Source organism: Lytechinus variegatus, chromosome 8 (genome assembly GCF_018143015.1).
Source record: "Lytechinus variegatus isolate NC3 chromosome 8, Lvar_3.0, whole genome shotgun sequence".
NCBI classification, from domain to species: domain Eukaryota; kingdom Metazoa; phylum Echinodermata; class Echinoidea; order Temnopleuroida; family Toxopneustidae; genus Lytechinus; species Lytechinus variegatus.
In genome coordinates this window covers 34,917,220-35,049,041 of record NC_054747.1, presented here as the reverse complement: position 1 = coordinate 35,049,041, position 131,822 = coordinate 34,917,220, and the positions used below count along the sequence as shown (strand labels likewise).

General features: G+C 36.3%; 3 protein-coding genes and 1 long non-coding RNA gene across 4 annotated transcripts; 3 read left to right on the top strand and 1 right to left on the bottom strand.

The window, feature by feature from the left end:
* Positions 1 to 42,341: 42,341 nt before the first annotated feature.
* Positions 42,342 to 43,502, top strand: LOC121419678 (extensin-like). Its single transcript, XM_041614137.1, has one exon. The coding sequence runs from the start codon at positions 42,342 to 42,344 to the stop codon at positions 43,500 to 43,502; it is 1,161 nt and encodes a 386-aa protein (XP_041470071.1).
* A 7,307-nt stretch (positions 43,503 to 50,809) lies between these two features.
* LOC121420429 (cell adhesion molecule-related/down-regulated by oncogenes-like) lies at positions 50,810 to 92,476 on the top strand. Its single transcript, XM_041615055.1, has 19 exons — positions 50,810 to 52,574; positions 53,510 to 53,575; positions 72,022 to 72,157; positions 75,579 to 75,863; positions 76,730 to 76,876; positions 77,387 to 77,536; positions 77,928 to 78,203; positions 78,610 to 78,768; positions 79,221 to 79,331; positions 79,792 to 79,962; positions 80,569 to 80,676; positions 81,232 to 81,363; positions 82,002 to 82,224; positions 82,696 to 82,870; positions 83,574 to 83,811; positions 84,320 to 84,565; positions 84,974 to 85,167; positions 85,575 to 85,929; positions 86,697 to 92,476. The coding sequence occupies exons 3-19, from the start codon at positions 72,076 to 72,078 to the stop codon at positions 86,954 to 86,956; spliced, it is 3,312 nt and encodes a 1,103-aa protein (XP_041470989.1). The 5' UTR covers positions 50,810 to 52,574; positions 53,510 to 53,575; positions 72,022 to 72,075; the 3' UTR covers positions 86,957 to 92,476.
* Positions 92,477 to 101,657: 9,181 nt separating this feature from the next.
* On the bottom strand, positions 101,658 to 111,558 carry LOC121420428 (galactosylceramide sulfotransferase-like). Its single transcript, XM_041615053.1, has 2 exons — positions 111,063 to 111,558; positions 101,658 to 103,495 (listed from the first exon to the last, which is right to left on the bottom strand). Exons 1-2 carry the CDS (start codon positions 111,084 to 111,086, stop codon positions 102,308 to 102,310), a joined length of 1,212 nt encoding a protein of 403 aa, XP_041470987.1. The 5' UTR covers positions 111,087 to 111,558; the 3' UTR covers positions 101,658 to 102,307.
* Positions 111,559 to 114,403: 2,845 nt separating this feature from the next.
* On the top strand, positions 114,404 to 117,814 carry LOC121420840. Its single transcript, XR_005970851.1, has 3 exons — positions 114,404 to 114,609; positions 115,766 to 115,897; positions 117,779 to 117,814. It is a non-coding gene; the product is annotated as an uncharacterized LOC121420840 (long non-coding RNA).
* Positions 117,815 to 131,822: the final 14,008 nt, after the last annotated feature.

Sequence of the window (131,822 nt, the reverse complement as noted above, 5' to 3'; positions counted from 1 at the left end):
TGTTTCCAAAGGCTTTTAGCACAGCTAACCTGATCTGGTTGGTGTTTCATAAAGCTGTTCGTAAGTTAAGAGCGACTTTAAGAATGACTGGTGATCCCTTCTTGTGATAAATGGTATACATTGGCGATGGTTTAGCGTGTAAGAAACGATCCCCAGTCATTCTTAAAGTAGCTCTTAACTTATGAACAGTTTTATGTAATGGTCCCTAGGTGCTAGAGCATTCAGTGAATTTCTTCCTACCGGGCACCCGGTTACTAATCTGGATTGAAACTTGCAAAATGTAGATGAACACCTTGCCAAAAGGTGTGAATGCTGCGGTGGAATTTGAAACCTGGACCTTGGAGTTCAAACTCTGGAGCCTTATCCACTGGGCCACAGAATATCTACACACCCTCTTTTAAACCAAAAGTTGTATTCTGACCGAAAAATTAAGGCTAATGAAAGCGGGGCTTTATCTTGTCGTCCATTGTGACATTGAACTCACCGTTGAATCCTTGGTGTTGCATAGCCCCAACAAGAGAGGTCCCTGTGGACCCCAAATTTTGATGGGTTGGGGTGGAAATTTGAGAGGTGCAATTTTGCGGGCTTGGCAACATGGATGTGCTGACGAAGAATGGATGTTGATGGAATGTTTACTCTCTCATGTTTTGGCAGAAAGTAGATAGCCGAGATTTGTCTGATGTGTCTTTGTTCTTGTGTAAGGGCCATGAGGGATTGCCCTATTATGAAGTCAGGAGGGATCATAATAAAAATTGTTGCAATTTGACAATTTCTGTTTATAATTCCTAATGACACAGTGAGTTATATCTCCATCAACATATCAAAGAGGAAAACTTCTATGCAGTCGCAAAGCAATGTCTGCATTTTCTTTGAATGATGCAGCGATCGTTCTTTTCAAAGACATACAAGAAACATGGCTGGGCTCTGAATGTATAGAGTGCGTGCCAACCTGGGGTAAAATACCAGACAATGGCTGCTAGAGTCGTGGTTCTCTCACACATTTCGTGCCTTGTGCAAATAGGGGGTCAGGCCCCGGAGGACCAAGTGCCAGGACCCGTTTTCAATTACTAGACAGGACCAATGTTCAGAATCAGAAAATGATTTGAGGTTGATGGTTTTTGAAGGGGAGGTATTTGGACCTCATTCGCACACTTTGATTCCTACAGGGTTTCTGGTATGAGAATTCCATTGTGCTGAGCATTTTCAGAAGACTCTTCTTGATCTCCATCAACATCATCATCGTCATCGTTATCACTTTTATCACCATCACCATTATCAACATCATCATCGTCATCATCATGATGATGATCATCGTCATCATCATGATGATCATCATCATTATCCTCATTTTCATTACCATCATCACAATCATTATCAACGCCATCATCATCATCTTCATCATCATCACCATCAATATCATAAACAAGGAGAACACACCAATTGTCGAGAAATCAAATTTATTTATAGATATACATTCATATCTACAACAAATTTTGAACAAACATGCATTTCATTTGTTGACTTTGCTGGCTTTCTATAGTTGCAATTGATTGGATCAATCGCAACTCTTTACAAGATGAGGCCCTGGTTTCTTAACCAATTTATCAAGCCACACATAACACATCATATACTTTGGCATGCTCATCTTATAAGCCTCCCAAATTTCACAATCAAGATATTGTGCTTGTATCATTTTTCGCGGTTATCATCGTTATCCGCAAACTATATCTCTATCCATACAAGTCTTTGTTTCTAAGAAAACAACCTCATCCAAATACAAACACATGTATGCCCTAAGGCTCTCTCCATCCTCCTCTCACCCTCACTAACCTTGCACTTGAAGACGTGTGGATATGGGTCTATTGCCAACGACTTATTCATCTCAGTTATTCCATCCCTTTCTACTCAAAATTCTCGTTTACTGTTGCAACATCTCTCTTTCCATTGTGTCTTTTCAGATGTCATACCTTCTCACTTAGGTATCTAATTTCCCCTTCTCTCTTTTTCCCCTCTAAAATCACATTCAGTATTCTCTTCCTTCAATGGCCATCTCTATCTCACTCTCATCATGATTGTTGGTCATTCCATCGTATTCTCTGACCATGAACTTGGAGACCAGGTACCTCTCCATCCATCTCTCCTTCCTTCAGTATTTCTCCCCTCTTTCATTCACTCATCACTTCTTTATCTCTCTCACTGTCATCTTTGCCTATCCTGCAATCAAAGTAATCTCTTTTGTATGTACTTAACAACTGCCTAATTTCTAGCATTCATTTCTCAATTTCTCTTCATGATCATTCAGTTACCTCTCCATCTCCCCATTCTCTTTTCTTGCCTTCTCAATCTCTCCATTGTGAACATTGAGACTTTTATCTCCATTTCTCCTTTCATATTCGTCCATCCCCCTTCTCCCTAGCATCTCTGCCTTTCCTCCCATCATCCTCCCCACTCTGATCTTTGGGACTGCATCATTCCCCTTCTCTTGACCTCACCTTTCATCCCCTCATGCATTTGTCCATCCCCTTCACATCATCCTCCCCTACTCTAAACTTTGGGACCGCTTCATCTCTGCCCTTCTTCATCTCTCCTTTCGTCCTCTCATTCCTTTCTCCATCCCTCCTTTTCGCATTGTCCTCCCATCATTCTCTCCAAGTCTGATCTTTGAGACCGCATCATCTCCACCGGTTCAACCCACAGGCACCATCGTAATCCCACCGCAAATCTCAGTCCCAGTTTCTGAGCTGTCACAGGTCTAGCTCCCATGCCTTAGCCGCTCTTCAAGGCATCCAACAACATCATCTCTCCCCTGTGTTGGAATTACATGAATGCAATGTGCGATTCCATCCATTCGATAGCCAATATCGCCCCTAAACTATTGAATGATCCACAAAGCAACAATCACAAAATAGGACTGAGATTCTCTTAACATGATTTGCAACCCCCAGCCCAAAAGTCCCATCAAAATCGAAAAATACTTGTACAAAACTGTTATTTTCTCTGTAGATCTTTTGTATTTCCTGTTCTGGGAACAAATTTTGTTTTTATAATAGAAACAAAGTTGCAATATAAATAGACTTTTTATTTTGAACAAGTTCAGTAAATAAGTGAGATCTTAAGTAGATGTGGAATGATTACATTTCTACCAGTTGGTATATATTCCTGATGAGCTTACATATTTATGGCATACTTATTTTGCTCACTATAATGGCCACTTGGTGTAATCATAACTTGGTACAACATCCACTTCGGTGAACCAGTTGAATTGTATAATTTTACAAGTGGCATTGTGTATAATCTCCCAAATTGGTAAATAATCGAATTGTCACTCTTGGTGCTTGTTTATCATCATTGGATAATGATTGTTGGGGGAAATTTTGGATTATATAACCTTGCTTAGTATTGTTAAATTAGAGAAATATTGGATAAAAATAAGCATGGAATAATCAGAAGTAAGACAAAATTGGAAGTGGGCGATGTTGCAATTAGACCAAATGATTATAAGATAAACTATACAGTTATGGAACAGGCCTAAAAAATGTTTTCAGGGACTACTTTGCACAACCCTCTAATTAAATCTACAGCATTGTATGAGCTTTCACATTGCAGTGATTGGGTATTTTTTTTATTTTTAATTTATTTATTTATTTATTTATTTATTTATTTATTTATTTTTTTTTTTGGGGGGGGTTATTTTCCAGGGCTCTTTTGATCATTTTGGGGGCAGAATCACCCTGAGCCCTCTGTTATTACTTCCCTGTTATGGAATGACACCATAGAAAATATTACACAAAGTGTAATCCCACGAAAAAGATTGCCATATTAAAAAAAACCCCTATCAATCGTGAAGAATGATTTCTCCCTGCTTTCTTTTCACCTCTCCAGTATTTTTCCTTTCTCCTCATTTGCAAATAAAAAGCTTGCAGTTTTCACATCAACAAATCACCCTCAGTCTTATATGAGACTAGCTTGATCATCTCTCTCAATCATGGCACAGTGCATTGTAATCCGTGTGTCGTGAACACCAAAAACTTTATAGGTCACCGTTTATTTCAAATTTTTCAACCCTCTTTTGCTCTGGCATGGGTGAGCCCCTATGCTCAATAGCTGCTGAGTGATATGTTTATTAACATGTTCAAATATTATTACATACGGAGGGGTGACTGGTATTACTTACATTAATCAATCATAATTCTAGTCATTTCTTATCTTTGTCAGGAATTTAACTTCAATTTCTTTGGTCTGGGTCAGTGTACATGCATGGTTATCGTCAGAAAGACAGCAGAGATGTGGTATACAAATATTATATCATGGGCTATTTTTTTCATTTGAACTTAATATTTGTTATATTCAACCAAATTAAAAAAACATTTGATTTTCTTGATATTTCCTTGATTTTTCTTATTTTTCCCTAATTTTTTTTCTCCAGGGTATATCCTCCCACATGTATTACAAATGAAAATTATTATAACATGTACAATGTGACAAATTTCAAATAGATTATTTAGTTTAACCATTAATGATCTCTTAGGTATGATAAATCGACTTTAGCATCAATGTTTACCAATAGGCATGGAGAAAGATGTGTGAACTTGGCCTATACATTGTTGCTTGCCAAATATTTTGTCCCTATTTGTATTGAAAATAACGCAAATTAGAATGGTACAATTAAAATATTTTCATAAAACATTTGAAGTAGAATAGCTTGTCTTCCAGGAAAATGATTTTCCCGACTTTCTTTTTCATCAGTGCTGAATTTTAGTGAACTTTAGTCTCCATGCTTTTTTTGATGATTTGATTGATTTTTTTTATGGCCCATTGACATTAGTTATTCTGACTCTGCTTGAAAAATATGCACTCATTGTTATCCTTTCAATAATAGCTCGTTTCATGTTTGTTACCCCCCCCCCCCCGGGCCCCCCTCCCCCTGTGAACATTACTATTCTAGTTTATTTCTAGATTACATTGATGTATTTTTCCTATGCTTTAGATGTGAAGGCAAGGAAATCTAAATGTATTTCATTGGATTAGATTAGCAATTTTGCATGAAAATTATTTTGATCTGGTACATGAGGATCATTTTTAAAGAAATAGAAAAGTTTACAGTGAGAGGGCGCTAGATATCTAGACCATTGAAATATTGCATTTTTACAGAAAAATATCTGTTGAAATAATAAGATTCTGTTGCTACTGCACCATTGTATAATGGAATATTTGATGATACTGATAGTATAATTTACATTATTAACCCACACAGGCTATAACTTTTAGACTCTGAAGCATGAAATCACTTTGTTCTTAAAGATAACAATATATATATATTTATTTGCTTTTTTATTTTTTTTTTTATTTTTTTTGTATTTAATTTTTTTTTTTTTTTGGGGGGGATGGAGAATGGTTATAATAAAATTTCCACCTGAAAGTCAGGCTATTATGAAAGCTTTCTGATCTTGACAATCACCAGCACTTAAACCAAACTTGTGCTGTAGAAGCACTTGACCTTATCTCAGGTCACAACCTTTTGACCAAGAGGAGAGAGCAAGAGAGAGAGAGAGCAAGCTAGGGGTTGGAATGGAGGAAATGGCTGATAGCTTTATCCTTGGCCATGGCCTTAAAATAGTCTTGATTCCTAGGCCGTGTTTATGCTTCCACTTTTCAGGCCAGAATCAGCGTTTCCAAACGTGATAAGCCCAAAAGACGGTTGTGTCCATGCTTACTTTCATTTAAACGCTGTTTCAAAACGCCGATCGTAAACTCACAAAAAGGTGCGTTTGTAAACGTCGTTTGACCAGAATCAGGCTTTCTGGGGAAGTATAAACAGAACCACGATCGTAAACGTGTTTAAATGACGTCATTTGGTACATGCTTCCGGTGAGATGAAAATCCGTGGGCAAATACAGTCGTATTGCTCCACGTTATCTCTACGTAAAAACAACAATCGGAAAAAAAACTTTAGAAAAAAGGCGCGCCCAAGTTGATCTCTCTTTACGATGCGAAACCAGCTGGAGATCATGATTTACTCTGAAAAGTTAAGCATAAACAGCACTCCCAGAACCACGTTTACGATCGGCGTTTTGAATCGACGTTTGAAATCGCTGATTCTGTCCTCGCAATGGAAGCATAAACACACCCCTAGACACTTTAAACATTTACAACCAGGCTAATAATACATGTGCATTGATCTCACCCTCTTGCACTATCAAATTGGTCCCTACCAATTTGACAGTAGATCATTTTCATTATGCTTCTCAGAGATATGCTACAAAAAAATAATGAAATGCAGAAAAAATATGAAGTTATCTCTTTGGTTCTTTATAGAAGGTATGAATTTGGCCAAAAAAGTTAACAATAACCAGTAAAATGCAATCATTTTTTTCCAATCACTGAACACTTGGAGTTTACTTATTAGTGACCCATTTACAGGTCAGTGCAATTTCTTGCTGGGAGTGAATGATAATGTCCCAGCTGTTGCACTGACCGATTGACCGGCTGAATGGACCAACTGATGGAGCTTCTTGGTCAGCTTGTATTATAGGACATTCACACTGCAGAATAAAGACTTTTGTTGAACTATGCATGTTATCTTGTGTTTATGTGTGATACTATCACCATCATTATCATGAATGTGATGATCCTCTTCGTTGCCGCTTCATCATCATTGCAAGAATTATTCACTAATTTTATTTGATAATAACATCAGTTGTTACAATCTTCACTATCATCGTAAACATCCCTAGCACCACAGTGACCATCAGCACCACCATCGTCATCAAAATTAATATTACCATCAACACTATCAGCATTATCATCATTATCATCACCATTATCATCATCATCACCATCATCATCATCACCATCATAATCATCATCATCATGATCATCATGATCATCATCATCATCATCATCACTACCACCACCACCACCACCACCACCATCATCATTACAACTATCACCAGGACCATCATCATCACCATCATTATCATCATCATTGTCCTCCCACTTTACCTTATCATCAAAAACTTTACATAAAAAAGTGCAAGCGATACATTTCGCATTTCACTTGACTGTCAAAACAAGACAATATGTTTAAGAAAATGAAGATGCCATTGCTTACAAAAATTATTTTTTTCAATAGTCTGAACGGGAGTTTGTAGGGGTATTTTGTGGAAGCTGGGGCCTAATGCCCTCGACTGGCAGGGGGCTTGCTTCGGAATGCAATCAGAGATGGTGAGGGGTGAAACGGGATTGAAATCGGTACGCAAACGAAACCCCTGCAATGGCATGCTGAGTCCGCTATTAGCAACGGCAATTCTGGGACGTACATGTACATGTAGCTGCGCAATGTTTATTTTCGTAGATGGATATTTCTGGATTACATGTCAATACTTCTCCTTGGTGTTTACATACAATTCAATAATGTAATTGTATCCACTTGTATTTCACATTGGTGCCCTTTTTTTCAATGCCTGAGGGTGTATAGGTCTAAGTTGTATTTGTGTTTTCTGTTATATCACATTGAGCAAACATTCATTGAACGGTATGTTTTATGAATTGAGATATACTTAAATGAACAACTTCAAGATTATTATGATTGCATGAAAAGAACTTCTGAAGTGATTGTCATAAGATTTGACACCTGGGGGCCATTCATAAAGATGTTCGTAAGTTAAGAGCGACTTTAAGAATGGCTTGTGAACCTTTCTTATGCGGTAAACTATCGCCAATGGTGTATACCATTTTCCACAAGAAAGGATCACCAGTCATTCTTGAAGTCGCTTTTAACTTACGAACAGCTTTATGAAACACCCACCAGGGTCCTATTTCATGATGTAAAAATTCTATAACAAATTTACTATCAACTGATCAGTATATAGGATTCCATTAGCTTTTAACTGCAAGCTATATTGTAATAATTAATAATAATAATCAAAACAAGTTTTATGAAATTGATGCCTGGCAAAGTGATGTCGTCAGTGTGAAAAATCATTTATGATAAATTTCATCAAGAGTAGCTGAAAACAGTTTCCTGCATTTTGTGTTATTTTGCTAAACCAACATCTTTGTCTCCTATCAACCCTCTTCCGCCCGCTTGAAAAAGAAACAGAATGAATATATTTAAATGCTGTATTTCTTATCATAAATTATTCAATGCATCATTTGGCCCAGTAATGGCAAACAATATTCAAATTCATTTTCATCCTACCAGTAGGCTACCCACAGACAGTACACATTCTGACACCCCTCCCCCTCTCTTTGGTAAAATACAAATAATACAGTGCAAAAATGATTGATCTTTGAAATTTCAGTCAAGCAAATAGTGCAATGATTATCAAACTCTATGCCATGCATTATAAGTAAGTTTGTATGAATGCCCCATCTTCAAAAGTACACAAACAAACCCTGCTAAGTGATATAGCATGTTGCTCAATCTTAAAACATACAAACAAACAAGTTTGATGATATACTAGCTATCTCACCCCTCTAAACACACAAACAAACAAACAGTTGACATTCCTTCACCACCAATCATATTGTAACAATCGGCTAGGTCAAGGGAATGGCGCAACCCTACCAAGCGAGGGCTCCCAACATTAGTCTAACCCTTGACCCTGGGATGAATTCCTCTTCTCCTCCAAGCTTGGAGCGAGCTCTCCTCAAGTTTGGGGCAGTTTCAGGTTCACTCAGCAAGCCATCGTCTCGTAAATTTTGGTTTCGTGTGACACGTAATTGTGCCTTTTTTCCCCACCCCTAGCATTCCGAGATCATTTTTCATGGTTTAGGAAAGAAATATATTCCTATCACATTTGGTTGTGTGCAAACTGAAGTACATGCTAGGATGCAAAAAGTTCAGGAATCTGGGTTGCATGGTGTAAATCATGTTTTAGAGAACGTAGGAAATTGCTGAATTTCTAAGACTAATTCTAGTTTGATGCTAAACTTGGGTAATAGCAGTTAAAATAGTTTTGAAGAGAAGGGTTTGATATCATAGTTAATTGTTATAGTTGCATGAAGAGAATGGCATAAGATGATGGAATGTACATGGAGACTGTACAGTAAAAAATCAGCAATACCTGGGGCCCCTGTTTCATAAAGAGTTACAACTGTTGTAACTTTGCCATTATGGCAACTACCATGGCAACAGGGCTCAGCAGCCAATCAAAATCAAGGTTAACATGGTAGTTGCCATAATAGAAAAGTTACAACAGTTGTAAGTCTTTATTATGAAACGGCCCCTGGTATATGTGTAAGAATGTATGACTTTGTTATGCTTCAGTGCACGGAACCTTAACAATTATGAATGTTTAGAGGATTTATTATTTTTCAAACTTCTAGTTAAGCATGTTAAAAGAGAAATGACCATTTTCTTTCATTTCTTACAGATTTTCCAGTCTTTTACAGAGGTGGAATGAAGATGTAAAGGTAGGTCACGCCATTCTTGTGGGTGAACGGAAATTAAGACACAATGCTCTGAATTTCCACATTAATAGAAAAAGATAACATGAACAAATGGTTGAGGATGTGAGGTCGAGAAGAAGAGGGAGGTGTGGATGTGATCATTGATCAAGATATGGATCAACCTGTGTGTTGGCTCAGTTAGTAGAGCGTCCGTCTCACAATCAGGAGGTTGGGGGTTCAAACCCCGGCCGCGTCAGACCAAAAGATGTTAAAAGATGGGAGTTGCTGCTACCCTGTTTGCCGTTCAACGATTACAGGGATAGAGTCTTGTCGATATGGCGCTGCACAGCGGCTGCCGGGCCCACGATCAATTGGGCAAAGCAAATTTTCAGAGTATTTCATTTCATGTCTATTTCGAACATAAAACATGGATTTTCATCATCGTTTTTCATATGGGTTGAGGGTATGGTGGAACTCTTCTGCCAAATCTAAATTCATAAAGATAGAGCTGTTATAGAATAATATTCATACGTTTATCATTTTATGTTTATCAACCCTTATGCCATTTAGCTCAGATAAAAGGCAAGGGGGGGGGGTAGGTGGAAGAGAAAGAGGAGGAAGGGAGGGAGACAATTTGGCACATATCAAGACGCACAGATGCATTAAGCTCTTTCTATATCTTCGGCAATTTTTAGCCTTTTTTTCTACTTGAGAGAGTCCCAAACTAGACTTTCTTTGATCTTATCCAATATAATCAATTCAATAATGTACTTCCGTCGTTGTTATTGTCTCTTTGTTTCTCATAACCTGTCTCTTATCTGTCAATAGTCTCGTAATTAGACCAATAGAGAGGGGGCGGGGGCCAAGGGATGAAGAAAAAAGTCAGAATATTAGATTGGGCAGGCGATGATGATTTTAGTGTCTTTTGTCACCCCATTGCTGAGAATTGAATTCCAAAGATTAAAATCTGGTGGAGGTCAGTTCATATTCAACGCTCTATGTCGTTTTCAATTTTCAACCACAAACTGCTGCTACTTTTTAGTTACGTTATCGGCTGTGAAACTTATTGATCAGATGTTCAGAAGTTATGTCTGCATTAATTTGGAGATTCTTTAATCAGAGGCGGCGGAACATTAGGCGGACAAAGAAAGTGGAGGGGCACCTTTTGTCTGCCAAACAATAGGTGCCCCTCCACTTTCATTGTATTAGCCCGACGTTCTGCCGCCTCTTTATCAGAGCATTAATGATACAATATCAAAACCATTACAGATAAAGTGGAAAATGCGTAAAATTTCTATGTCTTGTCTGTGGGCTCCTGAATCTGTATGGAGGTAGTACTCACTACGAAGGGATCCCCAAATTTTGCACATGGTTCTCCATGTATAGAGCACACACTCGCAAGTATGGCTGGTTGGGACGAAGCCTTAAATGTGAACCATTAAAATGGTTGCTCTGTGGTGTAACTACGTGAATTTACTACTTTTGATAAAAGTCTTTTCTTTAAAAGTATGGATACATTTGAATTCCTGGACTTCCCTTTTGTGAAATGTCAAAGGGCCATGTATGAGGTGAATGGCGGGAAGGAAGATGCGGGCCATTGGGATGCCATCCCCAATAGACCATTCCCCTTGCCTCGGTCTCGATCGGTCAGACGATAATCATCGGGCCTCAGAGCACTTTCTAAAATGCCATTAAGATCTGCAGATATGGAAGCTGCTTTTGTAAGGTTCATCTAAGTCATATGTATCATTATTGTGTGATTTTTATCACTGCCCTTCTCCTGCTTCCGATGATGTGATGTTGAAGAAAAAAAAATAAGTCACATGGGATCCCCAAAATCTACTTGAAATTTTTTACAATATTTCTAGTAAAATTCTAGATCTAATTATCAAAATGATGTCAATATAAAATAGTTAAACTGAGATAATTTGTGATTTTCGTCATTTAACTTCAGGAACAATATAAATTCAAACTGATCTCTCCATTGTTTCTAACAAGAATTGAAGTATTCATTGATTTCTTATTTATGAAACTTGTTTTCTATATTTAATACTGCAGGGTTGGCCTATCCAATTTTATGAAATGCTTTACAAAGATGCTGCGCAGGTTGACATACATTATTAATAATAGGCCTATACATTAAGCGTACGTCATTGTCTTTTTCCCCTTTTGCAAATTTTTGCCAGTCAGCATAAAAACATTACCATAAAACAGTAAAAGATTGAAAAGTGAATAAATGAAAAAGTGAGGGATCGACGGAGAGAGAGGGGGTGAGAGACTCTCATATCAGGGTAGATATAATTTTAATAAAAGTGATGATCGGGAGTTGTTTAGGTTCATTGCCCCGCCGCGAGAACAATCATTTTTGAGCCGTGAAGCGTAACCGCCGCCCTGTCGGTTCTCCTTCCCAACAGACTCCATGTGGGCATCGTCTATTCCCCTGTCTAACATAAGTTCCTTTATGAGATGTCCCTCGTTTACTGATCATTTCCTTTCCCCCTTTCACCCCCCCCCTTCACCACTAGACCTTCTTTATTTATGTAACTCCTTTTCGGTTTAATGCTTGATTTTTAACTGTATTTACTCGAAGTATTTTATTCATATCCTTTTATAATCATTGACCCCATTCTCATTCCAGCCCTAAATCGAGTGGTAGAAACTAAAATTTGAAATGGGAACGCTCGAAGCAGTCTTAGAAGCGATCGTCCAAATTTGGAAACGGGCTTTTGGATTTGGAAAACCATCTTGTAATGGGGTTTTCAAGACTGCCTTGCCTTGGTAAACTGGTTTAAGCATAGGTGAGGACACAATTGTTATTCAGGAAGTGATCTTGATGTCGGGTTAGCAACTCCACACACTCCGTGGAGAATGCCTATGCTGTGGGTTTTAAATTTCGCACGAAACATGCGACCCCACTGAGAGTGTTTTCATGGCAGCTAGATCGCAGAACCTGAATTGGTTCTGAAAACCAGATCAGGAATTGGTGATGAGAACATCAGTAAAGTGATCTTATCTGGTTTCCTGAACTGGTTTAAGGAAAGCCAGTTCAAGATAGTATCATGAGAACAGGGTTGTACATGCATAGGCCTACTATCAAATTGGATGGAAAATAAAGTGAATTGAGCAGTACCACTAAACTTGCTTTAGACCAAATGGCATTAGACTAAAATGCATTAGACCAAGTGGCATTAGACCAAGTGGTATTAGACCAAGCAATAGTTTGCCTTGAAGACATGGTATTCTGAAAGGGCCTATCATCAAGACTTCAGTCTTAATCCTTCCTCTATAAGCTTAGGATCTAGACCAACCTTGGACTCTAGAACACTGCGAAAAAGAAACAGAATGGACAAGTTGACATCTTTTGTAATGTTGCAGCCAAAAGCAACTCCTGGGCTCCGTAACACTAAGGTAAGCGATCAGTCGCTAAATGAACTGACCAATCAAGATCAACATTACACATGTATTTGGTTCAAAATACTGACCAGGAGCCAATCAGAAGTGTTCTCTCATATTTGCTATTCATTGCTAATCTTTGTGTTACGGAGCCCTGGATCTTGTTTCATTAAGATTTGTTATATCAAATTTACTATCAGCCAATCATATTGATTAATTACAGTAGGCTTATTAATGGTAATTGCATTTTTTTTGTATCACAAGTTTTATGAACCTTGGTCGGGTTGAAGTCTGTTTCATTGACGTGACTTAAGTATATGAAAGGTAATATTGGAGCAGCTTTCTTATGTTAAAGGCACTTTAAAATTTTTGCATTTTTGTGTAAATCTGCATGTAGGCCTTTCTGTTATACCATAGAATTAGTATCTCCATATTAAGTTTATTCTTCCTGAAATGTAGATAAAGACAAAGGCCTGGCAACGATCCAGTGGGTTTTTGAAAAACGCTAGGTGCATATTACTAATCCCTAGACTCCAAAAGTCCTCCAGATTCCAGGAACAGAAAAATTAAGAGAAAAAACCTGTGTCATTTTAATACAGTTTATCATTTTCCAGACAAATGAGTATTAGTAGAATTGTTGCGAGTAAAGTGACTACAGCACCAGCTTTCTTAAGACCTACATTTTCAATAAATTTTGTGGAATTTTTTTATTTTCCTGAATATCTTGGGGGGGGGGGCTCGTAAAGGAGAGAATCAGAAAGGGGAGAATGGGAGGAGAGTTGCCTTATACATTTGCAATAAATTTTCTTTTCCTTTTTTTCATCATTTTATTTGGTTTACTTCTGATTAACGCGGGGGGGGGGGGATTCAGTCATAGAACAGAGCAGAAGGGGAAGAAAAGAGGGAAAGACTTTGAGAGATTCGGAGAGCAAGGACTGAAAATGGGGCAAAGTCAGAAAACAAATCCATACACGCCGCTTCTGAGTGATGACAGGCCATTTCATTACTGAAGTAAATTGCTTTACAATGGCTTTTGGATAGGGAATAGCAGCCTGGCCGTGACTGTGAGGAGAGTGCTTGTTTTGCGGGATTGTGGCTCCAAATTATTCTCCCCTTTGCAAGTTTTCCTGACCCCTCTTTGTTGAGTTCATTTTCATTAAGTTGAATAGTCAGTTTTTAATAGTCTATGTTTGAATGAGCCTACAAATATCTGAATACCCTCTAAAAATGGAATGGTAGAATTAAGCCATAAAAGGGCAGAGGTGTGACATTTTATTATTATTTTTTTGATGGGTGGAAAACAATTTACTCCTCGATTAGTTCTTTTCCATTCTTTTTACTGTTTCTGCTCTTTGTGATTTATGAGTATCAACTTTGAAGGATTATGAATAATCAAATTGTGGTCTGTAATCTATCTGCCCCTTATGGAAGCATTTTTTTGGAGGGTGGGGGAATGAAAAATCTTATCAAGCTTTGAACAGCATTTTTGTCTCACCTGCGAAGCAAAGTGAGACTATAGGCGCCGCTTTTCCGGCGGCGACGGCGGCGGCGGCGGCGTCAACATCAAATCTTAACCTGAGGTTAAGTTTTTGAAATGACATCATAACTAGAAAGTATATGGACCTAGTTCATGAAACTTGGCCATAAGGTTAATCAAGTATTACTGAACATCCTATTAGAGTTTCATGTCACATGACCAAGGTCAAAGGTCATTTAGGGTCAATGAACTTAGACCATGTTGGAGGAATCACATCGAAATCTTAACCTGTGGTTAAGTTTTTGAAATGTCATCATAACTTAGAAAATATATGGACCTAGTTCATGAAACTTGGACATAAGGTTAATCAAGTATCACTGAACATCCTGCATGAGTTTCACGTCACATGACCAAGGTCAAAGGTCATTTAGGGTCAATGAACTTTGGCCGAATTGGGGATATCTGTTGAATTCCCATCATAACTTTGAAAGTTTATGGATCTGATTCATGAAACTTGGACATAATAGTAATCAAGCATCACTGAAAATTTTGTGCAAGTTTCAGGTCTCATGATTAAGGTCAAAGGTCATTAGGGTCAATGAACTTTGGCCGAATCGGGGGTATCTGTTGAATTACCATCATAACTTTGGAGTTTATTGGGCTAGTTCATTAAACTTGGACATTAGAGTAATCAAGTATCACTGAACATCCTGTGCACGTTTCAGGTAACATGACCAAGGTCAAAGGTCAATGAACTTTGGCCGAATTGGGTGTATCTGTTCAATTACCATCCTAACTTTGAAAGTTTATGGATCTGATTCATGAAACTTGTACATAAGAGTAATCAAGTATCACTGAATATCCTGTTTGAGTTTCAGGTCACATGATCATGGTCAAAGGTCATGTAAGGTCAATAAACTTTGGCCATGTTGGGGTTTTTTGGTGAATAACCATCATATCTCTGTAAGTTTATTGGTCTAGTTCATAAAAAGTGGACATAGAGTAACCATGTATCACTGAACATCTTGTGCGAGTTAGAGTAGTATTCAAAGTCAGCACTGCTGCTATATTGAACGCGTGATGCAGGTGAGACGGCCAGAGGCATTCCACTTGTTATCAGATATAGGCCTATGTATAACATGGTTACACTTTGTAATTCCGAAACACGTAAATTGCCTATACCTCGATGTTCGTTAATCCGAACATGTATTAAAGGGTTCATTAATCCGAACATTTGTGGCATTATTCCGAAGGTTCGATAATCCGAAAACGAAATAAGGTTTGATGTTCCGGAGGTTCGTTAATTTGAAAACGAAATAAGGTTCTTGTTTAAAGTTTATTTTTTATACGGAACATTAATAATAACCCCTTTTAACAGCTTTGTTAAATCATGTAATGAAATTAATTTGGACATGTAATAAGATATATTATTTTATCTTACCTCTTAACTGGGAGAGAGCTAATTACTCTCTCATGTCATGTAAAAAGCAGTATTCTTTTTTCCAAAGGTATATTAAGGAATAATCTCCCCCCCCCCCCCGGAAAAAGAAAGAAATGAAATCCCATTCCTCATGCATTGCTCCAATTACTGCCGTTTCTTTGAAAATCAAAGTCAAATATATTAAATTACCTATGTCAATACCAGTTAGCCAATTGTGTAAGGCAAGAACAGTTGTGACATATGTTAAATTTGCTAAGCTTGGAGCCGCACTGTGCCTGGAAAGTGTCAATTGAAATTAGCGGGATTTTACTTTTTCAGATGTGTAGCACTTGGGAAATGTTTGGGTCTTTCTCCGAACCTATTCTGCCATTGTGATCAGACAGTCTTGACCTATATTTCCTCGGGGATTTAAAGATGCATTTGTGAATATTAGATTTTCGTGTTATTTTCTTGTATATGTGTGTGTATATATATATATATATATATATATAGTTGTATTCTTTATGTTTTTATGGTGTAAGATAATTGAGTGGTCCTAACAACAATTTCATTATGCATCTTGGTTTCAATAGCTCTTGTTGGCGTAAATCAGAATCAATTCATTGCATTTAACATTAGCTGTACTCTTTGCCTTTAAAGCTTCTTCCAAATATTCCAAATGATCATATTCAATTTACTTGTGATGTGACTATCGCTGATGGTAAATGATTTAAGCTAGTGCCGTTGTGTAATACTGGTATACCGACAATCTTAAGCCAACAAATCTTGAAGATTTGGGGTCAGGGAATTATTTCAGATTGTAGATTTTCTCGTCAAGACGATGATATCTGACAATATTAATCTATTTTGATTCTTAGATCTAGCATCATCTTGTCAGAAGCTAAATTCTTAGGAGTGGCTGTCAGGAAAACGCAAACAACTTCTTTGAAGAGGACAAGATGGGCTATTCTTGTAATGATATAGTTACATCTCATTTAAAGTGAATGTTAAACATTTGGAGATTTTTAGAAATGCAATCTGGGGCCGTTTCATAAAGCTTTTTGTTAGTTAAGAGTGTCTTTAATAAGGACTAGTCCACCCCAACAAAACTTGATTTGAATATGAGAGAAAAATTCAACAAGCAAACACTGAAAATTTCATCAAAATCAGATGTAAATAAGAAAGTTATGGCATTTTAAAGTTTCGCTTATTTCAACAAAATAGTTATATGAACGAGCAGTTACTGTTATCCAAATGAGAGAATTGATGACATCACTCACTCACTATTTCTTTTGTATTTTATTATATGAAATATTGTTATTTTCTCGTCATTGTCATGTGATGAAGTTTCATTCCTCCCTGAACACGTGGATTCCATTATTTTAACATTTGTGCTTCAGGCAGGAGGTCCTAATCGTCAAATTCGAAAAATGAAATATTGTATAGTTCAAACAATAAAAAACAAAAGAAATAGTGAGTGACATCATCGACTCTCTCATTTGGATGTAACAGGCTTGTTCATATAACTATTTTGTTGAAAATAAGTGAAACTTTGAAATGTCATAACTTTCTTATTATACATCTGATTTTGATGAAATTTTAAGCATTGTGCTTGTCTGATTTTTCTCTATTGATTCAAATCAACATTTTTCTGAGGTTGACTTGACCTTAAGAACGACTGATGATTCTTTCTAGCACTTGGTAATGATATTCACATTAAATGATCATTGGTGATTATTTAGCACATAAGGAAGGTTCACCAGTCATTCTTAAAGTTGCTCTTAACGTACAAACAGCTCTATGAAACACCCACTTGACACCTAACAATTTTCATTAATACCAGTATTGTTAATTACAATATGTGTTGTAGATATAGCATCTGAAACTCTTATAATTTAATGTCCAGATGAATCTGTAAAAGAAAAAAAAAATGAAAATGGTTTACATGTCCCATGCTATTTGAACTTCTGGTTCCTGCTCTTTTGATGTGAAAAATAAATCATCCTGGTACTGAAACACTTTAAACATTGTGAAGAATGTATGTAAATATATAACAACAGTACATGACAACAATTCTTTAAAGGAATCTTGATGATATACTCTTAACACACACACACACACAAAACAATGGCTGGGGTTCCTAAGAATTAATTATTACAGTATGTTTATACTTTTTCATTTCTATTTTCTTTCCATTTTTTTAATATTAGCTTTTCCAACTATGATATCTATGCTGAGAAGTATTTTTTAATGGAGAAAAATCAGTCATTGAATCAAAATGAATCAAATCAAATCAAATAGTGAAAATATTAAGATACCTATGACAGATAGCTCCAAGTACTTTCAAATGACACTACTAAATCTTTGTCTTTTGACAAAATCTCTGTAAACTACGATTTATTAAACACATTTGGAATCTCAAAATATTTCATATGGGTTCAGGATTTGTTTTTAGTCAATATATATAATCATATCTTTCTTTGGATAGTTTATTTTTGAAATGCCAATTTTTTTATTCAGCATTATATTTTCTTGTTTTTCTGTTAATTTGTTTAATTCTTGAGAATGATTGGGATTACAAATATATAAAGATTGAGATGATTTTTTGAAAATTAATTAGTGGCCCAGACAGCTATGTATAGGCACATTAAGTGATTTATATAAATTTTCAAGACAATGTTTTTTTTTTAATTTTCCCCCTCCTTTAAAGCATAAAACAGAAACCACAAGACAACCACATTTTTAAATACTTTGAATTACCTTTTAGGGTTTTCCTTGAAAACGTGATAAAAATGGTTATTGTACAAAAAGAAAACACTGATATACAATGATGTTGCATTTTGAATTTTGGTTTCAGCCTCAACTCACACTGAATCCCACCTGGTAAAGGTAGATAAATGTAAAACAGATTTTTATATTATTGAAGATAATGTTATTTGTCGCCACGTTTGAGGAAGTCAAGTCTACGATTCTATCTTAGATGCTGCAGGCAGTTTGGGTTTCAATGACTGTTTCTTTTGCTTTTAAAAGAAATGTTTGGTTTAGATAAAAATCATATGATTTTGAATGATCCTTTCCTTCAAAATCCTCATAGAATTTTATGGGACAGCCGACAGAACAATATATTGTTATGTATGTGTGCCCCCTTTGACTGTATCACAATATGTATCAAAATAAAGAGGAGGAGGGGGGGGGGGGGGTAGTATTATGAAATAATATTGATTGTCATTAGTTCAAGACCATTATTTTTAGTGTCTACCTTTTGAGGATTTTATCTCAGAAAATAATTCCCTATTGATCTTGAAATCATCCTCTGATGAAATAATGTTAAGTGTCCTGTAATAATAATTTTCATTGTCTTCTTTTATGATGCCGTTTATTATCTTCCGTGGTCATGTCATGTCAACACCGGTGTGTTAGCACAGTTGGTAGAGCATCCGTCTCACAACTGGGAGGTCGGGGGTTCCCACCCCGGCCGCGTCAGACCAAAAGACATTAAAGGTCAAGTCCCCTTTAGAAAAATTTTGATTTGAATCAATAGAGAAAATCAGACAAGCACAATGCTGAAAATTTCATCAAAATCGGATGTAAAATAAGAAAGTTATGACATTTCAAAGTTTCGCTTATTTTCAACAAAATAGTTATATGAACGAGCCAGTTACATCCAAATGAGAGAGTCGATGATGTCACTCACTGACTATTTCTTTTGTTTTTTATTGTTTGAATTATACAATATTTCAATTTTTACGAATTTGACGATTAGGACCTCCTTGCCTCAAGCACAAAATGTTAAAATAATGGAATTCCACGTGTTCAGGGAGGAATGAAACTTCATTTCACATGACAATGACGAGAAAATGAAAATATTTTATATTTCATATAATAAAATACAAAAGAAATAGTGAGTGTGTGATGTCATCAACTCTCTCATTTGGATGTAACTGGCTCGTTCATATAACTATTTTGTTGAAAATAAGCGAAACTTTAAAATGCCATAACTTTCTTATTTTACATCCGATTTTGATGAAATTTTCAGTGTTATGCTTGTTGAATTTTTCTCTTTTTATTCAAATCAAGTTTTTGTTGGGGTGGACTTGTCCTTTGAAAGATGGAGTTGCTGCTACCCTGTTTGGCGTTCAATAAAGTGATAGAGCCTAGTCAATCTGGCACTGCACAGCGGCTGCCGGGCCCACGATCAATCGGGTAAAGCAAATTATTGGAGTATTCATATGTGTCTATTTCGAACAATAAAATATGGATTTTAAGATTTTAAAGATTTTTAAGATGATGTAATTCTGTGGCTTTCTTGCAATCATGACCCACCAGTCCTCTTGTCATGAATTCCTCCACTGTGATCTGTTCTGCCATCATTTCGTGAAATCAGTCATAATTTATCGTAATTTAATCAGTCATAATTGCAATCATGTCATAATTTATCCTCTAACGTGCGATCATCATTCCATGAAATCATTCCCTATCTAACCCAAAATAAGTTACCAAATTCATGAATCTACCCTGTGCTCAGCTTGTCAATATCTGCCTTGCAATCATGTAATGTAATCATTTCCTATCTATCCATCATTTATCTTTCCTGTTATTTTTTGTGAAATCATCCCCCTTCCCATCCTGCGATTATCCTCTCATCATATCATCCCCTATCTATCTTGTGATCATCATCTCATGTCATTGTCCTAGAGAATGAAACTAGCCCCGGGGCTATCCAGTGCGGTGGGGACCGGGAGAGACCGAAGGGATCCCGCAAGACCCTGCTTGATTCTCTCTACAAACAAAACACTGTGCCTTCTTGTCAATTTGTATTAAATCGCTCTCTTGCACCTCGAAATCCAGAGCTATGCAAGGTGACGTTTTGCTTCATTTTATGCCACAAACTTTGTGGCAAATGTTTGATACTAAGTGACTATTTGAACTCTTGTTGTTTTGACTCGTTTTAGCTCTTATGGTGAATCATTACTTGATTGGCAGAATTCTTTATGGTTTCACCTGAAGGTGACCTTCACAGTTGTGGTGATAATGGGAGCCAAGTTCACCAATGATTGTAATGACAGAACTTTACAACCAACAGATTTTGAATAGATTAATACTAATACCCCTTTCACAAACCCACCCTCCAATTATCCGCCTAAAAAGTTATGCGGATAATTCAATAAAAATTGCATTCACAAACTCCGAAAATAATCTGCACTATTTTTTTACGAGCGCGCGACCTGAAATGCACACTGCACGGCACACGCACCCTCCAATGGGGTTGTGTTGGAAAAGATTGACCTTTTGTGACCGCACCATAGCAATTATCCGCATTACTTTGGAAATGCGTTCACAAAGCCAAAATCTTATCCCGATGCTGCTATTATGCGGATAATTGCAGCATCGAAATTATGCGGATAACTCTTGTCCTGCTCCGATTTTACAACCAAATTATGCACGCATAATTGGGTTTGTGAAAGGGGTATAAGATGATATGCAGAAGTTGATTTTTTTACTGATTGTACAGAGATTTCAAACTCAGTTCCAAACTCAGATATTTGTCATTTGAATTTTTCCCGCTATACACAGTAAAAAAAAATATTGGTATTTTTTTACCACCACAAGGGTAATTATGTGTCCAAGTAATTTGGGGCAGTATTTTACCCAATGCGGAAGTATATTGTCCAGTAAGGTTAAAAAATAAGCAGCAATTACTTAGAAACTGGCAAAATTTTCATCACACTGGATGAATAAAAATGCCCAAAAGAAATGCCCAGTGTTGGTTGGACACATAATTACCCTCATGGAGCACTTTTACCCATTATGTTTTAGAGTGTACCTGAACTGAAATAAATGTCTATTGACGTCAAGCTAACCATATTCAGTTATATTTTAGCAGATTTGGCACAATTTACAAAATGTTATTTAACCCATTGCCCCCTTGAACAGAGTGGTCCCTGTAAAAATTGTATGGGAATTGCATAATTCAGTAGTCAAAGGGGTAAGCCCCCCACCCATTGTTCTTTCCCTGTAATACACTGATTAACACTGATTAATTTCACATTTTAATTGAACCTTGAAGCAGATTAAACAGAGCTAGTTTCAGACTACTTTCCTGTCTTAAGTCATTGATGACATAATTGACAGGAGAATCGTAATTAATTATTCATTTCCTTTTAAATCAGGAACTAATTAATGATTAATTGTCTGATTTATTCAGAGGAATAATGTACCTCATAGAAAAGTCATTCTTTTTCAGCTGTCTCCCATTAAATTTCAACTACTGAAAGGTACAGTCAAAAGTAAATGCAGTGAATGGTTATACGTTCAATTCTTATGTCCATATCAAAAAATGTATGGTGTTTTCTCTTTGAAAAATGTATTGGAGATTGTACAGCCTTAAACTGAAAGTTTTATGCAGATTTCTATTAAGAAATATATAAAGCAAAGGCTTTTATCCCCCAAAAGGTTCAGAGAATGTCATATGCTATGAGGAGATTTGAAAATCTCTTTTTCTACAACCAAGATAGGGGGCTGCAGTCTAGTTTATCTTGTCATATTTTTAGTGTAAGAAGGGCATTGACTGTGCGCATTGATATAGCCATAGTGTCTCCTTGCCTCTCATGCATGATATGAAAAATCCTCAAGGAATTTCTGGCCTGTCAGTTCTCTCTATTTCTTAAGCAAACATTTTGGTTGAAGTTTGCTTGTTTTAGCCAAATAAAGGCCGGAAGTGAAAAAAAGAAAACATGATTGTTGCTACCGACTTTGACTTTGTCTTGTAAGGAAATTGTCTCAATTGGTAGACGCGTCTACGATGGTCCCAAGAGATGCCCCCTCCTCAACTTTGACTGTGTTATACCCTAGAAACCTACATAATGTTGGAAGGAAGTTATCACAAGACAGAATATCAATAATAGCATGTCATCAGTAATATAGCTTTAATTTGCACAATTTATCTTGTATATTATATTGAAGGAGATGGAGAGCTGATGTGGCTTAGAGGTTTAGTTAGAGGACACTCAAAGAGTAAAGTCAATGGGTCAAAGCCCATCCGTACATGCAGATATATCCCCTTTTCTAATTTTATTACCCTTTCCTCTTGAGCCTCAAATTATGAGATGGTTATTTACCACAGTGAAATCATTAGTAATTTAATGTATCTTAAATATGTTTTCAACCCCTAAACCAGATGGAGCCTCATAAAGAATATGCCCAAAGAATTAGATGACGACATATTCTGGCAATAGGTTTAAAGTAAAGGTAAAAATGTTTTTGAAATCACTAAAAATATCTGCAAGTCTATGAATCACTCAATCGATAGTGGATAAAATATCAAATTCAAATGTATCCCCTCTTAAATTGCAGCGAGATAAAATAAAATCATGTCATTCATTACTTCCTTGAACTCATTAGAGAACACATTAACACAGATTAGATGGCTCTATGGAATTGATTGGATGATGACTAGTCTGTGGGTCAAAGGTCATTTCTGAGATTGGTCGTTTTGATGTGACATTCATGGGCAAAGTCAATGACTCTCTTGGCAGTGCCATTCCTATGAAAGTCGATGGAAATACTGTCTCTTGGAAATGTTCAAGCACTAAATTCTTTAAAGTCCTTTTCAAATTGAAAAAAAAGAATGACTAAAGAAATGAAATACATAATTACAGATCTAAGAAATACGTAGAACCATATATCCAGATTGACTGTAGGTAAAGTCCAATAAAAATTTTGATTTAATTGTATGGGAAGTAAACAAATGTGTTGATATGTTGGGAAGTAAAGGTGTTGAATAGTAAGAACGTAATGGATCACTTTCATCCCAGCCATGACATTATTTCCATCAGCAAGAAATTTATCCACTTTTGCTGCACTCTACCCAGGTGACATATATGTAAATGCAGCAGAGTGCTTAGCAACAGCTGCACTGCAGAAGTCAGGGTAATTATGCTGCATTGCTGTAGAGTGCTCTATAAGCAAGTATTAATTTTTTTTATTACTTTGATTTGTGTTAATATCAGTTTGGGTGGAGATTGAGTTTATTTCTGTTTGTGCTAGATCACATTGGCTTCATTCAGAGGACACATTACTTCCAAGCCGACAGGTTTTGATGAGACGCATTAAAGCCAAGAGAATGTGTCCCTTGCTTATAAGTGTCTTTAGCGTGTCTATGCCAAGGTCCTAAGTGACTCTTAAAATTGAGGTTGATGTCAGTGAGAGAAAAAAACATTTTGAAATTGAGCCTTTTTTGGGGTGTTCATTGAAGCTTTGTAAGTGAAAATTACAAGCATGAATCACAAATCATGGATGCAGCATTTATAATATAGTCAAATCTAGTTTATCTAGGTAAATTATTCTGAGACGCAAATATTAACACTTAGCACTATGCTTTAAACAAAAACATTGCAGGCTAAAGGAAATTTTTAGGAATAAACACTTAACAAGAGACACTTGACACCAAGCACTAAACACAAACTCTATTCTGGCAATGTAACTACAGTCTCGAGCATTTTATTCTTTCAGCATGTACTTTGAGATTTTATTGTAAATTGTATTTTTTTTACTTAAAGGGGAAGTTCACCCTGAAGAAAACTTTGTTGTAAAAATAGCAGAAAAATAGTAAAAAAATATTGGTGAAGTTTGAGGAAAATCCGTTAAAGAGTAAGAAAGTTATGAGAGTTCAAAGTTTTGGATTTGTGACGTCATAAACGAGCAGCCCCATGTGTTATGTATATAAAATGCATGAATTTCAAATTTTGAGTGGTTCTGATGACTTAATTTTGTTTTCTATTCATGATCGGGTGTGAAGTGATTTGTCTATTGATATACAAAAGGTACAGTGAAACCAATTTCAATTTTCTGGAAAATGACTTTTCATTGATTTTTTACCATTCGCTATGTAGGAATGCTGCTCGCATATGAGTCACAAATCAAATATTGAAATTCTAATAACTTTAATTATTTGATGAATTTTTTAAACCTTCGGCAATATTTTTTATTATTTTTTCTGCTATTTTACAATAAACTTTTTGTCAGGGTGAACTTCTCCTTTAAGTTGGAAAATAAACAATACCAAACGGAAACTGCAACTCTTACATTATAATCTGACATTTTCAGGAAAGTGGTTTGAACAAGGAAATGTAAGTTAATTTGGAACCAGTTTACGTGTAGCATTTTCTGTTACTTTATAACCTATTGATATTTTGGGAGTGATAGGTACTAGTATGGTACCATAGTTACAATGCTTCTTAGTCCATCAAAACCAAGGAAACTTATCAAATTTTCAACAAACGGTGTCCTTAATTCTTTTGCTGCTTCCAGTAGGTAATGGGTTAAGCAACTTGCCTGAACGTAGTCTTTTGAGGTTGATAGATTATTTCTATGACCAATAGAAAATCACTTCAATACTATTGTGATATGAACCTAACATTTTCGAAATTGTGTTTTGAGTTAAAGCAAAGTGTCAGTTAGACGCACTGAAATGTGTTTTGGGGTTAGAAATATCGATGAGTTTACACACCCTCTGAAAACTGACTTTCTAGGTTAAAATAAGGCCAGGTGAACATAATGTACCTGTACACCCCTAGAAAACTGTGTACATGGATTAAAAAGTTTGCCAGACAAACATACCCTCTGTGATTCTGGTTTAAAATAGAGTGAACACACCCTTTGAAAAATGAAGACCCTAGTCGGTTTCTCCAACAACCGTCACCTCCTCGCATTTTTCTCTGGCGATTATTTAATTATTCCTAGGTCAGCCATTATTTCCAGGACACTCTTGAACTTATGTGAAGCCTAGATCCCACTCCAGGGTGAGCTCTGTTTGTATTGGAGAGCATAAAATGTTATCTTTCGGGATATTAGCTGATGGAATATGAAAATACTTTCAGGGCATTTGGCAAATTGGCATCCCCAATGGTTTTTGAAGTGTGTTAAAAACATTTCAGGTAAGGGTTCTGGTAGGATTATCTGTACGAAGGAATGTTCTTCAAATAAGTAATGCCCCTTTATTATTTCTTGTTTGATTTGCATGTCAAAAGTTTCTGAAAACAACAAACTGCTTATCAACAAACTGCTTATCAACATCAATGTTCTGTTGTAATTTTAGAGTTTATTAGAGTATTTTCTTGTTTTCAATATTTTATGCTTCCTTTCAGCCCCACGCAAAAGACAACAATTTGGCAAGAGAGGTAGAGATTTATATATGTGTTTATCATTTATCATTTCTTTGTGTGTGTGATAGAGAAAGGGGGCACTATACCTATGGGGGGGGGGGGCAGGGGGAGACTGCCCCCCCCTGACAAGTCACAACCCATGCAATGGACATATCCTGCCCCCCCCTCCCCGACGAGTCACAATGGGAAGTTGAAGACCTTTTTGTAATTTTTATTTTTGGCTTGTCAATTTTTTTTTACTGGCATGAAATCCTTTATTTGTGGTTGAAGACCTTTTTTTTGCCCCCCCCCCCCTGTGGAAAATCCTAGGTACGCTACTGGAGGGGGGGAGTGAGAAATTCGAGGGGAAATTTCACATTGATGAACGTTGAGTCAGAATGAGTGAGATTGAGAGAGAAAGAAATCGAGAGAGAGAGGGGATTAGAACATGTCTTGAGGGCCATAATAAGTGTGACATTAGATCTATAATTCATCACTTTGCTAGACAGTAATGTGTCACATTCACAGCTATGTGATGAGTGTGTTCTCCGTCATGCTCTGGAAACTGGCACGCTTTTTCTCCAAACCAATCCTGACACACTCCTTTCATGTAGTTGCTAATTTTCAAAGGAACTGTATAAAAGAGCAATGTCCTTAGTTTTCTGCTATACAGAAAACAAACTAATTTCAAGGTATATGGGAAGAACACCAAATTTACCATGTTAATGTATGAATATATAAGCCCCAAATTATTTTGCGTCATGCATGATGTTGTATAATTTAATATGAGTATTAGTTTAAATTAAATAAATGATTAAGCTGATCAGTACTGTGCATTTTTTTAAATCCAATGCAAGATTCCATTATGGCACTGTCCCTTTAATGATGTTGATATTTTCACAAGTTTTGCAGATAAATGAGACAATTACATCATGTATGTTAAAAATGTAAATAAAATACATTTTTCATCAGGAATTTTTTTTAATCTGAAATAAGTCATACATGATATAAAATGGTGCAATAGCATTCAGAAGTGTTCAAGGAAACAAAGACACCGTTCTCACTACCTTCCTAAAACTGTTTTACTGGAAACTAGTTTAGTGGAAACTAGTGTAGTGAGAACGGTCGAAGGGATCTTCCAAACCGGTTCAGAAATCCACTTCGCGATGTAGTTTTCAAGATTGCTTTGCCTTGTTAAACTAGTTTTAGCGTAAGTGAGGACACAACCGTTCTTTGGGAAGCGATCTTCGCACATTTTGAGTGCGCTACTCCAACACAACAAGTGTAGAATGCCTACGCTGCAGATTCGAATTTCACGTGAAATGTGTCATTCCACTGAGAGTGTTTTCATAACAACAAGATCGCTTTACGTTAAATGATTTTGGAAACCACTTTGTGCGATCAAATGGAACGCCAGCAAAGCAATCTTCCAAAAAGTTTTCCTGTTTCGGTCTACCAGTAATATTATGAGAAAGATGATCTCTAGGATCGCGATGTAAGCGATTGTGATGATCACACCTAGGTCTTCCGTGCATCACGGGGTAAGGCAGTGACCTATATGTATCTCTGTGAGTCCTGTCCCACCTGCTTTAGGCTTGGCACCTCTAAAGATTTAAGATACTTCTGGGAACTCCTCACCGTTTGCTGAATTTTCAAGATTACTCCAGTGGATAGAATCCCAGCCAAGTTTGCCTCATCTTTAACTCTGACCGTGCCAGATGACTTGCAGCTCTATTGGATTTTTATGTAGTATTTGGTGTTATATGATGACTGCAGTATGTTAAGAGTTAACCTTTTCTTGTGATTTATATTCACAGAGGTGTTTTAGTCAAGTCAAATGTTATTAGGTGAGCATCGGTTTGGAAGGATTCTACTTCATCAAATAATGTAGGTCCTAACTAGTGAAATCATGTGGAAACAATGGCGATTCGCTATAAGGAAGAGTTCGAATATCCTTTATCTTTCCTCTACCTGTCTGTCTTCTCCTTTTCCATGTACCTCCTCCATTTTGCCATTTTCCTTCATTCCCCCTTATTTTTCTCCTATTTCTCTTATTTTATTTACTTTGTTTTCTCTGTGATTTATTTCATTTCTCATTTTGAACTTAAAGTGAACCCCTTTTGGGAGTTTAGTTGCACTCTCTAAAAGTTCAACATTTACCCTTTAAAAAAAATCTACACCTCAGAATCTCTTACCCCACATTGAACCTTGAGCCCCACCAAACCACTGTACATAATTGTTTCTTTAATTGTCCAGTTATTTACGAACTTTCAAGCTGTTGAAGTTATCCAGAAAGTGGTGAAGTGCCACTGGAATTTATCTTCAACCTGTGAAATCTTCATTCACTGCTATTGTTCATCTCACCAACAGTTGAGGTTGCACTTTTGAATTCATTTGATGTGGTTCACCTCGTGATGAAGACTCTAACATGTCTTGTTTGCAGGAGAGGGGGGGGGGGGTGAGGGAAGGAGAATGAGAACAAGGGAGAAGAGAGAGAGACAGAGAGAGAGAGAACACAGACTTGGAACAAGACGTGATACAGAAGGTCTGGAAAATGTGTTGATAGTTGGTAGAGCAAAGATTAGATCAGAAATATGTCATGGCTTGTTATGTTACCTTGTTGAGTTCATGCAATATACTCTTAAAAATAAAAGTAAGAGGATTCTGGATGAAATAGTGGGTACATAGTGTATATGAATGACAGAAAGGACTTAAAGCTGTCTAAAACAACTATCTTGGAACAAGTATTGCCTTAAGAATAATAAGTCCACATCTTTATTAGATCCTATGCACCCATGACTATCCACTACCATGAATATCTTGCCCTATCCTTCCACATAGTTTTCATGCTTTAAATACTCATGGTTTGTGTATCAGCAGAGCAAGTACATGTAGGAAACCATGCTAGGATTATACCAATATCTATGTAAATTTTAAAATTAATTGGTTGTTCATTGCTGTGATAATCATGCTTTAGTTAATGAAGTGTTACTTAAAGCCTGGTCCACTGGCCGGCAGACACAAATCGTATTCATAACAGATACAGGGACAAGCAAAATTTTGGGGTGGCTTCATCCGCTTTCATCCACTCTAGACAATGGACAAAATGGGTGAAAAATGAAATCACAGTAGACAGATGCTTGATGGATATAGAGCATAAGAGATATGTATGCAAAGCGTACACAACTGATAGATAACATTTTCCAATGGATGACAAGATTCTTTTACGTTTTACATCCTCTCTCTCTCCATCTGTAAGTGCAGTGGGACCAAGCCTTTTTTAATAATATTGTGTGGTTATCAGATTCAATGAGCAATGTGAACAAACCTATTGATTGAACAGTTACTCAATTAGATAATATTGTGTGTGCAACAGAATCAAATTACCCATGTGAATTGGTCCTGTGATCTGACCACCTGAACTATATGTAATTGATGGCTGCACAAGTGTGAAAGCTTGGAGTGGGGTGAAAAACACTGTCATTTGGCATGTGAAATAAGGTAAATTCAGCCCAAAATAAGTTACAGCTCAACAACTGTTCAGATAATTCACACCCTGGGTAATGAGAAGATTGTAAAGTGTCCTGTGGTTAGGGGTTTCAACTCAAGTCCCTTTCATATCAAAAAGTTAATCAACCTGCCTATACAAAAAGTATTTAAGGGATGGAGTAACTTTGTGGAGGTTTGCAAAGTTTGAGCTTTGGTGTCCTACATGCTGTAATAATAATAATAGTAGGGGAAGGCGGGGTAAGTTGAGCATAGGGGCAAGTTGAGCCACCAGCCGCAGGCCAATAATGAATGAGTCAGACATTGTGGTGGTGTCATGTATTGATGACCCATAGCATAACCCCTAACCCCACCACATTGTTTCCAACTTTGAAACAAAAAGTAGTTTTTTAGAGGGAAAAATGTGAATTTCAGCCAAAAAAGTATAAAAGAGTGTGAAATAGATAAGTGCTTTATAAACACACACGTCTTTAGATATAATAAAGACATGATACCAACATTATTAGTCCAGGTATGGATCTTCATTCTTGTCATAGTCTTTTATATGATGGATGCATAATAAATGTGTGGATACAAAATTATCGCACTAAGTTCGGACTGGGGTAAGTTGAGCCAAACAGCATGGGGCAAGTTGAGCCATGGTAATTCCTATGGTAATATATCTTAAAAAACAAACAAACCATAAAAATTGATTGAAATGCAGGCTGAAAGGAGCAAATTTACAAGACTGCTCTTTTCCTTTTACAGGATGTTAGTATTTATAGAGAATTAGCAAGTGAAAAGACTTTAAACAAAAAATTGACATGCTGGTTCTCCCCCATACATTTTGTACATAGTTTTTGTGGCTCAACTTACCCCAGAAGGTGGCTCAAACTTACCCCATATATGGGGCAAGTTGAGCCATTTGACATCGGTTTTTTCAAAGGTCACGATGACTTTCAGTGTTGGGGTAGAAATTTATATATAGGTGGAAAATATTTCAGAAGAATGAAATTTCAAAGCAAGGTACTTATTATGACAAGATTATTAATCATATCATTTCCAACACGCAAAAAGCAAAAACTGTCACAACTTACCCCGCCTTCCCCTAATAATAATAATATAATAACGTTTTAGCCACGTCAGTTAGGAAACTGCTCTACCAGCGGGCCCTGCATACATAATACCTTTCTCCAATCTAAATGCTGAGCGCCTTGCAAGAAGGCAAGGTCCCATTTTTATAAATCTTTATTATAACTTGGCCAAGGATCGAACCCACGACCTCCCGTTCATGAGGTGGATGCTCTACCACTGAGCCACCATGGATAAAAATTTCTATCCAACACTAAAATGCATTTAGCATTTATTTTAGCATGATTTTCACACAGTATATTTTCCATTCTGATCCTTCAGTTTCTGCAGAGACAAATAATGTGACATCATGAGAGCTGACAAAAAAATTCTGCTTGTAACAAAGCTGTGAACTCAAGAAAATATTTGTATTCTGTTTCTGTTTGTGGTAACTCCCGTAGGAACTCGGCAGGACAGCATTTTCCTGGTAAACGCCAAGCTTGTATATAACCAATTACCAATGAAACATTTTACGTCTAGGTTAATCAGTCATAGTGGCTGACGTTATAGACGACAGATATCACTCTCGGGCCTTTTTATCAAAGTGGAGACAATGGCAGAGTTGGGATTCGAACTCACTACCTTGCGATCATGAGTCCAATGCTCTAACCACAGGACCACACGACCCGTCAGTTCTTCAAACTGAAAAATACCCATTCCTGCTTTTAAACTTTTAAATCTAATGCTACAAAGGGCAAGTATCATTATCTTCACTTTCAACATTTCTGTCCAATTGGTTTCCAGAGCTACCTGGAGCATTCTCACTCCACTCCTACACCTGGGGCCTGTTTGCGCAAACAGTTACGATTAATTACATCTCCAAAGCCTGCATCTGATTGGTTGATAATCAAGTTGTGTTGGAATTTTGATGTTGCATTTGGTTGCAATTCTCCAGGGACCATGAAATGATAAAGTATCAGTTTCACTGCAAAAACTCTGGTGTTGATTTAACACCAGCCCGGAATCTATATATGTCCACGCCAGAGAAGTATTGAAACAACACCAGTTTGGAATCAACCCGATGCTGTTCGAATACTAATTGGTGTTGTATAAACACTTATCTGGTGTTAGACCAAAATGAAACTGGTGTTGTTTAACACTTCTCTGGTGTGGACATATATAGATTCCAGGCTGGTGTTAAATCAACACCAGAGTTTTTGCAGTGTATCTTGAGATGGATACAATTAACTTCAGCCCATCAAATTTGAAAGAAAGGAGTGTTTTCTACCACTTTCTGGACAATATTTTTGATTACTGAAAGAGTTAGGCCAAAAAGTCTGTGCTGAAGAAGCATATAATGCAAGACAGGTCAAGAACAATATCCAAGAGTCCTAAGCACATTTAAATGATGCCATTGTAAACATGTTTGTTTCCAATTAGATTGAGATCAAATACAAATTCAAATTTATTTCCACAATTAAAAATACACATATATACAAATAATTCACATTAACAGATATATTACACGTGGAGGGGTCAAAGAAAGCACAACTGCTTGTATAAATTGGCCCCAAAGTAAGAATAAATCATATTTATGCATGTAAAATAAACAATAACAATATAATCATAACATAATTACAAATAAGTCTAAGGAGGGGGTGTGGGTGAAAACAAATCATTACAATAAATGGAAAGCCATGTTTAGAAGTGTTTTGTTGTGAAGACATGCATGTTTAAATTGATTTAAAGATTTTGATAATTTAACAGAATTAGCTAATGAGTTCCGAAAGAGTGGTCCAAAAAAAAAAAAAGATTGTCTAGATCACAAAAAAGCAATGTAATACTCTTGCAATAGGGCGCCCAAGTTGATCTCTCATGGGTCAAGATAGCATGTGCACTGCAGCTAGCAAACTTTACCTTGAAAAAAAAGAACATTTAAAATGTGTGTTTCAAAACATTTTGCCTTTGCGAAGGAAGCATAAACGCACCCTTAGACAGCATTTGTTGCTCTTATCACCGGCTTTGATGGAACGGAATGAAGCGATGACATTTTTCCACGAGCTGTCTTATCAAAGTTATCAAACTTGTTGTTATTGCTTGTAAGAAATTGCTGCTTATCGTACATGAACCAAGACTGAAATTAAAAAGACAGGTGAATTGGAAGAAGGTTTATCATGTCATTGGTTATCGCAAGGGAAAGTTGAAGGGGAGTGGTTAGCCGTCACAAGTTTGAAATAGAGATTGATTGCCAACAATTCTAAATTAAATGGACAACCACCAAACTCTTTATCAGTAAATATTTAATTTCCTGTTCTCATCTTATAAAAATGATTTCTCTCTCTTGCTTTATCAGTTAATACCAAAGCATAAAAAGTGATAACAAAATCGTAATTCCATGTGAAAAACAGATTTATCTTGAAAATTTCAATGATTTAAAACTTTTGGAAGTGGTTTCATACCAATATGGTCTAAATGGAATAGGTCAAGTTTAAAGAGCATATCACAATAAAATCGAAGAGATAGTTTTAGCTATTTAAAGAAAAATCAACAGAAACGGCTGATTTTGTGACCTATCATTAAAGCAATTATTTTTTTTGCATATTCTACCAAAAGTTTCATTTTTTAACTCTTGCAAAGCATTTTTTCTCCTTGTAACTTTTGAAGATAACGTATTCCAACATGTGTATTTATGGAAAAATATATCTTATCATTCACCCAGGTCCTGTCATGTATATCTTTTTAGGGAGGTAATGCTCTGTGATGAAGATGAATTGCTATGTGATAATAGTGATTAGTACAGAAGGGCTGTTCTACTTTGCTTCACCTTTTAAAACAGTATCTAAGACCCTGTTCTGATCTACTTTATAAAACCAGTTTAGGGGATACTAGTTTAGTGGAAACCAGTTTTAATGGGAATGCTCAAAGCAGTATTGGAAGCACTCTGAAATGGTCTTCTGAACCATTCTTACGGACTGCTGATATCACTCCATCTAGTCAGTTCTAGTCTGAAGAAACCTAACAGAAACAAGTAGGCGAAAGCTCACAAGGTAAAAACAAAATTGATTGTGGAAAGATGAAAATTTGTTCTATTTGGTCTTCTGAACCAATTTGTAAACTCGCCAAGTGAATGTGGTTCTCAAGACTGTTGTGCCTGGTTTAACTGGTTTAAGCATAGGTGAGGACACAATCGTTGATGTGAATCTTCATAAATGTATTGTGGACTATGTGTATGCCACAATAGTCCTATACTAGGAAGCAGATGTCTTTGGCATCAGATCTAGATGTGAACTTGTTTGAAAAGCGAACATGCAGAGAGCTTTGGGGTTGGCATAGACTTTATTTTCCATAAACTTTCAGGTAATCTCTAACTGATCAATACTCCAATCGCTAATCTACAACATGTGAATCATGACACAAATCTGGTGGACTACATGTATACCGCAAAATATACAGGTGACTCTACCAAGACAAATCCCCTGTTACTACAAAAATAATAATAATAGACAATTCTTGTATAGCACATAACACATTATAAATAGCGTCTCTATGTGTTTCCAAAGGACTTGGATATTATTATCCTGGCTTTAGCCCTGCAGCCTTTTACAGCACTGGGGCATGTCAAGGAATAAATTCCTGCCAGGTACCCATTCACCTCACCTGGGTGAAGGAAACTACGCCATGGCTGGGATTTGAACCCACAACCCTCTGTTTTAAAGTCCGGAGACTAATCCACTGGGCCACAACACTCTACAGAAATGTAGTCTTTGTAAGGCAAAATTCAGGTTAGAGGATGTTAGTAACACGTGTCTTGTATATTGTGGCCTGAAATACTGTTTGAAGTTACATGTCGTCAAGCCGTTGATTTTAAAAGTGAGCTTACGCATAATGCAATGCATACTCTATCTATACTGAGATGCATTCTTGTCTTCAGTATCTGAACTAGATTGTGAACTAGATCTGAACTTGTGACCTTATGAGAGTGACCATGTCCTTGATCACTCATAACCATGACCAGATCTTACAACCTTCTTCTGATACCCCTTTCACATTCATCACTTCAGTTGTATCAAATCTGGATGAAATCTTAGAAATATTCATGTGAAGCCATGATATAGTGGTAATATATTCAAATGACTATTTCATCCAAGTTACCAGTGCCTACATACTGATTCATATACACAGCCATTGCAAATAAATTTCCTTCTCATATTTGACTTGATTGCAATACAGTGACATGAATAGTCAGTTAAATTCCAACCAGCTGATCCATACTCAAGTCATTTAAACTACCACTAGGCTGTTTTTAAAGTTCACCTTGTTAGGTGTATTTGTTCAAACACGAAACCCAGAATAGATAACAGATCATTTTGTTAATTCTTATGTTTCCCAGGAAGACATTACAAGATATTTTTTGTACAGTGATATCTGGTAATTTTGAAAATTATTTCTGTTTAGCTTATCAACACAAATTGTCTTTAAGGGGAGGAATATGTTAATTTTGTACATGGTACAGAGTTAACCTGTTGAATACAGAAACCTCTAATTCCCATAGACTCTGTACAGAGAACACATGGTTTCCTTAGGCAAATGGGTTAACTGTTTGGCTTTGGGGAAAATGATTTTATTTTTAGGGGAATAAAACAGTTTAATAGTCAATGGGTAAATACTTATTGCCCCAAATACTCAGATGTCTAATAGTGAAAATATATTGAATATTGCAAATTATTATTATCCTTCCTGAAATGGAGACTATTTCAAAAGGGTATCACTGAGTTTGAGAAGGCTGTACATAAATGATGACAGGCTTTGAAGAGAGGCTAATTCATCCAGCATAAATTTCATAAAATTAGATACATGTGGTCCTACCATCAGGTCAACCTGGCCCAGCATGTCATCTCCTCTCATATAACGCCTCATCCTATTGGCTGTTCCCCACCTCCAGCCATTGGCTTTGATCAATCACAGGCCTCAGCAGATCCCCTCTAGGCCATGACTCAGGGGGGAAACCTAGACTGCCTTCTCTCAGCTTGAGTCTCGGTGCAAGGGATCGAGCTCTCTTGATTGAATTCTGAAATTGTTTCTCATTCTCAGTTCGGCTTGCCTCGCTGTGCGTGTGTGACAGTTGAACGGTAATAGCGTGCACGACGGGAACCTCTACGTAGCAGACGCATGCTTGCCGATCGCTGTTTTCAGCGCCTTCATCACCGTCCTCGTACCCTAAAGCCGTGGATAAACATTGCCGTGTACCATTGGATCGATGGGAAGATCTGGCCTGCTGCATGCCTTGAGTGTTCATTCATAATTACACATTTCATCCAGTTTGTTTGTTAATTCTCGCAAGTTTGCGGATGATGTTTCCGCTATCATTCTGCTGTACAGGTGATTAGTTTGTGGAACCTTTTTGTTGCTTCAACAACGATTTACATGATTTCATAACTCCAAGATGCTTTGATGTATAATTCAAAGAGCTTGCAATTTTGATGTGCTTCTAGATGAGTTTCCATCTACCCACATCAACAAACTTGACCCCAATCCCTCTCAAGAGTAGAGGCCATTGTTAAATATTTGTGGAATCCATAGGACGAACTTGGCTGTCATTATCGACCTACAAAGCAGTGGATAGTCATTATTATATACCTGTACTGGCTTCAAGTCATATTGTTTGTCAATTTTACGAGAAGCTTGTGAATTACATCAAGGAACCTTGAGGTTCAATTTGTGCTACCCATTTGGAGGGCATAAAATCTACACCAGTGAAATTGTAAAACTCCTTAAAAAGGTCATACATCATTTCATTCTCATGGAAAGGAATATTTCATTTTTTGGCAACTAAGATTGAGGAAGTTTGAATTTTACTTGTGCAGTGTCTCTTAGTGGACGTACTTAAACAAGAGCTGAATATTTGTGATTTTTCAATGATATTTGTGCCCCAGCATTACAAAATTGAAGGCTCTTTCAGGAGTGAGGACAGACAGGATTTTGTTCAGATTTGAAGTTATCTTACAGCTCGTTTACAACTTGTTTTAAATTGTAAGTTTGGAAATGAACTCGAATTTTAGCATAGCCAGGATTTTGTTAATGGACAAGTCCACCCCAACAAAAACTTGATTTGAATAAAAAGAGAAAAATTCACCAAGCATAACACTAAAAATTTCATCAAAATCTGATGTAAAATAAGAAAGTTATGACATTTTAAAGTTTCGCTTATTTTCAACAAAATAGTTATATGAACGAGCCAGTTACATCAAAATGAGAGAGTTGATGACATCACTCACTATTTCTTTTGTATTTTATTATATGAAATATGAAATATTTTTATTTTCTCGTCATTGTCATGTGAAATGAAGTTTCATTCCTCCCTGAACACATGGAATTCCATTATTTCAACATTTTGTGCTTCAGGCAAGGAGGTCCTGATGGTCAAATTTGTAAAAATTGAAATATTGTATAATTCAAACAATACAAAACAAAAGAAATAGTGAATGAGTGACATCATCGACTCTCTCATTTTTGATGTAACTGGCTCGTTCATATAACTATTTTGTTCAAAATAAGCGAAAGTTTGAAATGTCATATCTTTCTTATTTTACATCCGATTTTGATGAAATTTTCAGCATTGTGCTTGTCTGATTCTTCTCTATTGATTCAAATCAACATTTTTCTGAGGTGGACTTGACCTTTAATGTTACACATATTTTTCTTGGAATTTGCATGGGCTTTGGCCTGCATTTACTATTCTTTTAAGATTAATTCTTTCTTTGATTCACTATATGAATTAATGAACCAGTTCATCCAATTCATTTTCCAGTGGAGGGTTATTGAATATCTGTGTATTTATAACCTAATTCAAAGTATATTTTTGCTACGTTTAGATATGTTAAACAGGTATTAACCTTAGTTGTTTCAATATTTCATGATATATTGTGAATAGTCAGTGTAGTATGTAGGCCTGAAATATAATTGATAAAATTCTGATATTGATATTTGTGATTCTGAATTTTCAAACTCACAAAAACGAAGTATATTTTTGGAATCAGCTGTCTCATCTTTTTAAGGCTGTGCATGTCATGTGTTTATATCAGTGAAATACATGTAGTAGGGTACTATCTTTTCCAAATAGAAATTGATATTGGAGTAGTGTATAAACTTCGGTAAACAGGTGAAATAAGAAAAAAATTTGGTCCAAGCATTTATTGCTTCTTCCATATCTGAGACTTTTCTGAGAATTTTTCACATGTATGTTGTCATATTTGAGAAATTGTTAACTGTCACAAATTTAGAATGATTACTTTTTTTTCCTCGCAAATGTTTCCATCTTGATATAGGCCTATTGGTCTATTATTTAGTGTATAAAGCAAAAAAATCACATCAATCAAAATAATCAACAAAAGAAAGAGGAAAGGAAAAATGACAGAACCATTAATAATAATGAACAGAAATGGAAATAACCGCACACTTTTTCTTTTGTGATACAATTAGCAATATACATGTACATTGTTATATATCATTGGAATTTTGTTTGTTCTCTTTGCACTCTGTATCTGCAGAAATAACGAGATAAGAAGTCAAGAATCGTCAAGGAATTACTGCAACCGCCCACTGACTTGCCCTTGGACCAAACAGCATCCAAGCCTTGACAAGAGAGTGGTAAAAACAATCAGGTAATTTGTTCATCTGTTTGTCCTTAGACCAGACCGATACACAGCCTCATTTACCCTTCCATTTAAGCTGACTTTTAATCACCATCGTTTTTTTACTGCATCATATTTTTGCCCATCTGAAAGGGGATGCATGAGACAAGTTAATCGTAATTGAAATCTGTGCATCATTCAAACTAGGAGTGAATTTAATACAAAGCCTTGCCATCATCCAGCTAAGAGTAAGATACCTGTTCCACAAGAGTTATATAGTGTTTAGTGCATTTTATTTGATTTGTGTGAAAAAGAGACACTCATACAATGCTTTTTTATTTTGTTTTAAAGTGTAAATAAATGTCATGTGACACAAAATCTTGAATAAAATTTTGCAATAAAGGGACTAAAACTGGATTTATTTTGTTGCTTGAGGATTAGGTTTATGTTAAAAAGTCTGGAAACTGGGTTCCTCCGCACTAATGTACTGTATTAATAGTTGGTATCAAATAATTTGTAACATTGGTGTAATTAGACTTTCTGCAACATGATTGGAGAAAGATTGGATTTTAAACTTGATTACTGATCAATAATTTTTTACTGCAATATTTAACCTGTAGGCCTGTATTACTCTGCAATTGGGGAACAGAATAGCAACAGGAGCAAAAAAATATAAAATAAAATAAGAAGAATTAGTTAAAATTACATACCAATTATATAGTTGTGAAATAGAGTCTACATGTACATTTGATTAGGGACCTTAGTCCAATAATGTTTCTAACACTGTGATCTATGTTATGCCTCAGTTATGAAATGATAGCATAGGATTATTTTTTTCCACAAACTAAAGAACAACAGAAACAGAATAAAACGAAGAAAAAAGGTTAGAAATAACTAAAGTAACTTCATTTTAAAAAGACAGTCAAGTCATGCTGTTAAACCTCTAGTAAGATGGTAGTTTTATGACCAATTAAAATGGGAAATTAGTAATTACAAGGCACTTCTAGGCATCTACTGTGTCACTTGTTAAGTTCTGTCTGTATAGTAGGAAATATAGGATATGTTTGAGTCAATCAAATCAGGATTTATCAACAAAGTCTGAAATCAACTTGTCTGATGATTTGTAAGATGCTTGATGAAGCTTTACCTTTGTTGGGTAATGCGATTATCCAATCTATTTGGTATAGGCTGAACAAATTGTAAGTCGAGTTAAGATATGAATAGCTTTATTACCTCTAAGTATTGAATTCAATTGAAGATCATAGGTTTGAATTAAATTATATATTTATTTCAAGAATACACATGTATTCTTATTAAGTTGAAATTCAATTTCAATTTTCTTTTTCCACTGTTACATTTAAATGCGGCATGAGCACACATATTTGAAGAGAAATTCAACAGCTATTAGCAGATTTAACAAGTTAAAAATTTAAGAATATAAATGTTCAAATTTCTATTAAAAATACCCTTTATCATTATTGGGCTTGTATTTCAGGATTTTTTTTATCAGAGCTGTTCAAAAAGGCTTTATAGGGTAGGGCACTAGGACTTAATATAAATCTTAACTGTTAATCAATTACTGAAATTAATTTTCAGTTTGGGAGCATAAATTTCCAAAAATCTCCAATATAGGTCAAGACTCCCCTAAAAGTTTCTAGGTGAAGTATGTTTTTGTGATTTCCTTTCTCTGAGTTCATGGTTCAACTCCGTTCAGAGCGTTCTCAATGAGATAACCCGACTCCCTTTTCTTGCAAAGTGTTGGAATGAGAAAAACACATTTTCGGAATGGGGAAAACATCTTGGGTGAATTTATGAAGTGGATAACAAACAAGGGTAACTAGCTTATTGGTCATATAAAAGGTAAACATATTGGTGTAGTAAATGTGCAACAAGTTGGTCTAGGGGAAGTCCATGGAAGTTACCAAAAGAATAGCCTACACAAACTAAAAGGCAATGGGTGACTTGCCCCAAAAATGTATTGGAAAAGCCCACAGGGGTTGTAAAAGAGCCCCCATGAAATGCTCATTACTTCATTGCTGTTCATTTTATTTTGCCTTAGTGGAAGTCTATGATAAAGCCTTAAGTTTCTTAACTTTTCACATTTTTTCTTCAAAAAGGGTAGTAAACTGACCATTCCAATGAAAAAAAAGGTCATCTTGAAATGTTTGTTTGTAGATGTTTTTTGCATTAAATTCTTGTGCACCTTTTAAAAAAAAAATCAAATTTGACTCTTACACACGATTGCAGAGAAAATAATAAGTCATTCGCCCAAATGTGACAATGTTTGATTTTTCAGATGAGAAATAAAAAGAATATATTTTAATTATTTTTATTTATTATAATTTATGAGTATGTTATGTTGGTATGCATTTATCCAATGCATATACCTGTCAAGTTCTTCGTCATGAAGTGCAGAGAATATATATAGCATTGCTGTCAGGCCAAGTGTCCATCTGTTCCCAAGTACTTGATCTTGAACCAATGTTGAACGTTTGAGGTTGCTTTGAAAATAAACAATATCTGTGTAAGTGATGATAGTTGGTTCAGAGACCATCTTTCATTCCGCCTCGCCCCCACCACCACTAGCTAAAGGCTGAGTGCGTCATCTCTGGCTGGCCTCGTGTTGTGGGATTCTAATACACATTGCTGTTGGGGGAGCAAAGGTATTGATGGGGCTTTGTGCTGTGGGGTTGAAAAGTTTTTAAAACAATTAATTTATTGCGCTTTAAGATGTACTTTAATACAAACCTGCCATGTAAATGGCTGAAAGCGAGTGTCACCTTTGGTTTGCTTCATGTGGAAGGATTTTAGTGAACACTGCTTTTGGGGAAAGCAAAGGTTTGGGTATGACTTGGATAAGGGAATAAGAATTAATTCCATCCCTCTCTCTCTCCCTCTCTCTATATAAAAAAGATTTTAAAAAGTTATTTTTTAGATCTTGTAACTGATGTGAACTATGTCTAGGCCTATGGTGGGGATGCAAAGTGTGTGAATAGTATTATTCTGAATAACTGAAATAAATCAATATTGTCATAGAGGGTAGCTTGAATATTAATTTCTAACAAATTTGTTTTTGTTTTCAAAAACATCTTGTTTAAAGCATTAGGCCTATTAAAAAAAACTAATGAAATGAGGCACATAAAGCTGGGATCAGAATGACAAATTTATTTTGTATTTAGGCCTAGTTCAAAGTAGGTCTACATGACTTGTATATAAACAAGAAAAATATAAAGTGTGAAGTGGTCATCTTGCTTGTAAACTTTCTTGACATGTTTTGAAATGGAAAAAAAGTAATTGAAAATACATTGAAATCATTCGAATTTTTACATTTTTCAAGCTACCAAAGTTATTTAAGGTAGTCAATTATAAGGTTTTCACATAAGGTTTTGCACACATAGATATCCTAAACAAACTTGTTTTTAAAAATCAGTGCAAAGAGAAATGTGAGTGTCTTGCCAGGTATTAGATATGTGAAACATTTATCCTTATATCACATTTGTGCGAGTATTATATCCCATCAGACTGTGTCCCCCAAACATATTACTCCTAACTGTTTTGCTGGGAGGAAAGAATGGTGAAAAAGTGTCTGTTGATACCATATTTTATACTCCGATAACCATGAACTGACAAAACCTAAGTACAACAATCCTCTCTTGTAATCAAATTACATCAAGGTCTGACAGCTTTTCACCATGTAAATTTGATTGTAGCCATATTTCATGCCATTCATGTTTCATATCTGGCTTTGTGTAGTTAACTTTCAAGGCAGTATGATTTTTGTCCTCTCTGCTCCCCCTCTGGCTGCATTCAAAATGCCAACTGACCTGGTCAGCCATATGTAGGAAGGATTGTTGAAATGATAATGCAAGGGCAATTATGCTCTATTCTGTTTAAAATACATATGAATGATTTTAAATAGCACCAATTGGGTTAATTACAAATTATAAACACACACAAATGATGAAAGAACAAAATTGCAAGGTAAAATCTTCTAAGCTACAACCCACATTCCAACCCACACTACAGTCCTACACTTGTCTTATTTCAAAACATCCCTGTTCTCTTTCCAACACAATGTTTCGCATTCTACACAGCAACCTATCACAAAATATCCTATCGTAACACCAAAATCCAACCTCCATCCCACATTCCATTTCATACCTTTCCACACTCATTTCCATACTCTATCCCACTCATTATTCCACATTCCACTGTTCACTCAATCCCATCCAACCCTCAGTTCCTCTCATGCTCTAACCCTCACTCCATCCCACATTCCATTCAACACTATACCCCACACTCCAATCCCACATTATAACCCACACACCATGCCAAACTCCACCCCACACTCCAATCCACACCATCACACACTCCAATCCACACCATCCCACACTCCATCCCACACTCCACCCCACACTCATCCCACACTTCATCCCACACTCGAACCCACACTACTTCCCACATTCCATCCCACACTCCACCCCACACTCATCCCACACTCCAATCCACACCATCCCACACTCCATCCCACACTCATCCCACACTCCATCCCACACTCCACCCACACTCCATCCCACACTCATCCCACTCTCCATCCCACACTCCACCCCACAATCATCCCACACTCCAACCCACACTACTTCCCACACTCATCCCACACTCCAATCCACACCATCCCACACTCATCCCACACTCCATCCCACACTCCACCCACACTCCATCCCACACTCATCCCACTCTCCATCCCACACTCCACCCCACAATCATCCCACACTCCAACCCACACTACTTCCCACACTCATCCCACACTCCAATCCACACCATCCCACACTCCATCCCACACTCACCCCACACCCCATCCCACACTCCACCCCACACTCATCCCACACTCCAACCCACACTACTTCCCACACTCATCCCACACTCCAATCCACACCATCCCACACTCCATCCCACACTCCATCCCACACTCATCCCACACTCCATCCCACACTCCATCCCACACTCCATCCCACACTCCACCCACACTCCATCCCACACTCCATCCCACACTCCACCCCATGCTCATCCCACACTCCAATCCACACCATCCCACACTCCATCCCACACTCATCCCACACTCCATCCCACACTCCACCCCACACTCATCCCACACTCCAACCCACATTACTTCCCACATTCCATCCCAAACTCATCCCACACTCATCCCACACTCCAACCCACACTACTTCCCACATTCCATCCCACACTCCACCCCACACTCATCCCACACTCCACCCCACACTCATCCCACACTCCAATCCACACCATCCCACACTCCATCCCACACTCCACCCCACACTCATCCCACACTCCACCCCACACTACTTCCCACATTCCATCCCACACTCCAATTTACACCATCCCACACTCCAATCCACACTATCCCACACTCCAGTCCACGCCATCCCATGCTGCAACCCACACTCCACCCCACCATCCCACACTAAATCACACATTTCATCCCACACTCCAATTTACACCACTCCACACCCCATGCCACACTCCGTCCCACACTCGGACTCAAGTTCCATCTCGAATGCAATTTTCATTTTTGAAATCATATTTTCATGCACAGGAGAGGTATTAAGACCCCCACACACTTCTAAACCCACTCCACCCAACCCACCCTACCATGTATGCTCCAGTTCAACTCCACTCTCTACGAAGGGTTAATAACCTCAGCTTTTTCTTATTTTTCCCTGTAATATAGGTTCAGGCTTACAATTAATGTGATGTGGAAAACATCTCTCCACCCCCTGTCTATCTCCCTCTTTCTTTCAGAGTGTGTGTTCAGACATACGTCTTATCGGTGTTTTTAAGGCTGCCCAAAACGCCTTTATGCACTTTTTGGCTAATCTGGAGGGTATATGAAGCAGGATCAATTTTGTAATACATTTGTTACTCATTCACTTTTTTTTTTTTTTTTTTTTTTTTATGTTTTACCTTATTACAGATCACTTCAAACTAATTCAGATATATCTAGACTCGATCAGGTTAATCAACTAATTCAGATAAATTTCAAATAATGCAAATAAATAAGAACTAACAGGTATATAAGATTTATCTTCACTAATTCAAATTAATTATGACTAATTCAGATTTATTTTGACTAATTCAGATTAATTTCCACTTCCCAGTCGCCACTCTAATCTCTCAAACATATTATGAACACATCATTATGCTTGCCAGTTTGTTGCCCTATAATTTGGTATTTATTATTTCAATGTACTGGAAGGAACCTTGTAACATCGTAGGGGTGTACCACATATGGATCAGAATGTTTGGGGACGCATGCTACTGTGATTACTTTAAAGGCATTTAATTCATAAAATATCCTATTCATAATGAAATGGAAAGCCTGGTAATTACTCACAAACCTTGAAACAATATAAAAGCAAAGAATGACTGAAGTGCATTGGTATTGTTAACAAATAGTTGTGTAAGGTATGATCGCAAAGAAAACTCCATGTGAATTGTTGGTATCATTGCCAATCAATGTTCAAATTTACTCTATTTGAATGTAATTTGCATGGACAGAGATAAAATTTCACATTCAATATGATATTTTTGTATACTGTAACTCAATGTTTGTACCATTGTACCAGGGCCTTTAGTATGAAACCTAAGGAGGAAGATTCAATCTTTATTTTGTTGGGGGGGGGGGAGTATTTTACTTAGTATAAGATGGGCATGGGCAAAGTTAAAATGTTACTGATATTCTGATTATTTAGCCTGTGTGAGGTAAAGGTATTATGGAGCTAATGGTATTAATATTTTTTCCAAACTATACTCATTCTTATTTATTGTCTGCATCGAGAAAGAGCAAGTATTTGCTATTCTCTTGTAGTAATCCTGAAATATGTGGATAATTTTTGCCTCTGTTTTATTTGCCACCTCCCATAACTATACTGCTTATGCAAAGGTGAACAAAATCCTCCCATGTATCCATCTAAACCTGTTATTTCTTTCACTTTAGGCCTTTCCATTTCTTTACAAAGATAGGAAAATCCATGTTTTGACTTCCTTTTGTTCTTTTGTTTCTTTGCCAGCATTCCTTTTCAATTCCTAATCCTTCTTTCTCTTCTTTACATTAACTTTCCCTTCATTCCATGCACACTTCCACGGTTTCCTTTGCATGAGATTCTAGGGATGATTACAGAGCTATCTGCTTTTTCTGTGGCTTATTTCACAAAAGGGCACCCTGAAGCATCAAGAAAAATTACATTTTTGAACAATAGTCGATTGATATTGTGAGGTCGGTGAATCTTTTGTGCATGTGTGAGTAGCAATTTATTCAATTTGCTGCTCAAAATATTTTTGAAAACAAGATATCAAATGGGTTATTTTGTGCTTGATGATGAGGGGTGTTGGCTCGCCCCTCCTGGGACCGAAAGGGGGGCAAGAGGACACCCATGGTATTGAATTAATTGGGGCACCTGTGTGATTCATGTAACCATACAAGTGTGATGTCACATTCCTCACAATATTTTGCATAATTTGCTTTATAGTCAAGCCATCTCTGTTTAGTCAGGTGTAGTTTTTCATTTTGTTGTGATAATTGTATCTCACTATTAATTTTAATGAAAGAAAGGTGAAATTGTAAAATGATTCAGTATTTTATTTGAATTCATTTACAATAGTAATTCATTTAGGCACTCACACTACTTTCATAACGAGTAGTAGGCCTACAGTAATACACTGCACAGATTTAGTCCTCCAAGTAAACTTTTCTTAGATGAAGACTTATACCCCTTTCATAAATCCAATTATGCGGGTAATAGCAGCATAATTTGGTCGTAAAATCAGAGGAGGACAAGAGTTTTCCTCTTAATTTTGATGCTGCTATTATCCGCATTTTTAATTTATGAACGCATTTCCAAATAATGCGGATAATTGCCATGGTGCGGTCACAAGGTCACCCTTTTCCAACACCACAGCAACACCACCGGAGGGGGCGTGCCCAGTTGTCATGACGATTATCCGCCTTTTTCAGGATGGGCGCTCGTAAAAATAATGCGGATTATTTTAATAGTACGGGGTTAAGGAAATTGTAGCGTGTGTAAAAAGTGTACGAGTGAAGCACTTGTACTACGAATGATCGACAAAAACCAATAGTCCGGGGTTAGCGAGTTTCGTGTGTAAAAAGCAAGCATTCCTTATCCGGGTTTAGCAATAACAATTTGGCATGTGTGAAAGGAAAAAAAATAGTACGGGGTGAAGGATAGTACGGGGTTAGCGATAGTCCGGGGTTAAGAAAATCCTGTGTAAAAAGGGCAATACTGTTCTTCATATTCCTAAAGTCCTGCCTACCCATATGAAATGAACTTTCTCCACACCTTGGGGAGGACTTCAGCCACTGTTTAACCAATTTTGCTGAACAATGGAAGTAGTTCTTGCATCTTGGAAAGAACCCATTTGTGCACCCGGGTGAAGAGGGGTATGTTCTGATCAGTGTTAAGCGAAAATTTACATGAGGGGGCAGGTGCACCAGAAATGCTATAACAAGCCCTGTGGCTGAAAATTGACAAAAATAAGCCCTGGAATTAAGTGGAAAATTCTCATTCCCTGAAATGTTAATGCCAAACCATTGTTGTAGATTTGAAGCAGTGGTTTGCCAAAATAGCTCGTGAAATTCACTTTTTTTTGCATTTCAATTTTGGTACAGCAGCTGTCTTTTAGAATCTGTCCTGCAGATTCATACTTGGGGAGTGTTTCACGAAAAGGAACATACAATGAATTCTAATGACAACTGCAATATGTTCTGCTATACTCACATGTGATTGGCTAAGAGTCGAGGAATATCAGTCACAAGATACTTGATCAAACACTCCCCAGTTCATTACATTATGAAGTCCGCCTAAGAGAGCAATATCCAGCCATCCATCTTACCTTTGCAATACCACATAGAGCGCATTGTTGATTTTAACACCTTTTTGTTAATAGTGTTTCTATAGTGAATGAAGCGACTTAGAAATGCTACTAAAAGCTCCCTTTCTCACTCTCAAGTTATTGTTGTAGAAAGGGCATAAACCATACTAAAAGCAGTCCATTATGTGCTTGTCACATTCAACATTCATCAGTGGTTGTTACTATTCCGTTCCCTTTTTGTGATGGTGGGAATATTAGATGGAAAATAAAGGGGGTAGGATTTTTAGATGGATTCCTTATATGGATTAATGTGCAGTTTGCCAAATAGATTTGAGGGAGATTTTAACACTTGGGTCTTTGATAGATTGTGACAGATCAAAAATTGTATTAGAATTCTATAAACCTAACTTAGGTTTTTTGAAAAATTACTATTGTTAAAAATTATTCACTATTATTAGTAATTACAGCCAATATCGAAAGACAAATCTTGCACATTAATTGAAAGAAGATCACATAGAATTTATTGACTTGAAATAGGTCTACTGTTTGTGATCATATGAGAGTGAAATACCATAATAAGCTAAATCACTCCCATCCTTAAAAAAAATAATATAGGATTTATGTAGCGCAGGTATCAACCTTGCTAGGTGCTCAAGGCACTCCTATATTACATGTGTACCCCGGCTAAGCTAGTCTACCAACTCTGGTGCGCACAACTATATATATTCATACATCATGTAGATATATTCATACATTGTATATTCATACATTGTATAATATAACTCCACTAAGTGAATATACATGTAGGTCTATAACGATTTATTTGCTTCTGCCCATACTTAGACAATAATTGACCAAATCATAAGACAAGCCAGGTAGAGTTTTAATTTTTCAAGTGTCTGCTGCAAAAATTGAATTGACACCTTTTGGAATGTGAAAGGAAATAACCCCTGTGATCTTAACAGCTGGTCTTCATTATTCTTTTCTAAGGAGGAGGAAAGAGGGAAGGGGGTGGTAACAAGAAAATAGTAAGGAAAACTAATAATAAACACTCTCAACTAGAAAAATCAACAAGTCTTTCAAAGCAATGATGAAACATCTTCCTAGATTGTTGCAGAAATCAATTAATATTGATTGTTAAAAGGCCAGTTGTTAAATTCAGGTTGTTACCGTATCAATTGATTCTTCTTTTGAATGAAGGGATACTGACCAGAGGGAAAAAGATGTAACAGTGGCCGAAATGACAGGCCTTCTTTTAAAGCTCCTTAAATCCATCTATTCACTATGGATCTTGTTCTTCAGAGCACCCTTTCAGACACCCCCAAATCCTCCTTCAAAGAATTTTCGCTTTTATTAATGCGGGGAAGGAGGGAATAAAGAAAAAACAGCGAAGTCGAGTTAAGAATGCGACTCATCTTCTTTGCATGATCAATTCCCAAGCCGCTCAAACCCCAAAAGCCTGGACACTCAACCCCAAAGCTCCGGCCAGGGACATTCTCTATCCCTATTGTTCGGCCGCTACTTAGGCCTTTCACCGCCCTTCAGAGGTGAGGTAAGATATGTAATTGAAACCATGCTGTGTTACAGATGTATCGGAATCCAAAATCTATTTCTTCCCTCTTCTTTTTTAACTCTTTATTTTTACTTTATGCTAGGGAGGGTGGATAGGGAGGGGGGGGGGTAGAAAGAGGGGTGCAGGGTTTTACCCTTAGGTGTTGAATAGGAGGATAAAAAGAGGGTCTTTTTATGATAAAGTAGAGGGTATTCCTAGCTTATCCATTCAAAAGGGATTTCATTGGGGTAAAATCTTCAGAGTTGTCTGACCGTTTTACTTGATGAATTAGTGGTGGACCCTCAGACTTTAATATTTGCTATAGCAGACTGTCTAACTGGAACTTAATTTTCAAATTTGATAGGTAATTGTTAAAGCCAGTATATGTATGATAGAATATTTGACTAATGAACATAATACCCTTGTTTGCCATGATTGAAAATTCAAGATCTACTCTTTTGATTAAAATTGTTCATTTAAATATGTTTAAATGTATATTAATTTTCCATGTAAGTAATTTTAAAGACTTGAAATCAAATAAACATGGAATAGGCCTACTTTATCGGTATTGAATGTTCAAAATAAGCCAGATGTCTGAGTATTAGTAGAACAGACCTTCTACCGATCTGTATTTCTGTGTAAATTTTAAATGGGCTACATTTTGAGAGTGTCTGTAAAACTCATAATATTCTTGTCCAAGGCTTGTTTCACATAGCACCAGCAAGGATATGACATCTGATTACATACGTTGAAGTAGCAAGCGACACTGGGCAAATTTATGGGTCTATTCCAAGCATTGGAAAACTGTTGGATCCAGGGTATTGACAGGAAAAGTGGTCTGATCTTTGTACAGAAATAAAGAAAGAGAAAAAGCAGATGAACCATGCATCATGGGATTGAATTCTAGTGCAGAAATAGCGACATTAGACTGGTGTGATAAACAACATAGCCTACTTTCAACCATTGTTATTTTCATTTGATTACACAATACTCTTTTTGGAAACACATTTTGTTGATCTAGGCCTACATGATGATGGGTGATATTAAAGGGGAAGTTCACCCTGAAGAAAACTTTGTTGTAAAAATAGCAGAAAAAATAGTAAAAAATATTGGTGAAGGTTTGAGGAAAATCTGTTAAAGAATGAGAAAGTTATTAGAGTTCAAAATTTTGGATTTGTGACGTCATAAACGAGCAGCTGCCCAATGTGTTATGTAATATAAAATGTATGAATTTCAAATTTTGTATGGTTCCTCATGACTTAATTTTGTTTTTTTTTCATGATCGGGTGTGAAATGATTTGTCTATTGATATACAAAAGTTACAGTGAAAACCATTTTCAATTTTCTGAGAAAATCACATTTCATAGATTTTTACCATTCGTTATGTAGGAATGCTGCTCGCATGTGACGTCACAAATCAAATAATTGAAATTCTAATAACTTTTTAATGATTTGATGAATTTTTCTCAAACCTTCGACAATATTTTTTATTATTTTTTCTGCTATTTTTACAATAAACTTGTCAGGGTGAACTTCCCCTTTAAGAGAGCAATATTGAGCAGAATTTGAGGCAATTAGGCCATATGTGTTTTGGTCACCATGTTCACTTCTCGGTGACTTACAGTTCTGTCCCAGAATGAATTAAAAACTAAAAAGGCATACCATGTACAGTATATATCTTTTGGTATGATCTTGTGTTTAATAGTGTAAGGTCTGTTCTGTGAAGCCTAAGTTTCCATGACAGAACAGTTAGAAAAATAAGTTTACCAAATGCCTATTATTTTCCTACACTCATTCATCTTCTGTCCACGACTTACTAGAGCTTCTAGCCGTGAGCCATGCATTGCACTTTGTATACCCATCCATGCCCCAGTGATTCAGCTTAGTCCAATGCAGCACTACAAGTGAAAACGTAATCAAAAGTTGACCAGTCTACTTGTTTTTCTCCCCTCGCAAGGTTTTCCTTCAGCCGGATTGCCCGGTTCTTGCTCCAATAACGGCTTAAGGTATTTTTTTTTTGAGCTTCCGAAAAAATAAAGTATCTTCTTTTCTCCTCCAGTTATCTCTGGTAAGCTTTGGGAGTCGGAGAAGGAGAGATGTAATAGGATTCTGGCGGATAGATAGCGATGCGTGAAGGATTTTAAGGTGTCTTGGGATCGTCTGTCGCCATGGAAGGAGAAAGAGAGGCGGGATTAGTTGATCACGGTCTGCTGCGAGTTATTTCCAGTTTCATGGGTTTAATTATGATTTGAACGCTAAATTGCTTCGTCAGTTATATAACTGTTTTCATTGTGCGTTTAATGGGAAAGTAAATTAAAAAAAACTCCAGTATAAAGCATGTAACAATTACAGTTGCATTGATTGGGATTGGTTTATGTATGCCATTCTTGATCGTTTGCAGGCAATGAAAAAAGGGAATTGAATATTGACATGCTTGTTCCAAACATGTTATAAATGATCATAGAACATAACAGAATTGATCAAATGAAATCCATTAGTTTGTCTGTCAGGTCTTTATATTGCCTCAGTAAAAGAAAGAAAAATCATTAACTCAACATTTCATGAAAATATCTTATAGGCAATCTATATCTTACCATTTGAAGACATGCATTTCAGGTCTTTCCTACATTTGACCAAGCAGTAATGCAGCCAACAATGCTCTTCTCAAACTCTGGAAATAATCTATCAAGGGCCTAGTAAAATGAAGTATATTTTTATTGTTGGCTGGATTTTATGATTATTTTTTGTGATTAATCACAAAATTCAGTTGTCTGATCTCTTACCCTGCTTTATGTTACAGAAGCATTGTTTCTCCTCAGCAAATATGTTTGGAAAGCCTGAAATATTTATCTCAAACCCCTTCTGTTCACATTTGATAGTTCATCTTCAAGAGCTTGAACATAATGGCTGTGGATCATTTTGGGAAAATGTCTTACTAATTTATTGAAACCCATTGAGGTGCCACTCTATGTATGCTTCAGTGATTACGGCCGGATGTAAATGGAAAATACCATGTGACATCTTTAGTTTAGGAATATTACATTTAGTAAGTTTCAAGATTTTGCCACAAAAGAGAGAAAAAATGTTGGATGAATGTGCTTATTGAAATGGATAGAAGGTGAAATTGATTATATTATTTGGATAAATATTATAAATTAGCTTATGCATGGATCCTATTAGAACTGGTCTATATAGTTTAGACAAGTGATGGGTAGAGGATGAAAAAACTTCAAAGGGAGGGAGATAGGTGTAGAGGAGGGGGGGGGGGTTATCTTGAGGGTATTAGTTTGCTGAATGAAAGAAGAGAGCAGAAATTAAAAGTACCATGTCTCTTTGAAGGAGATGAAAGAATCCAACACATCTTACTTAATAAATGAATGGCATTGATGAACAAAGGAGAACTAAGCTGAGAAGAAAAGGGGGAGAGCCCATAAAGCTGTTTTTCACCCTATGAGCCCTGTATTGTCATGCCCCTATTGTTGGAGCACCCCCAAACCCATTCAACAATACCATGTGCCCGCATTACCTTCCCTCTTCCCTGATTCTTTTGAAAAGCCCTCTCACCCCGCTAGCTCCCTGTTCACTCGCCACTGCCGCTCCGCTAAGCTTGTTTTAGTCGATTGTCGAAGCCCGCTTGGAAGCGCTTGGAGCGAGAGTGGCCCTCGATCGCCTATTCTTCCCCTGCGACTCAAGGGGTGTTGTTTGTGCCACATTTGGCATGTAAACAACAAGAACACCAATGCAGTGTCTTATCTCTATCCTGGAGCTATATTACTGACCCATCGCTTGTCTTGGAGACCCAACTGTGCAGTTGGTCCATCTTTCCGTTGCGTCCCGGCCATCCGAGTGTATTCTTCCATTTCTTGAATTGGACAATCCCGTACTCATTCATGTGCCTCAAGTGGGCTAATGCATACTGCGAGTACTTGGTAATTGTTGGATGTATCTGTTCGATGCAGTTTATTGTGTTGACATTCTTTGGAGTACAGTCAGGATTGTGGTAGCACCAAAGCAGACTGTCGATGAGATCCGTTGGATGATTTTAAATTTGGAAATATCTTCCCTTCTTCAGTTTTTGTGACAAATTTATCTGGATTTTGTAAGTGGAGTCTTGAGGAGTTTCTGCTAAGTCTATATTTTCAGTCACTAGCATCAGAAGATTTTGACAACCAAATTCTATCACACGAGTTGTTGTTTTAGGGTTAAAACATCGTTTTAGTGCCATTAACCCATTTGTTATAAATTCAGAAGTACAAGTATCTTCCCCAATATTTTATGAAAAACATTTTGCAACTGTAATTGCAGTGCGTCAGTTTTTCTGTTATGAACAACAGTTCTTGCTGAAATTTCTGTGTTTTGTTTTCACAAATTCTGCTTTGCCTTTTGCCAAAATTTTCTACTTTTTCGCTATTGCTGCAAATGAAAGCAACAGGATGAGCATGAAGATTACAATTTTATAAATTATGCTGAAATGAGTAGCCTAAATTGTGAGGAATATCTTAGTACCAATTATTTCCATTAATATAAGAATGTGCAACACTTCGATATCATCCATTTCATATGCATTTCACCTGAACTTATTAGGTAACAGATTTAAACCAATCGTTTATTCTGATATATACCTGAAAAAAGTGGGAACACACAAGCTCTAGTTGTTTCTGGGTAGTATGTAAATTCAATTTCATCAACTGTAGACTTTGGCAGATATTTCTGTTCCACTTAAACTTTTTTATATGTAGATCTATGTCAAAATACTGAAGCAAATAGATTTAATAAATAATAATAAGATTTCAATAAATGTTTTTGTTTGTTACCATCAAAGGAGAATTAAGTGACATCCTTAGACTGGTAATAATAGCCATGAAGGAAAAGAAAACATGGATTGCAAAATGTTTAGCATAATATATATTTTTCAAATATATGATGTCATAGATCCTTGGTATAAATATATCAGGCAATTGATCTAACAATATTACTACCAAATGCCTCCATTAATTTTTGCTTTCTTTTCTCTCTGTATATATTCTGTTTCAGGAGAAAGTTGGTCTTATCTCGCAGACGATTTTGAACAATTATCTTTTGGATAAAGGCGAGTTAAAGGTAGGTGTTAATAAAACTATTGCAAATCCTGAAAATAGTCCTCACTCCCTGCAATTATGTTTGCAGTGACTGATTAATATTCAAAGGCCGAGTCTCATCGATGGAGAATTTCAAGAAACTTGTAATCAATTGTAAGTCAGGTCCAGGTAAACTCCAAAATTAGTTGTTATAATATGAAAATGAGTAAATGAAATAAACATAGATTTCTATCTTGATCAATTCAACAGTATCTCAATGCTCTCTTATATCAGCCAAAATCTGCAGTTAAATTAACTTTCAAAATGTGGATAGGAATAAAAAAAAAATATTAAAGGAACAGAATATCATCAAGGAATAATTTTGCTTTACAAATTTAAATAGCATTTTTGGTCATAAGAGAAAAGCCCTCAACTATTAATGTTCATTCCTATGTAAACATATGCTATACAAAAGACTTTATGCATAGCAGTCTTTCAAAAATGTGGGGCAAATTGCGATGCAATACCAGGAAAATTATTCCCCAATAATTCTCTCTTTCTAAAGTTTTTTTGGGTGGCTAAATTTGTTGTCCTGTCAAATGTTTATGCATGGGACTACACTGTGTACAGTCCTGCCCATGAACTACAAGACGAGTTTAACCAGGGCAAACAGAAAGCCGGGTTTCTCAACATTGTTTACCAATCAGATTTAGGCAATGACAGCCTCTTTACTCCCTCGTTTCCGCTCAGGGTACACAGAGAAAGAAAGGAAAAGGTTGGATGATAAAACGTGTAATAAGACTGTTTAGTGTTTGAGTGAGAAATCTACCTGGCATTCCTCTGCTACCATGCATTTGTCTCGCTTTGAAGATGGTCTGTGATCAGACGTTGGATTGAAAAATTAAACTTTCTCATGTTAAATAAAACAAAACAATAATGTCATGTTCTTAAATTTAATTGTTATTCTGATTACTTTTTCTATTAGAGGGGGGAGGGGATCGATACATCTACAGGTAGGGCATCACATTTTAGGCCTACCTAACAACTTACCCTTACTTTTCTTACTTTTTTCAAGTGGGAAAAGGAGCCAAAGCTTGGCTGATACATAGTGCATCATTGAAATAAGCAAATAGATATTTGGCCCCTCATTATCATGAAAAAGGCAGAAAAATTGCATGTTTTGTATGCCAGGAGCAACTGAATAGTAATGATTCCCTCTTAGTGTGTAGTTCATGTGATTTTATGGAAGCTGTGAAATTTCATACCAAGAAATTATGGAATTCTTCCTTTAGAAAACAAAGCTAATATATGCTATGCATTGTCACACCAATGGCAAAGGGTTTGGTTCATGACAACATGTGTTTTATTTTCTTTTTTATAACAAAGAGATATTTTAGGTCAAAGAAGACTCGTAAAACCTACGAAATATTGTTCAAAACAACAGAATTTATTTCTGGTTTGCATTCTTCCACCAAACCCAGTGCAGCATAGTTTCTTCATGGTTTCTCCCACCGGAGCCGTTTGACTTCCCCCACTTTTGGAATCTATATTTTATTACTTCTCATTATTCCTCTAAGTTTTTTGTTTTTCTAAAAAATGTGGCAGCGGTGGGATCGTGGTAACATGTAAGTCTCAATGGCAAGGCAACAGAAGGACCTTTCACATCTGCCCGATCATAAAAATAACATGTACTTTGCCAGTGCAAATATGAAGTATTCGTGATATCCTCAAGAGAACCTGAAATTCAATGCAAACTCATTTGTGCCAACTAGTTATTAACCTGTAAACTACTGAAATTGGCAATTCCCATAGGATTTGTACAGGGATCATCGGGTTCCAGTCGGCAATGGGCTGAGGAGAGAATTTTCACAAACATTTCTTTAGATTCATAGTGTGAAATCATTCAAATAACAATAATTCTACATGTGTGACAAGATAGAAGCATGTTCTTTTGTACAAGAGTGTGCAAAATAACTTTTGTGAAGGCCTACATTGCGACTGGAACAGGATCTTGGGATTTTCAGCTATTCTTCATGATGAGATGGGAATGAATGCGTCTAGAGCACAGGCCTATGTGATCCCTGGTGAATGAGCATGAAATTGAATTTAATAGTAGGAAAGGGTTAACCTCTTATGACTAGGGTAAGCAAACAGAGTCAAGTTCCTCCGAGAACGACTCTCCTGCCAATTGTTTGAAGGCTATCCATCTTAATTTATGCGTGATGTCATCGCGACCTAGTGAAATATGACCCAGGGGTCACCTGTGCCTTGACCTCAGAGCTTGATCTGGTTCTTAAGTGTGGAATGCATTTGAAATTTCAAGCACCATTGTCGGCCTGCCTATAAGTTATGACTGTTGCATTGTGGGATACGTGGGCTTTGTTTCATAGAATTTGTTGATATGCAGGATGTCGCTATTAATTGCTAGTCTATTGTAGGTCCCAATATCTAGTATCATTTAACTTCCAGGCCCTGTTTTCTTATATTAATATGCAAATTGCGAATGGTGTGTTGCAAACATGCCATTTTCATATTCAATCAATTGGTAGACAATTCTAGGTCCAAATATCAATTACAAATCCTGCGGGTCCTGATTCATATAACTTTTTATTTTGTAAATAGGATGTTGCGATCAATTGCTAGTCAATTTATTATATATTGTAAATCTTGCAGTTAGTTCCACAGTTGCATTTGTCGATGGCCTCTTTCTTCCAATCTGTAGCATGGAAATAATACATAGGACATTTATCATTTGCAAATTTGCAATCAAGGTGTTATTTATCTAGGAAGTCTTAATTAAAAATCCAAAATGTTCAATATTTAGATGAGTAAAACAAAATTGGCTAACTGCTAACACTTACAGATTCATGCGGGCATGAGTATTGATTAAAGTTTGGAAATAATATCTAGAATTTTATGTTATTTTTCTCCTTCCTGAAGAGTTATTTACCAGAGTTTGGTGCATAAATGCATTATTACAAAAACCTCAAGTTGGATAATTGGATGTTGCAAAATGCCTTTCCCATTGTGTCAGAACTTGGTTTCATTTTTGAATTCCCAAGTACAGGTTGAGAAAGCCTGCAATATCCTGTTTTAGTTGCATGCCAATCTGGTGATAAGAATGACTGCTCAATTACGGACATAATCCATAATTCTGCACATTTTTCATTCTATAAGAAAATTGTCATTCAATGTGCCTCATGGGGCTTCAGAGAGCCAAGATTTAATGAGATAGGGTTCCATTATTATCAAACTTTATTGTCCCTTTCTTGCTGATAATGACTGATTGCTCATTTTTAATCCGATCTATTGAAACTCTAAGCAACAGGGGAGTGTGTCATGAAACTATTAGTATATGTTTTTCTCACTGAGTTATTCACTCTTAGCCAATCAGATGCAAGGATTTTGGTAGCTTATAACCATAGTTGGTGATCTTCACTGTCTATTTGTTGCGTGAAATGCTCCCATGGCTTCATTCTCACTTCGCACAATATTTCATGACTTAGAACATTTGTTTTATTTTGACAGGGTAGGCCGTAAATCTGATAAGTCGGTAAAATTTTAGTGGGTTCTCTTGAAGAGGTGTCTCGCTACTTTGGATATGATACTCTTGGGTGTGGGAAATTTATTATTTAGTCATTTGGCCCTTCGACCCTCTTCATTTCAATGGAAAATGAAGAAAAATATTGTTTAGAACACTTGGCAAATCCTAATGTAAGGTCTTTATGGATCTCTTCATAGAAAGGTTTTTCTCTTTCTGAATAAGAAGAAAAACGTTTTTTGGGGGCCCCATCCCTATGAATCCTATTTCTTTGTTTTTATCTTTTTCAGATTTAGACATTCAGCAACCCTCCATCAGCTACATATATAATATATAGGCCTACCCTTTTCATCCCTCCTACTTTATTGTAATTTTTCAAAACGTAAGGAATGAGGAGAAATAGCCCACTAAAATGGAATTTGTACCTAAGTCCCCCAAGCAGTATTTCATTTTTCTATTTAATCTATTTCTTTTTGTATAGATTAAGCCACTCGAATGTTTAAAAAAGTATTGATGTAATGATGTTATATGACCTTCCTCATCTTCCACCACATCGCCTCTACCCTTTCTCCACCCCCCCCCCTCGCGACCCAGTTATCCCCCACCAAACCAGCGGGGGGGGGGGGCCTATTGCCTTCTCCCACTTCAACTGTCATCATTCTATCTGTAGGCGGTTTCAGACCGCCTCGAAGTTCGCCAGTTCCAGGTATTCTCTGATCGGGAAATTTACCCCGATCAGAAAATACCAGGTATTTTGGTAATGTGAAAGCAAACTACGCGTAATTTCCCCGAAAGAAAATACCCGCTAAATAGTAGGTACTTGGCGAAATTACGGGAACTTTCGTGGGGATTTTTCCAAGGTCGCAGGTATTTTGGCGATGTGAAAGCAAATTACGGGAACTTTTATCCCAGCGTGTCGTTGGGCGCGGCGGCGTGGGTGGCTGCTGGGCTAGTGATTTTGAATCTCCCGCCTTGCCTGCTTATCAGACCACACTGCGCATGCTCGTAACTTCGGGAACTTATCCCGAAGGATGTGTTTCGGGGCGGTGTGAATGCAGGAATAATTAACGGGTATTTTTTAGCCTTAAAAAGTTCTCGTAATTTAACGGGGATTCTTGTGATCGAGGCGGTTTGAAACCACCTTGTGTAGAATTTATATCAGCGCCTTGTCTCCCTTAAGAAGTTTTATTGTCATAACAAGTACCTGAAAGAAGATGAACCACAACACTTATCTAATAAGTTAACAGTCATGCACTCTTTGAAAGGGGGTCAGTCTCGCCCCCATAAATCTTACTGGTATCATTTATCACAGGGTGCATTCATTCATGCAATTGAAACTTGTGCATGGACTCTAAACTTCCAAACACTGTTTTAAACTGTTGTGATCAGGGTTTGCTGAACCACATCATGCACTCGACTTTGAATGCCATTGAATGTTGACCAATGTAGGATGGGGGTGGTGGATGGTGGTGCTTTACATGTATTTAACATTGTTAGAATATACTCAAATCGTTAATTGGTTAAGTTCATAATAATTCCTGTTTAGTGCAAATTATTCAGATCATTAATGGACAGGCTTTAATAGTCAGTGCATATATATAGAGAGATAGGTCTTACTGAGATTGGAAATTTTACTTTACAAAAAGTGCTTTACAGTTTTTATAATGTACTACGCCCAATCCACTTAAACAGTTATTCTGTGTCTGTGACTGTTGCATTCCCAATATTTTCCTGAATTTGTTTTTGTTTTGTTCAAGTGAAATTCAATTATTTTATTCATAAAGGGGTCTCTTGTCTCTGGGGACTTGTGCTACTCTGTAAATCTGTTGGTCGGTTCCTTTTTGAGGTAGACCTCTGGCTTGAATTTTTCTTGGGCCAGGACTCGATTAATTGGCCTCCATTCTTCTAGCCCTTCAAATCTTGACATTCCAATCATATTGGTTTCCTTATCCGACTAAGGTGATAAAAGCTAGGGTTATGCCTTTGGTTGAAAGCGTCTTTCAAGATCGTTCTTGCGGCTTTGAACTCCCATGCCAGATCCGAATCTCATTTCTTAGAGAATTCCCTGTTTGCTTGGTGTCTTGGGGTCACACGGCAGGGCAAGAGAGACAAGTATCGTGATAAAAATGATATCACAAATCTCGCATCTCTTTGCCAATTGAAAAGAATCAGCGTGACAGATATATGAACTCCCCTTTTAATCAACAAATATTGGGAAAGATTGGCTTTAAATCACAAACAACAAAAGTCATACTGTGGAATTTTTTGTGCCTGTGTGCTTAAATGCTTTCAACGGGTAAATGTTTGCGGTGCAATTAATGCGAGATTATAATCGATATCTAGTCAGAATTGAACCCGAGATTGACAGAGTGCCTCATTGTGGGTGAAGTTTGACAGTTGTAGCACATCATCAATCAAATCGCAAAGAAAAGAGTCGCCGAAGAATGCATTATTATTCTTCCCGGCCATTATTGAATTATTTCTAGTAGTGTAATCTTTTGTGCGTCTGTATTGCGAGCCGATTTATGTGCAAATAATTGCTCAGATTTGCCTGAAGGGGTATGCTGAACTTGACTGATGGGTTTGAGTTTACACTGAACTGTGGCACATCAGTGACAAGGAACTGTGCAGATTGTGGTGGACAACCCCTTCTATTATCCATACCACAGATATAAGGTACTGTAAAAAAGTTGTCATTGGCTGTGAGAATGCACTTTACATAGATGTAGTTCTCATTGTTGCCTTATGCATAAAGATGCAATCTTGCTAATTATTTATGAAAAATGACTGGCGGTATCATCACAGAACCTTCTTGCTTTTAAAGTTGAAGTTATGATTTTCATTAAGAAAACATTTACCTACAATGCTCCTCGATTTTTGTCATAGACAGTTAGTGTAACATGGATATTGGAATGGCTCCAACAAGAGAAGTCGATTGATGTGTTATCCTGATCCAAACATCATTTCAGGCTTTCAGTACAATTTTCTTGCAGTGAAGCAGAATGAAAAAAATAAGAATAGAAATGAAGATTCCCAGATGAATGCACACAAACTGACTCCGCTGTAAACAAAATATTAGGTCATATCTGGATCTACTATACGACTAGATGAACTGTTGTTGAACCAAATTTGATCTAAGTGTGGAAAAGTAAGAAGACCAAATGGAAATGCATTAGATTATAAGGCAGCCCAAGTGAATATAAGGGGAAGTGATTGTTGGACCAAATGGCGATTGGACCAAACTGGTAGTAGACGAAGTGGGTTTAGCCATCTTTTTGATGGTCTAAGATGATCTGAGAAATAGACTACCTGGTAATAGAAAGTCAGGAAACCAATTGAACCCAAATTTCAATTGTTCATTTTTGTCCTTTTACGAACCCAAATGATTCATGTATGTGGCATTTGGGAGGGTGATTCATTCAATTCTTTTCTTTGGAGAGGATGTTGAAATCAATTGCTGGACAGACCAATGTTACATGGAATTACATGTAGGTCTATATCCCTCACATGAATCTTCGAGTTGTCATCTAAGAATTGTAAATGCCAAGAAAACGTTACAATATCATGCCAGCAGGTATCGTTTGACGTTCTTCTAAACATGAACAATTCTCGATGCGAACACAACGCACCTGTGTTTGTCACAAACGCCACCTTGTGTTAATCTCGTTGCCTAATTGTTCCGGATATGCAAAGAAACATAACATATGTAATGACCTATCTCTCGCTCCTGTCTGTGACTCAAATAATTTCCTGGATGAGAGGTTGGGATGATGTGCCATCTTTTCCATATGGTTTCAAGCAAGATTTGACACTTCTGGTTAAAGGCAAAATCTGGCTCTTGCAGTCAGCAGTATCTTGCGGAGGTTGTAAAACAATGCTGAATTGCCATCATCGTTGTTATCTCTGTCTTTGTTTTAAGGCGAAGTTCGCATTGATGTAAAGTTGTTTTCAATAGAAACAATTTACACAAGGCCATTATTTCTATTTTCCAACTAACATTTACTATTGTTATTGAATATTTACTGCGAAAAATCACTCTTTCTACCAAGCTATAGCATCTACTGTCTCACAGACTTTACTAGTTTGGCAGTAGTTTGCACATGTAGACATTAGGCACAACCAAGTTAAATGGTGAGCTCTGGTTTATAACAGTTCTATAGTGAATTAAAAATGGAAAAATAGTGGAGAGATGAATCACAATTCTGAAAAATGCTGAAGAAGAGACAAAAGAAAGACTGGAATGTAGTAAACATAGGACTTTTAAAGGAAGCTGCATGTAGCTATACATATATGTTTACCCAACCATTAGAATTACAAATTGACATAACATTATTCTCCTTTAAATAAATGTGTTCTTTCTCTTTACTCATGTTTTGGTCATTTGAGATTGATTCGTGATTAAAACCCCAAATCTATCAGATCTGTCTTGTAAGATTTTCTCAGGTTTGCCTTTCAAAGTTGGGAGAATTTTCAGTATTAATTATGAGGAAACCTAAGGAACGATTCTTTTCATAGTTGTTTGTCCTATTTCAGCTATTCAAATGAGGAATGCACGGTGGCACGGGGAGTTGAACTAGTTTGCGTTGAAAGGCACTAATATGGCTCCAAATTTGAAAGTCAATTTGTAATACCTGTTTTTTTACCAAGCCCCCTGAATCTTTGTCCAGTGCCCAATCTATTTTTCCCACTGCATTTCTGCTCTCCTTCTTGTGGTTTTCTCCCTATTCTCTCATATTCTTTTTACCTTGCTATATTTCCCACTCTTCAGTCTTATTTTCATTTTGGTCAATATATTGATTACAGCAAATACTATATTTTGATGATACATGTTTCCTATTTGAGTGACTTGATATTACCTATAAAGAGTTCATGGCGGGTGTATTATAAAGCTGTTTGTAAGTTAAGAGTGACATTGAGAATGAATGTTGAACCTTTCTTACACGTTAAATAATCACCAATGTACATTCGATGGTGAATATTTACCTCAAGAAAGGATCACCAATCATTCTTAAAGTCACTTAACTTCGAACAGGTTTATGAAACTGTCCCCAGATGTTGTTTGTATAAAGTGATTGATAATATCAGAATCACACACAAAGTAGCCTGCTCATGAGAAATATTGGGAGAATTTGTACCTTGTAATCAGTTATTTTTTGTGACTCTTTAAACACGAATTGCAGTTTAATATATGGAATAACATACAAAAAATTACGATGGACTTAGTGGGGGAGGGGGTATGTATATTCATATGAATGAACAATGAATAGAAAGAAGGTCCATAGGAGAATGTTAGGAAGAAAGTTACATCTTCTTAGTTTAAGCATGTAATGCCACTTCAAAAAAGATGTTAAGTCTTCAAACAAAATTTAAACCCTAATCTTGAGGAATCATTATATGATTCAGCTGATACCCATGAATAACCACAGAGGCTATGGAATAATATAGGGATAGAAAAGATGGAAATAACAATGGAGGTATTAGAGAGGACTTACATAAGAACTATACAGCTTCTTTGCCCAGAACTAACGGAAGTATCCCTTGACTAGCAAGTGATAATTGAATTAAGACCTAGGATGGATTCCTTGTATTCAGATACTGTGGAAAATAAGAAGAGGGTTTAAAGGGCTTAGTAGCTGCGAATTTTGTTCTTACAAAAGACAGATTATCGTTTTTTTGAGAAAGGGGTATATATTTTTAGATAGAAAAGAGAAGCGCATCTTGTTGATCTTCAGTGGTAGATACTGTTGATTCATGTGGTTGCTTCTGAATTATTTGCAAGAATTTATGCAAGTTGTTTACATGGAAATAATGTAACCCAAATGCTGAAGCATCAATATATTGATCATGTTAACTCTTAAAAGTGTTGATGAACAAAATATTTCTCAGAATTGATCAATTGGCATTTACAAATAGGTTTGTAATTGTGAATTTTACAGACACATTCTCCAGAAGCATTTCTTCTTCCATTATGAGTGCAGACTACCTTTTGGAGTATTATTGTATTGTTTAGGTAGTGTGTTGGTTTTAACGTGCATAGATTGTGACTCTCCTATGGCTATACATGTATATGGGACCAACATTCATGTTCTTTCCAATGGACGGAGTGTTTTTCCAACTGCATCCACACTTGCACTGAATACAGTGGTGTTAGACGTGTTATGGCTAGAACCCACTCCTGTTGAGATCGTCCAATCTTATCTAAAACAGACGCTCTATAACCTATTGAGCTACGCTGTCACCATTTCTCACTACTATAAAATTAGTTCAGTTCCATTGATACTGTCATAAATTTGTACATTATGAATGTTACTGTATGTAACACTTGATTGTGTTCTATTAAAACTAAATGATGTATTCTTGACACCTTAGGTGTAGGATTTACAATTCACTGACCGGTGTTTCTCTTAACACTTGAGTTTTTACAAAGTACATCTTCATATGATGCGTAAAGTTGAGGAAGAATAGGCTATGACATGGTTGATTAACCTTTGATCATAACAAATGATAATGCAACATCAACCCTGTCAATCAAAATATCATCTTCAGAAAGTACTTGTCAGTCGTGATTTGTGGTACACTTTCCTCGGCACTGAATTCTAAGAAGAAAATCTGATACTGCCTCCTATTCCAAGCTGTAATTATGACCTGGGTCCCGTAACACAAAGGTTAGTGATTAATCGTACACTTTATTTTTACGTTTGATTGTACATTGTAGCCAATGGAATCAGTCGTAGAAAATGTTCTACGATCATTGCTACATGCAAGCTTTGTGTTACAGGCCCCAGGTTAGTCTTCAGGGCCGGCACTAGGATATGTAAAATGGGGGAGGACAAAAGTAAATGTGCTGGGGGGGGTTGGGGTTAAGAAAATTTTGTCAAGTTTGAAAGGTTGAAAGATCGTATTTTATAGCACTCACAGCTTGAATATGCTTTTGACAGCATATTAATGGGGGCCTACCATTTAGAAGTTACACAAAATTTCCTTCATTTTTTAACATTTCGGGGGGGGGGGGTTGGAGGGGAGGGCAATGATTTTAAAGGGGAAGTTCACCCTGAAGAAAACTTTGTTGTAAAAATAGCAGAAAAAATAGTAAAAAATATTGGTGAAGGTTTGAGGAAAATCTGTTAAAGAGTAACAAAGTTATTAGAGTTCAAAATTTTGGATTTGTGATGTCATAAACGAGCAGCTGCCCCATGTGTTATGTAATATAAAATGTATGAATTTCAAATTTTGTATGGTTCCTGATGACTTAATTTTGTTTTCTTTTCATGATCGGGTGTGAAATGATTTGTCAATTGATATACAAAAGTTACAGTGAAAACCATTTTCAATTTTCTGAGAAAATGACATTTCATTGATTTTTTATCATTCGCTATGTAGAAATGCTGCTCGCATATGACGTCACAAATCAAATAATTGAAATTCTAATAACTTTTTCATTATTTGATGAATTTTTCTCAAACCTTCGGCAATATTTTTTATTATTTTTTCTGCTATTTTTACAATAAACTTTTTGTCAGGGTGAACTTCCCCTTTAACTCGGGGGAATTACCCCATGCCCCTCCTTGATGTGGCCACTGTTAGTCTTTGAATATCTTGAGAATGCCTAGGGTGAAATTGAGCAGCTATTTTATTCTTCCTTTCTCTATATCAGAGCTCTAATTTTGTTTCTATGATGGATGGTTAGTAATCTCATTATTAGTGGAAGAGTGGCTACAAATCTCAATACCTTCTTCCAATTCAAATCAAGATTGTTTGCCAATGAAAATGAAATTGATTCTTAAACCCATTGATGCTTCTTTCAGTTGAGCATAATGCTATTTGAAACACCCTTCCAAAGCCAAGTCAGTGTAATTATATCATGACTGAGCCTTCCACAACCCTTCATAACTAGTTCATCTGAGAAATATGAAATAAGAAGATTATGAGATACGGGTGAACTAATGTCAAATTCCGTTGGATGACGTTTGGTGATCAAAGTTTTGATTCAAGATGACTGTCGTAAGATGAACAATCTTTTTCTATCAGGCAAGATGTACTTGGGAATGTGTAGATTTGACTTCCCTGCAAACACCCAACAAAAATTCAGAATGTTCCAAACAAATGTTTTTGAACCATCTTAACATTTTAAGTATGTTAAAATACATTTCATAAACATCCGAGCATTGAAAATTCTTAAACAGAGAAAATTGAATGATGACAATTTGATTAACACATATTTAGTATGTCCCAATATGCAATTATTAAATTATACAAATATCCATATATCTAGCTATAAAACAATATTCAAGTATCATTACATGTCTATCCAAATATTAAAAAAAACCTGCAAATATTCAACTATGCAAATTCCATTTATTCAAATTTGCAAACACATCAATATGCACATTTATGCCTGTTTCCTCACGGCAGTCATGTTCCACAAGATGCAGTGCATGCTCTTTCTTGAAACATCTCCTTCCATTAAATTGATAGGAAGATGGATGTCATCTGATGTGAATGGCGCTATTGAGGGCAAGGTATTTATAGGACAAGACAAGGGGGCTCAAGACTATTTAGGTTTGAGGCTGCAAAGTTGCATAGACTGGCGACAAGGCTCCCACGTCAGGTGATGAGGAGGACAGCGTGAACTGCCGTGATTAATGGTCGGCTGCCGGCCAATAGTATCAGTTGTGCCTCCTCTTCATACTGAAGATTAATTTGCCTTTAATAGGGATGTAGATATAATTGATTTGAAATAATTTCCAAAAAGGATTATACTTTTTAATTGATTACAAATATCATTTGCAATTGATTGGTAATTTGTATATTGTGTGCTTTAAAAGTAGTCAAGTGAAATTTGCCAACAGTTTCATACTCCTTCTGAGTCTCCCAGTGCAGTATCATTTACCTTGATGTTAGGCATAATGTAAAGAAGTCTTATTTGCCTCTCGGCATCTTTTTTAACTTTTCCTCATCAGTTATCAATAATTTTTCTTTGCGTGCCTGGGTTTCAGATGTGTTATGAGAATTCTGTGTATGGGCCGAAATGGTTTAACTTGATTTCCAAGCCTTTTCGAGATTTGATTTGATTTTAATAGGGACAGCATAGATGGCATTATCATTTATGCTATTCGTTTACCCTTCATTTCACAACCCATTTACCCTTGCCATTTCAAAGGGAAAGACGAGCATGACAATTAGAATTTATCTTGCACAGTAATGACTTCCTAAGCATTTTCATGAAATGTAGAATTATGACCTTCTAAGATATAGAAAAATATATTGAATGTTTAATTTTGCATTTCGAAATTGTTACTGGGAAATGTTTTGGGTGTACCAATTAGATACTTCACCCCGGTTACGTTACAAATATGCCTGCCTTAATGTTACAGATCACCTTTAAGTCTTGCCATGCTTGCTTAATGAGCCAGTATCCGAAACAGAATATTCCGAGCGCCTAGCGAACCTGCCATCACGTCATATCTCTGTCCCCCGACATATCATCTGCAGTCGAACTTGATCTGGATGACGTTGCACCCGCCTCTCTTTGGCTCTCTCAAGAGTTCTAGATTGTCTCTGACAGATGTCTCTGTTGTAACATTTGCGGTGATCCCTAGGGATTGGTTGCCTAAGCCGCTTGTTTACTCACTGGTAAGGGAATAGAGCGTGCTGGTTAGCCAAATGTTTGCTTGCGAGCCGGGAAGGAGTAGTTCACAGGCAAAAACCCTTTTAGTCTAACTAGGTCCTAGTTTTCTGTGTTTTCTGGCAAACCCTTGTTTGGTCTAACATATCTATTAAACCAGTGCCAAGTTATGCATGAGTGTCTGAAGATATAAAATATTTGCTTGCAAGTGGGGAGAGAATAGTTCATTTGTAAAAGCTTCTTTTGTCAAACTAGGTCCAAGTCATTTCTGGGTCTAATAATCCATTGTAGAGCCTACCTTGAAAGGTTCAGACTTGACTCACCATTTGTACACTCCAGCATTTGTGATGTGATATGTACATGAAGGCCCTCTATTTTTTCAACCACGAAATGTTAAAGCCTGTGTATAGCTTTGGTAAAGGGTCAATAATGTGATTGATAATCGAATATCATCTAATATGACAGTCTTACTGAAGCGTAGAGACCGTTAGATATTTTTCCAACTGCACTTCTCTGAGAAAATTTCAAATATTCAAATCTTAGATATATAGCGCCCTCTCTCGGCGATGCTTGTTTTAAATTTAAAAAATGGGCATTCAAGCACTAGTCTTATAAATTTAGTGATTAGATATCCAAAAGTTACAGACAAAGAACATATCTTGAAAGTTTTAGCCCATTCCATGATTTGGAATAGGATTTAATTGAAAGACAAAAACACACAGATATGACCCGATCAAGTTAAATTTCCATGTAAAATCGCAAAATTTATCCTGTAAAACACATTTTCATTTCATATCCTCCACATCATAACTGTTATAGGGCATATCCATTCATATTAGCTAGCAATGAATTGGAATAGTGATAGGTGCATTTTGGTGGATTTACAAAAACTATACACAAGCTTTAAACTTCAGATGGTAAATGATACTTTTTTTCTTGAGATTGTGAAGAAGAAAATTATGTCAGGGGTGGGGTGGTTTCCACTTAAGACAATAATCCGTTTCAATGAGGAACTTAAAACAAATTGTCAGGAAAATGAAAGTTTTTCCCATGAGGTAATAATGCATTTGGATTTAAGATGAGGTAGCCTGACAGTTTGTGGGAAGACGTCAAATTTTTGAAGATGACGTTTTGGGTTAAGAGCTTTCCGATCGTTGAGGAAAATGAAATCATTGTTAGTGACTGGACAGGATGTGTACTCGGATGCAAGAAGAAGGTCTTGACAAGGACGAGATGGAATGAACTTGACGTTCCAAGGAGGGAAAATATGTTTGGAAGTTCAACAATTGTGTGTGATGTGACAGGTTTGTGACATCTATCACTACCAGCTGGTTGACAGTGTTAAGGGGATGGGTTCTATAAATCTATGCGCAGACTGCCAAACTTTATTTAGAGTTGCTGTTGTTAGTTTTGTTCCATCCAAGTTCCATTAGAAATCTGTAATATGCCATTTAACAACATAAGCAATTCAGATGAAAATGCTTGGCTTTTGTTTCAGGAATATTTTCAGTGTGAAATTGAAAGATTACCTTGATTAAAGAATTTGCTTTGTGAAAATTCTTATTCTTTTTAAGGTTTTTAAGTGCAGAATCATCGCTGTTTTCTAATTACATTATTTTTATTTAATCTTTAATGATGGATTCTCAACAGTGTTAAAAAAAGCATTGAACAATGCATTTCAGTAGTTATGTTTACACTATATTAGTGAAAAATGCAGGGCCTCTTTTCAGTTTGTTAACTGTAAGGGCTACCCTGTTGAAATAAAACTTGAATGAATGAATAAATAAATAAATAAATAAATAGATAAATGATTTTTTTTAATCTAGATAAAAGCAGTAGAGAAAGATGCTTTATTCTGTGGTAAATACCTATAACGAAGCGTAAGGTATATTTTGTTCAGAGTCGGTGAGCAGAGAGAATAAAATGGCCCGTATGTGTAACACTGTCAAAGTCCTCCATCACGTGTGTCGCCTCCTAATCCAACGCTGATGTAGGTCCTCTTTTGTCTCTTGTGAAAACTTATCATTACTCTCATAATATCCATGCCCATTTCCATTCCTTTCTCTCCCCTCGTCCTCCCTCTCTCCACTTGTTCCTTTGCCCTCTCCCTTCCGTTACTCCTTCCCTACTACAAAATTTGACTCATATCATATTAAGAAGAAAAAAATAACGGGGAAAAAGAAGAGATTTCACCCCGAGTTCTTCAAGTTCAAATCCTAAGTGGGAATTAATGGACGCTGACATAGAGCATGTGCGTCGACCCCATGACCTCTACCCATCAAGGCGCCAAGGGCCTTAATCCTGGGCTCAGCATAATGAGTCTTGAATACCAGCCTGATTTCTGATGGATGTTCTAAAATGCTAGTGAACTACTCAGCATTTTTCTTTTGTATCTGAAGGATCTGTGTTTCAAGAAAAGTGCAGTTGATTTGGGCCACATTTATTGGGAATCATACTCAGTGTCTTTTTCTTTGTAATTTCTCAGCTCTCAGCATTTCATTTTGTTATATAAGACTGTGTTGAAAGGTACAGTGTGCTTCAAGAAAAGTGGGGTCATTTTATTGCCACATTGTTCACCAGTTGTCCTCTTCAGGCCCCAGCATCTTTTTCTTTCTAAATCTCAAACTGCAACATGGATGCAGCAATGGGATTCGCCTTGCTTTTTAGTCAGCTTTCTATGTAATATTCATTTTCCTTTATCCAGGTTTGTTTTTGATGCTTTGTTCTTCCATGGAGACCTTATGAAAAAAATTCAATTCATTTGTGATATATTTGTGAACCAAACCAAACTACTTGGAAAATGGATTGCAGTATGTATTCACTACTTGTCGGTATGTTTGGCAAACCTTTAAGATGTGTCTCGCAGGCTCAATATGTTGAAAATCTTACACCTGTATATCCCCTATTGCCCAGCTGAATGAGGAAGCCTTTAAACTATGCCTTACTGAAGTAAACTTCAGGCAAGAGAAAGAGCGTCTGAAAGCAGAGAATAGCACTGCAGCTAGGTTGAATCTAATGTAACACTGGACTTGACTGCATGCGGCAAGGTCATGACTGGGGTCGAGGGGAGAGATGGTGAAAACCCCCAAGGTAATGATGTCTTCCCAGCCACCATACATTAGTTGCCCTCATCTGACTCCTTTGGTGGAGGAGGGTGGGGTGTGGTGGTGAGTGAAAGAGGAGGTGAAGAATGATGAGGTCGAACATTAGTCGTGGATTTGAGGGTTATGGAAGTTTACCCTCTATTCCTATTGCAGAGCTATGCCTATTGCAGAGTTGTGCGTGTGTTTCTTTCTCTTTCTCCCTCCTATTCCTCTTTCCTCTCTCTATCTCTTTCTTACTCTTTATCTCTCTCTTATGTTCTCTCCATCTCTCCCTTTCTGCCTGTCTTTCTCTATTGCTCTTTGATGCTGACCCACATCTTTCCTTACAGTGCTCACATGCATGCCGTTTCTCCATTGTAGACAGAAATAAAAAGAGACGAAACAACAGAAGGGCAAGTGTGCCTCCTCCATAACAAAATATCCGAGCGAATCTAAATATACACACATTTGAAATTGGTAGACAAATAGAAAAGCAGTGGAAATCGAAATTGTAGTCCTCCAGTTACAAGTCTGTTGGGTTGGGGAAGAAAAAGGAGGTGAAGGAGGATAAAGAGGAGGAGGGGACGGAGTGATGCTTTTGTGATCGGTTGCTAAGGTGAGATAAGATGACAAGTATTTGCTTGGAGCGAGAAAGACGGAGAGGGGAGAAGAGGGAAGATGGAGAAAGAAGAAAAAAAACTTGTGACCTTTTAGCATTCAGGATCACCGAGGTGGTTGGGTTTGTTTTTCTATTGCTGTTGGAGAATTGGCCCTGATTTGGGAGAGAATGTGCCGGCAAGATCTGTGGGGAATTCGCCGTCGCCGATCCGCTGTCGGGTCGTGCCATTGTGTCGCAGATTCCGGGCCTAGGAGGAAAATGATGTGTACTGTGTGTGTGCAGTACATGTATGAATTTCCTGGTGTCGTGAAATACGCAACACATATGGAGATAGTTGTCCCCTTATGTATTTAATCTGTATTTTCATAAAATAATATGCATTGGTAGAAGTATATAGAATCATACAGAATCAAGTCTGTTCTACAATTTTACTCTTCCTATTTCCTTACACATCTAGGCATACTCTTATGACATCATCAACTTACTTAGCATGATGTTTAGAGTAATTTACATCCTGTATGTAGTAGACCTACAGCTATTTGTGTCATGATGTATTCTCTCAAAATTATGGCATTGGTCTACTTCAATGCAGGAAGCTGTACTGGGATTTATGTGATTATATATTTGATATAAGGGATGATGATGGTGATGATGACGATGATGATCAATTTGTAGAAAATGAATTTAGGTCATGGAGTAGTTCTAATGTTTAGACATAGACACACATGTAGGCCTATTCATTTTCTTCATCATTCTATGTCAACTTTCAAATGATTTTTGAAGGCCAACAACCTCACGAAATTCACCATATTCACATCCTAGTCAGACATGTCTGTGGTTTCAGTCCCGCCAAGTCCGGTCATTCCCCCTCAGCACTCCAGATATTGATCTGAGGTTCTTGTACCACATATTACATGACAGTATCAATCGCTGTCTATTCTGCTCCCAAATGATAATCAATAATGCCAGGTTAAAACAACAAACGAAATGTAGCCAAATATTGCTGAGAGGCAGTATGTGTGTTCATTTCGGAAAATTTTCATCTTCGACTGCTGCATGAATATTCCAACCTGCCGCAAGGCAAATATTTATTATCTAATCTATTGTAGGGTTACATTGAAAATACTTGGTCTGTGAATTTTTGGAAACTTTTTAGAATTTAATGAAATTTTGGAAACTAACGATTGTTCATTCCAATGAATTAATGTAGGTGAAAGTTGCGAGTTAGATTGCAGTTGGTGATTTGTTGATTCTTATACTTTGGCATTTGGTACAATCCTACAACTTAGAAAAGTGCGGTGAAAAACATGTTGAGTGAAATTGTTTCATGGTTTAGTCACTTGCAGAACTAAGTCAAATTTGCATTTTGGGGAATCAAAATCTATTTGTTTACATCAATAGACTTTGGCATGCCACAGGGATCTGTTTTTGGTCCTGAATTGTTTTATTTTAGTATATTATCCTGCCTTGGCCATGAAAGGTTGGTGTTAACAATGAATCAAAAGCTTGTATGAAAGATTTTAACAATGGCAACTAATAATTGATATTGGCCTAGACAGTATTCCAGAGAATGACATTGTTATTAAATGCAAATATTTTCCCTTTTTCTTTATCTCCTCAGGTCTGTCAGTGAGATGTCCATAGATTTATAGCCTTTATCCAGTGATCCAGTGCAATGGATGTGAACCTTCAGATAGCAACGGTTGTCTGGCTGTTAGCCACGTTTATCACACTTATGTGTGAACAAGCCCTTGCAGGTATGTAATACAGGTGATGATGATGATGTACAGCATTTGTATAGTGTCATGTATCTGTCAAAGACATTCAAAGGCGCATTTTTTCAGAGATGCCAAGTTCAAAGACCAGCTATGCGTGAGATTTTCTGTGAATCTGAGTGAGATCACAGACATTGTGTACAATGTATATGGGGATAGGCTGTGATAGTTGCGTGAGACAGAGATTTGAGGGGATGAACAATGGACCAAAATGCTTGAGTCTCACGCATAATGCGTGAGACTTGGTAGCTCTGTTTTTTGAGGAGCCAGCCAATCTGGGTCGCCTAAAGAAGGGCGCGCACACAGAACTGTGACCCGCAGGTCTGTCCTCCCAACTGGTAGGGGGGAATAAGTTGTTCCTTGAAGTCTTTTCTTTTGACTTTCATAGAGTCCACATTTAGAAGAAAGACTGGATAATAATTCCATGCAAAAATTTGGCAGTTTTAAGTAAATCCTACAAAATATAATAATTATACAGGTACCTGCCTATAGAGCTGTCAACACCTCTCTATCTGAAGTCTTTAAGCAATCTACAATACAGTATAATCATGGATCACATGCTTACTTTTGGCACTTGGAGAATTAAACTCTCTTTTGCCCTGAGCCGGCAGACGAGACGCCCCATTTATCTAGCTCCATTTTGGCCAGGCCTGATGGCCCAGATGAACCCTTACACCTGTCATTCTGCTACCTTCCCTATCTGTGCTTCTATAGATTGATGTCCCCAGTAATAGGGAAATTTGGGACAATTGTTTCAGCAGATCTTGCATAGTATACACATGTTAATTTGTGCTTGAATAAGCCCTGAACTTTGAACATCATGCTTTGAATCTCTCTTTCAAAATATGTTGCAATAAATCAAGGTTGTTAAGTTGGAAATGTTATGAATTAACCCACTCTGATAAGGATCTGTAGGATATGAGCCCCGGGGGGGGGGGGGGGGGCACTTCCATTCACTAGTGGATACCATGCACTACCATGAGATCTCAAAAAGCACCCTAAACACCTATTTTCCATATTCTGAAAATGCACCCCTCAACAAGTATTGGCGTGTGAAACCCTACCCTTAACAAGTATTGGAAACAAAACAATACTATTGGCAAGTATTCCCTGAATTGTACCCCTAAACAAGTACAGCGATATTTCAAACACGGACGTCGGTCGTCGGTTTTACCTTTACCTGCATACAGCCCAACTCGCACAAATCATACTCTTAACACGTAGTGTTGACTCCTGGGGCAAAAAGTACATCATTCATAAAACATTTTAGTCTTGATTGTTTATACCCTCGCAAATTTGGCCCTAAACACGTTAATTTCCTAGCGAAATAGATACCTTTTTTTCATTATTTTAGTGTTTTTGACACCCTTTTCACATTACGTACGTAACGTGCCCTATCTTGAAAAAGACATCCTTTTTACGTGTTTTTGGTCGCGCATGGTATCCACTTGTCAATGTAAGTGGACCACCCCCCGGATATGAGCATTTACTGAATTAAAGCAAAATATAATATCACACCCATATGTAATTCCTGAAGGTTTTAATTTCCAAATGGACGCATAATCATCCTTCTCATAGACTCTGGAGATGTCACATTACAGAATCTTTAAAAATCTCTTGAAAATTTAGAACATTTTTATACCCAAATCATGTTTCTATTCTGAGAAAAGGCCTCATTGAACCTGAACAAAGTAAATCTAACACTGCATGCATGGCCCCATGCATCTATCATTATACTCAAACACTAGTAGTATCAAACACTCAAACTGCAGCAAGAGCAAGTGAAAGCTATAAGAGCCATTGCAGAGGAGCAGGGGGTGCGGTTGGCGACCCCCTGCTACCGGTATCTCATTACTGGGCGAGGGGAGAGAGGGAGAGAGAGTGGGCCAAATTTGCAACAGTATCCACGACCGTGACTCTGACAGTGAAGCACGTATGGTGCGAACTCTCTGGTAAATTGGGTGACTTCACACCCCTAGTAATTCTCATGATATTAAGGCAAGATTATATTGTATAGTTTGTAGGGTTGTTTCAGGTTGTTTTGCCCAATTAACTTTGATTTTTGTTTGTATTGCATTTTGTAAATTATGTTATGTGGCATATTCTTACCAACAAATTATACAGATACTGTAATAATGATGATGTGAATGATAATACTCGGGTGAGATATGGAAATGAAATAATGAACATACTTCATGATAGAGCCATATTTTTAAAAAAGATGCAAATTTTAAAGACAAGAGGAGAGGCACTGACAAAGCTAACAAATCTTGGTGTAAAGAGGGATATTTTGTGATTGATAGCATTTGTGATATAGAGCAATATGCCTTGAAATTGATCACAAATTGTAATAAAATGTGTGTATTAAATACAGAATGTATTGGAAGTGTGTGGATTGATCAATCAGAATTTTTCTTGAAATGTGTCGTTTGAAAATGAATTGTATTGGAATATGCATTGAAATGTGTGTGCTTAATGTGTGTTCAAATGTGTGTGTTACAATTTGTATTGATATTTGTGGAACGTGTGTTTTGAATGAATATAAAGCCTGCGGAACATGTTTATTATAAATGAGCATGTATGGTAAATGTAGAGCAGTGGATATGATGGTAAACCTAAGCGCATCCTGTCACGATTCCGTGCTTAGTGTTAAAGACCCTCTCAGCTGGATGTCTATTAAAGCTTCATTGGGGCACGGAACGACCCCGCAAGTCGACTTTGCGGCCTCCCGGCAGGCCCGGCCACTCGGCAGCGCCAGCCGTGTTGCTCGATCCTCCATTATGGAGCGTCGATTTGATTTAATCAATGGTAAAACCAACAGTGTCGGAAGAGAAGGCAAGATGAAAGGGAGAAGAATTTCTGCAAGGTTTTGACTGTTGGTGTCATGCAGGGTAGAAATATGAAGAAATGTAAATAATAGAACACACAAATGATGTACTTTTAAAGTAGTGATGATGATGGGGGGATTGAGTGTTAGCCTTTGCATCGTGTGTTTGTATTTTGGTATAGTCTTATCTGGTGCAACTTGTGTTTTACGATCTTAGAAAAAAAGTACAATTTGCATTTGGTATTAATTACTTGCAGAAGAGAATGTTATTGGTTTATGGGCCATTGTTGAAATAAAGCAAAGCCTATGTTTGACATACCTCATTTACTTAAAAAAAACTAAGAAATGAAAAATAAGATTATGATGTTAATGCACATATTGAATATATGTTTTATCTGATTATTATGTAATTATTTCATGTTTGACTTTTATTGAATGACTTGATTTTCCTCTATTCTTTCTGAAGGCATTTCTCAACAACTCAAGCATTATTACATGTTATGTGTTTGGTTTACCATCAAATATTCAATTTTTTTTCTCTTCTTTTCATATTTTTCCTCTTTTTATATTTTTCAGATGTTCCTCCGCAACTGAGGAGGGAGCCTACCTCAAAACCCGTCCGCCCTTTCAGCCGCGTCAAATTACGATGCAGCGCACACCCCAAGGAAGCCATTATCACATGGAGATTAAACGGTGTTGATATTACTGACTTTCCAAACATTGCTACAAATGGTGGCACATTATTAATTAGAAACTTTGAAAGCGACGAAGGGAATTTATCTCATGTTGGGAATTACCAGTGTGTCGCGACGACGGGAGTTGGGAGTGTCGTCAGCAGAATAGCAAGATTAGAAGCAGCTTGTGAGTATCTATTGTTTCATCAATTATCCTGCAATGTGATTTGAAAAATTATTCTCCACATACTTAGAAAGTTCCAAACTTTGCTGTCCAATAACTCTGATTAGTAAAAAGTTACCAATGCAGTAATTGTATGCCCATTGAACACACATTGGTGTTCTACTATTAGCACATCTCTCGGGGAAAACAGCTTTGATATATACCTGTACAGTCATGATTGTCACAACTGGGGATATGTTTCAAATGAAAGTATATTTCACTATGTACTATCTTTTGTAAAAGTGCATTGCACTGTGCAGTATCTTTGATAATATGATGGTAATATGATAAGACTTACTTAGCCGGGGTAATGTAGGAGAGCCTTATTCACCTAACAAGGTGGATATGTGTGCAATACAAATCCTATATTATTATTATTATGGAGATGATGATCGTGTTATTGGTTGTGGAGATGATGATGATGATGGTGATGATGATGGTGATGATGGTGATGATGATGATAATGATGATGATGGTGGTGATGATGATGATGATGATGATAATGATGGTGGTGATGGTGATGATGATGATAATGATGATGATGGTGATGATGATGATAATGATGATGATGGTGGTGATGATGATAATGATGGTGGTGATGATGATGATGATGATGATGATGATGGTGATGATGATGATGGTGATGATGATGATGATGATGATAGTGCTGGTGATGATGATGATGATGATTAAATGGCAATAATGATTGACTTGATGTTTGGAGGGATGATTATGTTCATAAATACAAGAACAAAACCTATTGTAAATCCTTCAATGAGTGTGTTTAGATCTTTTGAACTAATGCATAAGTTGGTGTAACATTTTTACAGATATAAAGAAATTTACAGAGAAACCGCCCCCTGAAGTATTCTCATGGCATGGCGAAGTTGGTGTTATTCCTTGTACATTACCCGAAAGCAAACCACCTGCTAGAATGGAATATAGTTTCAAGAATAGATGGATAACAGAAAGTACAGGTAGGCATTTGTCTGCTATTCAATTAGAAATTAATGTAGTATTGGAATGATTTGTAATATAAAGTAACATAGGCCTTTATGCTGTCACAGATCACTCATGTTTATAGTATGTGGTCACCAGTGCTGGTGGTCACTTGAGGATTGCTTTGGCAAATCTTTTTTTGCTTTCCTGTAAAAGTAAAAAGTTATTTTCATTGTGAATAGTTTCCATTTATTATACATGTAGTATTGCGGATTACACCATTTCTGTTATTATAAGATATGCAGGATAGTTCCCTCTGAGAATCTACATATACTGTATCAAGATGGTAACTGAAAATATCCATCTGATCGGTTTGTAGACATGATAAACATTCAAAATTTGTCAAAATGGACTCTTCTAACTTACAACAACCACTTAATTTCATTATGAATATTTTGTAATTACTCATTTCAGAGTGGTAGGAATATACATTATATGTCTACAACAATTATTTTTATTCTACGTACCATTTTTTCTATGATTTACAGATCATTACAGGATAATGCCTTCTGGTAATCTTCACATACTCAATGTATCATCTAGTGATGCCGGTTTCTACACCTGTTCAGCAGTCAACCCAACGACCAATAAACGATTATCACCCAGGAATGGAACGTTATTAGAAGTTAGACAAGGAGGTATGAACAATGTCGTCATCATCATTGTCATCGTCAACATCACCTGCATCATCGTCATCACCATCATCACCAATATCATCATTTTCATCATCCCCATCATCATCAACATAACCATTACCATCATCATCATCTCAATCCATAGATCATATAAGAAACATTAAGAAAATCAATTTGTCTTCTTTGATTCTCTTCAGTGTGCTATAGGTCATCATTCTAATTCCAAGCTTTTGGTAATGATGATAAATAAAGGTCACAATGCAGTACCAAAGATCGCGAGGGAAAAATTGAATGAAATGTTTAAAATTAATGTTAATATTGGCTTGGAGCTGCACAGATGAATCAAATGCATTGACATTTGCCTGAAAAACATCCTTTTTTTCACCCATCATAGAACCAGAAGATGCTCCAAGGATAGCATACTCAAGCGGTGCTGTCGTGTCCCGTGGCGACCCAGCTATCTTGGAGTGTGTGGTCACTGGTGGTCATCCAACGTCCAGTAGGGTCCGATGGGAGAAATTGACCGGTGATCTCTCGTTGGACGTCACTGAGCGGGACGGTAGCTTGGTCATTCCTTCTGCTTCAGTTGAAGACGGTGGTGCATACGTCTGCATCGCGGAGTATAACGCTGTTGAGGTGGATCGCCAAGAAGTTTCTCTCAGAGTCACAAGTGAGTAGGAAGATCTTTGTTCATTTCATCAAACTATTCTCTCCTACTCTCCTTGGAAAGGTGAATTATCAAAGTTAATCAAACCATAAGGTACTGACTTGCAACCACAGTCATTCTAAGCCACATTCATTAAAAAAACATTACATTTTATTGTCCTAACCATCTTTCAGCCTGTAGCATTGCAATCTTTCATGATTGCTGTGACACTTTTTCAGGACGGAATGGCCGTAAGGAAATATACGAAAATCGATCACAAATTTGTGTTCCAATTTTACATTTGGTCATTTAAGCTGTCACAAATAAGTTTACATTCCTATTTATCATGCAAAGTAGCCTTTTTCTTTCATTTGATCGTGGATAATGCTTACATGTGTACATGAGTCCTTCATTTCTAATATTATTTCAGAAGCGCCTTCTATCCGCACTGGCCCAGCCGATGCTGTAGCAAGCATTGGGGATCCATCTCGATTCAGCTGTTCTATCAGTCGAGCTTCACCAGATGACATCCAGTGGTTACATAATGCAAAAGACATCAGGGTGGATGGTCATAAATACTCATTAAATGGTAATTAAGATTCATTCTTAAGATTTTTTGTCGTGTGGTGTTTCTCAAACGGTGTAGATTTTGATTCTTAAAGTTTTGGTATATCCCCAAGAATTGCACGTCACTATTCTAGTTCTTGACAAGGTTATATATGTGTTCCATAAACAGTTTTGATGTGAATGGTATATAACAAAAATGTGTTTCATTGGATAAATTTATAGATTTTATAACCAATTAATTCTTAATGGTACCTGATCAAATTAAAATTTCTATAGATTTTTGTCTTGCTTGAATAAAACCAAGCCCATACATGAAATGAGCTGTAAATGTCATGAAATCATCTTTGTTACTTTTTGATGTCCATTTACTAATTATTTAAACAAGTGCTTTTTTAGAGAGAGGAAACTTTCATTGAACATTTTTTAGCTTATATGCTGAAACATTTTGGAAATAATTGATTTGTCTTTGGACAGGTCGTACACTGACTGTTAATGATGTTGGTCTGGAAGATCTTGGTATGTACCAGTGTCTAGTGAACACAGAGGAAGGTAGCACACAAGCTGCTGCTCAACTCAGAGTCTCAGGTAAATAAGACGTAATACTTCTTAGTTAGCAAACTGACATTGATGAAGGTGATGATGATGATTATGATGATGATGTTGATGGTGGTGGTGGTGATGGTGATAATGATGGTGGTGCTGGTGATGGTAAAAATGCCAATGCTGCTGCTGCTGCTGATGGTGATGATAATGGTGATGATGATGAGTTACGATGATGATGGTGGTGGTGATAATGATGATGGTGTTAGTGTTGGAGATGGTAATTATGCTGCTGCTGATGATGATGACGATGGTAATGATTATGGTAATGACGGTAATGATGATCGTGATTGTGATGATGAATATATTATCGGGATGGGGACAGTAGTAATGATGATGATGATTGTTATGGTATTGGTAGTCTTGTAGAATATTTAATATGAAGAAGATGGTGGACGTTGGTGCCATTAATGATGTCATAATTTTTTTCATCTTTTATTTTCAGCTGGATTTCCATCAGTTATAGAACCCCCCATCAACACCACAGCCATCGAGGGTGAGAGGGTGTACCTGTCCTGCCGGACGAGGGGTGAACCATTACCCCTTGTAACTTGGGAGGATCCTAGGCGTAACTATGTATTTAACACCGATAAAACCTTTATTTCTGAAGATTCAGGTAAGCACACAAGCATTAAAACTTCTGTTTTGGTTTTGAAATATAGTTCATCAATAAAAGAAATTTGAACAATCGGATGGCACAGTCACACTTTTGAACAGTGCCATTTTGAGCCAAGATTCGACAAGGATGGAAATGTACCTTGTTAATCTAGTTTGTTTGTGTAAATAGCATTAAAATCTTGTTGGGTGTTGTTAATATGGTTCATGTCATTTTATACAAAAATGAGATATTCTTGTTAAAAATGCATATAGCCCATAGAATTCTGTAAATTCTGTAAATTCCTAAAAAAAACATTTGTTTAGTACAGCTAATGATCATTGTTTTTTTGTTGTTGTTTTGTTTGGGGGGACAGCAGATGTTGAGATACATATATTATTGTTATGAAAAAAAAATATGTGATCAATTCTATTACCATATGACAAAACATTTCTGAGAGATATTTTTCTTACCTAGGCTATTCAGTACTGCTGTAAGGCTGCTCGTAATATGTCATGCAGGGCACACATTTTGGTATGTAATGAAAAAAGATATTAACCCAAACCTCATAATATAATTTAAATCCTAAGTCAACGTCATTTTGTTTTGTCCTCTTGTACCCACTAGGAGGACTCACTGTATTCAAGGTGGATCTGACTGATGTCGGCTGGTATACCTGTACTGTTACTAATAGACATGGTGTTGTCAAATCATCAGCATACCTTTCTGTATTAGGTGAGTTGGAATGAAGAATTTGCTATTTCAGAGATTTTGTAGATTGAAAGTTTGTATTGTTATCAAGAATCTGAATGGAAAATCTGTCCCAAATATTTTTGCAACCTATGAAAATACCTTGAAAATCATTTATGAAAAAGCCTCCAGATAGTGACATGATTGTTTCACACTCAAATCGTTTAAGTGTCAAAGCTAATGCAAATATTGTCCCAATGAACAATCTAAAATCACGACAAAAATACACATAACAAAAATGAAACAAATGAATCATATGTAAAGGTGAATATGGAGGAATTGCCAAATGCCAAAGATACTTATCAAGGGCAATCACAGGATACTATTCTATTGAATACTTTATTTTTTTAATTTTCTCATTACTTGATTGGCTTTTGGAATCACCAACATGTTAATTAACTCTTATCACACCTCAGTCGCCAATCAGCACCAAATTATAATACAATCCCGTAGAGCTGCAATTCACCAAGCATGTCAAGAGATAAAAATCAAAATGACTTGTTTGACTTAATCTTTTGTATCTTTAATTTTTGTTAACAGAGAAAGTTCCAACCACCTCCACGACACCTACCCAGGGTGTGATTGGACCCCCTTTCTCTGGCGCCATCAGCGATTCTGGTATCACAACCATCGTGGATACCAACGGAGAGGCCAGCATAAAACCAGGACCACGTAAGTTTCATCCATTACAACTCATTTCAGTTTTGTTTGTTTTCATTGTTGCTGGGGTGTTAGAGCCTTGTATCTTAAAATTTATCAGTTTTGAGTGCAGCTCAGAAAGAGTTGTGTGTTAGAAAGGTGGCAGTGGTGGCAACCTTGTATTATCTGGAAAGCTAGTCTCCAAATTCCTGAAATAAATCACTCTTTCTAGGCAAAATCTAGGCACTGAAATTGTCATTGATAACAATTGGGAGATATGTCATTTATGACCACTGATTATTAATTACATTACTACAGACCACGGTCGTGGTCTAGTGGTTATGAATCTCATCTTTCAATCCAAAGGACAGGGGTTTGATTCCCCGCCATGGCGTGTTTTCCTTCACCAACATACATGTATTTACCCACATTGTGCTGCACTCAACCCAGGGGAGGTGAATGGGCACTGGGTTGGAAGAAAGCTTGAGTACCTGTAGGCCGCATGGCTTAACTCAGGATTATTAGAATGATATCATTGTGATGCTTAGTTGGGTATATACATATAGGAATTGCGCAATATAAATGTACAATTATCGTTATCCATCATAATTGGCGATAACATCAGAGAGAATACAGTGTAATTTTGACCTTTCTTTTCCTGATTCTTGTAGCTCTTGAGCAGCCAAGCAAACCTCAAGTCGTCAAGATCGCCAAGACATCGGTAGAGGTAAGCTGGACGTACAACAATGCTGGTAACAGTGCTCCGATCACAGGTTTTACAGTCCAGTATATTGACGTTAGGGGTGTAGAAGGATGGAGGACAGCCTCCAATACTATCGGCCCTCAGCAAAGATCCTACCAAGTCACCAATCTAGAACCAAGCAAGATCTATAGGTACATGAATATTCCCAATTTTCATTGCTTTTCCCTTTCTTACAGTTTTTTTTCGCCCTTATTCTGTCTGCCATTCTGTATCTCTTGTGGGAATAATTGCATCAAATTGTGTTTAAATACAACTGAGAAAAATCATACACAAGTTCCAAATGTTCTTCTGATGGGCTTAAAGTTATGTTTGAATTTTAGCTTGTCTTATGTTTTTAATGGAGTTAGACCTCATTTTCAGTCAAGCCATTTGGCACAGAAATGATCTTCTTGAAGCATTCCATGATTTTGCTTGTAATATGTAGATATAGTTTTCTCCTATTTAGATGTTAAGAAAAAGAAATGTATATTGCTGTGCGATAAAGACAAGAATTTGATTATTTTATGCCAAAATATTTTGATTCATACAATATGTAAAGAAATCTGGCAACTTGATAAAAAAATGCAATTACACAATATTCCTCTCTCAACTTGTCTCTGTAGGTTTAGGGTAATTGCGTCAAATCGTTATGGTGAGAGTCCACACAGTGATTTATCCAACCGGAAACTTCTCGAAAGCTCTGTCCCGGTGGTCGCCCCAAAGAGGGCGCCAACAATCTCACCACGGATCATGGAATGCGTACCGGAGTCTTCCACCACGATCAGAGTGGTGTGGGAGGTTAGTAGTTCAAGTCTCATGTCAAGTTATATAGTCCTAAAGCCATATGGACAAATGCAGCCAAACAGTTTTCTTTACCTCATGAAAGGAACTGGAAACAGGGAGTAACAAGGAAATTTCAAGTTCCAGTAGATATTTCAGGCTTCTATGAATAATTGTGTTGGAATCCTCAACTCCATGATATTCATTACTCTTACTGCTTGTTACGACACTTGCATATATTTTAATCTTGTTTCTAATCATGTTTATGACTTTTGTTAGTGTTGATATTTCGGAAACTTTTGCCTAAGTCAAATCTTTTGGTACCTCAGATCTGTTTTACTTAAGAACAAATTTGACTCAAAAGAGGTATAAAACACATATTTTACACAATCCTGTCTAAAAATTTGCTGTGATTTTGGCAAATATACTTTAAGTTGAGTTGTGCAAGTTTACTTGTACAACCATTTATATTTGTAATGTTTTCTAACTTTGTGTTATCAGTGTTTTTAAATAAGCTTATCTTGGCTTCAAATCCTCAAATCAAAATAGAAAACATATTTTTTAATTAAGAAAATTGCTGTGTACTGTACACATAGAATTACGTAAAAAGAGCTCTGAACAAGCGCAGCTGAATATATTGTGTATTATTATAACAATGAACATTAAAGAAAAATAGTAAACTGTAACTGATCATTCTTTATGCCATTTCATCTCCAATCAGTACCCCTCTTCTGCTCCTGTTACTACCAACGAGGACATCGAAGGCTTCTACGTCTACATCCGTAACTTTGACAGCGACGATGACCGCGACTACGTCCGGACGCCCATCATTGGTGCACATGTCAGGAGCTATCTTATCGAGAAATTGGAACCTGAGGAAAGTTATGACATCAAGGTTGAGAGTTTCAACAGTGCAGGAGAAAGCAAAGGCAGCAATGTCATTATAAGAAGTACTCTTGGTAGGTTATGCTTTTTATCTTAGCCAATAGGAATATATCCAGTTCATTTTTGTGCTCAATTCAAAATTATTAAGACATTCTACAAAATGTAATGAAGAAAAATGCGAAATTCAAGATGAAATTACGTACACATGAGAGATAAGAGTGGAATGAAATCTGGTGAAGCTGTTCACAAACGCACAAAAGCCGTCTTTAGGATGTATAGAAAAAAGTGGAGTTACATATTTTTTTTTTACATGAGGCTTATTTTCAATCTCATATGGACATTTTTTTTTTATAAGTTTTTGATTTTGTCATCCAAGAACCGGCAATCTCATTTAATATCATGAATAAAAGACACCAAATACTTTTAAAAGGGAACTCTTATATAGCAGCATGCCCATCTACCAAACTGGCATTGCCAATACCTTCATTTTGAGTAAGCCTTGCTTTTTTGTGTAGGGATATATATATATGTTTGAATTGTTCAAAGTCTAAATGAATTATTTTAATTACCTTTTTTTTACAGCCCGTGAAACCGAGCCCCCACCGATCATCATCCGTCCCTCCATACCTGGCCACCCGATAGACCTCAGTCCTCACATACCCTTCATCGATGATGACCCCACCCTGGCCCCTCCCCACCCCCCTAGGGGACAGAGTGAAGACATTCTCTATATCACCCTCGGGGTGGTGCTGGGGGCGATGTTACTCGTTCTGATCATGTTTGCTGTCATGTGTGTATGGAGAGCTAAGCAAGTCAACAGAGACTCCAGTAAGTATATTGGCATCATCATTCCATCACCGATTATTCAGATATTTCTTTAATTACACAGAGACCTGTCGATTAAGACCGCAAGTTTCATTTTTTTCATTTGATCCATAAAGAAATAGTTGTTCTAAAAGAAATATTGTTCTTTGAACAGGGATTTACAGAGGATTATTTTAAAAGGTCAAAATAATGAAATAACACATTTCATATTATCATTAGACGTCAAAAGAAGTACTAGATAATAATTGTTTTTAGTTAATAATTCAATCATTGAGAATTTATTTCATTTGTTTTATTTTGCAGCATTGTGTTATCAGGTATAAATGCTCTTAATTACAGTACAAATATCCCAGACACCATCGTCAATCGGTTTATAGAGTAACAATTTTTCTTGTGTGTGTGTCATTGCAGATGGCCCTGTTCACTGGAACAACCAGCCGATGTACGATGGTAACTTTGCCTACCTAGATGGTGCCAAGTACCCCTACATGAACGGCAAGCCGAACAGCAATCACAGTGGTCCAAATGGAGTAGCTGGCAGACACAATCCCTACAGTGAAACCAATGGTGGATCCAAACCCAGGCCTCTCTATGCACTCCCACAGGTATACATTCTAGGACCTCTTTTGTTTACTTGATTGTATGCTCTCCATAGGTATACATCCTAGGACTACTAATGTTTATTAGTTGATAATATGGTTTTCCACAGGTATACATCTTGAGACCTCTTATATTCATTACTTGATTTTGATGATCAAAATTCCAGTGTTATTGTAACAGTAAATACGATAGAAGTATTGAGGACATTTGTGTAATCATGAAAGTCCTATTATTTTGCCTTCTCACAGGAATGTAGAATACAAGGTGGCAAAATTGAAATAGTCTGATTTATAATTATAGGCATTTCTATATGTTTTAATACTTGTCATAACCTTTTACCCTTCTGAATTTCAGGTGATTTTACCAGTAATCTCAATTAATTGGTGCATGTTCTTATTGTCTGTTTCATCAGGACACGTTGGGAGGTCCCCCTTACATTCCCTGTGGTACCAGCGGCCCGCACCACGACTCGGCACCGGAGACATCCACGGTACCTTACGAAGACCACCAAATGTACACCACCATCCCAACCAACAACCATCATAGTTATAATAGCCTAACCAATGGCAGCATCAAGGGCCATCATGCGACGTCCAATCACGAGTTAGGCCACGCCCCTCCTGTGGGGGCGCCCCCGCCACCACGGCCGGTGTGCCACATACGGGTCAACCCTCGGTTACAGAGGGAGGAGAATGGCGTCGGGAGTGCCAGCATAACGGTGCACGATCGGCCTAATAGGACTGGAGGCAGTAGAGAAGGATTAGATGGTAAGAAGACTTCTCTTTACCATATTTTGTTAGGGACACTTCACCTTGATGTCAACTTTGTTTCAATAAATGTGTAGAAAAGCGAGAGAAATATATTATTTGAGGCTTCTTAAAAATTTATCAGAGGACGACTGTTGTATTTTGATAGTTTCCCTTCGTGATATCACATAAGAGCATCTCTCTCATATGCCATGTGATATTAATTTCCTACAAAACCACTTTGTCATAAAACTGAAATGTATTTTTACTTGTGCATTCAAAATAGCATTAGACTCAGTACTTCATTAATAATAATAATAATTGGCTTTTATTTAGAGCTTTATCAATCTACAACTGTTTTAGTACTTGGTCACTAGATTTGTAGCTTCTTTCGCAGCCTGTTAGATGCTGTCTTGCTAAACCAACCACAGTGACGGTTGTTTCCTACCGGTACCCAGTTAGCACCTGAGTGAGAGTGGCAAAGTGTGGATTGATGCTTTGCCAAAGGGCGCTAGGCCATTGTGGGATTCAAACTCAGGACCCTCTGATTACAAGGCGAGAGTCAGAACCACCACACCAAGGCGCTTCCACTTCATTCATGCGTCTATGAAAAAATATTTTCAGTCATTAACTATATAGGGCATTTATAAAATTGTATATTTAACATTGACTTACACAGATGCTCGGCAAGAAATTGGAATAGATTGTAATTGGTTTGCAGAATAAATAATTGGAATGGTTGTTTTAGGATTTTGACTCATCTTTTATTCCTTTTCTTCTTTTTCTAGGTAAAGATACGGGGTCGTTAACCCTAAGCTTACCCACCATGCCTCCTGATCTGTATGTTCAAACCACGCCTACCTTATCCCCCGCCCACTCGAGGATCTGCTGTGAGGCTCACGCCCCCTCTCGGTCGAGATCGGCCTCCAGCCAATCAGAGGCTTCATCACATCACAGCTCCAACCAATCAGAGTCGTCCCATCGTAGCTACAACCAATCACAGCTGTCGTCCCATCACAGTAGTAGCTCGAAAATTACAGACGTCTGATGCCCCGCCCTTTTTTGCACCACCCACCATCCTGTATGTTTATGTATAACAATCAACTTCCACTGCCCTGTCAAAGATTATATGTGTAGATGTCAAGTTTTTCTTATATCTCGGTTGAACTATGGAGTTCCCTCTCCCCTTGTCTCCCATTAGAATGGTAGTTTTCAAGGCAATTGAAGCAAAGAAGATAGCTTGCTTAAGCAGTTCCTTTCCCTTTACGTATCTCTTTTGCTGCATTCAATGTCTCCTTTTATGTCTACACATCAAACTTCTTCCCACGTGCCTTTGTCTGCGTTCTTGTGTTTTGTACTGAAAGGTTATGATATTTTTCTGGGTATATATTTTATAATGAGAATTTAATCTGTACAGTACGAGAGCTATTCATTTGTCTATTCTCATGCAAAGAAGAGAGTCTATTATCGGTATTATGCTATTATACGATGTGCTGTATAAAATGGTAATATGTCGTTTTTGTATATAAAATTATATTGAGAATGTTGATGCTCCATTTTGTGTTTAAGTATTGAAATCAAATCTGAGTTTGACTACAAGTTTGTGATAAGTCAATGAAATTTGATGGCATGCAAATTGGAGATGTCTGAAAAGTGAACAATATTAGAGATGTATGCATCCTATAGAATAAACAACACCGAATCAACAACGATATACAATGGTTTAATTTTTTTCAGATACGCATTACTTCATGTCATATTATCTCTCAAGAACAATTTCTTAGTAATTTTGATATCAATGGCTTCCTATAGATGAGATCGATGTGACTCTCTTGCAATCAATTATCGATGGATCTCTTAAGTTCTTATGTACGCTCTGCAATCAGAATAGATCAGTTGATATATGTATTTGAGAGGTATGATGAAGAAGGAAGTTAAAAGCTTTCTTCAATGAATGAAGAATGGTCATTACTATTTTTAATTGTATTGAATTACTGTTTTATTTGCATTTTACATGTTGCTTAATGTTGTTACAAAGGGTAAACCTATCGATGCGAATTGTATTCATTTAAAGATTTTATTGTGTTCTCCAAAACTCAGATTATAAGCATAAATGAGAAGGAATCGTGGAGAAAAATATCAGTTTAGTTATATACAGGAAATGATATGTCCATGATTCTATGGTGAGAAAGAAATACTGAAGTACTGTTTATTGGTGTATCAAATCTAAGATACTAGGTGAGCAAAAACTATCAATTTGCTATGGCAACCCATGTGAATGATTTTGATTTGATGATTTGAACACATTGGATTGGAAATGTATTAGAACTCTAATCCTATACTGTACATTCTTTTTATATTGCTACTTTTAATCACCATTTTCAAATTTCAAAGTAAACTGCTGCTATTATTTCATGGCTTGCAACTTCTGCTATGGAAATAATCCAGCACTACTCATTATACACGGGGCAACGTTTTAAAGGGCTTGTTTGCTTGCTTTCTTTTCATGTTTTATTTCTGCTTTTTCTACCTCATCATGACAATTTTATTCATGCCGAAATCTTAAATGAAGATAAAGTATTTTGTAGAATATTGAAACGACTTTCTGTTGCTTATGTTAAAAAGCAAATGTGGGATTATACATGTACAGATGGTCACATACAGTACATATCCTGATTGTAGGAGCGAGAGTAAGGGAAACGATAGTCATAGATTATACACTCCCAGGATTGTTGAAGTTTGAGTGTATAGAGCGCTGGTGGACGTTAGCAAGATCAAATTCACTGTATCAATCCATAACGGTTTATTACAATAGAGGAGACACTTTTGCATTTCCTCTGTTTTAAATACCAGCAATTATATATTGAGTATTATTGGAGAGAAATTTGTGCTGAAAAAAAAAATTGTTACAATTTCCTGTACAGTATGTGCAGCTATTCTTGAATAAAAAGCTGTGAAATTTGAGCTGATCATTACACTCTCTAAATTGACAATGCGATGAAAATAACATGCTCACTGTTTACAAATTGGCAACTTTTCTATAAAATTGTTCTTTTTATTATAAGCTTTTACTTATTTTCTTTATATTTTTTCTTCTTAATATCAATAAGGAAAGGAAATTAGTGAATGTTGCTATTTTGAGAAGGAAAATAAGAATAATTTTGATTTTGTGAAGATGTTCACCTCAATGGGTCAATTAATAAATAATGGTAGATTTATAGGTTGGTTATCAACAACATAAAATGTAACCTCATTCCCCAATAAAATTTCCTCTGATTCTCATACAACTAATATTTCCATCCATTTACCCTGTCAAAATTTGTCGGAAATCCATGTATTTCACAATTTGAATATATAATTTGCAATTTTCTTTATGAATTGAGTAGTCATTGTGAAACATTGGCCTTGTCCGGCCATGTTTCTTTCAGCTGTCTTCGATGTTATAACACTGCCTTTTTATATTCATATGATTTTGCTCTGAAATATGTGTAGATCTGTTATCCGGATCATTGAATGATATCCATGTACGTGTATTCTATGCATAAACAAGTCAAAAAGGAATGTACATTTTCAACGGTCATTTTCTTTTTATTCTGTGTATATTTTATACGATTTTGTACTAATTCGTTCTTTTGAGAAGAATCTTGAAATATAGTGTGTTTTGGTGTTTTTGGTAATAATAATATATGTTCACAAACCACCAAACTGTTTACTTCATCATTAGTTGCGACACACCTGTATTGCATTAATATAACAAAATGGGTTTGTTGTTGAAACGGATACCATTTCCCCTAGCTAGTTCCAGTTTTTATCAGATTGGTTTTATAAGAACGTATAAGATATTGGGTTTGGGTTACAGATTCCTTTGGTGCTTTTCTTTATTTCTAGCGTAAGTAAAAATGTATCCATTCTTTTGTCTTCCTTATTGCATAACAAGTGACTTTCCATGAAGTTTGTGACAAACAGTATAAAGCAAAATCAAACAATCAGATAATTCATTCATAAAACATCGGATTTAAGTCATTATGAGTCCTTTACACAAAGCGTAATTATTAATCATAAAGCTGATCTTCAATTGATCACATCATTCATAATAATGTACGGTCAATATTTAATTTAACTTTATGATCAATCACAAGTGTTTGTGTCACATGGTTTAAATCAATACCAATCTATTTTACAGCAATAAGATTTTTTTTACATTAATTCATACTAGGTTGGAGAAATGATTTGATGTGCTTCCAGTATTTTTTTTTTCAAAATCTTCCTATTTGTGTGGATTTTACGTTTCTATTTTCTTATTTTTCTTTTTAAAAGAATATATTTCCTTACCTGCCAAGTGTTCCTATTTATTAGAAATCTTTTTGTTTTGGGGAAAAATAAAATTGTCATTTTAAATGTGTGTTCCTATTTCCTGGAAAATGTTCTGTAGTATTGAATAGAGATTTAAGAATGTTCATATTTCTGGCAATTTCTTTGTAACATGTTCCTATTTTTGTCAGGGTAGGCAGGTATGCATTTCTCATTTAAATAGGCATTGAGATATGTTCTAGGAAATTGTACTAGCTTTAAAATGTAACTATGTATGTCATTAAAATAATTTTATAAGGATGTTTGACTGGTGGCTTTACGTACCAAGATATGCACTGATCCTAAATTACAGATACATACACTTAGGTTGATATGCGGTATGAATAAGACCAAGTCTTCCAGACGTAATGATTTTACATTTTAGTTGTCTCTCTCGCCAAAGCTTAAAACTCTCACCATAAGTTTGGGAGTAGTGCAAGTACGCTTTCACACAATATCACTTTGTGAAGTCCATTTGTACCACATTATATGTTCTGACCCAAAGAAACTTATAGTGATAGAAGACATGTTTGAATAAACCAAATCAGTTTATAGTTGTTGATACAAGGAGGCAAGCAATCATTTCCAAATTTGCTATTAATTGCAAGACTTAAGATTGTCAGCTGGACCCCGTTTTACAAAGAGTATGGAAATCCATCAATGTCAGATTTTTTTTTTTTTTTCCTTAGGAAATTTGCTCAATGTCATTTGTAACAAAGACAAGCATACTGAATTGTCAGGAAAACAGTGAATATAAGAATATGTACAATATCTATTATTTCTAGAAAATATTTTGAACTAACATGTATTTTAGATGTCGACGCTGCTGGCTTTCCATATTTGCGATTGATCTTATCAGTCGTAACTCTTTGTAAGATAGGGCCCTGAATTTGACTTGTAATCGATTGCAAGATCCTTACAACACTATTTGTCAGAGTCAACTGTGTCTCATATATATTTTTTAAATCTCAATCATGTCTTAAAATGCTTCCTTATAAGATGTTCCACTGTAAATGAATTGAACTACAATCATGAAATGGAACCAGAATCATATCATTTTTTTACTACTAGTACTCTTGTGATTCAAATCATGTTATATTCACTGCCATACCATAAAATCGAATAATTTTAATATTTGAATCTCATAATCAAAATTTGTACGAAAATCTCTTACCTTGCCAGAGCACTTGTTATTCAGTGAAAATTGTGAATATCTGATATAGGGGGTGATTCTTGTAGTTATTTATGACATCGTGCATGACATCATATGACCTTTGTTTAAATGAGTAATTGAGACAGTGTATTTCTTTTTCCCAGGGTTTATTTATTTGGTTTTTAATATCAAAGACGAGGCACATAAGAACTTATCCTGAAAATCATCCTTTATTTCTTTTGAAGGAGAGTCATTACTACATGCTAAACTGGATTTTACTATGTCTTTTAAAAATAATAAAAAACAGCTTTGACTCCATGTATTTTGCAAATCCTAGCTTTAAGATGTGTCCTTGATCACAAAAAATGTGGTAGTGTTGGCATGATGTATTTATATTTAGTTTATTTATTATAAAAAAGGATACACAATTCCACCATGTTGCAGAATTGTTCTTCCATTTTGCCCTATTTTGCCAGTTGTATTCTATGTCACTTTTTTTTAAATAAATGCATATGCAATCAGTATTATAGTAGGGTGGAAGTGTTCTATGAACAAACTTATACCAATCTTGTGTAGATAAAATAATTAAGGGGGTGGGCCTGCCATTTTTATGCGCAAAATGGGTCATATGATGTGTAATCCTTTCAATATTTTGTTAATACTTTTGAGAGGATATCGTTCAGAATATTCAAGGGTACTTCTTGAAAAATATTTGATTTCAAACACTGCTAGGTAGTGACTTAATTTAGCATTCCCGTGTGATGAAATTACAAACTTGGTATTGGGTATTGATACCTATATTGTATTCATTCTTTGTTTCCTTCGATGGGGAAAAAGTGACATTTTTGTATTCTTAAATATTCTATGTGAAATATGACCATTTTGTGGAAGATACAGTATTTTATCATTACAATGTTGTGATTGATTTGTTACATAAATAATAAAAAAAATCTATTCTTGTCTGTATGCATCGAAAGTGTATTATAATGAATCTATATATATTTGTGATATAATGATAATAAAATGTGGCATGTCATGAACATGGCAAAAACTTATGAAACAGAAATTATGTTGTATTGGACAGACTTTGTAGCGTTCTGAAAGATATCAGGTAGTTTTCGCATTTACTAAGGGAGAACTCTCTACAACACATCAATTCTTTTGAAAATGCCATTATAATCACAAGCTGAGAGGCTTTTGTCGAAAGTTGGTGGACTGGGACAGCGGATCATCCGAAGATTTGCACCGGACAGGCAATTACAAATATGTCGTCCAGAGTCAAGAGATTCCGATGCTGTCAAGGTGGGTGTTTCATAAAGCTGTTCGTAAGTTAAGAATGACTTTAAGAACGACTGGCGATCTTTTCTAGTGGTAAAGGGTATATTCATTGGCGATGGTTAAGCGCGTAAGAAAGGTTCACCAGTCGTTCTTAAAGTCGCTCTTAACTTACGAACAGCTTTATAAAACACCCACCTGGACACCATCGGAATCTCTTGACTCTGGACAACATATTTATGAAACGGCCAGCTTTATGAAATGGTCTACCAACTTTCGACAAAAGCCTTTCATCTTGAGATAGGAGAGTATGGACTGAGAATTGGAAACTGAGAGATGGAGAGAGAAATGTGTGTGGTGAGGGGGGATTGAGAGAGAGGGGGGGGGGGGGGGGGCTAGATAAAGCTGGGGAGAGATAGAAATACAGCTATCTCTAGAAAGAATAAGAAATCAAACATAAAAAGAAAGGGTACTGAATGTGAGAAAATGAGATTGCATAGAGAGGGGAAAGGAAGGGGGGGGGGTGAGGAATGGTTGGATCTACCCCTTATTGACCACCTAAATTTCTATGAATCGTCTGCGAAAATATTTATCCGTATAAGGATCATGATTATTTTCCGCATTTATATAGCACTTAGCACATCAGAACGACGTCTCTAAGCGCTTTACAGATATATTATTACCCCGGTCATCGGATCCTTGCATGCCCGCATACAATGCACTTACTCCACTCCCTGGGGAGCATTCCAACAAGAGTTCCAAGACTCAATTGCAAGGCATATACTACATAGGGTTTCGCATCCTACCGGGTACCCATTTAACACCTGGGTGGAGAGTGGCAAATTGTGGATTAACGCCTTGCCAAAGGACGCAAGCCCATGGTGGGGGATTCGAACACACAACCCTCTGATTACAAGGCGAGTCAGAACCGCTACACCATGGCTCTTCCAGTATTATGTCGGCATGTGTGGCGATATGTAAGAGGGGGGCGGGTGTTGTTTGTAGCAGAGAGAGCGTAGATTTAAATATAAATCAGAGTGTATGTGTGTGTGGGAGGGTATGTGGGTGTTTGAAGATAGCTGTATTCCTATCTTTCTTTAAGATTTTTTTATAATAACTGATTTCATTGTTTTCTTAAGATATATATGATTCATGATTCTATTAAGTTAGTGAAAAAAAAAGAAAATATGAGATGTAAAGTATTATATGTGATTTGAAATGTTATATTGAAATGTTATGTAACTTTTTGTTCATGAAATCAGAATAAAAACATTATCAAAAAAAGGATTTGTGCGAGTTTGTGCACACCCGTGGTAGTCGATTTGACATTTTCCGAACCTAGAAATGTTCTTTCCGATGAAGTTTTTTTCTTGATCCATGTTCCTATGGGGTCCTAGAACAAATTCAGCTTGGTTGCCCAAAGTTGCCGTTTGGGCAATTTTGCTAATTTGCATAAATCCAAAATGGCCGCCAGATGCCATCCTGAAAACCTAACTTTCGAACCCCTGTCCACAAAATGATGAGTAATGACTCGTTTTAGGGGTTTAGAGATGTGTAGAACCGATTTCTGTAACCATTTTTGGAATATAAGGTCATCTTCAGGTCAAATCCAAGATGGCCGCCATATTCCATCTTGAAAAATTGGCTTTTGTTCCCCTTGCCCCAGAATGACGAGTAATACCTCTATTTAGGGGTTTTGGGGTGTGCAGAATCCATTTCTGCTTTCTATTTTGCAATATAATGTCATCTTCAGGTCAAATCCAAGATGGCCGCCATATGACGCCATCTTGAAATATAAATTGTTGAACCCTTTGCCCCAGAATCATGAATAATAACTCTATTCATGAGTCATTTGGTATGTTGATTCAATTCATGCAGTTATTTTGCACAAAGGATAATCTTCAGATCAAATCCAAGATAGCCGCCAACCGCCATCTTGAAAAATTACTGTCCGAGGCTTATGTCCGGGAGTTTTGATCCTTTTTTATTTATGTGCAACCATACTTTTACGGTGAAATGACTTTAAAATATTATTTGAATAAAAAGTGATTTCTCCGTAATTTTTTTTCAAAAAAATTAGTTCACTTAATATTATCTTCCTTCCTTTATAATTATTATTGGACTTTTCCTCCTGACAAGAGCCATTGACTTGGTCAGCAGGAGTGCACTCTTTAGCCTCCTGCAGAAGGTAGGCTCCCCAAGACTGTTTCAAGGTCAGGATTTTTCTCATTCGTGAAATGTTTTACGGAAACGATGTCGCCCCTGCCTCTCAAGAAGTGGGAATACAAGACCTATAACAGCTGCCTGTAATGTGCATGTAAGGGGTTTGGATCATCCATCAGCCTTTGGGACAGTCAGAAATCCTGATAGACTCAAGGCACCGACTGTCCTCCAGATATGTATATCAACAGCACACACTCGTCTGGTTGTGGTGAACTCCTCACCTACCTTGGACCGACTATATGTCTCTTGCCCCCTTTCACAGGACAAGCAGATAAGCATCGGGATTGTAAAATCTGTCACAGTCATGGCCAAGCTCCTGCACGGAAGTAAGTCCTGGAAAACGTACGCCGACCAAGAAAAGTGGCTAAACACCTTCCATGTCAGCTGCCTCGGACGTATCATGCACGTTAAATGGCAGGACAAAGTGAAAAATACAGAGGCCCTTCAGCGTACGTGCTGGCATCAAGAGCTTATTCTCGCTCCTTAGTCAAAGGCACCTCAGGTGGTTTGGGCATATTTGCCGCATGAAACCTTGGCAAATCCCTTCTTGGATTCGCCAAGGTAAGGTGAGCTGTGTGATTGGTCTCACCCCATCGGTAGATCACACCTCCGTTACAAAGACACCTGCAAACGTGACATAAAACTTGCCGGCATAGACACTAACACTTATGAAGGTGTAGATAATAGTCGCCATTCTATGGAGAGCTACTTAGTACAGGGGTCAAGACGTCAGAAAATAATCGGAATGCTAAATTGGCAGACCAAAGGCCTAGGAGGAAGGCTAGGACAGCATCTCTATATAAACGTGTCTCAGCGCCATCCTCCTTCATCTGTAAAAATTTGCTCTAGAGACTGCCACTCTAGAGTGGAGCTCTATAGTCACTCTCGAAAATGTAAGGCCTAGCGCTACACCATCGTCTTTTATGACAAACTGATGCCTACCAATCATTGGACACATTGATTTAGAAAAAAATATTGATAAAACACTTTCAAATTCAAATAAGACCCTAAAAGCCTCTTCAGTACAAAGGTATGGATGGACCTTAAAAAAATAAAAATAGACTCGAAATGGATCATAGCCCAAACCTAAAGATGATTCATTCTAACTTGAGCAATTAATGTTGAAATCTGACATCTAAGATGTATCTTCACCTTGACCTTGAACTTGAGAATTAATAAAAGAAATGAGTATTCTTACTGAAATCCCTTTACATTACTTCTAACAAGTATAAGCCTCGGACTATAATTTTTCAAGATGGCGGTTGGCGGTCATCTTGGATTTGATCTGAAGATTATCCTTTGTGCAAAATAACTACATGAATTGAATCAACATACCAAATGACTCATGAATAGAGTTATTATTCATGATTCTGGGGCAAAAGGTTCAACAATTGATATTTCAAGATGGCGGCCGTCTTGGATTTGACCTGAAGATGACATTATATTGCAAAATAGAAAGCAGAAATGGATTCTGCACACCCCAAAACCCCTAAATAGAGGTATTACTCGTCATTCTGAGGCAATGGGAACAAAAGTCAATTTTTCAAGATGGCATATGGCGGCCATCTTGGATTTGACCTGAAGATGACCTTATATTGCAAAAATGATTACAGAAATCGGTTCTACACATCTCTAAACCCCTAAAACGAGTCATTACTCATCATTTTGTGGACAGTGGTTCAAAAGTTAGGTTTTCAAGATTGCATCTGGCGGCCATTTTGGATTTATGCAAATTAGCAAAATTGCCCAAACGGCAACTTTGGGCAACCAAGCTGAATTTGTTCTAGGACCCCATACGAACACGAATCAAGAAAAAAACTTCATCGGAAAGAACATTTCTAGGTTGGTGAATTGAGCCTATGAGACTGTCAAATCGACTTTGGTGTGAATGTTAGGGCGAGAGTCTATACTGTAATAGGTATGTACGTGAGGGTGTATGTGTGGGTGTGTGTGGGTTGGGTAGATGCCGTCGTCGAGTGGTAAATGCACCTGACGGATAGGGCCTACTCTAGAAAATAACATGATTTCAACAGATAAATTAAATCAGACAAAGAAAACACATATTTAATCCAAATCGGCCAGGGAATAACAATATTACAACATTTTGAAGGCTGACATTAAATTTCGGTTCAAGCGTTCTATGCATATTTTCATGAATATGTAATGAGCAAGCTGATGATACCATATCCTCACATATTCTCTTTTATTTAATATATATTAAAGTATGCTTATTCAGATTATGTCCTGAAAGAATGAACGAATGCTATATACATTTACTACTTTGTAAGATGATCATTGCTTCAGGGATACTTATAGACAAATGTATGAAATTAACGAAAATATGGCATAAATGTACAATACCAGGTAATGGTTGTTCAGGTAATAATGTAAAAAAAAGTTTTGTAATTTCTTTTTTCCCTCCTCCGTCGTCTTTTATTTCTCCTTCTTATTCTTCCTCTGTTTTATTATCTCTTGTTTTTCCCTCGTCCTCCCTCTTCTTTTATTATTTCTCCTTCCTCTGTACTATTCTCTTCTGTTTTTCCGTCCTCCTCCTCCTTTTCTCTTTTCTTATTTCTCCTTCCTTTGTACTACTATCTCTTCTGTTTTTCCCTCCTCCTCAATCTTCTATTCGTATTTCTCCTTCTTCTTCCCCCTTCTCCTCCTATTTTTCTTCTTCTGCCTCTACCTCTTCTCCTTATTCTTATATGTACCTGGCTTTGATGGAGTTATACTCCTTCCCACCCTCTTCAGGTTGCACGGGCCTACAACTGGCAGGCCATAGATATTCATTCGAGCCAACCCTTGCTCAATTTTTAAATTTGATATTGCTGAATGACAAAAATGAATGAATATGACTGACAATCTAACACTGATTTTAGGGAGGGTACCTACTGAACTTACTTTTTCCAAATTGGAAAGATATATCACCACTATTGAACTATATTTTTACTGGCGGAAGAATTAGTGTCATTTTACTCTCTCAAGTGAGGAATTTGGTCCCGTCAGGTGTAGTCTTCATAAATGCTGATTTATTTTTAAAATGAGCCGGTCGAGGTACCCTTTTCTGGTCAGATATGGAATGTCAGACATTTATCCTATCCACTGGTAGTAAACATTTAACCCTCGAATTTCCTCCTTATTTTTTATGAATTCTTTTTAAGTGTCACTTTAACACACAAGTCTATGGGAAATGAATTAGGCCTGTGAGCCCTTCAGTGTTTTCTCTCTTGTACGATGCACTTGCTACCAGCTGTGCTTTCACAGTTCTCGCTTGCAGTATATTAGGGAATTTTGTCAACGGCGATGCGGGATGAATTCAAGAGCGCAGTAAATGTATTGAAAAGGCCCATCAGGTGACAAAGCACAGCTGGGAAGTCTTTATAGAAAAAAAAATCGTGAACCGGAAAAGCAGTTTCGTCCCAAGTTTCGGAGCTGATAAAAAATAACAAATATGTCGTTCGTCCAGGCGGTATTCTGAAAACGTTCTTATCTTAATTTTGTTCTTATCTACGTCACGATCTCAAATTGGTATTCTGAAAACGTTCTTATCTTTTTCTTATCTTTTGTTCTTGGGGGCGTTTCATGAAAGGACTTGTCGTATGTTTTATCTGACAAGTCCCATTTTATCCGACAGTTACCAAAGGAACAGTGCCTCTCAGCCAATCAAAATCATGGAAAGATGTCAGATCTGACAACTTGTCGGATGAAAATATTAATGAAACCATCCCCTTATCTTGCTAAACATCCTATGCTGAGCGCGTAAATATACTACTCGCGCATATTGAATACAAAAGCGCTAAAAAGATAAGAACAAAATGAAGATAAGTGGTATTCTGAAAACGTTCTTATCTTTTTTCTTTCTTATCTTTCATGATATTTATGATAATATATAAGATAGCTAGAGGGTTATCACATCTCACGATGTCCGCGTTCTTTCTTGCTTAAAATCGAAGGCCACTAGTAGTAACAAGTACCCACAAGTATTCCTCCCACCCTTTCTTTCATTCAATTATTTTCCGTCTTTTTTTCTATCCCTTTTTTCTTTCTGTCTTTATTTATTTTCTACCTTTTCTTTCTATCTGTCTGTCTTTTTGCCTCTCTATGTGCCTTTCTTTCTTCCTTTCTTTAAGTTTATTCTTCATTTATATCTTTTGTTTTATTGTTTTGAATCTTTACTTTTCTTTTGCTTTGTTTCATTTATTCTTCATTTATATCTTTTGTTTCATTCTTTTGAATCTTTACTTTTCATTTGTTTCATTTATTCTTCATCTTTCTTCCCTTTTTATTTTCCCTTTTCATTTAATCCCTTTTTTTTCTTTTCTTGAATAAATCTTTATTTCTGCTTTTATTCTTTCCCCTTTCTCTCTTCCTTTCCTTTTATTTTCATTTCATTTTTCTTTCTTCCGTCACATTTTTATAATCTTTTTATTTCTTCCTTATTTTTTTCTTTCATTCTTTCGTCTTTATATGTGCTTTTCCTTCTTCCCCTTTTTCTTTCTTTCTTCACTCCCTCAATATTAATTTGTTCCCCTTATTTTTTTCATTTGGGGTTCTTTTTTTTTCTTTTTTTCGTTCATTCGTTTGTTCTTGCTTCCTGACACTCTTGTGTCAACCCTAACCCTTTCTTTCTTGTGTTTTATTCTTTATTTCGTTCATTCTTTATTTACTTTCCTCTCTGTGTCTTTCTTCTATCAATTTTGAAAATCTTTTCTTTATTCTTTCCATTAATGTTTTTTGTTTTCTTTTTTCTTTTTATTCATTCTTCACTTTTCCTTACTTTTTAATTTCTCTTTTTGTTCTTTTTTTTCTCTCTTTAAATTTACCTTTCTTTCTTTTTATCTTTCTTTAATCTTTATTTTGCTTTAATTTTCTTCTCTCTCATTTTTATTTCTTTGTTTCATTTTCCTTTCCTTTTCCTCTATTCCTTTACTTTTTAATTTTTTTTTCGTTTTCTCTTTCTTTCACACTGTCTTTCTTTTTCGCTTCTTTATCACTTCATTTTATCCTTTTTTAAAATCTTTTTTATTTCGTCCTTTTACTTTTTTTCCCTTTAAGTTTCTTTCTTTTTTTTTCTTTATTCTTTCTTCCTCACTTTATCATTGATAATCGTTCTATTTCTTTTTCCTTAATTATTATTTTATCTTTAAGTTCTTTTTGCTTGCTTACTTTTGTTTACTCTTTATTTCTTTCATTATTTTCTGCTTTGTTCCTTTCATCTTTTTTTTTTATTTCTGCTTCATTCTGACACCTTCCTGTCTACTTTCTTTCTTCATATTTTATTCTTTATTCGTACATGCTTTATTTACTTTTTTTTCTTTACTTTCTTTCTTTATTTTATGCACGTGTCTCGAAATAATAATCAGTCATTGCGTATAAAATGCCCATTTCGCGCAATGCGCCAGAAACAGTGTACGCGCAGCGCCCATGATATTCTCTTCACAAATGAACGAAAACTCTCAGTGTATTAACTACAGAATATTCAAAGAAAATCTTCGTCTAGAAAGTTACCTCATTAATATGAATAAAAAAGATAGAATCACTTTTTGTAGATTTCGTTGTGGAAATCATCGACTTCCTATTACCTCAGGAAGATATGAAAACCGTCAAAGAAACATGAGGCTTTGTACATTATGCAACCTTCAATCAATTGGTGATGAATTTCACTATATATTCGTTTGTCCTTTTTTTGCTAAAGAAAGAAAGTTTCATCTTAAAACATATTACACTGATAGACCGAATACACTCAAAATGAATCAGCTATTTAGCTGTGAAAAACCAGAAATCCGTTCCAACCTTGTTAAATTTTGCAAGAAAATTATGCTTCGTTTCTAAATAAGTTATGCTCTAAATTCAATATTTTGAGCTGTAATTGAAAAGTGGTATAACAGCCAATCATATGCTGATGCCATTACTTGCCTTATATTAAACAAATGTTTATGCTAATTATAATGTTAATAACCTGGGTTTTTAATCTTTAATTTATCCATTATCTCATCTGTAGGCCTTATCAAATTCTCTAAACTCTGACACGCTCGAAATATAAAATTTTGAGCTTTTTTTTTTAAGGCTGTGGTTTAATATCCAACGATGCGATAATGTCGTTACTATATGATTTATCTTTTTTTTTAATCATATGTAAACTTTGATTATATTTTTGAAGCTTCAAGGTAATATTTTAAATGTAATCATAAAATTATTTTTAATGCTAAAATTTGTATTATTTTTAATTTTTTTTTCTAAATGTACTCTAAATGAGATGTAAATTACTTGATGAAATACTATTTAAGATTTTGTACATTTATATGATTGTTTCTCCAATACCCACTCTATGGGTGACATGGGAATAAATGTCATTGTCAATAAGGAACGCTTCTATTGGTTAAACTGCCAATATAAAGCGCATTTTGATTGGTAATGTCCTAAAAATGGGCGTGTTGAAGATAAGAAGGAGGCAGTCCTTACAGAGATAAGAACGCGTTAAGAAGATTTTCAGAATACCGATTTGCAATGATTTTAGCGTCTTCTTATCTCATTGAGATACGAACAAAGATAAGAACGTTTTCAGAATACCACAGGTCGAAACTGCTGTTAGCATTCACCAACTTTCGACGGGCGTAGGCTTCCTGAAAGCCCTTTGTAATGATGGGCATTTGACAATATATTTTTTATGTTTTTGAAAGCGTTCTGCGGCGCGATGCAAAATTTCCCTACTCCAACGAACCGCAAATTACTACTACAGTCGGAGGTGCATAGCAACAATCAATAATTTATTTTATTTACTTTCAACATGAATCGAAATATATGAACAAAACTTGATGAAGATCAAAGAAGTAAATAACGTTGAAATTTCCATCAAAATCGGATATAAAATATGAAAGACATTTTTTAAGTTTCACTTTATTTTCACAATTAACAGACATATTACATAATGACAGGCATGCAATTGAGAGAAAAGACATCACTCTTACAATACTGTAAGTTGTTTAAAGTTTTAAACGAGTTGTTTAAACGTTTGAAAAAGATGTATAAAACTACTACATGTACAAACAAATGAAAAAAAAATAATTAGAAAATAATCAAGGCTTTTGTTTTTCGAAAAAACTTTCTAAGAAAGAATTACATCATGTGGAAAGAAATTATGATAAGCCTTCAATATTCAACTGAGGGTGAAATATCATTTTCATCATTCATTGTCTCTATCTTTGAGAATCATTGTCACTTGTCTAGAAGTATAGTACTTGACTTATTCGAAGTATTAACCGAAAAAAAAATGCAACCAATAATAACTTTAAATTGCAAGTCAAACACTTCAACTAAGTGTCCCCCTTAAAAGGGGAAAGGGTAGATGAATATCACGTGATTCAAATAGCATGATGATAGTGCAGCCCGGGTCGGGTCCTACAGATGTAGGGGTGTCTTTTGTCGCTTTACAATCATTGAATTACCTTCCGAGACTAGACTCTGACATAAGCTGCTGCTGTTATGTGCTACGAACGATATTCTATTTTTGCTTCTGTGAATCGTATCTCCTATTCCACATAGCATAATGTATTCTTTCAGTAACGTCCTAAAGTGGGCCAGGTCCTGTTCAAAGGAGGGGCCGTATTCTTGGACTTTCCTCCACAGCGTCTTGTTGTAGTGATCATAGAGGATAACGTCGGCCCTATTCCATTTTCTAATTTGGTCTTCATGATACATATTCAGCACCGATGTTGCATTTCGCTGGTTCAGAGTAACGTAAAGAATATCTTTGTATTCCCAGCACATCAGTTTCTTCAAGAGGAGCAGCGATTCATCCAGGTATTCAGTGATCAGAACCAGGTCCAGGGTTTGGTCTAGGATCTCGAGTTCTCGATAGACTTCGCTCTCGTTTGTATGAATGGCAGCGTTTGAACTAAGATCATACCACATACCGTTCCTCGAGTAGTACTTACATTGCCCATCTACGGTGCTGTTCCAGTAAGCCAGAGGAGACGTGAAGAATGTGTCGATTTTTTCTGTAGCATTTCTATGAAGAATCTGCATCATCTTGGCACAGTTGAAGAAAATAAATGCCGATTCCCATTGCCTTGTAGGCTCGCGTAGCACTGTGATAGCCCTGGACCCTTGTCTCATGTACTTTCTCAGGAACTCGATATTTGGTAAAAACCGAACATGTGATGACATGATGTCGAAATCCCGATAAGAATCATATTCTCCCGATGAGATTCCGAGGGGAGGTAATAGCTCACGAACATCGCTTGTGATGGTCTGGCGAAAATGGCCATGGCTTGTATCGTTTTTGTAAAGCAAGAAAGACTCATTCCGCGAGAATCCAAACCTGTTGATCACACTAGACATGGTAGTACTCCCAGTCTTATGCGTCTTGACAAAGACAACGGAGAGGGCGGGCTTGCATTGACTCGGAAAGAAGTGGTCTTTGATCCCAGCAAAAATGTTTGCGGAGAACCTCAGGTTGGGTTGTACTTCGCTGAACCGGTGGATGGTGTTAGAAGAGGGGAATGTTACGTAGGTGGTTGCAGGACGGAGATCAAGGAATAAGATGGCGAATCCTACCACTGTGCAGAGTAGCAGCAGTATCTGAAGCTGAGGAAGAAGGAAAATGAGAGAGTCACGGTCATGGGGTACGGATTCCATCTAATTAGTTCAAACTACGAAATAAATTGGGCTTTTATTATCGTCTACCGGGGAAAGTACATGTTGAGGCTTCCAGAATCTCTTTTTTGCAATGTAGGTATTATATATGCATTCATATGCCAATGAAACTAATTTCTCTCACATATGGAAGAAAAAAAAAACGAAAACAAGGCCTTGATTTCTATAAACAGTTAAGAGGAACACAGGGACCGCTACACGCATGGGGGATGATATAGGGCTTCACCCCGTCACCTTGTTTCAACAAACATAAAAAGAAACATGACAATCACCATCTGATTTTGTTTTTCTTAGTCACGTACCCCCCCCCCAAAAAAAAAAAAACACAAACAAATATCAATATGAGGACAGTATACCGTGAATTATGGAAAGAAAATCGTTTTACGACAAGTAACCAATTAAGACATTTATTTTCCAGATCTTTGTCCATTCCCTCATTGAATCATTGTGGATTTTTCGCGTCAAGTATAGTAGATTCCAGGTGCATTTATTTTAGTCGCTTTGATCATCTAAACACATTAACCATAAACCCCTATTTAAAGCACTGTGTGTTCTCCGGGGTGAAGCTGCTAGCTGCCACACACTGTTTTTAAGGACATTTTTTTAACATACTCAGTAGTATATATTTTCATATTTTCTACATTATCTATTATATGTTTGTTTTATTTTTCCCCATGCATAACAATTTTATATTCCAATCAGAAAAGCGGGCATTTTGAGCACGATTATAAATAAAGAATGAGTTGTGTATCTCATTCTCGCTTTCTGAACATTACAATCTTGTTTTTTTTTTGCCATATCCGGAATTATTGGGGGGGGGATTATGGAAAGAGAATCTTTTTGCGACAAGTAACCAAGACATTATTTGTTTGACGACTAGATGTACAATAGTACAAATGAATTCAAATACGGATTGTATTTTCATATGTTTTGGAACCTGGTTATAATTGGAAATAAAAGACAACGGATTCCCTTTCCAATATTGTACATCACTTAACGAAGTTACGTAACCATATTTGTTTAGATTCTGAAAGCATCGCAGTATAGAAATATGAAGCTCGTGTGGCCAGGTCGATATGGAATGTAACTAAACTAAATAAAATTCGAGACATTCGCCATCAGACATATCAAATAGGCCTATGCGCGATAATGTAAAGGAATAAAAACTTTTACCGCAATATTGTACTGTATTAATGATCATGGTTTTATTGATATACCCAATTATCAACTTTACAATATAATACAATGGCAGCCATGACGGTTTATTGTGAAAAACAAAAACAAAAGGCCTTTTTGTTAACAATATATTTTCTGAAATTCATGCAAACATGCGGGTACCTAGGGAAGAAAAATGAAGTACATGTATATACGAAATTGATACTTAAGTCTTGATTTATATACAGTTAATGTGCGAAGGGCTAATAAGTTTGTGAACAACACAACAAAATGAACTCCTTAATGTTGAAAGTAGACAACAACACTACAATGTTTGGCAAGCCCAGAGTAACAAACTTTATTCAATGTGCATCACCTGACTCAAAATTAATTATCTGTATAAAACATAGCAGAACTTGAACACTTTAACTACGTTCATTTTCTGATGGGGGTCACTAACTATTGAGTACAACTGTAAACCCCTTTGATGGCTCATACACGGCGCTTTATTGCATAGGCGGATCCAGGGGGGCGAGGGGCCCGCCCCCCCCCCCTATTGGCGGAGCAAAAAAAGGGGGGGAGAAAGAAAAGAAGAAAAAGAAGGAAAAGAGAGGAGCAAACATTAGGGGGAAACATAAGAGGAAGACGAGTGAATGAAATGAGGGGAAGACTAATATGAAAAAAATCTTTCATGTCACTATATAAAACGCTTGCCTTTTAGGCGATTTACATATCTTGTTCAATATGGAGCTTAAAAATTTCAAATTTTGAAGTCAATGTAAAAAAACAAAACATATTTTGCTCAGAAATCTAATTTCATTATTTTGTTTGATTTAGAAATTGATTTTTTGAAAAGTGCTCTGCAATTTTGTTTGTTTTATGGTCTGAATATTAACATTTTCTGCTCGCGCTGCGCGCTCGGAAATGTTTATTTGTTAGGTACCTATTATTTCCCTGTATTCCATACAGCTCTCAAAATATTCCTCTTCAGTTCAGATTGTCAAAACGTATCAGCTAGCGCTGCACGCTTGCATTTTAATTGGGGAGTTATGTATATCTCAATATTAATTCTAAAATAAACCACTTTAAATCCCCTTTCATGAGAGTTTATCAAAAATTTCGGCTCGCGGTTTGCGCTCGCATTAATTGTTGAACAGATATTAACTGATGCATCTTATTCATAATTACAAAGGGTTTTAAAATGTCAAAGTCTCATGCCATATATTAACAGATTTCTCGCTCTCATTATGCTTATCAGATTAATAAATAATATATTAATTTTTCTAACCAAATTTTCCCCTTTTCAGAATGAAATGTCGACATGTTTCATCTGGCGCCTAGGAAGAGAAATCACATCAGCTCTTTTTTAACTGTGATCCATATCCACCTTACAATTTTCTTGTGAGGTGGTGCATGAAATACAAATTACACGAATTACCCCTTTCATTCAGACAATCACAATCTCTTCATTTAAAAGAGGAACTGAAGACATTTCTTTTTTTCTGTTCAGAGCTTTAGGATTACTAATTTCATTTTATACTTGACATGTTCTTTTGTTGTTGGAAGCGCTTTGGGCCAATTTGGGAAAAGTGCAGTACATAATAATAATAATTATTATTATTTAATAACAGAGTTAAACAATATAATTTCAAATTGCTGCATTGGATTTTGCCGTACAAAGAGAATTTAGTTCGATGGAATATCACATCAGACATGACTTGTAACCATTGTAAACAAATTGAAACTTTAGATCATGTTTTGTTGTATTGTCCACATGTGAATTTATTTTGGCAAAAACTACGGTATTTTATCAAGATCCAGTTTAATGTCAATATTCGGATTAATGAGAAAACACTATTGATTGGCCACGATGTTGAAAATGAAAACATGGCTTTTCTTAATGTAATTTTGGTTTTCGCACAATATACGATTTATAGAGTCTATATGTTGGCTCAGTTCACTTAAAAAAAAATTCAGTTATTTTTCTATGTTGTCAGATTTCAAGAGAGAATTAGTCATTAATTTAAGATTTCTTGAAAAGAGTAATGAGATAAAACTAACAGAAAAACAGTACAACGAAATCAAAAGCCTGTGAAATGTGAAACTAATTATATATATATCGTTTGTGTTTTGTTTATTGATTTCAATGTAAAAGAGTAATATAAAAAAAAATATCAGAAAAACAGTATAATAAAATCAAAAGGTCGTGAAATATGAAAGTAATTGTATTTATTGTATGTGTTTGATTATTGATTTTAATGTAATAAATACCTCTGATGAGGACAAAAAAAATAATAATAATAATAATGATAATGATAATAATAATGATAATACAGAGCTTAAATTGACCTCTTTTCAGATCGAAATTTTGAATGTTTTTTTATTGATTTTCATGATAAAAAAAGGCATTTAGAATAGGCAAATCTTAGGTCGAAATCTGGCACATGTTTCAGCATGTTTATTCAAATACGCAGCTTGTTCTCTATTTAGATCATCATCCAATTTCAGATCACAGTACAAACAAAAATTCTGCTCGCGCTTTGCGCTCACTTCATTAATGTAGAAATTTTCCAATAACTCACCCTTTTCATGATTTACAAAACATGAATAGAGTGTCCCATTTCTAGGTGCAAATCTCGAATTATTCCGCTCGCGCTCGCATCAGTTTTTTAAAAAGTGCTTTGAATTTCCATTCTCCTGGTAAAATGTCAACATTTTCAGCTCACGCTTCGCGCTCGCATTATTTGAAATTTGAAATATGTAACATCTTCATGGCGAACAAGCAACTGTTATCAGATCTTTTTTATCAGATCAAATCGTATAGGTCTGTTCAAATAAATGAACATTTTCTGCTCGCGCTTCGCAGTAATTATTGTTTAATAGGATCACAAACACTGCCCAGAATGTTTAGATTTTACGACAAAATACATGAAAAAAAAATAGCTCGCGCTTCTCGCTCGCACTATTTAAATAAGGCTTATGAGATTATAACATATTTATGTTGATTTATAAGAATAAACCTTAGAAAAGACTATTAGGACTACCCCTTCGAAGAAACAAACAAAAACAACTTCGAGCGACCGATCGGGGAAAATGTGGCTTAAAAAAATTCCGCCCCCCTGTTGCACCCACAAATGTAATAACGCCCACAAATGTAATAACACTTTACCCACAAATGTAATAATTTTTGATCGCCCACAAATGTAATAATGACTTTACCCACAAATGTAATAAATTTGAAGGGATTTTTGGCGAATCCGTTCTAAACTAAAATCCTATAGTAATGCGTCCATATAGCACAAAAGTGCAAAGTCTTTTTTTCAGACCGGGTTAATAAAACATCAAAGTACAAGTCCAAAGTCTTTCTTCCAGACCCGGTTGTTTCAAAAATTATAATATAGATCCAAAGTCTTTTTTCCAGACCCGGTTGTTTAAAAAATATAATAAAAGTCCAAAGTCTTTTTTTCCAGACCCGGTTGTTTAAAAAAATTGTGATATAAGTCCAAAGTCTTTTTTTCCAGACCCGGTTGTTTCAAAAATTATAATATAAATCCAAAGTCTTTTTTCCAGACCCGGTTGTTTCAAAAATTATAATATAAATCCAAAGTCTTTTTCCAGACCCAGTTATTTCAAAATTTATGATATAAGTCCAAACTAAGATACGATAATGATATTCCTGTGGAAAAAATGGGAATCGAGCTTAGTCTTTTCTCCAGACCCAGTTAATTAAAACTGGTGGAATTAATGTCTTTGTTGTTGTTTCAACTTATACGGTGTATATTGTGAATATATGCACTAAGGGTAAATTGAGAATCAAGCGTAGTCTTTTCTCCAGACCCGGTTACCTGTTATTTAAACATTATGAATAACAGTTTAAAAACAGTATAAAGACCCCATAATCTTATTAATGCTGGATATATATAGCGTAGTCTTTCAGCCCGACCATTTTTTTCTTTAAAAAAAAAAAACGCTAATAGTAAGAATTAAAAAAATCAAAGTTTAAAATCAAACAATCCTTCGACCTAGGAACCTGTTTTAAAAGAGGTTTAGAGTGTTGTCTTTATTCCAGACCTAAAACAGTTACGAAAAAAAATCTTCTAACATAAGACCTTATATTCTTATTCTCGTGGAATAACACGAGTTTTTAAACGTACTCTTTCCTCCAGACCCGGCTATTAAAAAAAGTAACTGAAAAACTTCGAATCTAAGACCAAATTTCCAAAGTTTCACCCAGTAAAAATATGTCTTTTTTAAAACAATACTACTACCCCTACAAAACATTGTAATAACGCGTGGGTAAAGCAGACATCCTTTCTACAGACTTGGTTACTATTTGAAACATAAAATAGTTTTTACAAATATTCTAAAACGAATACCCAATAATCTAATTACTGTGGAACAACATGAAGACCGATTGTCGAAGATCGACTTTCCTCCAGACACAATTATTTCAGGAATAAAAAATCAATAAAACTCAACCACCAACAACGAATCTAAAAACCAACAATCCTCCAAATTAAGACCATGCATGTAGAAAAGCACACGTTTAGAGCGTTGTCTTTATTCCAGACCCGGTGATTTAAAAATGATTTAAACAATCCTAAAAACAAAAGACTCATATTCTTATTCTTGTGGAATAACACGAGTATTATGCTTAGTCTTTCGTCTGGACCCGGTTATTTAAGAAATAAAGAAATATTGAAAAAAATGAAAAAATTAAACCCACTTAAAATGCTTGGGCTTAGAGTGTTGTCTTTACCCCTCACCGACGTATATTATAACTTTTGAAACGACCGGGTCTGAAAAAAAAGACTTTGGACTTGCATTATAATTTTTGAATTAACCGGGTCTGGAAAAAAGACTTTGGACGTATATTATAATTTTGAAACAACCGGGTCTGGTAAAAAGACTTTGGACGTATATTATAATTTTGAAAAACCGGGTCTGGAAAAAGACTTGGACTTGTACTGTAATATTTCATTAACCGGGTCTGGAAAAAAGACTTTGAACTTTTGTGCTATATGAACGCATTACTATAGGATATTAGTTTAGAACGAATTCGCCAAAAATCACTTCAAATTTATTACATTTGTAGGTAAAGTCATTATTACATTTGTGGGTAAAGTGTTATTACATTTGTGGGCGTTATTACATTTGTGGGTAAAGTGTTATTACATTTGTGGGCGATCAAAAATTATTACATTTGTGGGTAAAGTGTTATTACATTTGTGGGCGTTATTACATTTGTCGTGTTTGTGGGTAAAGTGTTATTACATTTGTGGGCGTTATTACATTTGTGGGCGATTATTACATTTGTGGGTGTAACACCCCCCCCCCCCCTATTGGCGAGGACTGGATCCGCCCCTGTTATTGGAATCATTATAGGCTCCTGATTGTCACTAGGCTACAATGGACGGTTGCTCATTTCGAAATAGATGTGATGTTGGAATATGATAATTATAATCATAAGATATTTTCAGCACACTTTCAAGTGTGTTAAATATGCACATGATCGGCTCTAACTTCTTTTTCTTCCATTTCATACTGATGATTTTGATAATAATAATAGCCAATTTTTATAAAGCGCTTTTCCCAGAATGGCCCAAAGCGCGTTACAGCATATTATTACCCCGGTCACTGGATTCATTTCAATCCCGCACGAAAAGTGCACAATTTCCACTCCCTGGGGAGCATTCCTTGCATTCATCGCAGCCTCATTATGGCGCTGGCAAAATCAAACATACAATATCTTTCGCATCCTACCGGGTACCCATTTAGCACCTGGGTCGAGAGTGTGGATTAACGCCTTGCCAAAGGACGCTACACCGCGGTGGGATTCGAACACACGACCCTCTGTTTACAAGGCGAGAGTCAGGACCACTACACCACGGCTCTTCCATAATGATGATGATGATGACTATGATGAATATGATGATGATGATGATGATGATGATGAAGATGATGATGATGATGAAGATGATGATGATGGTGATGAAGATGATGATGATGCTGAAGATGATGGTGGTGGTGACGATGATGACACAGTCATGTATTCTAATTATGTATCAACGGCTGCAGTTCAGAATTTCAGACTCTAAGCATGGGCAGCATTTATTTTGGAGGCATTTTCTATCTCTAACTTTCATCTAGAATTGTTAATCTTAATAATTCTATTAATATTTAAAATTATAATTCATCCAGATTCATAAAAGTAAATTGAGAATTAAAGCAAATATCTAATTAAAGACCAGAAACCTTTAGGTACAATTACAGGACGACATTTGGGGTTACATTTAAAATAAAGAAAAGAAACATATCCATGTAATGCTTACACCAAACGTACCTTACTGTACCGCATGTTGCACATTTGATTTGAAAACCCTCGGGATAATCCGATGTAGAATCAAATCAATCATATCACTGTCTATATCAAGCTTCTCTATGATTTATCACAAATTCAGCGTCATGTGTCTCATCTCTGCTCCGCACAAAAGATATAAGAAGAACTTCGAGCTCAACCAGGTACGATGTCAGATGTCACCAACGAAGGGCATACCATTCTGCGTGGCGCATGCCTTCAAGACAATCGCTGATAGCAAATAGAGATCGATTTCTGCTGGTTCGAACACTATCATGTCAAGGTACAATTATTTGTCTGGCTATCAAACGAAAAGAAGAATATGATACTCGATCTGGACCCTATCGACCGAAACCTTGGATTCGATCACCGCGCGATTTTCCGAAATTCTGTTAACGTCTTGTCTTCTCCGCACTGTCTTTTCGTTTAATGAAGACTGTGACATGTCCTCGGATCGTTATGTAATAGCATGGAAGTAAATAATGCTTTCTGGAGCTTTGGGTCTATTGTCCTCACGTTGACAGTGGTCAAGAAAACAAATCCTCTGATTCTTTGACCATGATAGGCTTGAGCGATTTCACCGATTGCCTCTCGGATGGTGACGTACGTGACGGACTTAATTCGGATGGTGACATTAACAAATGTTGGCCTCAGACGTAAATAATCCTATCTGGTTGATACAGGTCTGGTAAAACACAAACACACGTCATTCAAAGACTGATTCTTGGTCGGAGATTTAATTGGACCTCAAACTTACCGTCGAAGCTGATGAGATGAACCATGTGCGGTTGACTCGATGACAAAACTAAATGGGGTGGGATGGCCAGGGAGGGGTCTCAAGAGGCAGCCAATATTGATTCCGGGCGAATGCATATATGAACATTTCGAATTTTGGATTCGCCAACTTTGCTGACGAGTGTTGTAAATTCTTACGAATGTTTGTTTGCAATATCAATCTATTTGCGAACTGCTTCAAAACGGGAAAGATATGTTCGCAAACCTTCGACACGCATTTTCTGTCCAGCAGGTCGATTAGTGAAAAATATTTTTTATTATTTTAGTATTATGTCAAAATATGTCCACAGGATATAGGTTTCTGTACTAAACAGGACAAACAATAATTATTGCTCACTTCGCTCGCATCCATTACAATACTGACAACCACTTTTTTCAAATTTAGAATAACATCACCGTTTTGTCATTTTGCTTCTACACGCCAACGAAGACTTTTCTGTTCCCCAATCTAACAATATAGCAAGAATAACTCAGTTTTAGCATACTAGGATCGACAGTACTCGAACTGAATGATGATCTTTAAAAGCACTGTTTGAAAACATTGAAATTTGTGAGATACTTCCTATTTTTGAGCAATCGCCATGAGCGCCCAGCTGAGGCGGATACCGGCGCTTTACAAGAACCCATCATCATCATCGAGTGACTTAATTAATACTCCGCCAATTTCTTTGAGGATATGATAGAGTGAATTAAATCGTCAAATCGATAACAATCGTTACTTAGCGTGCAAATTGATTGATTTTAATTCCATATACATGGTATATGGGTCAATTATTCAGTGTTGCTTCATGTGCAGAAAGAGGCTCTGGCTCGCATCATCACTGATCAATGGGCATTTGAATTACAAAGCCCGGTATTGTGATATTGACATTGCGTAACGCGTTTGTCAGTAATGGTAAGTAAACATTTAATAATGTAAAGTGTATACATGTGTACACAATGTGTTGTAAAGATAGATCTTCACGTCAATGGAGATGACGTGTATGACGTACAATTCGCCAATTTATATTCACAGGACGTTTCCCTTCTACAAAGCACGACTGATTCAAGAACATAGAAAATATATTGTCTATTTATGACAATGAACAACAAAGAAGTCTTTATCGCAAAATGGTGAAAGAAAACAACAGTTTCGCCCTGGACTGTGGACAAACGACACAATTATATTAAATTTTTCGTCAGCTCTGAAACTATATATAAGGACGAACCTGCTGTTCCGATTTACCAATTTTCGACAAAGACCTCCCAGCTGTTCTTTGACATTTGACGGCGTTTTCAATACCTTGACCGTTGTCTTAAATCTGCCCCAGTTGCATTTGCGAAAACTCGAGATTTTGAAGGCATATCTTACCACAAACATCAATAATTCAAGCCTGTGTAAGGTTTAGAATTATAAGTTTAGCTCAGGGGTAGAAAATGATGCAAGCTTTAAGTTGTAGCTCAAATTAATCAATCGTCAAAACAAAAGGGAAAATAAGTGAAACTAGAAGAAGACGCAAAATGAATCGAACAAAAACCGAAGAAGTCTGGTAGTGCATGCACTGAGCCGTTTTATTCATCCTAATTCAAACCACCTATAGGTAGCTGGTACAAAAAATGTTGAAACGGCTGGTTTCGACTCGCCATACGGCTGCCGTAGAGCAAATGTGACCGGGTATCTCGAGGCTACTTTGCCTCAGCTAAACTTGGGATCACATGATAATTTACATATATTCAAATCAAGTAGAGTCAACCAATCAAAATCAAATGAATGGAAGGATCGAACTAAAATGTAAGAAACCAATTCATAATATAAACCAATAAGGCATGAGAAGAAGATGATAAAGGATGTCTGGGTGATTATATAATAATGGAAATAGAAACTAAGAGTCAGGTGAGGGATTTGACCCCCCCCCCCCCCACTTCCCCCATCATGGATTCACCTTTAATAGCACACGCAGTTAAAACAATATAATACCCAAACAGAAACGTGAAGTATATTATGATAGAACAAAATGCAATTACACAAATGCATTTACAGCTGTTAATCATATCACAGTGCACCTCTATCCCTGTTTGAATTCAATAGTTGCATGAGCCAACTCCCCTCAGCCATCATAATAAGCATACATATAGTATCATTTGAGAAATACAATTTTGAGTTATAATGTGAATGCCATATTTCAGGTTGCGTGTAGAATCAATTAAAGTTTTTAGACCAAACTTTTCTTTCCTTTAACAATCCAAACAATTGATTTTATGAACCATATGTACCATAGTCACTTCATAAGTATGTCACAGACAACATGTATAATTTATCAATTTTCCCCTAATGTAGTTTCAGAGGAATGCAGGTATACCACGTTCGTTATTTGTACGGAACAAAAATAAATCTCAACTAATTTTCTGCGATTCTTCTTTCTTTATATATTTCTTTGATTATCTTTTCCCTTTCTATTCCGTTGTAATAGGCCTAACGACTTTGAGGCTGGTTTCAATTTTATTTCAGCATGTCTTAAGATAGAGGGTTGTGGTCTGGGACAGACATGAGACACGCATGCACTTTTCAGTCGGCGGTATGAAAACAAAAACCCAAATAGAATTAATGAAATATTGATCACGCATGTACCAAGACCACTAGATCTCTATAAATCCAGGGAAATCTGGATAGAATTCATTTGTGTTCCTCGAGCATACGTCAGGCAAGATCATCTTTGTTTAACTCTGGTAGACATCGTAAGAATACAACAGAAGCAAGGTAAGCATGCGAGGCTTTCTCTCATACATTCAAAAATATTGTGTAAGTCTTTAGTATACCTCAGATCACTAAGTGGCGAAAACTTCAGAGTAGTCTGCATGTAGCCACAAGGTCACATGGGGCTAACTACTACTGGCAGGGAAAAGATATTCATTCGAACGAACCCATAGCTCAATCTTTAAATTTGATATCGCTGATTGACAAACATTAATGAATATGATTGACAATCTAACACTGATTCTAGGGAGGGTACCTACTGAGCTTCCCTTTTCCAAATTGGAAAGATATATCACTACTTTGGAAATATTTTTTTTTACTGGCGGAAGAATTAAGGCCATTTTACTGTCTCAGGTGATGAGTTTGATCCTGTCAGGCATGTCAGGTGTAGTTCTCATAAATGCCGATTTGTTTTTAAAATGAGCCGGTCGAGGTCCCCTTTTCTCGTCAGATATTGGATGTCAGACATATATATCCTGTCCACTGGTAGTAGACATTAAACCCTTGAATTTCCTCCTTATTTTTATGATCTTTTTTAAAGCGCCATTTTAACACCACGAGTCTAGGGAAATGATATAGGCCTGTGATACCACAAATCCTGAGTGAAACTTTGAGCACCAAGGGGGATGTTGACACACGAATAACACAAATAAACCTTGCTATTTCACTTTCTTTCAAGATATAGCCAGGGACTTTACAGTCTGCATTCTGGCCAAGTTCCCCGGATTGAGTGTTTTTGCTCAAGCTAGTTTCGTCTTAATTTCACCAGGATTTGCAAACGATATCAAATTGATAGCCAAATAAAATCTTCAAGGGTAGCAAGAGAGTAATAGTTTTCTTTTCCCAGATAAATTTTGAACATATCAAACATTTCTTCCTAAATATTTGTTCTGCAAATAATAAATTTGTGGTTTGCAAAAAATAATCAGCTTGAAATTGATTTCAGTCCAGGCTTCGTTTCGTTCACGAATGTTACATGCTAGGAGATTACCAGATTCCTAGGTGAGGATCCTATTGGGAATAAGTCAGTTTGTGGGCTATCCATATCCTGTCAAGGTATTTTTTTTCTTCCAAATCTTAAACATGCACCCGTAATGCCAAACCTGGGGAACCAAATAACACGATTAATCAAGCAATTAATATTTTATCATACGACAAGAATATCACAGCAACATGGCGTCAAAGATAGCAACTCTATTTCTGCTGGTCGCTTTCATGATGGTAGCAAGAGCGTTCGATGATGACGTTCAGTCCGACGATTTTGGGGAATATCGCAGCTTGGCCGAGGAAGGTGAGTAAGCCTATACTGTTAAAGGACAGGTCCACCCCAACAAAAAGTTGAATTGAAATAAAGGAGAAAAATCCAACAAGCAAAACACTGAAAATTTCATCAAAATCGGGTGTAAAATAAGAAAGTTATGACATTTTAAAGTTTCGCTTAATTTCACAAAACAGTTATATATATATGCACATCCTGGTCGGTGTGCAAATTGGCAGACTGATGAATTCACCCACTCACTATTTCTTTCGTATTTTATTATGTGAAATATGAAATATTCTAATTTTTCTCCTACTTGTCAAGTGAAAGAAAGTTATTTTTTCCCTGAACATGTGCCCTTACCATTATTCAGTTTATGGTTAGGTTAAGTAAGTTGGTCTTTAATGTCAAATCTGTAAAATTTGAGATATTGTATTATTCAAACAATAAAACACAAAATAAATAATGAGTGATGGACATTATCGACTCTCTCATTTGCATATCGCTGAATTGCACATTGAACTTTTTTGTGAAAAAATAAGCGAAACTTAAAAATGTCATAACTTACTTATTTTACATCCGATTTTGATGAAATTTGCAGCGTTATGTTAGTTTGATTTTTCTCTATCGATTCAAATCAACAATTTTCTGGGGTGGACTTGACCTTTAAAAAAGACCCCTGATTTTACAGAAAAACAAGATTTTGCAGAAAGCAATAACAGAATCATTATGTAAATTCATAAAACAGGAATTTTTCTACAATCTAACAGAACAGGTCTGTTAAAACAGGGGAAAATTATGTTTTAATTAAGGAATTTTGTAAAGTTCCATACACCAACTCAAAATTTCCTGTTATTTTACATGATATAATATTACGCAATCTGGTAAGATTACAAGTGTTCTCGAGAATCTGCTGCAGGAACTGCTTTTATTTTAAGGATAAAATTTCTAACAGTGCAGAAGGATTAATCTTTAATGAAAATAATACCCAATAAATGATTTAATGAAGTCTATAAAGAAAAATAATAATTTCTTGGGGGTAGTTATCAGGGAATTTCTTGCACCGCCACGCAGAACGGAATCAAGAACACAGTAAATATATTGAAAATGCTAGTCATAATATAAGGACAGCTGAGAAGAGGTCTTTGTCGGAAATCAGTGAACCAAAACAGCAGTTACGTCCTTTTAAAGGCCACCGCACACCTTACGACCTTTTGTGATCCGATTTTGGAACAAATCGCATTTTGCTCATTTTCTGAAAATGTGAATGGAACATATGATTCTTTTTTAGGTTTAAATTAATTGAAAGAATAGTATAACCATTTTGAAAGATTGCAAGTCTTTGTTTTGGAGTAAAGGCCAAATTAGTTTCATATCGTGGCCAATCGACCGACTGCTATGATGTCATTACGACTAGATATTAAATTCGCTTATATTCTAAGAAGGATGATAGCATAGTCGCATATTTGAACATAGGTATTTAGAACATTACACAGTAAGATATTCCGAGTCTCAATGTTAGTATCAAATTTTACTACATTTTATTCTGAAATCGGGTCGCAGACCAATCGTAAGGTGTGCGGTCGCCTTTAGATTCGGAGCTGTCGAAAATCGCAACAATGTGTTAATTGTCCAGAGTCACATATAAAACAGTTGATTTGATTCACCAAGTTTTACTGGTATTGACAATGCATTTTGTATGTTTTTGATCCGTTCTGAGTCGCATTTGGCCCCCTGCAGAACAATCAATACTTGTAAAATAAGGAACTAGATTTTAGAATATCTCAGAACGGCGGTATTAAAATTTCCTCAAATATGATAAGAAGTAGTCGATAATAAATAATAAAAACGACAAAAATAGAAAAAAAATGTTTTTTTTTAAACAATAATCCAATTTAATGACTTCTTTGACAGGTGAATTGGAAGGACTAGAGAGCGCCGACTCGGATGTTATGAGTGAAAAAACTTGGCTTTGTTACGGAACACAGCCTTGTGACAGAAGACGTTCAAATTAGGTAGGTCCCTGTGTAAATTAAAAAGAAGTACACAGCAAAAACTGTGGTGTTAACCGGTGAACATAGAGGACCACACCGGTGTTAAATTAGTGGTGTTAGTTTTACACATATAGGTGTTATAACAACACCTTTTGTTGTTACATTTACACTCTTTACTGTTGTCCTCTATTAACACCAATTGGTGTCAGTTTTAACACCGCAGTTTTTACAGTGTAGCCTATACAGTGCGTATCAAAAAAAAGTTTACACTTAGAAAAAATCCTGTAAAATTATACATTTGTAATATCCTGAAGATTTTTCCACATTTTAACATTGGTACAGGTCCATTTAAGCAAATGACGATAAAACTGTCGAAAAAATTTCCGCTTCAGTGAGCACCACTTACTTTTGAAAAGTTAGTGAAAAATGATTTGCGCAGAACTTCAAAATAGTTATGCGAATAAAAGTAGACCTTAATCATGAATAACACGTGGAATTTAGCTAGTAAAATTGATTTGAAGATATCTTTTACCTATTTAACTTGTTTCTTTGCCCAAACCACTTCGAGGAGTGCATTGCGCCACACCCCACTCCCCCACACACCGAGGCCATCGGGACGATATTTGCTTTACACTGAGCTGTGATTTACATGAAATGGCTTAGGCTTGATTGTCATTTTGTTAATCATTGTCAAGCTTGGAAAAGGTGTGGAGAAACAAGTATTGAATAAAAAATGAAACGTAGACCCACTTTAAATGATAAAAACTTAGTGAAAAGTGCTAGAGATGTCTGATATAAACTTTGGTTCAGATTCAGTTATGTCCTCAGATCCAGCAGGCACAAAAAGGGTAAAAGTTGTGTATACTAAGTGATAAAAATTTGGGTGGTAAAACTGTTAGAAAATGCTTGAATGTATCTGTTTTATTTCAATTGACTAAAAGTGCAAGGGAAATGTATGAGAAATGTTTCGCAGGGTAAGTTTGATTTCACCCTTTCCCCTTGACACAGCGTACAAACAGGCATTTCTGCGCAATCAGATTTCTGTGAGCTTTACAAAAATGGACAGTGCTCACTCAGGTGTAACATTCTGTCAAAACTTTTACTTTCATTGGATAGATGAGACCCAAACCCAGGATTGTATGTGAAAAAATTACCCACATGTTGTATATTCTAAATTCCCAGGGCTTTATCAAAGTGTAAACTTTTTTTTGATACGCACTGTATAGCGCGGCACAACATCTTAAGAGTGTAACCTTCGCGTGCCATATTTAAAAATTATATCACCCCCAATTTACACAATGGATTGCACATTACACAATAAATGACATATTTAAATTATATATTCTGCTGTTAAATCTATCTAATGTTTACAAAAGAGATATGAAACCCACATTCTCAGTAAATATTATAATGTTGGATCAGGTTTCTTTTCTTTTCTTTCTTTTCTCCTTTCGTGTTGTAAAGTATAATGGTATTCCCCCCTTTTATGCTCAATTTTAAAAGTTGGTTAACAGTATTTATTTACATCATTATATTTCAAAATGTCGGTTTTTTCAATTTCCAGTTTTTGTAAAGGTGCATGGCAGCACCAACACGGCTTTGATTTTTTTTATTTGCCTCCATTTTCATTCATATATTTATACTCTTTTTAAAATGTTTCTTAATCTTGATCAATATTGCATTATTTCAAGATTTTCTATGTTCGTAAACTATAAATGTACCTTGTTTTCTATGATGAATGAAATAAAAACTATCAATCAATCAATTATTAGTATTAGTATCATCATCATCATCATCGTTATTATAACAATTTTTATTATTACTAATATAATTATTATTAATGCTATTATTATTACCATTATTATTTTGATCAATATTCCATAATTTCAAGATTTTTTATGTTTGTAAATTTTGAATGTAACTTGTTTTATATGACGAATGAAAAAAAGACTATCAATCAATCAATCATTCTTGGCGCAAATATTCACTACTGAATGACACGCGCCGTATAAGCTAAAACAACAACATTAGTATTATCATCATCATCATCATCATCGTCATCATCATCATCATCATCATCATTATCATCATAATCATCATCATCATCATTATTATAACAATGTTTATTATTACTAATGTAATTATTATCAATGTTATTATTATTAGCATTATTATTATTATCATCATCATCATCATTGTAAATTTTATTAATATATATTTTTTTATACAGTAAATGTCCGGTCAATGACTCGCATTTGAAACTTGAGAAACAACATTTCTTCCAATCAGCCTCCATTTCCATCAATCCTTAGACACGCTAAATCAGATCATCAGCTTTCCAGTGATGCATTCAACTTCCGTCGATAAGTGCAACACAGGCTTTACATCTTAAGTTAATATCAAATAATAATTAGCCATTATGAATTCTACGTTATATTTGACACAGAAATGTTGTCTGTATTTCCCCTTTCTCATTTTTCATTTAATTCATATTTTATTCCATTTCCATTCAAAACATAATACAAAGTAATATAAAGTAATACAAATCCAAGTACTTTCATAAAATCTGTTTTTCCTTTTCCGACCTGTCATGTTAAGCTCGATATACCACGTTCTGAATTATGAATAGTAATAAGGATAAATAGCAATTGAAAATGAAGAATTGATATTCATGTGGTTTTCTCTTTCAATTTGTTAGGTTTGGAAATGTTTGGGAAAGTGCTGAATGTGTTCAATGAGTCTACTTATGAGATTGATTAAAGAAAATTTCAGAGGGATATAGAAAGAGGGACCGACAGAGAGAGGATGGCAGGAGGAGAGAAGGGAAGAGAGGGGGAGGAGATAGAGATGGAATAGAAAGAGAGAGAGAGAGAGAGAAAGAAAAAGACAGAGAGGGAGAGGGTGAGAGAGATGCAATAAGCGAGATACTTTTGGGGATTGAGAGCGGGAATGAGTGTGTGTGTAACTGATTTCATTGTTTTTTAAAGATATATATGACTCATGATTGTCTTAAGTTAGTGGAAAAAAGTGAAAATATGAAGTGTAAGGTATTATATATGATTTGAAATGTTATGTAACTATTTGTTCATGAAATCAGAATAAAAACATTATTAAAAAAAAAGATGGATGGAGAAGGAAAAGAGAATGAGAAAGTGTGTGTGTGTGTATGTGTGTGTGGCCGGGGGGTGGGTGTTAGAGAGAGGGTCTGAAAAAAGGAGAAAGGAGACAGAAAGAGAGAGAAAATCAGGTTGTGTGTGTCGGGCGATACTTAGGACCCGTCCTAGCTGGTTTTATACCTTGGTCACATTTGCTTGCCGTAAGGCAAAAACAGTCGTTTTAACATTTTTTTGTACCAACTGCATATAGCTGGTTTGAAATAAAATCAATAAAACGGCTGTAGAGCAAAAGTGACCAAGTTAGTCACGTGTGTCCGAAAACGAGCACAATCAATGGAATAAATTCACTTTGTTAGTTTATGAGACCGTAAACATACACCCCCACTTTCACGATTATTGATATTACGAGTCTCCCATTGTCAAATTACAAGACTGTGTGGGTAGATGTGTTATTTTCACAGATATATATTCCATTAAGAGCCATCAAACGACCAAGAAAGACAAACAAACAGTCCTTTTCAGGACTACATACATGGTGTGTATCACAGGGGCCGCGGAATGGTTTTCAAAGTGGGGGGGGGGGCTAACCATGCAAAAAATCACAATCTTATAGTCATTTTTACGGTTTTGGAAAAAAGTGTGGGGCGCTTCCACTGCCCCTCTACCGTAGAAACCTCTATTAGGTATATATATATCAATCAGATATTATTTGACCACTTTCGCGAATCAGAGGGATTTGAAAGGGCCATCTTTCCTATGATGGCGGTCTCCTGCATTCGTTTAAACTGGTTTTTTTTCCATTGAATATTGCTTCTTGTTAATATTTAGTTTTCATTGCTTTAGTATGACTATTGCTTAATTGTTTTGTAAAACTTAATTGTATCACCTAGATGTCATGTTGCATATTTACCCTGAGTGCAGAAATGAAATAAAATAAAATTAGTTTTAGGTGGTAAAACAAGGCGACGAGAAGAGAGATATAAAACAAAAGGGAAGAAGAAGGGGGATGGGATGAGAGAGAAGAGAAAGACCTTGGTTTTGTAAAAATAAAAATAATAATAATGAAAAAAAATAGCGATCGCGACGTATTCTTCAACAGAGAAAATCTATGGCGTCAAATCACAATGAATAGCTAAGAGAGGTCTTTGTGAACCAATACAGCCGATAGTTGTAATATTCTGAGGTGACAAAAAATTGCAAATATTTCACTGCAAAAACGCCGATATTGATTTAACACAAGCCTGATATCTATATCGGTCCACACCAGAAAAGCGTTGAAACAACACCAGTTAAACGACAAGCTCACCCAACAAAAGTTTATCTGAATAAAAAGAGAAAAATCTAACAAGTATATTACACTGAAAATTTCATCAAAATCGGATGAAAGATAAGAGAACTATGACATTTTACAGTTTCGCTTAATTTCACAAAAACAGTTATATCCCCATCCTGGTCAGTATGCAAATGAGAAGACTGATGAAGTCATCCACTCACTATTCCTTTTGTATTTTATATGAAATATTCTCATTTTCTCCTCATTGTCAAGTGATACAAGGATAACCCCCCTGAACGGTGGCGGATCCAGAGGGGGCGCCCCGGGCGCGCGCCCCCTCCTATTTTCGCCGGATTTTTTTTTTTTTTGATGGTTATATTTACTGGATTGGTACAATGTAGTCAATTTCAAGGGCTAGATCTAGTCAAAACTATATTTTAACTTACGCTCATGGCCTTTGTGTTCGCACAAATGCACCTCTGTCATACTGTATTGCAATATGTAAATTCCGGAATTCCAGGGCGCGCAAGTCGATTGGTTGGATTGTTGCACTACTTGTAATCGGGAGTTGCAGTGCAGTGACCAGTGTGAAGATGTTGGATTGGATATCATTTTTCCCGAAATTTTGTTTTTTTTGTAACATGCGTTTGTCCGTCTTTATGGCAAATACATGTAAATTGTAAGTAACAGATCGCGAGAGAAAGTGTCAACGATGCGAATGATAATGTCTATCCCCAAGATTATTCTTCACTCAAAGATGAAGCCCTATATCGGGCGCCACGTGCGCAGCATTATCATTCTGCCTTGGTCATGTACGTTTTCACTGAAATGTATAGGTCAGACATATTTGTATTTAATGTAAACTAACTTTTACACTTTCTGGTAGATTCAGAGGTATATTATCCAGGGCGCCCAAACTAAGTTTCGCCGAAGCAATCATTCCAACGAATTATCAAGGAGCAAAATTGTATATTCTCAATCACCAGTCGACCCCACTCCGCGTTTGCTGTGTATAGGCAGCTATATGTCAGCGTAAAGAGCGAAGATTTTATGTGACGGGGGGGGGGGGGGGTGGGGGCGGAGAATAAAAATACTTTCGTGCTGGGGAAAAACGTCCCGAGGACACATTGTGTATTGTTAAAAAGTAGAAATTGTGACATTAACCCCCCCCCCCTACCCCATTTTTAATGTTTGATAATCTATAGGTTTGCTGATTTTATTTGCTGAACTTATCGATTACAAGTCTCAGTTTCGTATCATTTAAATTTGACGTTTCAATTACACGATGCAAGCAATAGTCCGGCAGCCCAGGAGGTTTATTCAACCGAAAGCCGGACAAGCAAATGACCCCATAGCTGGATGGCATGGACCTTGAAGTTTACAAAAATGCATTGCTGCCGGGTTCTATGCGTGGTCTTCCCTCCGAAATGACGTAATATATGACGTCACTACAAAATGGCCCTATTTCGTGATTTTTCAGACATTGTACACATATCATGAAGTCAAGGGAGAATATCTCAGCCAAATCATGCTTGTTTTGTATGAAACTTTCACAATGTATTGTTCGAGTAGTGCACAAGAGATATGCAAAATTTCACGAACAGAAATTATTGTTTACATATGCAAATTACGTAATGAAATTTGCATATCATTAGTTTTGGAGATTTCTCGCATAAAAAATTGTCAAAAATCGATTTAGAAATTTATTTTCTTTTGTAGTGTACTTTATTTGATATTTTTTCTCTCAAGCATAATATCATTGTCTTTATTTATATCTCTACTTTAAGAAAATATATAACAGTAATTGAAAAAGACATTATAGACTGTGATTTCAGCCCCCTTTCCAATATGTTGCGCACGTAGAAATCGTGCGTTTTTGGCCTATTTTCACCATATGGCTGAGGTGTGCGAACGATATGCCTTCTTTATTGATGTTTCCTGCATTTTGCATGATATTAAATCTTCCAAACAACATATTTTCTTCTTCATTATGTCTCTGGTGATCAATCAATGATTTCAGCAAAAATTGATTGCCCACTGGGCAGTCTATAGGCTACGTTTTCAGCCTAGTTTTCAACAACGAACCTATACCATGTATGACTGCATCGTTGTAGTCGAGTCGGATAAGGGGGTTTCTATGTACCATCAAAACATTTTTCACTCAATGTTTTGGTATTTGCCTAAAGTGTCTAGTTAATGAATCTTGATGTTCCCTTCCCAAAATCGTGTCCAACGGAGTTCAAAATTGATATCTTTGGCGGCCCTCTTGGACATTTTTAATGAAAATCAATTATTTTCATATTTTATTGCACAAAGTCTGACAATGGGAAATTTTAAATCAATACGCATTTCACTAGGATTTGGATAGTAGAAATCGTTTGAAATTGTTTTCTGAATAGTCCGATTAATATATTAAAAAAAAGAATTCATCAAAAATTTTGAACCAAAATGTTCATGTGCATTGACATCTATCTGTTTCATCTTGCATCCGATCGCCTTTGTTGATGTGCCTAACATGCAGAAAATAACGTACTTAGCGATCGATAGAAAGGTATGGTATTACTTGTATCATGTGTATGAGGGTAAAAGGCATTTTCTACACAAAGCAATTTTTATGATAATTAAATCTCTTGAAAAAGATAGAAGTTCGAGGCATTGCTCTGCATTTTCATTTTGCATGCAATTACTCTCGGGCACCTTAAAGCATAGTCCCACAAGAACCAGTAAAATGTTACATACAGTACCATACCATTATCCATAGCTTGACTATTATGATATCGTGCTTTTCGGAGCCCCCAATGTGGTAACATTTTGTTTTGAGTATGTAATTTTTTCCTTTAAATCACTTTTCTCTATCGGCTACATATAAAGAAATTTGGGCATGGCAAAGCCTAACCCTCAGGGGGCTGCCAAAGTCACCCAATCTTTTTTTCGTATCTTGCCAGTTTCTCGGAAAATTAGTCATTTTGAGGCAAACAGTGTTTCTGCCTTGCGGTAAAGCCCTTGTTTTTGTTTTGTAACCACATAAAGATGACAAAGTAGGATCTTCTTTATCAGTTACATATGTCTATTTTCATTCTTTATTGTAAAAAAAATGCAATGTTTGAGCCCCCATTCAGACAAAAGGGCATTTCTGCTATATAGTAAAGCTAGCTTTGATTTTGGAAACCACTTTGAAATAAAAGAAGAGGCATTTTTTTCTATCAGCTACATGTAAAAAAAAGTTCGGTACATCGACTGCTACCTTCTTTAGAGGCTCCAAGATTGGCAGATTTTCCCCATATTGGAAAAAATATGGAAAAGGGGTGGGTGACTTTCGGAACCCCCGGAGGGGATAGACTTTGCTGTGCAACCACTTATTAGCAGCAGATTGAAGAAAGTCTACTCCTTTAATTCCATGTAGTTTCAAAATAATGAAACGGGCTTCACCATATAGCAGAAACGCTTTTTGCCTGAATGGGGGCTCGAAAATAGCACATTTTCCCATAAACAGGTAAAGTATGGAAAAAGGGTAGGTGATTTCGGCGACCCCATAAGGGGGGTATGTTCCAATATGCCAACACCTCTTTATATGCAGCAGATAGAGGAAACTCTATTCTTTCGTCTCCATATAGTTTAAAAGCAATAAGAGTAGTTTTACTATATAGCAGAAACACCTTTTGCCTCAATGGGGGCTCGAAAATAGCGTATTCTCTCCCAAAATAGTCAAATTATGAAATAGGGTAGGTGATTTTGGTGACCCCCTAAGGGGGTATGTTCCAATATGCCAACACCTCTTATATGTAGCAGATAGAAGAAACTCTACTCTTCTCGCCTCCATATAGTTTAAAAGCAATAAGAGTAGTTTTACTACATCGTAGAAACACCTTTTGCCTCAATGGGGGCTCGAAAATAGCATATTTTTCCATAAATATCAAAATATGAAATAGGGTAGGTGATTTTGGTGACCCCCTAAGGGGGATATGTTCCAATATGCCAACACCTCTTTATATGTAGCAGATAGAGAAAACTCTACTCTTTCGTCTCCATATAGTTTAAAAGCAATAAGAGTAGTTTTACTACATAGCAGAAACACCTTTTGCCTCAATGGGGGCTCGAAAATAGCATATTTTCCCATGATTTTGCAAATTACGTAAAAGGGGCGGGTAACTTTGGCAGTTCCTAAAGGGGGTAGGCTTTATGGTACCAGCACCTCTTTATATGTAGCAGATAGAGGAAACTCTACTCTTTCGTCTCCATATAGTTTAAAAGCAATAAGAGTAGTTTTACTACATAGCAGAAACCCCTTTTGCCTCAATGGGGGCTCGAAAATAGCATATTTTCCCATAAATAGTTAAAATATGAAATAGGGTAGTTGAATTTGGTGACCCCCCAAGGGAGGTATGTTCCAATATGCCAACACCTCTTTATATGTAGCAGATAGAGGAAACTCTACTCTTTCGTCTCCATATAGTTTAAAAGCAATAAGAGTAGTTTTACTACATAGCAGAAACACCTTTTGCCTCAATGGGGGCTCGAAAATAGCATATTTTCCCATAAATAGTTAAAATATGAAATAGGGTAGTTGAATTTGGCGACCCCCCAAGGGAGGTATGTTCCAATATGCCAACACCTCTTTATATGTAGCAGATAGAGGAAACTCTACTCTTTCGTCTCCATATAGTTTAAAAGCAATAAGAGTAGTTTTACTACATAGCAGAAACACCTTTTGCCTCAATGGGGGCTCGAAAATAGCTTTTTTTCATAAATAATTAAAATATGAAATAGGGTAGGTGATTTTGGTGACCCCCTAAGGGGGGTATGTTCCAATATGCCAACACCTCTTTATATGTAGCAGATAGAGGAAACTCTACTCTTTCGTCTCCATATAGTTTAAAAGCAATAAGAGTAGTTTTACTACATAGCAGAAACACCTTTTGCCTCAATGGGGGCTCGAAAATAGCATATTTTCCCATGATTTTGCAAATTACGTAAAAGGGGCGGGTAACTTTGGCAGTTCCTAAAGGGGGTAGGCTTTATGGTACCAGCACTTCTTTATATGTAGCAGATAGAGGAAACTCTACTCTTTCGTCTCCATATAGTTTGAAAAAAATAAAGGTGGCCTTACTACATAGCAGAAACACTTTTGCCTCAATGGGGGCTCGAAAATTGCATATTTTCCCATAAATAGGTAAAATATGGAAAAGGGTAAGTGATTTCGGAGACCCCCTAAGGGGGTATGTTCCAATATGCCAACACCTCTTTATATGTAGCAGATAGAAGAAACTCTACTCTTTCGTCCCCATATAGTTTGAAAATAATAAACGTGGTTTTACTAAATAGCAGAAGCACTTTTTGCCCAAATGGGGGCTCGAAAATAGCATATTTTCCCATTAATGGGCAAAATACGTATAATTATCGGGTAACTTTAGCAGTCCTCAGAGGGGGTAGGCTTTGCTGTAACAGCACACCTTTTTTGTAGCAGATAGAGAAAACTCTACTCTTGTCTCCACATAGTTTAAAAACAATGAAAGTGGCCGTACTACATAGCAGCAACACTTTTTGCCTCAATGGGGGCTTGAAAAAGCATATTTTCCCACAAATAGGTAAAATATGAAAAAGGGTGGGTGATTTCGACGCTCCCTAAAGGGGTATGCTTCAGTATGCTAGTAGCAGATAGAGGAAACTCTACCCTTCTTATCTCCATGTAGTTTAAAAAGAATGAAAGTGGCTTTATTCCATATCAGAAACGTTTTTTGCCTTAATATGGGCTCCAAAGTGGCATATTTTCCAATAAATGGGTAATAATGGTATTTGCCCTTTAACTAAGCAAATAAAGACATACATATTGTCATGAAGCGTTACAGTATTATCGGTATATTATATCCTCTTTCGTGTCGAATGCTGATATTTTGAAATAGTTGTTGATGTTAATGATTGAACAGATAGATATCAATGCACATGCAAATTTTTGACCAAAATCATGCCCATTTCGGGATAAATTTTATTTCAAAATATATCATCAGAAAACGAATTAAATCGATTTCTACTATCCCAATCATAGAGAAATGCGTATTGATTAAAAGATTGTCCCATTGTCAGACTCTGTGCAATAAAATATGAAAATAATTGATTTTCATTTTTAAAAAAGTCCAAGAGGGCCGCCAAAGATATCAATTTTGAACCCCGTTGGACACGATTTTGGGAAGGGAACATCAAGATTCATTAACGAGACAGTTTAGACAAATACCAAAACGTTGATTGAAAATTGAGTGAAAAATATTTTGATGGTACACATGTACAGGAACCTCTTATCCGACTCGACTACAACGATGCAGTCTTACATTGTATAGGTTCGTTGTTGAAAACTAGGCTGAAAACGTAGCCTATAGACTGCCCAGTGGGCAATCAATTTTTGCTGAAATCATTGATTGATCACCAGAGACATAATGAAGAAGAAAATATGTTGTTTGGAAGATTTAATATCATGCAAAATGCAGGAAACATCAATAAAGAAGGCATATCGTTCGCACACCTCAGCCATATGGTGAAAATAGGCCAAAAACGCACGATTTCTACGTGCGCACCATATTGGAAAGGGGGCTGAAATCACAGTCTATAATGTCTTTTTCAATTACTGTTATATATTTTCTTAAAGTAGAGATATAGATGAAGACAATGATATTATGCTTGAGAGAAAAAATATCAAATAAAGTACACTACAAAAGAAAATAAATTTCTAAATCGATTTTTGACAATTTTTTATGCGAGAAATCTCCAAAACTAATGATATGCAAATTTCATTACGTAATTTGCATATGTAAACAATAATTTCTGTTCGTGAAATTTTGCATATCTCTTGTGCACTACTCGAACAATACATTGTGAAAGTTTCATACAAAACAAACATGATTTGGCTGAGATATTCTCCCTTGACTTCATGATATGTGTACAATGTCTGAAAAATGGTGAAATAGGGCCATTTTGTAGTGACGTCATATATTACGTCATTTCGGAGGGAAGACCACGCATAGAACCCGGCAGCAATGCATTTTTGTAAACTTCAAGGTCCATGCCATCCAGCTATGGGGTCATTTGCTTGTCCGGCTTTCGGTTGAATAAACCTCCTGGGCTGCCGGACTACAAGTGAAGAGCCTTTGCCAAATGTATGTTTTGAATGACCGCTTATACGGTGTGTGACTGGAAACCAGCTCCTAAATGAGTCAGTATGTGTCTTTTATTCATGAAGTTACAGTGATTTTAGTGTGCATTTTTCTTCTAAAGGTGCTCTCAAAATACGACTTTTGGACATAATTTTTTGAAAGTCCTTGCCGTGGGAGGGGGGTATCGCCCCTCCCACACCCTCCCCCGCTCGGTCGCTTCGCTCCCTCGCCGCTGGCGCCCCCCCTATTTCAAAATCCTGGATCCGCCCCTGGTTCAACATGTGGAATTAGAATTGTTAGTTCGGTCAAGTTGGTCCTTATTTTCGAATCTGTAAAAATTGAAATATTGTATAATGAAAACAATCAACAACAACAAAGAAATAATGAGTGATGGACATCATCGACTGTCTCATTTGCATGTCACTGAGTTGTGCATATCACTGTTTTGTGAAAAATAAGCGAAACTTAAAAATATCATTATAACTTTCTTTTCAACATAAGATTTTGATGAAATTTTCAGTGTTATGCTAGTTTGAGCGGTGGACATGACCTTTAAGAATCAAATAAATTTTTGTTTAACACTAATTAATGTTGCTTAAATGCCAAACTGGTGTTAGCCTAACGCCAAAATTGTTTCAACACCTCTCTGGTGTGGACCGATACAGATGCGAGGCTGGTGTTAGATTAACACCGGTGTTTTGGCAGTGCCCGTTTGGCAGAGTCCAGGACGAAACTGCTGTTTTGATTCACCGGCTTCAGGCGACAAAGACTGCTATATGTATTTGTCATGCGTGGCTATTGACAATAGATTTTCTTTGCTGTGGAATCCGTCCCCTTCGCGATCGCGAAAACTCCCTAATACCTCCATAAGTCCATTGAAAAAATAGAATGACGTCATAATTGCATTAATTCATGTCACAGTTTACAGATATGACATATATACATGTCAAACACTTCAAATTAATTTATAGCAAAAACAACAATAAAATCTATACAGCGAAAACATTTTCAGTTATAGTTTTAGATTTCTGAGGTATCGTTGACCGATTGGAAATGATATTTTGTATCAACAGGCAATTCAGAAACTCTTATGAACATGATGAAAGCGGTTCTTCATCAACAGGAAACTATTGTCTTCACTTAATTATTTTTCTGTTTCAATTCAATGTGAAGGGGGAAATAAGTAATTATCAGGAAATATAGTATACAAGACTGTTTATAGCTCTTTGAAAACCGATTAATGCAAAATAGAATAATGACAAAAAGTGTACTGCCCTTTTTAAATCAAAGTGTTATTCTTAAAAGATGGTAAATAACAATAAAAAAAGATTGAATTGAGTCCAGTATCACTTTTCCAATTGAATGATAAAGAAATACGAAGTTGAAACAGAATAGAATGATATGTCAATTTCAAAAGTATTTAAATTTATGCAAATACAACAAACAATAGAGTAATTGTGATGCTAACAGGATGCAAATGATAAACGAAACCGAATATTTTAATGATCATTCATGGTAATTTCTACACAACTGTCTATTTGATAACTATATAGAAATTTAAACTCAGTTGAGAGCCATTTTAGCTGATTTGATTACAATCTTTATTATGAACACGATTTTGACCAGATTACGTCATCATTTCGGCGCCATCAGTTTAAATCTGGTCAGCGTCAAACTTGAAACAACTGAAGCTAAACATGTACTCTAAAAACAGAGTATAAAACTTTACCCAATGTTGGGTAGAAAGGGAACATGCACGTTTGCTGGGTAATTTCCCCCAATATTGGGCAATTGCATGTTTGAAGGGTAGATTTCAACGCAAATTGCGTAAAAATTTACAAAATATTTGGCATCTTTTTACCCAACTAACACGCATGTTCCCATTTTACCAAATATTGGGCAAAATTTTTTTTGAGCGTGTTAAAAGGAACCGGATGCTTTATAAAGCTGTTCATAATAAAGTTGATCGCAACGCACATATGCCCGGTGACATTTTTTCTTCCAACTGAGATACACATTCAAAGTTGTCTTTGAACGATGAAGGATTGAATTTTCTGTATTCAGAATTGGATTTTATAGCTAGCATTGAGAAGCTTAAATGAAAAAAAATCTTCTCCAATTATTGCATATTAAATCTAGCTGAATAAAAAAAATTGAGAAAAATATTCTGATAAACCGCATTTCAAGAATGTTCAGTGAGTCTTAAATATATCTAGTTTATAAGTTAAAACATAAATTAGTCAATGATTATTTGCCGATTCAATGGATAAGTTACGTTTTGCATCTGGATTAATGACAGAAAGGAGAATTGTAGAACGAACATAAAAAGACAGGAATAAGAATATAAAATAAGAACACAGACCAAAATTTACAATATACTGTACATAAATAAAGAAAAAAAACATCGTTATAGTCACAAGCACATATATGGTT

Bases quoted from the DNA above. Each gene is read 5' to 3' on its own strand.
- LOC121419678 (XM_041614137.1), top strand. From the start codon at position 42,342: ATGCCAAACTCCACCCCACACTCCAATCCACACCATCACACACTCCAA.
- LOC121420429 (XM_041615055.1), top strand. From the start codon at position 72,076: ATGGATGTGAACCTTCAGATAGCAACGGTTGTCTGGCTGTTAGCCACG. The intron at 81,364-82,001 runs GTAAGTTTCATC...TGATTCTTGTAG, and splicing joins CAGCATAAAACCAGGACCAC to CTCTTGAGCAGCCAAGCAAA. The intron at 82,225-82,695 runs GTACATGAATAT...TTGTCTCTGTAG, and splicing joins GAACCAAGCAAGATCTATAG to GTTTAGGGTAATTGCGTCAA.
- LOC121420428 (XM_041615053.1), bottom strand. From the start codon at position 111,086: ATGTGCAACATGCGGTACAGTAAG. The intron at 103,496-111,062 runs GTACGTTTGGTG...CTTCTTCCTCAG, and splicing joins GCAACATGCGGTACAGTAAG to CTTCAGATACTGCTGCTACT.